Here is a 144,179-nt window from a genome sequence, read left to right on the forward strand (position 1 = left end):
ACGTGAGGGGTGTTGCACTTTTGCTTACCTTCATAAAAAACTCCAACAAACCCAGTCTGATGTTAGTTTGTATGGTTTTACATGTAGACGTATAAAGGAAAAACTTTAAAAATCTTCTTGTATGAAAACACAAGTCCAGGAGCTTAGGTACTTGGCATGTAGATTTTTGTAGTAATCCAAATTTGTTAAAATCACGCCTCTGAAGTCACAATTAGCCCCGTACGGGGCTACTTTTTATATATGGCAATCTTTAATCTCTTCTTGTCTAAAACCTTAAGCCACGGAGCTAAGGTATTTGGTATGTAGCATTCTGTTGTGGCTGTCCAAATCATGTTACTTAGATTAAAATTAGCCCTACTCGGGTTCACTTTTTTTGTGAGATTTGTGTGATAAATACAGTTTAATTGATAATATACAGTGTTGCTTTTTACACTCTTTCCCTCTCATTACAAACTGTGGCATATTTCTTCCAGATTTCCACATTAATAATGCTGGTATGATCGTATGCTGCATAAAGTTACAGCATGGAATCGCAAAATCATGAACGATCGCCAGACGGACCATAAACAATATGTATCAATTAAGTCAGGCGGCCACCATGGCCCCATTTTTTGTTTCCTTGTTACACACAGGTTTTCTTCAAAAAGTCTTTGAAATGAATTTTCTAAGTTGAATATGAAAATCATTTCAGCAGCTTTCACTGGTATCAAATAAAGAGTTAAGTCGGTACTCTACCAGCATATGTTTGAACATTCAAGGATTATCTATGATTTAGTTGTGTTTTCTGTTGTTTTCAGAGAGAAATCAAATTACATTACATGTACTTTGATATTTTGTTTTACAGAACTAGTTTTCAATTGCATCGTATGAATTGACATTTTGACTAATAAGTTATGTTCCTTTGTGCGGTCGAAATGTAATTGCGGGATTTTTGAATGTAAAGGACTGGAATCCTCAACAAACTTTCAAATTAGAAGTGACAGCTATGAAAAGATACTTTGTTAATGTTTAAAAGAAAAACTAACTAGTAAATGTTTGTTTGCATGTGTTTGGTATCTGCCACTTAAAACATTCTTATAGACAAATTGAAGCATCTTCCTTTTTGATGTGTTTGTTTTTACAATACCGAAATATGAAACAGACATATTCCATAAAGATCAAAGTCAGAATGAAAATGTTAAATACAAGATACGAACTTGTAAAGTCAGGATTAAGGACACTGATTGCAAATGAAATATTTGATATCTTACAAAGTCCAAGCCAGTTTTCATTGAAATGTCAATATTATACACATCATTTGATCTGAAACTCTGAACTGAGTTTTTTTTCTTTTGAAAATGAATCGCATTTCATTAAACTGTAATGCCTTAATGAATCAGACGAAAGGCTGTCTTTCTATAGAAACTTTACAACAAATGAATACTTTGATTTTCAAACTATTACTAAAAGCCAGGAATCTGAATACGTGTACAATGTGAGAATCGAAACAAATTGTAAAACACTGTCACACTTTAAAAGGCACGAGCAATAGGTACATTAAAGTTAGTCACATTGCTTGGGTTTGTCTTTGTATGAAACATCCATAAATCACTCGATTTTCGCTACTCGTGGAAAGGTTCTATCTTCGCACCATCCAATGAAAAGAAAGGCAAACACCTGAATATCCTCTGTAAAAAAGATTAAATTATACTGATATTTTTGTACTTTGCAAATAAATGTTTACAATTGTGAACAAAGGTTTTCATTCATAAAACACGAAAAGAAAACGAACTTGCTTAAAAATGTTGGCTGTGAGAGTTAAAAATATTTGTCCATAAACGCAGTACCAATCGTTACAGCATTTGAATAACATTACATCAAGTGAAGATAGCTACAGTGGCTTGCTAGATGTATAGAAATTTGCTTTTCATTTTAGATTTAGCAAGATTCGTAGCATTTGGCGACTTCTGAAATTTTGATAGCAAAGGAAGACCTAACATTCTCCCGGATACTTTCTTGCACTGGAAAGTAGGACCATCGAACGTTTGCGAGCCAACTGTATAGCTCACTTACATTTATTATTACATCTGCGACATCAACCAGACATTAACTAAATTTAGAGTGAAGTTGGTAGTAATCGTACATAAAACACTTAACATAAAATCACGATAGTAGTAATGTATAAATAACATTCAAGCACTCTTTACAGTTTCAAAAACTATTCAACACTGTGACGGTACTGTAGTGTGGTGTAAAAAGCTTAATTAGCGTTATTATTATTATTATTGATATGATTATTATTATTATTATTATTATTACTATTATAACAATACATTTATATAGTACACCTTTCATGCATATACGCCTCAAAGGTTCGTTTGAGACACTATTCCAAAAAGAGCCCAAACAATTACAATTTGAAAAAAAAACCCGGCAAAAATAAAATGACTTTTAATCAGATTAACTGTTTTCTTGTTAGTGAAAGAAATTTACTCTCTTAATTAACTGCATATCAAAATACAAATTCGCCGACAGTAGACAAATTTGTTAAAAAATGCTTTGGAAGCATAGAGCACAAACAAGCAACATAATAGTAGAGTCGGTTGAATGAGTTCATGAAAGGTAATGAAATGTCCAACACCCCTCACGGCTTAAGGTAGTTCTGCACGTTTGGATCGAATTTTTTTCTACAATGTAGAATTTGATTAAACTCTGATTTTTCAAAACTTCAGAATATACCTAGAAAATTCAGCAAATAAAAAGGATAGGGTCGTGTGCTTGATTTTTTGCTAGAGTGATTTGAACAATTTGGACCTCACGCATTTTTTTATACTGGAAGTCTATGGGAAAATAGCAACATTCATAACATTTTCGCGAAAATAAAATTTTCCACAATGTAGATTTTAATGATACTTCTCACAATCGTAAATAAACATATGGCCTATAATATAGTGAAATAAAATGTATAGGTCCGCGTGCTTATTTCTGAGATATTTGGCCATGATTAAAGTGAACCGCCTATTTGAAGCTAATTTTAAGACATTATTTTGAATTATTTTACGTGTCAGATGTTTTAATATCATATTTTTGCTTTAGAAAGATAGTAACTGTTACAATTTAATAAATTTATTCAAAGGTTGCCATTAATTCATAAACTGATTTTCATTTCCGTACGCCGAATTCAGGCTTTATTCTACGTTTTCCGGATAAATGACGTTACGCTATCACTTCCGGTTTATCAAACGTGCAGAACTACCTTAAGCGGAATTCTATCATAGTATAAATGATTGTAATCCATGATCCCAAAGGACCAGAAAATATAACAACACTGGGTCCAAGTCCGGGGAGATATTTTACAGCCGCCACACGGCATTTAAAAACTGCTGTTGTGATAGTTAATAAAATCTGTTAACAAATATATTCAAAAGTAAAATATGACAAAATAAAATAATAAAGCAACAATATAATTTTATTAAACCAACTTATGGCCAATATAATTTGTATTTGCTTCAAAGTATAATTGATACCAGAACAACACACTAACAATGACTGTAACTGTATTTCCGTCACATCATTTGCCTCTACAATTATCTACATAAATGTTTACCATGTGAATGGCATGAACTATCTAGTCATCATTACAACGTAAATATTTTTTTCACCTAAATGTACTGCTGGGTGTTTATAGATTTTACCCCTTTTAAATTTCTATATATATGGTCATAAAGGATACTTCCAGCAGTTTCAAAGAGTAAATGTCACTAACATAAAAACAGTTAATTTAGTTAAAAGTCATTGTATTTCTATATTTCTACCAATTGTCTGAGCAAATTATTACAATAATGAAATGACTATTACAACTGTTATCTATTAATAAAGCGATGTGTTTCAATTATGCAATATGGCATTTTCGAATAATAAATTGAATTAACCGGGATGTTAATTCTCGGATTAAATGACATGAATTGATATAAATTAGAATTTTATATAATTGATGATGTACAATATGCTTACAAGATATTATGAAAATATGCGACCTTGTCAAAAGTTTTATTTTCAAAGTATAATTTGACAAACAAAACAATAAAACATACAACATCAATCATTATATATACATTTCATTTAACTAAACATCTGTCCAATTACCAATTTGTATTCCTTTCAATGTATAGTTTTGACAATAACAATATAAAATGTTATTTTCTACCTAATAAGTTTACTGTACACTTATCAACATTTACTTTGGGATATTTTCAAAATATCAAATGACCACCACAACAACAAATTTGATATTTTCCCCTTAGATGAACATCTGAACGTTTATGATTTTTTCCCCATTAATGTTTCATTATGTCATAGACAGCCATAGAACAAATTTGCCAATCATTAAAACAGTAAATTTGTTGGCAATTTATTTTGATACTGCAATGGCAAAACCAGAACTTGTAAGAATTGCCAAATTAATGTATTGTAATATGGCACTATCGTACTGTTACTTGAAATTTGTTCGTCTTCGGATTAAATTTACTGTTGTACTGTTACTTGAACTTAATATTGAAAGTTTGTTCTTCTCCGGATTAAATTGGTTTTATGTGTGTGCGTTTGTGTGCTTGTGTGTCTTGGGCGGTGCCCTATAGTGTTGTTATATCTTACTGTCTATGTTGGAGCGTCCGCTTCGAGTGTGGGAGGTCGTGGGTTCGATCCCCGGCCGCGTCATACCAAAGACGTAAAAAAATGGTACTAGTAGCTTCCTCGCTTGGCGCTCAGCATTAAGAAGATAGTGCTAAGACTGATCAACCCGGTGTCAGTATAATGTGACTGGGTAGGGTATCATGCCACGTGTCTACGGCGTGATATTCCAGTGAGGCAGCACTATAAAGTTGGACATTGTGCTCACTGCTACAAGTAGACACCGTCGTTTATATGACTGAAAAATTGTTGAAAAAGACGTTAAACCCGAACACACACATACACACACTTGTCTGAAAGCTCAAGCCCAGAAGCTTAGGTATTTGGCATGTAGATTTTTGTAGTAATCCTTTACCAAATAGTTAAAATCACTGCCTCTGAAGTCACAATTAGCCCCGTATAGGGCTACTTTTTATATAAGGCAAATTTAAAAACTCTTCTTGTCTAAAACCTCAAGCCACGGAGCTAAGGTATTTGGTATGTAGCATTATGTTGTGGCTGTCCAAATCATGTTTCTTAGATTACAGTTGGCCCTGCCCTGGGGTCACTTTTTTGTAAGATTTGTATGATAACTTTCTCAAATAAAGTTTAATTGGTAATATACAGTTTTGGTTTTTACTCTCTTTCCCTCTCATTACCAACTGTGGTATATTTCTTCCGGATTTCCACATTAATAATGCAGGTATGATCGTATGTTGCATACAGTCACACCTTGAAATCGCAAAATCATAAACGTTCGTGTATCACCAGACCGACCATAAGCACTATGTATCAATTGAGTCAGGCGGCGAGCGAGGGCCACCATGGCCCCATATTTGTTTCCTTGTTACACACCGGTTTTCTTTAAAACATCTTTGAAATGACTTTTCTTAGTTGAATATGAAAATCATTTTAGCAGCCTTTACTGTTCACAAATACTCTCCCGGCATATCTTTGAAAATTCAAGGCTGATCTATGATTTAGTTGTGTTTTCTTTTGTTTTCAGAGAGAAGAAATCAATTACATTTAGCTCTACTTTGATATTTTGTTTTACTGAACCAGTTAGAGATTGCATCTTATGTATTGACACTTTGACTAATAAGTTCTGTTCTTTTTTGCAGTCGAAATATAATTGCGGGAGTTTGGAATGTGAACGGCTGGAATCCTGACAACAGTTCAACAAGCTTTCAAATTAGAAGTGACAGTTATGAAAAGATACTTTGGTTATATTTTAAAAGATAAGCTAACTAGTAAATGTTTGTTTGCACTTGTTTGGTATCTGCCACCTAAAAATTCTTCCAGACAAATTGAAGCATCTTCCGGCTGTTAAGTGGTAATTATCAATATTAAAATGAGAAGACAATGTCTATCTGTACGAATTTCAACCGTCGTTGTGGAAATGATTCTGATTTTATAGAAAGGGTTGATGAGACGAGAAATGTTATAGTTTTTATATGTAATGAATTTTGTGATGTTTTCATCAAATTTCTAATTTGTTCAAATGTTAAATGGCAGAAATTGTATTTATAATGATTATCACTTGTATTAGACATCAATATTGTTCTGTAATGAATTATTGCCTCGTATATTATCATGATGACTTGCACCTTCTTGAAGATTTTACTGTTATTTGTTCATCAGATCTACTAAGATCTGCAAACATTTTATAGCCAAATACTATTCCCGATCATTCTTTTCTTAAATGGAATATTTCATTTGCTTCTATACTACTAATGAAGAGAAAAGAAACAACGAAGCAGAGGCACTGTTTAAAGTTTGTAACATTACAGTGTGAATTATCAAAGATGATAATACTGTCTATGAAAGTTTTGATACAATCAACTAGTTTGGAACAAGGATGCCGAACTCAAGATGATATTGATAGTATTTATGAATCCCTCTGTTCTATAGTTACAACATATTTGTTTGATAAGTAACCGCAAAAGCGTATAGTTATGGACAGTACCTATGTAAATAAAGAGAACAGGATCGGGAAACGTTGGCGGAATGCTATTTTAATTGACTTACAGAGTAAAGTATGAACCTCAGAAAGAAATAGACTTAAAATGTATGTAATTTACCTAGTTTTAAATAACATTTAAACAGTGTGTACAAAAACACGTAAAATGTTTGACAAGCAAGTGCAAAAAAGTATCAGCCAATAAGTTGTTAAGTCAGGCTAAAAAAATCAGAAAATTAGCGTTTGGAAAACAATTGGGAAACCGGTATAAATGGGACTAAGAAACAAAAGAGTCCAATGGAAATCATTGATTGTGATGGTATTTGAAAACTAAACCCACAGAAGTTGAAGTTCTAGAGTGTTTAGAAAACCGTTTTGATAAATTATCAAATGGTTGCAGTACTGAGAACTTAAATGATAAAACAGAACAAGCCTGTGATGAAAATTTTATACATGAGATTGATGGTAATATATGTATTTATTAGGTTGAAAAAGCTCTCTTGACGGGCTGATTGTTTTGATAATCTTCGATATGAGGTATTTAAAATTGATACTGCTGTGAAATTTGTAAAGATCTTTTTAAATGTATGTTTTGATACTGGTAAAATACCGTAACAATGCTACAAAGATATCATTGCCGCTGTTCCGGAAACTTTGAACTTATGATAGACCATAGTGAGCCAATGAATTACCGGGGAATAACTCTCTCCCCGACAATGTACAAGTTACGTTGTTCTATTTAAACGACAGTGTGTCGGTTTGGCTTGAAAGAAACAATACACTGATGGCTTCAGGAAGAAGCGTTGCTATTCTTTTAATCATATGATATATCAGATATATCTTACCTTTTTCTTCTTTTGCATTTCTAATCCACTAATTTTAGGGCAAGTCGGAGATTTTTACGTATAATCATTTTATATCGGTAAACATGAGTTGCAGACGACAACATTCAAGTTGTTGCTGTTATTCATTATCCAATATTAATCTAAAGTCTGAAGACCTCCATTCGGTGTTTTTTTTTCAAATACGAGATGTTTTTTTCGTGTAGGATTTCCCCCATTATCTCCGCATGCTCACATAGGTACACTGGGTCAATATATCTTTTATGATGGTATTAATCTTTTGTAGCTTTTATGCTTTCTGCGAGCGATGGTACTCAAGGGCAACATGTTTAGTTGAATCACGTTTTAAGGAAATAAGAGAGAAACAAGTTTTGTATAGATACTACAGTAAAATTGTTATCGTATTGAATAAGGGGAGGAAACATGGCGGAACTGAAAGCTTTGCAGAACTCACAGTCTCACAAGATATTCTCTGATCCTTAATTTACAAGATTAAACTTTTGTGTGCCTCAGTCTAAATCGTCATGATCGTATTTAAAGAATCGTTATTACAAAGACAACTGGAATGATTTGCCGAATGCCGAATTCAACGTAGTCTACTTTAAGTTGGAATCAGCATGACAAGATATTGAACGAATGAAAGACTGAACAATTATTCGAAATACATGTGACATATTTTGGGTATATTTCATGAACGATGAAAATGTCCTAACCAATTAGTGTAACGTAAAACGTATCGCGCATGTTAAAGCTCAACTATTTAAGAGTTAAACAAATACAATCTTAGAGTATGACATTTATTTACTAGCATCCAAACACTCATGATGCGCGTGTATAGTGTTTAAGCCGTCCGCCCGTCTGACCTTGTGTGCGTCCGTCCGTCATACTTCTTTGTGTACTCAACTCCTCATACAGTTTCAATTCAATTCAAATAAAACTTGGTATCCATCATCATGAAATTGACATGCTCATACTTTCAGCACTTTTTGGACTTAGAACCTTCTCAGACATACGCATTTTGTCGGGACTTTTATGTCTGTTTTTTTATTTGTTTTTTTTTTTCTCTCTCCTTTTTGGACTAAACCATGTTACAGATACTTTGTGTACTCAACTTCTGCAGTTTCCATCCAATTTAAATAGAACCTAGGCAATTTAAAATTTAGTATCTTGAACTTAAAGTATTTGTGATCTTTCTGAATGTCGAAAACTTATTCTGTAGATATATATTAATTTTTTTACTCTGGTTTCAGTTCAATGTTAACCTGTATTAATTTGAAGCCTCACTCGAGGCGTTAATTTCTTCATGTGAAGAAGCCATTTTGTTGCCTTATCGGAAGGTCGGTGGTTTTACCCAGGTGTCCGGCCGTGATGAAATAATGCACGGTCTTCCTCCAACATCAAAGCTTGAAAGTCGCCATACGACCTAAATTGTATTGGATTGGTGCGACATTAAACCCAACAAAAAAAAAAATGTATTAATTTGAACCAATACCCTGCAAATTTAAGTTGGATCTTGTGCTTCTTGATAATTACTACTAGGTCAGGGTATAAGGTATTTGATGTACTGCAATATTTTAAATGTTGGCCTTGAAAAGAGATATTTGCTGAAGTAAATATATAATTGTAAAGCTTTACTTAACAGGAGTTCGAGTCAACATCCTTTAAAGTTGTTAGTTTTGTTTTCCAATAACACCTTTCCAACAATAATATTTGAAGACTTGAAGACTTGCACGCAGCGCTCAATATTTACAACCTAATAATGTGAAAAACATTGTTTTGTGATTTGTTTTCCCAGACGGATTTCTAGTTATCTCAGCATGCCTATGCTAAACATATCTAACATAAATGTGTCATTCTGAATAAACATTCATTTTTTTTCTAAATCGTCTATCATATTCTAGAGTTTCCTCTTACCGAGATAGAGTGCTGTTACAAACGACACGTTTAGTTCCAATCACGTTTTAAAATATACAAGAAATGAAATAGGCAGGGAACGTATTCATCAACATTACTAGTCTGAAACTTATACTTTGAAATGGTAAATTTATCTTATACCTATAATTATTTTTAAATCTTGTACGAGTTTTGATGACACTTGGTATGAATACAATCACAATTTGGGAGTGACATGAACAGTAAAGCAAATACCTGCTTTATAGTTCAATCTATGTATGTACAGTTCAGTCTGTGTTTATATAGTGCACATCCATTATATCAAATCCATTATCGCACTTCCAAGCTTAATTAAATGTACAGCAACATTTTTATAAAGCTCAAATATCTGAATTAAGAAAGAATCATCATGCAAAAGAGCAGAAAAAACCCTGATTTGTAAGGAACCGTTCAATGCCACGTAACATAAATACGGTCTTACAAAGCAAACTACCCAACTCATAGCCAAAAACAAGGAACAGAAATACTGCGGATAAATGACTTCGTAAATATCTCGTACAGAGTTGTCGTTCTTCCATTTCCACTTCAGAAGCAGTCGGCATTAATTCTCCAGCATTGAGTGTACTCACGCATTGAATGTATGTTAATTCTAACCCTAACCTTTTGTCAGTAGTACATTGTATATTGTACACTCAATATGTGCGTACATCCAATAGGGTGATTTACTGTCATTTCACCTCAAACGAAGAGTACGGATCTACAGTAGAAGAACATGGACTTTTTTATATTCTAAAATCGTGCGTTTTGATTTCCTCGCCGGCTTTTTTTCTCTCCGAACAATAGTCAGGCAAGCTGTAAGAAGTTAATTTAAATTCCTTTTTCATTCTTTTCTTACTTGAAAGTGATAAAGACTGTATGATATGATGTCAGTTCTATCACAAAATATAGCTGGACCGTGGCAACCCTGTATCTGCATAAATTCAAGCAAACCTGTTTCTCATCATCTAATTAACTCAACAAGCATGTTTTTTTTTTTTAAATTGGATTTAACTTTATACCGACAGAATTATATGTATTAAGCGACTTTCAAGCTTTTTATGGTAGAGGAAGAGCCAAGGAGCACCGCCGAGAATTATTTCAGGCACGAGCGAGCACCTGGGAACCAGCGACGCGCAATCAAAATCGACGGCTTTCTCACATGAAAGAATTCTACTCTCAAAGACTGGTTTCGAACCTACACAGGGTTAAGTTGTTCGAAGTCAGTGACCTTAAACACTTGGTCACGGAGGCCTTATATAATCAAGAATATCATCCAAGTCGATATTGTTATGATATCTATCAGCTGCTGTTAATAGAGGTTTTCGAAGATGGTTTGGAAATAGGATAAGTATGAAGTTGGCATGCCAAAAACTTATTAAACCGCCAGCTTCCTTTACATAGGTTACTTACCGTTTGAAGGCTGTGTCCCTATTTTCAACTTGCTTTTTGCCTGTTTTATTTTAATAATATTATATTGTTTTGTTGGTATTACTTCCTTTCAAACTCCCACCGTCATTTTATGTCCCCGCCTTTTCAAATACCCTTCCTCCACTTTCATCCATCCTCTCCCATTTTTGTACTCTTCATATGATTAAAATTTGTGTTGGCAAACTTTGAGATATGCGACTCTGGCTGTATTTGTTGTGCTCAATGCTTGGACCAGTGAGTTCACGAAGTTAAAACGCAACCAAATAAGATAATAACACAGACTGTTCATTAGTGGTAATGATATGTGTAACATCCCACCCATCCTTCCCTACACACCCCGTAGCACCGGATTAAGCAGATTTTTTAAATAAAAAGCACTGGATGGACTCCATTATCCCAAAGGACCAGTAAATATAACATCGAGTCATTGTGAAGACTTACTATTGTTGTTGCTGTTAGGTTCGTTATGCTGGTAAAAGTACATTTTCTATCGTTTCTGTTGGAGCACAGCATCCTGGAATGTCATTAAAGGTCATTAAGGACACATTTCTAGTTTAATTACGTTACTAAGAAAATGAGAGAGAGAGAGAGGGAGAGAGAGAGAGAGAGAGAGAGAGAGTTTCGGTTACGGCCTGTTTACATATTATCATTTTAAACTTTAGGAATAGTTTTATTAAACTCAGTTTTGTCTTGCTTTATTTTTACCTGTTTTAGAAGCATTATAATATTTAGGTGTTTGCTATCCAGCTTTTAAGTCTACTACCAAGATGGCTAGACTTAAAAGCTGGGTAGCAACACCTACATATTGTAATGCTTCTAAAACGATATTAATTATAAACCTCAGAGAAAGTCTCTTCAGCTGTACAATGTGCGTACCTGTTATTTAATTTCCTGTGAAACATGCATTTTTAAAAAAAAAATCATTCAATCTGGCTATCAGTTTTGCATAGGAGCAAATGATGTTAATGTTGAGGAAGGGCTAGTGTTAAAATTGATTTTTCTGATGACCTGTCGCTTCCATCATTAACAACCTTTTCTGTAAATAAAATGGCACTAATATACAGATTTCATCATATACTTTTTTTTCACCATATACGTTTTATTCCATCATATACGTCAATTATAAGGCTGTAATCAGTTGGCACTATGTTTTTAACAGACATTTTAGCCATTGCCCAATGAACGCGTCTATCTTTCAATTTTAAATTGTTTGCAACTAACTTACTTATAAAATATCAGCGTTTCCTATGCTCCTGTAGTATTTCTTCATAATTATAACCCGCAAACAAACTTGAAGGAGGATGGTATATAGGAGTGTCACCATTCGGTCTGTCTGTTCGGTCTGTTTGTATATGTGTCCTCATAAATTAGGTCGTGCAATTACTTGAATACTATCACACATACCTCTCTCAAAGTTTACACACAGCATTGGCAATATATAGTTAATGCCCGTCTTATTTTTTTTCCTTTCTCTTTAATGTGACACTTAAAGGTAAAACAGGGTCTGTTTTTCGTGTCCGTGCCGTAACTTCTTTATGCATTAAGGGATTCTGAAATAACTTGGCACAAATGTTCACCATCATGAGACGATATGTCGCGCACAAGACTATATTTTCTAGAATTTCAACCCATTGAAGCCGATATATCATCGCAAACTACAATTTATAAGCTGTGAAAATATGAACAGTAAATGGGGTGATTTATAGTGAAACGGCGCCAGATTGAATACACTAACTATTTGTGGATCGCTTTCTTGACAGCGTCGCACAGTAAACAGCTCTATTTTAGTTTTGTCTTTGTATTTGCCATAAACAAACGAAATTTAACATGACACTTGTCTTATTTAACTGAAAATACATTCTGCGAATGAAATAAGCCCCCATTTTACAAGCAGAAGAGCCATAAAAGGAAACAAATGAGGGTTTGTTAGCTCACCGGAGCACGAAGTGCTCAAGGTGAGCTTTTGTGATCACCCTGTGTCCGTCGTCCGTCGTCCTCGTCCGTCGTCAACAATTTGACTCAACGGTTAACACTCTAGAGGTCACAATTTTGGTCAAATCTTAATGAAACTTGATCGGAATGTTACCCTCAATAGAATCTTGGACGAGTTCGATATTGAGTCATCTGGGCTTAAAAACTATATCACCAGGTCAAATCAAAGGAAAACCTTGTTAACATTCTAGACGTCACCATTTCGGCCCAGTCTTAATGAAACTTGGATAGAATGTTAAATGTTAAATCTTGGACGAGTTCGATATTGGGTCAAGTGGAGTCAAAAACTAGGTCACCAGGTCAAATCAAAGGAAAAGCTTGACAGGTGAGCTAAAACTAGTATACGTGCGTTTACTACATATTGCCCTAAATGTTTGTGTGAAGTATCAAGGTAGGTGCGCCTGGATATACAGCCGTCGTGTTGACTACCCGCCGTGATTTGACCGTTATTTCTCATACATTTATACTTACCAAATAACACACAGCTTTCGATTGAAATGTCTGAATTTGCCGATGATATTAAAACAAAGACGAGGTAGAACTCACGCCATTTTTAAACCAACGGAAGTGGATTGAGCCAGGCTTAGCAATGAAAACGACTAAATCCGCAAGGACAGATTCCCGGCGTGTGCAAGCGTTATCACTATCAAATGTAAATTATTTCAAACATCTTGACAGGAAGTAAACACGACGGCTGTATGTCCATTTGCAGGGTACTTGTAGGTGCAATAGTTTTTAAAAAATCAGGATCATTTTGTTGGCAGACGGACAGACAGATGGGGGTCAACCTATAGTCCCATCCTGTCTCATCTCATCGACATTTTCAAGTCGTCAGCGTGACTTCCATAGGGAATCGACATACGGTTAATTTCTTGCATGACATAGTAGGGACCCTTTGTATACTTTCAGTTTCTTATTCTGTCTTTAATGATAGAATATGTCTGTAAAATCAACACGGAATACTTGCATATGAACGATTCTGAAGCATTCAATTCATTATATAATTAAGTAGGATAGCAAGTCACAAACCCTCCACCCCCGACGTTAATGGATTAGCACATGCATGACACGAGGGGTTCGACATTAAATGACATTATATACATGACGACTGATCAAAAGAGACAATTTGGTATGTATGTTTTATTTTATATACGCCTTTAAAGGACAAACATCGCTTACTGTAGTCGCAAAATGGAATACAATGTCAGTGGCAAATACGTGTTCAGATCAAATATCAAAATTGGCAAGTCAGCATACAGTGAATGTTTTTTTACCGACTAGATAAAAATAAATTTCTTTCAAAAACGCAACAGATATGCAACATCTTATTTACATATATTTATGGATTATGCATGCTTATTTCAGAAAACATTATGGATTATTGGATTACAAATCAATTTGACGTGTTATTCATCAGTTTCGTGACTTGGTCGAGTGAATTTTCATGCAATGAGTGTGATCAGTCAACATTTTGTAAACATTACCGGTCAGTTTCATCTATTATATCACCATATACACATATTTATGTCAGACTTATCGTTAAACTTAAATACACATACAATGTAAAGGAAATTAATTAATTTCAAGACGATTTCTTACCTTCCGCGTGTCTGTTCATTGTTTTGATCAGTCGCAAAGGGAAGAGGGGGAGTACAGTCGTTTATATGGTGTGATACTGGTCATAGCTTTCTCAGATCAAGTGGTTCCAATGTTGTTGTGGTGAACTGTACGCAGAACAAGTGTTGAAAAATGAAATAAATCATACAAATCCGGTAAATATGATTTCTAGCCGTTATATACTGAAGTAAATGAAAGTGACGGGGGTACCTGTACCAATATGTCCGTTTCATACTAAATATATTCATTTAGCTGAGAGTTGTGCCGTTTATTCAAACATTTCTGTACAGTCTGGTGGAGGAAGCAGATTTTTTTTTGAGAAGATCGCATCATATACAGTGCTAAATGGGATTGCTAATGATTGAAACACTTCACATTTAAAGGGCTACTTCTTAAGACAAACCGTGCGTATTTTCATTTATTCGCGTTTGCTTCCAAAATATAGGACAAAAACCTAACGCAACGCAGTTTCGAGTGGGTCACTACGTAACACAATTAAGTGGATACCGCCCTGCTTCTTACCTGCCGAGCCTTATTCCTCATGGCCTCACGCAAAATAACCTAAGAACATTCTATATCATTATACTGACTAATGTATTGTATTTGCATTTTTATTTTCACTCAACATTAGATTTTTTTGCGGAATCTATCAATGAAGAAAGAAAACAAGGATGTAAAATAGGGAACGTCGCGTACCGAAAACGCAGCCTCCCAAACTGCATCTCGCGGCACACGGACGTGCACACGACAAGCAAAAGAAGTACACAGTCAGACAAATAAATAAAACATGATCCATGGTAAATTTGTTTGGAGCGTCATGTAAAATCGCTGAATTTCAGTCTCGTCTGAAACATTCCATAATTATAATAATACGTTTTAAATAAGAAACATGTGATTATTGTAACAGTATGGTTATAATTTACGGTGCTGCTCGCTATCTTTGTTTTGGTTAAATTATCATGCCTAAATTGCTACTCTCAGCACGTCGACGTGCACGAGAGCATAATCAGACAAAGCAAACACAAAGACAAAACGAACAAACAAAGGAACTAGATTGGCTTTTCTCAGCCAGTCATGTAAGTATGGAGAAATAACATTTGCAATATCGTCAACTTAATTAATATTAGGCCACTTGCAGCTGTGTGCCGAGGTAGCCATACAACATGAGCTTGACTATGTACTGACTGTGTTTGTTTCAATAATGTGCATATATGTATACGTAATAGTGACTTATAGAATTGTTAGATATATCGTCGCCTTATTTCCACAATGCACCAAGTGCCATTTTTGCAATTTTGGGAAATGCAAATTAAAAGTTTAAGTATCAATAATTTTGCAACTGTTTGGTCAAAAAAAAAATGAAAATTTCAGAACTTGTTTAGTTTGTATTCTTCAGACTTATGTAAAAATTTCAAAAGAATTGATAAAATAGAATTTTAGGAAATTAAAATAATGATTTTAAAAAAATCACATGAAAATGAATATTAAAGTATTGAAAGTTAATTCCAGAATGCAACTTCCGAGTTACGCCATTGTGGAATAAAAAGAACTTTCAAAAATAGGTAAAGTTGCCTTGCAAACACTATAGTGTTGTATTTTCTGTTCATGCAATTATCAGAGTATTTAATTGTTCCGTGGGTTGGTGAGGGGTGTGTGAGTTGAGTGGCGTATTTCATTACATCTCATGAACAGACTCAATCATAATGAGTCCGTTATTACTTTTCCTTGGTTGCATTCTATGTCATCATCCGTGGCGGGAGTGTTTAAGGTCAATGACTTGAAATCACTTGCTCCTCACCGATGTGGGTTCGAGCCTCACTCGGAGCGTTGAATTCTTCATGTGAGGAAGCTATCCAGCAGGCTTATGGAAGGTCGGTGGTTCTACCCAGATACATGCCCGTGACGAAATAATGCACGGAGGGGCACCTGATGTCTTTCTCCACCATCAAAAGCTGGAAAGTCGTCATATGACCTATAAATGCCGATGCCCCTTCAGACTATGTACACCTGGATAAAACTACCGACCTTCCACATGACATATGGATATCTTCCACACACCCAAAACAGACTTCGAACCCGCATCGGTGAGTAGCAAGTAATACGAAGTAATCGATCCCGTCCTACATGTATTATATACGAAGTTACTGGTATATTTGTTTTAAGAAAACAAGAGACATGATTGAAATTCTTTTATTTTAATAGCTACAAAAACAGTGTTAAATACGCATAAAACACATTGCAATAAAAACGCAAAATACTCTTGTTTAATTGTCCATCGCAGTAAATCTGAAGAAAATTAATTTTCACTTATAGTATTTACACTTCGTGTTTTAATAAACGTAATCTTTTATCTGGAAATGTTGCACTGGAATGAAACTGGTGAATGTAACATTCTACTGTAAATCTCTTTTTTGAAACATATCTTTATGTTGCTGTGATAAAAATAGGATGAAATCTGTTTCTGTAAATAAATAAAACATGTGTATATTTTCAACATTTAATCAACATTAAAATGTATTTGATTTGATAGAAAACAAAATGTTTCAATATTGAATTAATTCGTGGTAAACCTCTGATAAATAAATGTGGGAACGTTCTCAGTAAAACACATGTGGAGAACCAGTCAGTTGTGGCTCAGAAAATCTAATCCCCATAAAGTGTAATAGACTAAAATGTTATGGAATGAATAGACCAGATTTCATCTGTGCTAGGCCATTGTTCCTACAGCTAAAGGTACTGAATATATCGCTCTGCAGTATGACAAGACAATGGTCTGAGAGCTTCAAAATCACTGTCAACAATATCAGAAGTTTAATTTAGATTAAGTTGATGTGTTAACATGTAAACAAATTGTAATGGAATTAATAAAACAGACTTCATTTATTTAAGGCCAAACACACCTCTACAGCGATTTAACATGCACCGAGGTATAACAAGACAATGGGAAATCTTTATCATTTTGACAGCCTTAAAGTTCCTGTGAACAGCATCAATAATTTAAGTTTGATTCAAGCCTAATCATATACGTTACTTCAAATTCTACTGAAACCATGGGAAAAAAACTGCTGCCTTCCCAGCAAATATTGATAGTTTCATCACTGCCAGGTTGGCCAAGCAACTCCAATTAACAACTAGAAAATGCTTTTGTAAAAAAAGCGCATGTCTCCCCCAATTCAAAGTCCTATAGGCAAGAAGTCAATAGGGGTCAGGATCGAAAGTCCAGTCATCCCGCTAAATTTCAACACTCTTGGCCTAGTGGTTCTCAAGTCACTGTTCAGGCTCCTGTGACCTTGACCTTTGATCAAGTGACCTCAAAATAAATAGGGGTCATCTACTCTGCATGTCCAATCATCCTATTAAGTTTCAACATTGTAGGTAAAGAGGTTCTCAAGTTATTTCCAAAAAATGATTTTACATGAACAGGCCACTGTGACCTTGACCTTTAATAGACTGACCCCAAAATCAATAGACATTCTGGGTCAAGTTGTTCTCAAGTTATTGATCGGAACTGGTTATCAATGTTCAGGCCCCTGTGACCTTGACCTTTAACGGAGTGACGCCAAAACAATAGGGGTCATTTACTCTGCATGAACAATCATCCTATGAAGTTTTAACATTCTGGGTCGAGAGGTTCTCAAGTTATTGATTGGAAATGGTTTTCCATGTTCAGGCCCCTGTGGCCTTGACCTTTAACAGAGTGACCCTCAAATCGTTAGGGGTCATCTACTCTGCATGACCAATCATCCTATGAAGTTTCATCATTCTGGGTCAAGTGGTTCTCAAGTTACTGACCGGAAATGGTTTTCAATGTTCGGGCCCCTGTGACCTTGACCTTTGACGGAGTGACCCCAAAATGGTAAGGGGTCATCTACTCTGCATGACCAATCATCCTATTAAGTTTCAACATTCTGGGTCAAGTGGTTCTCTAGTTATTGACCGGAAATGGTTTTCCATGTTCAGGCCCCTGTGACCTTGACCTTTGATAGAGTGACCCCAAAATCAATAGGGGTCAATTACTCTTTATGACCAATCATCCTATGAAGTTTCAACATTCTGGGCCAAGTGGTTCTCTAGTTATTGATTGGAAATGGTTTTCAATGTTCAGGCCCCTGTGACCTTGACCTTTGACGGAGTGACCCCAAATTCAATAGGGGTCATCTACTCTTCATGACCAATCATCCTATGAAGTTTCAACATTCTGGGTCAAGTGGTTCTCTAGTTATTGATTGGAAATGGTTTTCAATGTTCAGGCCCCTGTGACCTTGACCTTTGACGGAGTGACCCCAAAATCAATAGGGGTCATCTACTCTTCATGACCAATCATCCTATGAAGTTTCAACATTCTGGGTCAAGTGGTTCTCTAGTTATTGATCGGAAATGGTTTTCAATGTTCAGGCCCCTGTGACCTTGACCTTTGACGGAGTGACCCCAAAAACAATAGGGGTCGTCTACTCCAGCAGCCCTACAACCCTATGAAGTTTGAAGGTTCTAGGTCAAATGGTTCTCCAGTTATTGCTCGGAAATGAAGTGTGACGTACGTACGGACGGACAAATGGAAGGACGGACGGACGAACAGGGCAAAAACAATATGTAACACATGCAAACAATCAGAGATGGGTAGTAACTGTTATCCTGTCTCAACAACAAAAACAACTGCACATGGGCTATACACATGACTAATTTGCAACGTTCAGTTCACATGTAAGTAGCACTGTGTGTGAGCATTAGTAAATATGGATTCAAATGCACTTACTGACAAAGTAAAAGTCATATTTAGCATTGCTTGTAAAACATTTTGTGGTAGTTGTGGTGGTACGACAACTGGTCAAATGTTTCCATTCAATGTTGCTTCACAATGTTTCTTTGTCAAGTCAGGTTCAAAACCGGACTATGTCTTAGATACTTTACAGAGTAACAGGATGAATATAATTTGTTTGACGTTTACTCAAATTTAAAATACTTCTGCAACAAGCCAAACACAAATTAAAAACAAATCACTGGCTAACAGATGATGAATGGACTGTATACAGAATTGCAATATGTTTAGGATAATGTAAGGATTCCGATGCTCCTGGACAAAACAACATTACAAGCATTACCTCAGCCTTTGCTTTTAGACTTTTCTTAAATATAACAAGCAATATATAAAAGAACCATAATTACATCAACGACTATCAACAAAGATACTATTCCTATACAGAAGACTCTTTGGTAACGAAAACTAGAAATTGCTTTTAGAGAAAACAAATATCTCCCCCCATACTGCTTCATTCAAATGAAAACGTGAATTGATATGCAATATCTAGCTATGTCAAAAATACATAATGTTTGGAGACAGATGAAAAGAAACAAGAGGGCCATGATGGCCCTATATCACTCACTAGAGTTGAGCTGGCCTACTGAGCTAGTTTTTAACCCAACATGACCCAGTTTCAAATTTGAACTAGAGATCATCAAGACTAACATTCTGACCAAGTTTCATAAAGATTGGGTCACAACTGTGGCCTCTAGAGTGTTAACAAGTGTTCTCTTTGATTTGACCGGGTGACCTAGTTTTTGACCCCACATGACCCAGATTCGAACTTGACCTAGAAGTCATCAAGACAAACATTCTGACCAATTCTCATGAGTTTCAAAATTAAACTGTGGACTTTAGTCTAAAGTGTTAACAAGATTTCCTTTGATCTCGCTTTCTGTCCTAGTTTTGACCCCACATGACCCAGATTTAAACTTGACCTAGAAGTCATCAAAACAAACATTCTGACCAATTCTCATGAGTTTCAAACTTTAACTTTAACAAGATTTTCCTTTGATCTAGCCTACTGACCTAGTTTTTGACCCCACTTAACCCAGTTTCAAAATTGACCTAGAAATCATCTATACAAACATTCTGACCAAGTTTCATAAAGATTTGGTCACAACTGTTGACTTTAAAGTGTTAACAAGCTTTTCCTTTGATTTGACTGGGTGACCTAGTTTTTCACCCACATGACCCAGATTCAAACTTGACCTAGAGGTTATCAAGACAAATATTCAAACTTTAACTGTGGACTATAGAGTGTTAAAAGGGATATTCATTTGATCTGGCCTACTGACCTAGTTTTTGACCATACATGACCCAGTTTCGAAATTGACCTAGAGATCATCTGTACAAACATTCTGACCAAGTTTCATAAAGATTGGCTCACAATTGTGGCCTCTAGAGTGTTAACAAGGCAAATGTTGACAGACGACGGACAATCACCAGTCACAAAAACTCACCTTGAGCAATTTGTGCTCTGGTGAGCTAAAAATAAACCAAATACCATGTTTGTGATCAAATTTATTTATTACACAATAGAAAGGAAAATGACCAAAATTATATCGAAGAAATTATATGCAAGCATAACTAATCAGGAAAAGCTGTATAAGAGCTGAATGTATGATGACCTGTCAGGAGAAACTAGAAATGTAATTTTCAGTAAAAGCACTGACTTCCAGACTTTGGCTGATAATGACCTTTCTTTAAAATTGAAGTTTGGTCATATTATGAACATTAGAATGAGTTTTTGTTTTTAAACTATCCAAAAAATGCCAAATCAAGAACTATAAAGATGCCAGAGTCGGGAATCGAACCTGGCCCGCCATGGCAATAAAAACTTGCCCCGTTTTTACCAATACACCATGAAGGAATATGTATTTATTGATCGTTGAATATAGATATTTATAATTAAGGCAGTTTACCTCGAGTAAAGCGTTACGAACACTTTTCAATTTTCAAGGTAAAAAATAGTAAAAGAAACAAATTCTCATGTGCTTCCATAACATATAGTCTGTCAGTAATTAAGTTTCAAAGCTTTCTTAAGAAATAAAGCAATAACTTCCTGATTCATAGAAAAAATAGCAATAACTTCCTCATTCATAAAAAAAATTCTATTTTTTTTTTGTTGTCGTACAATCTGGAGGCCAGTGCCTTTACATATACTGTCACCTTGACCTTGACCTAATGGCCACAAAAACTACACAGATTATCTATTGACCACAGGCAATCACCGTGTTAAATTTAAATGTTGTAGGTCTCAGAATTTCCAGTTATTGAATTTAAACAATTTTCAGACTCGAAGTCACTGTGAATTTTTTTTATATACCTTATATATCACCTCAACAATTTGACATTGATCAGAAAAAAAGAAAATGTGAACTTGACCTTCCATTATTAATCTCTACTAATGATAAACAACAATCAAATAAAGTTTGGCAGCCTTAGGACCAGGAATTCTCAAGTCAGTAAGGGTCAAATAGTGGCCCAAGAAATCATCCCATAAATATTTACAACTGTAGTCCCAATGGTAATTCAGTTATGGAGCAAAAACAATCTGTAACATCTAGACCACTGTAACCTTGACCTTTGACCTCCAAAGCAATATCGTTCATCAATTGATTACTGACATTACTGATGACATGCAATAATTCTGTAAGTTTAAGGCAGTAGCTTTGATGTTCTTTAGTCATTTTTTTAATTTAATTTTTTTGGGGGAGGAGTGGTGGGGCTTTAACACAGACATAATTTAGATCATATGGTGACTATCCAGCTTTGATGGTGGAGGAAGACCCCAGGTGCCCCTCTGAGCATTATTTCATCATGGGCAGGCACCTAGGTAGAACCACCGATCTTCCATAAGCCAGCTGGATGGCTTCCGAAGGTTGTTAGTTCTACCCAGGTGCCCGCCCGTGATAAAATTAATCTAAAAAATATCCTCTCAAGATTACTGTGATCTTGACCTTTGATTTAAAGCAACAGAGGTCAATTACTGACCCAAGCAGTCATCTCATAAATTTTGACAGCTGTAGGCAAATTGGCTATTCAGTTTTGAAACAAAACAATTTTAAGTCTTGGGATCACTATGACCTTTGACCCCAAAATCAATATACTCGGGTCTTCTACAGAAAACTGGCAGTCATTCTAAGTTTAACACTTGAAGAGCCTTTAAAGGCTTCTTTAGACAGCTATGTTTTTATTATTATTATACCAGATTTATATAGTGCCCTTTTCATGATAAACACATAATCATCCTCTACTAGTACAGACACAGAGCGATCTGACCAGAGGGACAGACTGAGATAAAGCCCCCAGAACAGACAGAGAGAACTTTCCAGATACAGACGTGTCCGGCTAACTTAGCCTAGCTCTTTTCGAATAGACAGTCTGGTTCTTTAACGTGCCCGGTGTATAGCACCGATACACGCGAAGCCGTCTTTCCTGGGAAGAAGCAGTACAGGCCTCTAGTTAGGTGGGTTTAGAGTTACAATAACACAATTTATGTCATTTGGCAACTTTCCAAACATTAGATGGTGATGGAAATCCCTAAGTAACCTTCAAGGCAATATTTCTTCTCAAACGGGCACCTGGTATAACCGCCAGCCTTTAAGAAGCCAGCTGGATGGCTTTATCACACCCAAAGTGAGGTTTCAAACCCAATTCGAAGCAAGCAACCGTAACCACTCGGCCTTGGAGGCCACCTTGGACAGCTATGTTGCAAGCCATGTTGTGGTGCAGTGTCCCTTATACTAGTAATAAGTAGTATTAGCTGTAGTTTTCACATTTGCAACTACTAGCTTTGGTACTACACTTTCTTACAAAGTTTGGTTGAATCCTTCAAGTAGTACAAATTTCTCTGACTGACAGCTCAAAATCAATACATCTCCTCGCACATGGGGAGACATAATAAATGGTGGTTATGGGCAAAAATATATTGAACTCAATGACATGGTGAATTAAAGCTACATCATCAGTGAGTAATCTTGGTTATCTTAGTTATAAAAGAGTTCAAAAATCAGAAAAATGGCACTAAAGGAAATGTTATTTACTTTGTTTTCTTGGGTTTTAATGAAACACTAACACAAGACAAGACCATAAAGCAACTTTCCAGCTTTTAATGGTGGATGAAGATTCCACTCCAGTTGTGTCTCTGTGCATCGTTTCAGGTATGGGTAGGTACCACCACTGACCTTCCATAACTCAGCTGGATAGCTTCTTTATATGAAAGCATTCTGTACCCTAAATATGGTTTCAAACCAGTAACTGTGAAAGGTTAGGGATTCAAAGTCAGGGATCTTAACCATTAAGCCACAGAGGCAGCTGGTAATATATAAAGTTTAGCTTTTGTGTTGGAGATAGAAAGTAATTAATAACTGTCATTTAGAAGACTGTGTAATATAAACCGATGAATGTGATTAGAGATATTAGTATACCCAACATTAAAAAAGACAATTTCCCTATAGATCTACTTCTATACAAACTTACAAAAAAGAGTGTTGGCCATTCAAAATTTCCTTCAAAACTTATGTTCTGAAACTTAGAAAAAAATATTTCTGCTTTTGAACACATTTATATCTCTAACTTGATTATGGAAATGAAATACATGTATATATCTTCAACACTTCTTACATATATAGCACTCAACATGCATTTTACAACAAAATATCAGTAACACATAGAAAGACATGGACAAAAAAGCCTTACAAAATATATTGCTTTAACAACATAAAAAAGAAAAATGCAAACATCATGTAAACGCTGTTTCACTTTGATATGTGTTTGTGCTGCTATTAAGATTTAGGTCTGCAGTTCCATTTGGAAAAATATCTGTATGCTCTACTCCATTTAAAGTATCAGTTGCCTGATAACTATTTCTTTTGTTGGTATCTCCAAACAACTCTCCATTCTCTACACTACTTATAAAACTAGTTCTATTAACTTCGCTTCCATTTCCTGGGAAACCATTACTGTTGCTAAAGTAACTAGCTCTGTTACTATCGTATGCATGCGCCGTTTCATATTCAGCATTGTCTTTTGCTGTGTTGCTATGGTAACTGCTCCTATGGAATGCTTGTGAGAGTTCACGACCTTCATTTTCAGTCACTGTGGCATTGTACCCATTGCTATCAATGCCAAGGTCATCGTCTGGCTCAAAATCGTAAGTGTCTGCTTGTACATCTCGCATCAGAAGTTTTTCCTTCATGGATCGTCGAGTCCTCTTTGGTCCCCAAGTACTACTACCACTGGAATGAGAATTGAGTGACATCTGTTCTGGATGGTATCTATGGCTGTAAAGTCTATACCTGAAATCAACAATTGATACATTGAAATATATGGTTGTTGAGCTAAGTTAACCATAAATATAGCTCCAATTAAAACTTTAAGCCATCCTTTGGTATATATAGCTGTCAAGTCTACACCTGAAATCTACATGAATCATTTATACAACAGAATGACAGCTCAGTCACATACATACAGAGATGACACCTATGTCATATAAAGATGGCTGGTTTTTAAGTAGGATGCCCCTTATTTATTTCATGTATGTATGTAAATTTCTGTTATGCATCTAAGATCAAAGAAGGGATTTATTCTCCATCTAACTAATACCAATAATAAACTAAAGACTGTTTTTCATAAAAAACGTATGTCTTCCACCACTTACCATGCATGTCTTCCACCCCTTACCATGCAGAAATTATAAAAAATTATACAAATTAAGGGCCATAACTCCAGGGAAAATCACTGAACCATAACATTTCAACTATATATACAACTAGGTTTGGCAGAGGTAGCTCTTGTGAAGTTTGATGGAATTCCAACCAGTGGTATCGGGGAACTATCACAGATAAAATAATTTGACAAATAAGGGTAATAACTTTGCTGAAAATAATTTAATCAGGATCTGATCATTATGTGTGTGTGTGTGTGTGTGTGTGTGTGTGTGTGTGTGTGTGTGTGTGTGTGTGTGTGTGTGTGTGTGTGTGTGTGTGTGTGTGTGTGTGTGTGTGTGTGTGTGTGTGTGTGTGTGTGTGTGTGTGTGTGTGTGTGTGTGTGTGTGTGTGTGTGTGTGTGTGTGTGTGTGTGTGTGTGTGTGTGTGTGTTCGGGTTTAACGTCTTTTTCAACAATTTTTCAGTCATATAAACGACGGGATCATTATATGTACAACTAAACTTCACACTAGTCACTTATGAGGTCTGGTGAAATTCAACCTAATTGTATACAGCAAGTAGTGTAAACACTGTAAAATTTGACAAATCAAGGGCCTTAACTCTGCTGAAAGTCAATGAACCAGAACTTGCTGATAATATGTATAACCAGACTTGGCACTTATAACTCCTGTAAGGGTTGGTGTAAATCTTTCTAATGGTGTAAGAGAGATTGCCAAAATATCATTATTGACAAATAAAGGGTCATAACTCCCCTGAAAATCACTGAACTGGAACATGCTGATAATATGCAATAAAACTTGCCACTGAATACATACTCCTATGAGGTGTGGTGGAAATCTGTCCTTTTATATATAAAAGAAGCAGCTAAAACATCATAAAATTTGATAAATTAAGGGCCAAAAGCCCTGCTGAAAACACCAAACAGGACCATGCTCATAATATGCACAAACAGGCTTTGCAACAATCACTTTTGTCAAGTTTGGTGTAATTCCTCCTGTTGGTATCACAGCAGTTGCCCCGACAAAGTAAAATACAACAAATCAAGGGCAATAACTCCACTGAAAATTGAACTGGAACCAGCTGACAATAGACACAATGAGGCTTGGTACTGATCACTCCTGTGTGGTTTGATGGAAATCTGCTCATCTGCTCAATAATGCAAATATATGAGAAGTAGCTAAAACATCATAAAATTTGATGAATCAAGGGCCATAACTCTGCTGAAAATCAATGAACCAGAAAATGCTGATAAAATGCACAATGAGGCTTAACACTGATCACTCCTGTAAGGTTTGGTGGAAATCTGCCAAGTAATACAAGAGAAGTTGCCAAAACATGAAATGTGATGAATCAAGGGCCTTAACTCCACTGAAATATATGTATGAACTAGAAGATGCTTTTGTAGAAAAGCGCATATCTCCCCCTAAGGAAAGCAGTTACAGGAGCGAAAGTCAAAGAGACACTGATGGTTGGCTGCAATAGGGGTCACCTACTAAGCATGTCCAATCTTCCCACTAAGTTTCAACATTCTAGGTTTAGTGGTTCTCAAGATATTGATTGGAAAGACTTTTCCATGTTCAGGCCCCTGTGACCTTAACCTTTGCCCTAGTGACCCCAAAATCAATCGGGGTCATCTCCTCTGCATATCCAAGTCAAGTGGTTCTAAAGTAAATGTTCCGGAACAGTTTCCATATTCACGTCCCTGTGACCTTGACCTTTGATCAAGTAACCCTAAAACAATAGGGGTCATGTACTCTGTAAGCCCTATCATCCTATGAAGCTTGAAGGTTCTAGGTCAAATGGTTCTAACCTTATTGATCCGAAATTGTTTTCCATGTCCTGGCCTCTGTGACCATGACCATTAATAGACTGACCCCAAAATCAATAGGGGTCATTTACTCTGCATGTCCAATCATCCTATGAAGTTTCAAGATTCTTGGTCATGTGGTTCTCAAGTTATTGATAGGAAATGGTTTTCCATGTTCAGGCCCCTGTGAATTTGATCTCTGATGGAGTGACCCCCACAAGAATAGGGGTCGTCCATTTCATTAGCCCTACCACCCTATGATGTTTGAAGGTTCTTGGGCCAATGCTTCTCCAGATATTGATTAGAAATGGTTTTTCCATGTTCTTGCTCCTGTGACTTTGATCTTTAACACAGTGATCCCAAAATCAATAGAGGTCATCTACTCAGCATGTTCAATCATCTTATGAAATTTCGACATTCTGGGTCATGTAGTTCTCAAGTTAGAGATTGGAAATGGTTTTCCATGTTCAGGCCCCTTTGATAGAATGACCCCAAAATCTTTAGGGGTCATTTACACTGCATATCCAATCATCCTATGAAGTTTCAATATTCTTGGTAAAGTGATTCTCAAGTTATTGATTGGAAATGGTTTTCCATGTTCAGGCCCCTGTGTCTTGAACTTTGATGGAACAATAGGGGTTGTCTACTCCATAAGCCCTACCACTCTATGGAGTTGAAGGTTCTAGGTCAAATGGTTCCCAGTGGGGGAAAGGGAGTGAAGAGAGACATTATCAATGTCTGTAACAAGAAACGTGGTAGGGACATTATAACTTATTATGATTCTTTATAGTTACTCACCTTTGCACAGAGAATATGATGATTATAAGTATGACTGATGTACAGTCTGCCACTACCCACAACACCAGGTAACTTCGTGGTGACTGAAACAAAACTAATTTTATTGCATTTTGGCTTTAAAATCATGACGGATTTAACACGACAGATTCAACTCTGTCTTACAATATCAGATACATGACTTTTTTCATCCTATATAAATATGCATTCAAGACATTCTTATGGTTATATGGCAACTTTCCAGTTTTTAATGGTGAAGTCAGACGGCAGGTGTCCCTGCCAGATTTACTTCAGGTAAGGGTGGGCACGTAGTTAAAATTATTCATTATTCATTCCTTAAGTCAGCTGGATGGCTTCCTCACATGAAAGAATTCTACATTCCATGTGTGTGTGCTTGCATTTGTGTGTGCATCCAGAACAGATGTCGAAACCCAATATCACCACACAGAAAAACCAACACAATGGCAAGTACAGGACAGAATCTTTCGCTTGTGAATAAAAATTGCATCTAGTGTTTACACGCTGAGTCATATTATTGTTTATCATTCAGTTTTTTGCAGTAGCTTGAATAAATGAAAACTTCCCCACATATAACAGAGGTGGAGACTGGATAACTTTTGACATATTATTCCTTTGTCAAATCCTCACTGTTTGGCACTCCTGACTGGCAAAATAATTGAGTTTTATCCTAAGAAAAGCCTAAGTTAATGCCTGAACAACTGCTTCACTTACCATGTGCCATATTGGTTTGTCTACTTTTGAAATGACATCACAATAATTTGTTGTTATGAATCCTGTCCCAATGCACCAGTAGAAAGAGTATAGCCATGCTTTGTTCACCTGGTACACTGACGTTGTCAAGTTATTCTTCCTGTACAACCTGTAAGTAGAATTTATCATTCCGAAATGGTTTAATTTTCATCTCGATAAAACTGCCAAGCAGCTGTTTCATTAGGATATGCATTTGTTGATTACACACAGTAAAATATAAAACAGGAATTTATGTTCCGTAACAACTGTTTTCATGGATTCTGAAGACAATTAAGATATGTCTGCAGAGAATTACACTAATTCCAAAGTACATTTTGTATTAGAACTGTAGGACAGAAATTTACGTTATAATAATTAGATTAAAACATGTATTTCATACATTTGTTTCCATTACTTAGAGCGAGAATTATACCATGTGAGTGTCCTGCTAATTTCTAACCTGTGAATTTTGGTGGTCAGATAAGTGACTGGAGTAGAGGCTGGTATATGGAAAGTAACTGCAAGGTCCCTTTTCTTCAACCCTTATACTAAGAACTAATGGAAAGTAACTCCACAGTCCCTATTCTTCAACCCTTATACTTAGAACTAATGGAAAGTAACTCCACGGTCCCTATTCTTCAACCCTTATACTTTGAACTAATGGAAAGTAACTCCACCGTTCCTTTTCTTAACCCTTATACTTAGAACTAATGGAAAGTAACTCCACGTTCCCTATTCTTCAACCCTTATACTTTGAACTAATGGAAAGTAACTCCACCGTTCCTTTTCTTAACCCTTATACTTAGAACTAATGGAAAGTAACTCCACATTCCCTATTCTTCAACCCTTATACTTAGAACTAATGGGAAGTAATTCCGGGGTCCCTATTAGACAGAACAAGAGGGCCATAGTGGCAAGAGGGCCTAAGTTGCTCATGTGACTTTTACTATTTGACCCTGAATATATGCATGATACACTCAATCATGAGTTGCCCCATTTGAATAAAATTTTGTAGAGAACCTTATAATGATGTTTCAGTCTATGTTTGATGAAGATTCACAAATCGACCCATTAGAAGTTTTCTATTTTCAGCTCTAGTGGCCCCTAAAAGGGGCTAAGTGCCCAATTTTGAAACTAGGCAATCGGTAACACCAATGGGTGCTCCCCGAAAGTACTTTAGCATAAGGGGCTTTTCAGTCATGGAGGTTTTGTTAAGGAGGAATGTGGTCAGGAAGATTTGTGGTTCTTTAACACTGCACTCCTTCTCACTGACCTCAAGTCAATACATACTATGATAGTATTCAAGTTATGCTCCGGACAATGTTTTTATTTTATTTTTGTTGGATAGGTCATATGGGGACTTTCTAGCTTTGATGCAGGTGTTCCTCCGTGCATTATTTCATCAGAAGAGGGGTATTGGGTAGAACCACCGACTTTCTGTAAGCTAGCTTGATGATTTCCTCGCATGAAGAATACTACGCCTCGATTGAGGCTCGGGTTCACATCGGTGAGGTGCAAGTGATTTGAAGTCAGCGACCTTAACCACTCGGCCACAGAGGCCCCCGGACAATGTTTTTAAAACAGGGAGATAATTCAAAAACATGCCCACTTAGAGTTATCATTCCTTGTCAATGCACTCCCTCTCACTGACCTCTTTCAATATATCATGTATGAAGTCAATACCTTACATAGTATTTGAGTTACGCCCCAGACAAGGTTTTCATAAAAAAAGACAATAAATTAAAAATGGGACCGCCCAGATTTATGGTTCCTTGTTACTGCACTTCCTCTCAATGAGCTCTATCATTGTATAAAGTTACAACTCTCTATCTTCACTTCTTTTTTAGTTATCCTCTGGACAAGAAGTGTGACAGATGGACAGACAAGGTAACAAATATATGCTATATTAAGAGAAGTCCTTATAGTGATGTCACAGAGATCAAGTTTGATGAAGCTCCATTCAAACAGTTCAGAAGAAGAGGAATTTCAAGGGTTTTCTATATTAAACTCTAGCAGCCCCTAAAAGCGGCCAAGTTCGTCATCTGAAAAAAGAGGACCATGATGGTCCTGAATCGCTCACCTGTCTCCACATGACCCAATTTTCATGAAGATCCATTGAAAAATACGGCTTCTAGAGAGGTCACAAGGTTTTTCTATTATTTGACCTAATAACCTAGTTTTTGAAGGCACATGACCCAGTTTTGAACTTGAGCTAGATATTATCGAGGTGAACATTCTCACCAATTTTCATGAAGATCTCATGAAGAGTATGGCCTCTAGAGAGATCACAAGGTTTTTAGCTCACCTGTCACATAGTGACAAGGTGAGCTTTTGGGATCACCCTTCATCTGTCGTCAGTCTGTGCGTGCGTCCGTCCGTCAACAATTTCTTGTCTGCACGACAGTGGTTTTATTTACGATTTTATTTTAACCAAACTTGCACACAACTTGTATCACCATAAGATCTTGGTTCCTTTCTTGAACTGGCAAAATTCCATTATAGGTTCCAGAGTTATGGCCCCTAAAAGGTCCAAAATTAGCTATTTTGACATTGTCTGCACAATAGCAGCTTTATTTATGATTTGATTTTTACCAAACTGGCACACAACTTGTATCACCATAAGATATTGGTTCCTTTCTTGAACTGGCCAGATTCCATTATGGGTTTCAGAGTTATGGCCCCTGAAAGGGCCAAAATTAGCTATTCTGACATTGTCTGCAAAATAGCAGCTTTATTTATGGTTTTATTTTAACCAAACTTGCACACAACTTGTATCACCGTAAGATCTTGGTTCCTTTCTTGAACTGGCCAGATTTCATTAGGGGTTCCAGAGTGATGTCCCCTGAAAGGGCCAGAATTAGCTATTCTGACCTTGTCTGCACAATAGCAGCTTCATCTTTGATTTGAATTTAATCAAACTTGCAAAAAACTTGTGTCACCACAAGATCTCAGTTCTTTTCTTCAACCGGCCAGATCCCATAATGGGTTCCAGAGTTATGGCCCCTGAAAGGGCCAAAATAAGCTATTTTGACATTTTCTGCACAATAGCAGCTTCATTTATGATTTGATTTTAACCAAACTTGCATACAACTTGTATCACCACAAGATCTTGGTTCCTTTCTTGAACCGGCCAGATTCCATCATGGGTTCCAGAGTTATGGCCCCTTAAAGGTCCAAAATTGGCTATTTTAGCTTTTGCAGCCATATAAAGACTTCATTTATGGTTTTATTTGACACAAACTTCCAAAATATCTTCAACAACAATAAATCTTGGATTCCATGACAAATCAGATCCAATCGTAGATTCCAGAGTTATTTTATATCTGATTACCTCCCCTGCTTGTAATCAAAATGGATTTATATCAGTAAGTACTTAGGACTTATTTAAAATTTCATTATTGTTATTAGTTGGACTGAGACAATCAGGGTAAATAACTATGGACTAATTTTATTTCAAATTACCTCCCTTTATTTGAAATTAAAACGGGTATATCTCCATAACTAATGAAGATACTGATCTGAAATTTCATTTATGTCAACAGATTTATTTGGCAGATCCTTCTTTTGTTCACTTACAATATTTCTTTTTAAATTATTTCCCTTTTACGTTACTATAAATAGCTTATTTATTATTGGCCGTAGGGAAAAACCGAGACCACTTTTCTGTTGTACAACATGGATGGTACCTTCAATTTTTAGGTGTATTTTGATGTATCTATACCTTGTTAGATTTTTTTTTCTTTTTGGTTAAATTTCTCTTTGTTGTTCCTGTCCTTTGGACTTAAGATATTTTTTCTGAGGACCTTCTTGTCCTCAAGTGCAATGATAACAGGTGAGCGATATAGGGCCATCATGGCCCTCTTGTTCTATTTTTATACCTACTGACCTAGTTTTGACCACACGTGACCCAGTTTCAAACTTTATCTAGATATTATCAAGGTGAACATTCAGACACATTTTCATCCATTGAAGATCCATTGAAAAATACGGCCTCCAGAGTGGTCAAAAGGTTTTTCTATTTTTAGACCTACTGACCTAGTTTTTGACCGCAGTTGACCAAGTTTCGAACTTGACCTACATATCATCAAGATGAATATTCAGACCAACTTTCAGACAGATCCTATGAAAAATATGGCCTCTAGAGAGGTCACAAGGTTTTTTTATTATTTGACCTACTGACCTAGTTTTTGAAGGCACGTGATCCAGTTTCGAACTTGACCTAGATAACATCAAGGTGAATATTCTGACTAATTTTCATGAAAATCCATTGAAAAGTATGGCCTCTAGAGAGGTCACAAGGTTTTTCTATTTTCAGACCTACTGACCTAGATTTTGATCGCAGCTGACCCACTTTCGAACTTGACCTAGATATCATCAAGATGAACATTCAGACCAACTTTCATACAGATCCCATGAAAAATATGGCCTCTAGAGAGGTCACAAGGTTTTTCTATTATTTGACCTACTGACCTAGTTTTTGAAGGCACGTGACCCATTTTCGAACTTGTCCTAGATATCATCAAGGTGAACATTCTGACCAATTTTCATGAAGATCCATTGAAAAGTATGGCCTCTAGAGAGGTCACAAGGTTTTTCTATTTTCAGACCTACTGACCTAGATTTTGACCGCAGTTGACCCAGTTTTGAACCTGACCTAGATATCATCAAGATGACGTTTAAACCAACTTTCATACAGATCCCATGAAAAATATGGCCTCTAGAGAGGTCACAAGGTTTTCTATTATTTGACCTACTGACCTAGTTTCCATTGAAAAGTATGGCCTCTAGAGAGGTCACAAGGTTTTTCTATTTTTAGACCTACTGACCTAGTTTTCAACTGCACGTGACCCAGTTTCGAACTTGACCTAGATATCATCAAGATGAATATTCTGACCAACTTTCATAAAGATCCCACGAAAAATGTGACCTCTAGAGTGGTGACAAGCAAAGGTTTACGGACGCACGAATGACTGGCCACGCGATCACAAAAGCTCACCTTGTCACTTTGTGACAGGTGAGCTAAAAATGGGAGAGGGCCTTGCAATGAAGTTACAGACAAAGTTTGATGAAGATCCATCATGTCCTTCATATGAAAAGGTTATGAAAAGGTATTTCTTTTTCAGCCTTGTTTTGAAGAAACTAGGAAAAGACCATACAAAGATGCTACAGACCAAGTCCGATGAAGACCCATCAAGCAATTCTTGAGAAGTAGTTAAAAAAAATATTTCTGTTTAAAGAAATTTAAGTTTTTATTTGAGAGAGAATACTATAATAATGTCACAGACCAAGTTTAAGGAACATCCACCGAGCAATTCATGTGCAGAAGTTGTTAAGGACACCCTAAGGGGTTCATTGACATTTTTTGTTTTATTTCATTTAAATTCACCATACTTTCCTCTATAATCAGATGCCAAACAAGAGCTGTCCGTAAGACAGCCAAGCTCGACTATTCGAAATATTGTCCCAGAAGCAGGAAAATATTACCCAAAAAGGTTAAATATCAAGAGTTTAAAGTTCAAAAGGGGGAATAATTTGACCAAAATGCATATCAGTTATGGGACTTGCTGCTATCAACTAGTTTTATAAACCCGAAGGCACATGTGAAGTTTCAATTCAATATCTGCATTAGTTTTGGAGATAGAAACTTGCATGTAAAACTTTAACCAGAATTTTCAAAGTCTAAAAGGGGGCATAATTTGCCCAAAATACATGCCAGAGTTGTGGGACTTGATCCAGTGAGGTTAGTAATTGATCTAGAAAAAGAAAAAATAAGTTTCAAATCTATATGCCTTTAAGTAATAGCTGTATGTACTTGCACGCAAAACTTTAACCAGAATTTTCTAAGTCCAAAAGGGGACATAATTTGGCCAAAATGAATGTCAGAGTTATGGGACTTGCTGCTATCAACTAGTTTTATAACCCCGAAGACACATGTGAAGTTTCAAATCAATATCTGCATTAGTTTTGGAGATAATAACTTGCATGTAAAACTTTAACCAAAATTTTCTAAGTCTAAAAGGGGGCATAATTTGCTCAAAATACATGTCAGAGTTATGGGTCTTGACCCAGTGAGGTTGGTAATTGATCTAGAAAAAGAAAAAATAAGTTTCAAATCTATATGCCTTTTAGAAATAGCTGTATGTACTTGCACGCAAAACTTTAACCAGAATTTTCTAAGTCCAAAAGGGGGCATAATTTGGCCAAAATGAAAGTCAGAGTTATGGGACTTGCTGCTATCAACTAGTTTTATAACCCCGAAGACACATGTGAAGTTTCAAATCAATATCTGCATTAGTTTTGGAGATAGTAAATTTTGGTTAAAGTTACTAAGTCCAAAAGGGGGCATAATTTGCTCAAAATACACGTCAGAGTTATGGGACTTGACCCAGAGAGGTTGGTAATTGACCTAGAAAAAGAAAAAATAAGTTTCAAAGCTATATGCCTTTAATTGATGGCTGTATGTACTTGCATGCAAAAACTTAACCAAGGTGTGACGCCGACGCTGACGCCGACGCCAGGGTGAGTAGAATAGCTAGACTATTCTTCAAATAGTCGAGCTAACAAGAGCACCGCCTTGCGGGTGCTGACGCTCATCTGATTTTTTTTGTGTAATAGAAATATTGTCCTACCCATGATTTTCTAAGTCTAAAAAGGGCCATCATTCTTGCAAAAAGCAGGATAGAGTTATGTTTCTTGATGTACAGTGTCCACTTACGATGGTGAAAAACTGTTGCAAGTTTTAAAGCAATAGCTTTAATAGTTTATGAGAAAAGTTGACTTAAACATAATACTCAACCAAGAAAATGATTTTCTAAGTCCAAAAGGGGCAATAATTATTGCAAAAAGCAGGATGGAGTTATGTTGCTTGCTGTACAGGGTCAGCTTATGATGGTGAACAAGTGTTGCAAGTTTCAAAGCAATAGCTTTGATAGTTTAAGAGAAAAAGTTGACCTAAACATAAAACTTAACCAAGAAATCTGATATTTTCTAAGTCAAAAAGGGGCCATAAATCTTGCAAAAAGCAGGACGGAGTTATGTTTCTTGCTATACAGGGTCAACTTATGATGGTAAACAAGTGTTGCAAGTTTTAAAGCAATAGCTTTGATAGTTTAGGATAAAAGCTGACCTAAACATAAAACTTAACCAAGAAAACTGATTTTCTAAGTCCAAAGGGGCAATAAATCTTGCAAAAAGCAAGATGGAGTTATGATTCTTGACGTACAGGGTCTGCTTATGATGGTGAACAAGTATTCCAAGTTTCAAAGCAATAGCTTTGATAGTTTAGGAGAAAAGTTGACCTAAACATAAAACTTAACCAAGAAATCTGATATTTTCTAAGTACAAAAGGGGCCATAAATCTTGCAAAAAGCAAGATGGAGTTATGTTTCTTGCTATACAGGGTCAGCTTATGATGGTGAACAAGTATTCCAAGTTTCAAAGCAATAGCTTTGATAGTTTAGGATAAAAGCTGACCTAAACATAAAACTTAACCAGGCAACGCCGACGCAGACGCCGACAACTGCTCAAGTGATGACAATAACTCATCATTTTTTTTCAAAAAATCAGATGAGCTAAAAATGAATTTAAAAGTTAAAGTACAAAACCTTTATTTGATGAATTTCCAGGATTAACAGTAAATATTTGACATGTGTTTACAACACCCTTCTGAAAAGAACAGCTAGGCTATAAATTTGGTCAAGGTATTTCTGGACCATCAGCTTAATATCTGATTTCCTGAATCTTAGTAATTATTATGTGTTCCTCTAAGGCGGCTCATTTAATAATCATCAGTAGCTTAAGAGGGAAGGATGTTTATGTATTTTGTAGATCTATGATGGATGACTTACTTTGGACCCCCATCCAGCCACCTACATAAATAGTTCTTCCTGATCCTTTGATTCAAGTGAGCTAAATATGATGAATTTCCTTTTTGCTCTGTCATTGTTTAATTAGCACAGATTGTGATGGAACTTTCAATGAATGTGAACTTTACAGCTGAAGTATTTCTACAAATTTTCATCAAATCAAATATACTGTACATAAAGTTATGTTAAATTAAATGTTTACAATTCTGAAATATAAGGATAAATATAGAACCAGGTTGTTGAGACATGTGACAAAACCATTGGTACTACCAAATGTCACAGTTTAATGCTAAAATTTTTTAACAGCTCTGTGTGAGGCAACAACAACTTAGGAAACATCTGCACCTATCTAATTAACTTGCCCCATTCCCAGTAAATGGGAGTGCCATAATTAGAATATGTCTTTATCAAACTTGTTTGTGATTATGCAGCCATTTATGTACTGTTTGAGAGTTATTAATTAAGAATGATCAATGTAAAATATGGCAAGTTTGATTAATTAAGGACCACAACTTTGGTGATACTGGCCATAACTCTGGTGATACTGGCCATAACTATGGTGATACTGGCCATAACTTTGGTGATACTGGCCATAACTATGGTGATACTGGCCACAACTTTGGTGATACTGGCCAGAACTTTGGTGATACTGGCCACAACTATGGTGAAACTGGCCACAACTTTGGCAATACTAGCCATAAGTATGGTGATACTTGCCATAACTTTGGCGGTACTGGCCATAACTTTGGTGATACTGGTCACAACTTTGGTGATACTGGCCATAACTATGGTGATACTGGCCACAACTTTGGGGATACTGGCCATAACTATGGTGATACTGGCCATAACTATGGTGAAACTGGCCATAACTTTGGTGATACTGGCCACAACATTGGAGATACTGGCCACAACTTTGGTGATACTGGCCATAACTATGGTGATACTCGCCACAACTTTGGTGATACTGGCCACAACTTTGGTGATTCTGGCCACAACTTTGGCGATACTGGCCACAACTATGGTGAAACTGGCCACAACTTTGGTGATACTGGCCATAACTATGGTGATACTCGCCATAACTATGGTGATACTGGCCATAACTATGGCGATACTGGCCATAACTATGGTGATACTGGCCACAACTTTGGTGATACTGGCCATAACTATGGTGATACTGGCCACAACTTTGGGGATACTGGCCATAACTATGGTGATACTCGCCACAACTTTGGTGATACTGGCCACAACTTTGGTGATACTGGCCACAACTTTGGTGATACTGGCCACAACATTGGTGATACTGGCCACAACTTTGGCCACAACTTTGGTGATACTGGCCACAACTTTGGTGATACTGGCCATAACTTTGGTGATACTGGCCACAACTTTGGTGATACTGGCCACAACTTTGGTGATACTGGCCACAACATTGGTGATACTGGCCATAACTTTGGTGATACTGGCCACAACTATGGTGAAACTGGCCACAACTTTGGCAATACTGGCCATAAGTATGGTGATACTTGCCATAACTTTGGCGGTACTGGCCATAACTTTGGTGATACTGGTCACAACTTTGGTGATACTGGCCATAACTATGGTGATACTGGCCACAACTTTGGGGATACTGGCCACAACATTGGTGATACTGGCCACAACTTTGGTGATACTGGCCACAACATTGGTGATACTGGCCACAACTATGGTGATACTCGCCACAACTTTGGTGATACTGGCCACAACTTTGGTGATACTGGCCATAACTTTGGTGATACTGGCCACAACTTTGGTGATACTGGCCACAACTATGGCGATACTGGCCACAACTATGGCGATACTGGCCACAACTATGGCGATACTGGCCACAACTTTGGTGATACTGGCCACAACATTGGTGATACTGGCCACAACTTTGGTGATACTGGCCACAACATTGGTGATACTGGCCACAACTTTGGTGAAACTCGCCACAACTTTGGTGATACTGGCCATAACTATGGTGATACTGGCCACAACTTTGGTGATACTGGCCACAACTTTGGTGATACTGGCCACAACTTTGGTGATACTGGCCACAACATTGGTGATACTGGCCACAACATTGGTGATACTGGCCATAACTATGGCGATACTGGCCACAACTATGGCGATACTGGCCATAACTATGGCGATACTGGCCACAACTATGGCGATACTGGCCACAACTTTGGCGATACTGGCCGCAACTATGGCGATACTGGCCACAACTTTGGCGATACTGGCCACAACTTTGGCGATACTGGCCACAACTTTGGCGATACTGGCCACAACTATGGTGAAACTGGCCATAACTTTGGTGATACTGGCCACAACATTGGTGATACTGGCCACAAGTTTGGTGATACTGGAACAGTCTTGTCTTTTATCGTCTGTGATCTTGTGGCTGTATATAGTTCATGTATGTTTCTTAACAATGCTCAAGAAATGAATTTATTACCAGTAGAATTACCTATAGGAACAATAGATGTCACTGATGGATTGTGTTCAATTACAATAATTCACCCTTCGGCATAAACTGTCATACTTTCAGACTAAAGAGTGCTAAAAATAGATAGATCAAAGGAACAAGTCAGCATCATTTACCTCCAAGCCTCAGCATCTACATTCATGTGTTCCACATGTACCCCTGAATAGTTGTTTTGCTGTAGGTAATCTACACTAGCACCTCTTCTGGCATAAAGTCTCCTCCAACCATCAGGTGGTTTGAAGTCTTCAAAACTCGATGTAGGAAAAAATACCTAAAACAAGAGCCAATCATATATCTAAAACAAGAGGGCCATGATGGCCCTATATTGCTCACCTGAGTTTAGTTGCTTGCTTGAACAGTTAAATAGTTTCTACTAAATATATACAGGCAGGTACTGTGTATGTGCATTTTTTAAAGATTTATATTTTTTTTATAAGTTTCCACCACATAAAGAAGGGGTAAAGTGACCACACCTCCTAGTGGCAATGCTTTTTGATGAAACAGAATAATTTGTATAAGCTTTGTAAAGGGTCACGAGAAACACTTGTGCAAAATTATTTTAAAATTGGACCTGCTGTTTCTGACAATAATATTTTATAAGTTTCCAATACATAAATATAGGGGAAAAATGGCCACACCCACTGGCCGCCATGTTTTTTTTGACAAATAAAATAATTTGAACAGTCTTGGTAGAGGATCACACAAGGACCATTTGTGTGAATTTATTTCAAAATCAGGCTAGCAGTTTCATACAAGAAGATTTTGAAATATTCCACTATGTACATATAGGGAAAAGTGACAATGCCTACTGACGGCCAGCTTTTTTGACGAATCGGAATAATTAGAACAAGGCAGTCTGAAAGACAGCTAAATCCCTCGCCACTGCAATGGATAGTGAAAGGGTAAACCATTGACCTTTAGCTGTGACCTTAACCTTGAACTGACATGGCTGACTCATGAATTCTGCACAACGTCTTGATGAGGTGATCATTTGACCAAGGTTTCATGAAAATCCTTCAAGGGGTTAAGGAGATACAGAGCTCAAACCTTTGACCTTGAGTTGTGACCTTGACCTTGAGTTGACATGGGTGACTCATGCGTTCTTGATGAGGTGATCATTTGACCCAAGTTTGATGAAAATCCTTCAAGGGGCTTCAAGGGGTTTAGGAGATACAGAGTGAACACAAAATGGAAGGCTCAAACCTTTGACCCTAAGTTGTTTGTTACCTTGACCTTGAGCCGGCATGGCTAACTCATAAGTTCTACACATTGTTTTGATGAGGTGATCATTTGAACCAAGTTTTATAAAATTCTTTCAAGGGGTTCAGGAGATATAGAGCGGACACCAAATGGAAAGCTAAAACCTTTGACCTTGAGTTGTGACCTTGACCTTGAGCCAGCATGGCTGACTCATGAGTTCTGCATATTGCCTTGATGAAGTGATCATTTGTCCAAAGTTTCATATGAATCCTTCAAGGGAATTAGGAGATAAAGAGAAGGCACAAAATGGAAGGCTCAAACCTTTGACCTTCAGTTGTGGCCTTGACCTTGAGCCGGCATGACTGACTTCATAAGTTCTGCACATCGCCTTGATGAGTTGATCATTTGACCAAAGTTTGATGAAAATCCTTCAAGGGGTTTAGGAGATATAGAGCGGACACAAAAGGGAAGGCTCAAACCTTTCACCCTAAGTTTTGACCTTGACCTTGAGCCGGTATGGCTGACTAATGGGTTCTGCACATCGTCTTGATGAGTTGATTATTTGACCCAAGTTTTATAAAATTCCTTCAAGGGGTTTAGGAGATATAGAGCGGACACAAAATGGAAGGCTCAAACCTTTGACCTTGAGCTGTGACCTTGACCTTGAGCCGACAAGGCTGACTCCTAAGTTCTGCACATCGTCTTGATGAGGTGATCATTTGACCCAAGTTTCATGAAAATCCTTCAAGGGGTTTAGGAGATATGGAGCGGACACGAGTGTTACGGACGGAAGGATGGACGGAGACCATTCCTATAACCCCCCACCACTTGTGGCGGGGGATTAACAAACTTGGAGGACCAAGGACCAATTGTGTGAATTTTTTTAAAAATCGGACCGGTGGTTTAAGAGATGTTGTTTAAAGATTTTTCTATTATTAGCCCTGGTGGCCCCTATGTGCAACCAAGCAGAACCATCTGAACAAATTTGGAAGAGGACCACTTACGGAACATCCAGGACAAGTTTCATCAACTTTCACCAATTGGTTTCAGAGGAGATCTTGTTTAAAGGAAAGTGTGGCCGGACGCCGGGCAGGTGGACGCCGAACGGTGAGCGATCACTTTATGCTCAGGTGAGCTAAAAATGGATATTCACCCCTAGACAGGAACTCGTAAATGAAACAAGACTGATGTCAACAATGTATGACAATTGCCAAATAAAAATGCATGATAAAATTGTATACAGTTCTTACCCCAGATAACCTAGTATCTCATTTGGCCTAGACTTCACAGACAAACATTCTGACCATGTTTTTTATATATATAATGTAGATCATTAAATCTTTAATTTTTCAAGGAACTGACCTAGTGACATGGCTTTTTAACTCAGGCACCCCACTTTTGAATTTGACCAAGATTTCATAAAGACAAACATTCTGATAAAAGATTTATGATGATCAAGTTGAAAAAGTGGCCTCTAAAATGTAAAGTTTTTCTATGATTTGACCTAATTACCTAGTTTTTTTCTAAAGTGACCTGGCTACAAATTTATGCTAGATTTTAAACAGGCAGACATTCAGACCAAGTCTGCATACATATATAATAGTGTTGTCATTACCAGTCTGCAACCTTAACACTCCAAATGCTAAATTCTCTGTTATGGCTGAACTGGCATAGATTGTAACAAAACTTGGTATGTGCTTCAAACAGCTTAAGATAGCTCTATAAACTTGTAGAAGTATAAACACATCATAAACAAGAGCACCGCAATGCGGAGCAAAGTACGCCCAAAGTTAAGACATTTGACCCCTAAGTGTGACCTTGACCTTGAAGTGAGCCATCCGAAACATGCACTCTGCAAGTTGTCTTGATGTGGTGAACATTTGTGCCAAGTTTCTTTAAAATGCTTCAAGCAGTTCAAGTCACAAAGCAGACACGAAACAAAGTCATATGACCTTTGACCCCTGGAACCTTGACCTTAAAGCGAGCCATCCAAAATATGCGCCTGGCACTTCGTCTGTGGTGAACGAAAATCCTTCATGGGATTCAAGAGTTACAGAGTGGACATGACATTGTTAACAGACGGACAGATGGACACCGGCATCATAACATAACACGTCCCTTTGGGCGTATAACAATATACAAATGTTATGAGTATGACATACGGCAGTATTTTGCATCTACGTATAACTTCCACATAAACAAGAGCTGTCCGTAAGACAGCCAAGCTTGACTATTCGAAATATTGTCCCAGAGGCAGGAAAATATTACCTAAAAAGGTTAAATATCAAAAGAGTTTTAAGTTCAAAAGGGGGAATAATTTGACCAAAATGCATATCAGTTATGGGACTTGCTGCTATCAACTAGTTTTATAACCCCTAAGGCACATGTGAAGTTTCAATTCAATATCTGCATTAGTTTTGGAGATAGAAACTCGCATGTAAAACTTTAACCAGAATTTTCCAAGTCCAAAAGGGGGCATAATTTGGCCAAAATACATGCCAGAGTTATGGAACTTGATCCAGTGAGGTTAGTAATTGATCTAGAAAAAGAAATAAGTTTCAAATCTATATGCCTTTTAGTAATAGCTGTATGTACTTGCACGCAAAACTTTAACCAGACTTTGCTAAGTCCAAAAGGGGGCATAATTTGGCCAAAATGAAGGTCAGAGTTATGGGACTTGCTGCTATCAACTAGTTTTATAACCCCAAAGACACATGTGAAGTTTCAAATCAATATCTGCATTAGTTTTGGAGATAATAACTTGCATGTAAAACATTAACCAAAATTTTCTAAATCTAAAAGGGGGGCATAATTTGCTCAAAAAACATGTCAGAGCTATGGAACTTGACCCAGTGAGGTTGGTAATTGATCTAGAAAAAGAAAAAATAAGTTTCAAATCTATATGCCTTTTAGAAATAGCTGTATGTACTTGCACGCAAAACTTTAACCAGAATTTTCTAAGTCCAAAAGGGGGCATAATTTGGCCAAAATGAAGGTCAGAGTTATGGGACTTGCTGCTATCAACTAGTTTTATAATCCCGAAGACACATGTGAAGTTTCAAATCAATATCTGCACTAGTTTTTGAGATAGTAACTTGCATGTAAAACTTCAACCAAAATTTTCTAAGTCCAAAAGGGGGCATAATTTGCTCAAAATACATGTCAGAGTTATGGGACTTGACCCAGAGAGGTTGGTAATTGACCTAGAAAAAGAAAAGATAAGTTTCAAAGCTATATGCCTTTAATTGACGGCTGTATGTACTTGCATGCAAAAACTTAACCAAGGTGTGACGCCGACGCCGATGCCAGGGTGAGTAGAATATCTAGACTATTCTTCGAATAGTCGAGCTAAAAATAGAAAATTAGCATCTCCATAGCAACAATCACTTACCAACAGCAAAAAATTAACAATGAGTAAAAAATTTCAAATAGGCAGAAATTGAACATACCGTTGATTTATTAATCCCTGACATACTAACAATATCTGTTACAGTAGGGTAAGTATCATTGTAATATGGGTGTGAACTTGGTGGCATATATATATCAAACATCATAGCCAAATTATGTTTTATACACAACTCTAATATCTTCAGGAATGTTGGAATTTTTTGATTTCTGTAAACAGATTTCTGTTCATCTGAAAGACTTTTAACATTGCCAGTTTGGTCAGCCTGAAAATAAGAAGAGAATGAAATGCTGTAATTAATTTATTAATAAAAGCAATAATAATATATCTTTCTATCTTTTTCACTACACATACTTCTCTCTCACTACGCACTTCTTCATACAAGTTTTATTGAGTTTAAAGTCAAACCGTCTTAACTCAAGTCTTTCAGCTTTTAATGGAAGAGGAAGATCACACATTTTGTAAAGCACAGCAGGCCCTATGATAGAACTACTGAACTTCTGTTAAGTCAAATGGATGACTTCCTCACTGAAAAGATTATGTCCTAAATGAAGTTTCCAACAATACTTGACAATATCTTAGTTATCATGCACAAAATAAAGGATCTAGTTTACAACAAACTAAGTTCCTTGACTAGAAAATCTTGACCGCTGTTTTCTCAAGAAAAAAAAAATTTCTTTTACATCACAATTAAGTATCGAAATACCTACCTTAAGAAACCAGTCGCCAGCATTAAGTTCCTCTAGTTGTGACATATTGAAGTTTGGGGAATGTTGATAAACAAGATCTGGATATACCTCCTCCACATTAGTGGTTCGATGTAATGTACTGTCATGCATAATAAACAACATTCCATCCAAACTGTAACAAAAATCAGTTTTAGTATTTACTTTACCCACTTGATCACAAAAAAATCCTTATTAACTTATCTACTTAATTCTTCAAGATTCTTAGTGACTATCTAATCAAAACATACCACGAATCAACTTTTGCTTTCCAGGCCTCGTGTTCACAAAACATTTTCAGTCTCAGCTGAGTTTGATAATGAAACTTTATTTGTCTTTTATATCTACCGGTAATAGCATGATTAAAACTAAATTTTAAGTCAATAACTATTTTCATGTGACTATTCAGTATAAATGGTCAGTCTCTTTTGGAATTTAACCTTGAAGTTTTAGCAAAATCGATATTAAAATTTCAAACTCAAACTCAGCTGAGACCGAAAAATGTTTTGTGAACAAGGGGCCTGATTCTTCCTGGTTTTTTTAGTGAATACTGACTTTATTTCTCCAGAATAGGAAAAACAAAAGTATTATTTTTCAAACACTAAATCAATCTGCAGGTATGTTATAAAATGAAATGTGTTGAATTTCTGATAATTAGTTTGTGTCCTTGTTCAGTTAATTAATGAGTAATCATAGAAACTGCCCATGTGATCACCAGAAACATATAAATTGTCTAAGAACTGAAACCTGGAAAAATGTTCGAAAGTTGGTCACCAAACAGGCTCAAAATTATATACTGAAAATTCACAACGTCTTCAGCAATATTTTCAGTTAAGAAAGCCAAGACATTCCAAAAAAAAAAAGATGCTCTTGTAATAAAAACTCATAAGAATTTCACTTTATTCAATTTAATTTTAAGTTAATTACTTTCAAATAGAGTAAAACATTTTTGATGCTAGGTGCTTAGACTAAAAGCCATTTAGCCTCTGTAACACACTAGATAGGATAGCTTGAAACATCCATGAGAAAGCAATATAAGAACAAGTTTGCTATGATGGCCCTGTGTTTCAAAGGTGTATTAGCAATACAAAATTAAGACTGAACCCTGTCACACTGATTTCTGAGTAAGGGCTCTTTGTCTTGTAAAGGACATACTGCCTTGTTATATTGAATGTTTATGCTGAGCTATTTGAACATTCATCAGTGTATAAAGAAGTTACAGACTGTATTACAAAAACAAGAGGACCATGATGGTCCTGAATCGCTCACCTCTTCCCACATGACCCAGTTTTGAGTATGACGTCGTTTTTTCTATTATTTGACATAGCGACCTAGTTTTAGAGCTCATGTGACCCAGTTTTGAACTTGACCTAGATATTATCAAGATAAAAATTCTGACCAATTTTCATGAAGATCCATTGAAAAATATGGTCTCTAGAGAGGTCACAAGGTTTTTCTATTATTTGACCTATTGACCTAGTTTTTGAAGGTGAATGACCCTGTTTTGAATTTTATCTAGATATCATCAAGGTGAACATTCTCACTAACCTTCATGAAGATCTCATGAAAAATATGGCCTCTAGAGAGGTCACAAGGTTTTTCTATTTTTATACCTACTGGCCTAGTTTTCGACCGCACATGACCCAGTTTCGAAACTTGACCTAGATATCATCAAGGTGAACATTCAGATCAATTTTCATGAAGATCCATTGAAAAACATGGCCTCTAGAGAGGTCAAAAGATTTTTCTAATTTTAGACCTACTGACCTAGTTTTTGACCGCAGTTGACCCAGTTTCAAAAATTGACCTAGATATCATCAAGATGAACATTCAGACCAACTTTCATACAGATCCCATGAAAAGCATGGCCTCTAGAGAGGTCACAAGGTTTTTTTATTATTTGACCTACTGACCTAGTTTTTTAAGGCACGTGACCCAGTTTCAAACTTGACCTAGATATCATCAAGGTGAACATTCTGACCAATTTTCATGAAGATCCATTCAAGGGTACGGCCTCTAGAGAGGTCACAAGGTTTTTCTATTTTTAGACCTACTGACCTAGTTTTGACCGAAGTTGACCCAGTTTCAAACTTGACCTAGATATCATCAAGATGAACATTCAGACCAACTTTCATACAGATCCCATGAAAAGTATGGCCTCTAGAGAGGTCACAAGTTTTTTTTATTATTTGACCTACTGACCTAATTTTTTAAGGCACATGACCCTGTTTCGAAACTGACCTAGATATCATCAAGATAAACATTCAGACCAACTTTCATACAGATCCCATGAAAAATATGGCCTTTAGCGAGGTCACATGGTTTTTCTATTATTTGACCTACTGACCTAGTTTTTGAGGGCACGTGACCCACTTTCGAACTTGACCTAGATATCATCAAGGTGAACATTCAGACCAATTTTCATACAGATCCCATGAAAAATAGGGCCTCTAGAGAGGTCGCAAGGTTTTTCTATTACTTGACCTACTGACCTAGTTTTTGAAGGCACATGACCCAATTTCGAACTTGACCTAGATATCATCAAGGTGAACATTCTGACCAATTTTCATGAAGATCTCATGAAACATATGGCCTCTAGAGAGGTCACAAGGTTTTTCTATTTTTAGACCTACTGACCTAGTTTTTGACTGCACGTGACCCAGTTTCGAACTTGATCTAGATATCATCAAGATGAACATTCAGACCAACTTTCATACAGATCCCATGAAAAATATGGCCTTTAGAGAGGTCACAAGGTTTTTCTATTATTTTACCTAATGACCTAGTTTTTGATGGCACGTGACCCAGTTTCGAACTTAACCTAGATATCATCAAGGTGAACATTCTGACCAATTTTCATGAAGATCTTGTGAAATATATGGCCTCTAGAGAGGTCACAAGGTTTTTCTGATTTTAGACCTACTGACCTAGTTTTTGATGGCATGTGACCCAGTTTCGAACTTGACCTAGATATCATCAAGGTGAACATTCTGACCAATTTTCATGAAGATCTTGTGAAATATATGGCCTCTAGAGAGGTCACAAGGTTTTCTGATTTTAGACCTACTGACCTAGTTTTTGAGGCATGTGACCCAGTTTCGAACTTGACCTAGATATCATCAAGGTGAACATTCTGACCAACTTTTCATAAGATCCTTGAAAAACATGCCTCTAGAGGGTCACAAGGTGTCATTTACGGACCTAGACGCACGTTTTACGGCATTTACCCAGTTTCGAACTTGACCTAGATATCATCAAGTGAACGTTCTGACCAATTTTCATAAAGATACTTATGAAAAATGTGACTCTAGAGAGGTCACAAGGCAACTTTACGACTGACCTGTTTGATCGCAGTTCCAGTTTCGAACTTACCTAGATATCATCAAGGTGAATTTCTGACCAATTTTCAGAAGATCCATTGAAAAATATCGCCTCTAGAGAGGTCACAAGGTTTTTCTATTTTTAGACCTACTGACCTAGTTTTTTGCCGAACGTGACCCAGTTTTGAAATTAACCTAGATATCATCAAGGTGAACATTCTGACCAATTTTAATGAAGATCCATTGAAAATTATGGCCTCTAGTGGTCACAAGGTTTTTCTATTTTTAGACCTACTGACCTAGTTATTGGCCGCACGTGACCCAGATTCGAACTTAACCTAGATATCATCAAGGTGAACATTCTGACCACTTTCATGAAGATCAATTGAAAATTATGGCCTCTAGAGTGGTCACAAGGTTTTTCTATTTTTAGACCTACTGACCTAGTTATTGGCCACACATGACCCAGTTACGAACTTGACCTAGAAATCATCAAGGTGAACATTCTGACCAATTTTCATGAAGATCCATTGAAAATTATGGCCTCTAGAGTGGTCACAAGGTTTTTCTATTTTTAGACCTACTGACCTACTTTTTGGCCGCACGTGACCCAGTTTCGAACATGACCTAGAATTTACCAAGATGAACATTCTGACCCATTTTCATAAAGATCCCATGAAAACTGTGACCTCTAGAGATGTCACAAGGAAAAGTTTACCCACGGACGACGGACGCTGCGCGATCAAAAAAGCTCACCCTGTCACTTCGTGACAGGTGAGCTAACAAAAGCTGTCGCTAGACAGCAATTTTTGACTATTCAAAAGCCTTGTCACAAAAAAATGTTAAAATCATAAAAAGTAACATAAACAAGTATGAATGAGGCAATAATTTTGAGTGGTAGAACTTTCCCCTCTTATAATGCTTAAGGAGATAATAGATAACGCTAAATTTGCTAAGTTAAAGAATGGGTATAACTTTGTGAAAAAGCAAAACAGATTTTTTGTGCACTTCGTGTCATATCATCCCAGTGAGAAAGAGCTTTAAGTTTCAATCCAATCCTATAACTGGTTACCAAGATACAAGCTTACATACGAAAACAGAACCAAATATTGCTAATTCGAACAAGGAGCAAAACTTTATGATAATGGTAAGCGTGGTTAATAAACCTGTGCACTGCATGTCAGATCTCAAGTCAAGCTAATCATCTGAAACATAAGACCTCTCAGTGCGACCATCACTTCTGAGCTTGGGGGTCTAAATTTAATATGTGACAAATGTCTTTTTACAGAAACGGTTTTGCTAAGTTATCTGAATATCTATCCATCTGAACATGACCTTGACCTGTGAGATAGGGGTCTGCTTTTTGTATGTGACACATTGTAAAAATTATGGTGAATGTTCATGCCAAATTATCTGAGTATCCATCCATGCATAAAACATGTACTAACAGGACAAAGAAATGACCTTCAATCTTTAACGATGACCACAAAGTTGGTGGTTTGAGTCTTGCAAGCAACACATCACCTTGTTATGCTTGTCATATGTCCCAAGACATTTTGAAAAAGTACTAGGCAGAACACTGTTTTCAAATACACACATAAACATAAACATGGGCTTATACGTACAGAGGCAACACTATCTTTTGAATAGAAGGGACATAAGACAACAAAATTAATCAAGAACAAGGAACGAGACTGCTTTAAGAAAGCAACCCTATTAAATTAGTAATTTAAAGAGTCTAACAAAAAACAGACACAGTTGGTTTCATACACAGTTAACCCTTAAAGGGTATATAGCATTACTGTTGTTAAACTCTTTAAAACTTGATTAAATCCAATAATATTTAATCACCACCTAAATAAATATCATTCAGGACAGAATTGAAGCTCTTGAGGTTATGTTCTTTCTGCTCCGGTTTGAGAAATCTTAACTTCTATTGCTTTGTGCTCTGTTGAGCATAAAGCCTTGAATTCCACTTACCTAATTTGTACATCAGTTTCAATACCATATGCCCCATATTGAGCCGCAAGATCAAACGCTATCACAGTATTTTCTGGAGCCAACTAAAACAAAAATAAACTAGAGCTGCTTTTGAGAAAAGCAAATGTCTCCCATAACTGCCTAATCATCTGAATAGTAGTATATGAGTCAACCATGCACCAAGACCTCAACTGCCTTATCAGACTTTCAGTGCTTTGATTATCAAAAAACAAGTTTCAATGGCCATAATTCCGAAGTGCCTGGGCCGATTTGGCTAGTTATCGAACTTGGCTGAGGACTTACTGGCAAACACATTTTTCAAGTTTGGTGAAGATCGGATGAGAAATGCTCGGCTTAGAGTGCGGACAAGATTTGTGACAGACAGACAGACATACACACACACACTGACAGGAGTTAATCAATATGTCTCCCACACCACTGTGTGGTGGGAGACATAATTAGAAATTAAAGTCATGACAGTCAAAAAGAGCACCTGAAAAAATACTACAAACACTGTTGTCTTTTTCATAAACATCTGCATTCATTTATGTGAAAAACTAATACCATCCATGTGTAACTAGGATGATTTCTTAAGTAAACTGAAGGAATGATCATGAAAACATACAAAAAGATTTATAATACTAACAAACTTTCTAACAATGTATATTTTATTCTCACAGGCACTTGATTAATATAGTATCTATCATTAGGGCAAAATGAAATAAATAGACCAATGATGTTAATTTTATCCTATCTTTACCTTAAATAAATGTCAAAATCAAGTTGTATAATAAAGTTTGCCTTATTTGGCCAGTGACAAAATACCGTCATTGTACGAGTATAGGCAACACCTTTTTTTAACAAGATTCTGGTCAGGAAGGACCGCTGCCACCTATGGGTATAGCACAAGACCACATTTTTTCCCTAACTCAAAAAATTAAGAAAATCAACCTTTGTTTACACCGTGTACCTTTACATTGAAGAGAATTCAAGGGGAGTAACTACTTATGACTTGGGCATAGGTAAAAGCCAGCATTGGGACCTGGCATCTTAAATGTAATTTGTATAAAATGTCAAACTAAGAGCTCCTACAAAAGCTTTTAAGAAATGCTGTTTTCCATTTAAATATATTTTACAACGCATTTCTATAACTCATCTAAGTTTTTAGCAAAACCTGTGTAAATCTTTCCCAAGTTGTTGTTTTCACACATTTTGCAAGTACATCAAACCAACCGTAATTACAAGTTGCAGCAACACACAAGTTGATAATTAGGAGATGTTCGAGAAAGTGATGAGATCGAAAAGGTGTTGAGAAGTTTGAGATAGTTTGGACAAACATTAAATAACTGTCAATTTTAGTAATCAATCTCAGCTCGTGATTTTAATAAGTCCTTTTCACAACTTTGTTAAAATTACGAGTGCTGCAACAATGGCCCAAATCACATTTCCTTACAAACATTTCCTTACAAATTTACATGTTTTTGAGATTCCTTTTCTTCTGCGGCCAAAGCATGGGTACAAGCATTTTTCCAGAAATCTGTATTTTTTCACTGCATCTTATACATGATACTCGTACGATGATGGTAAGACTTTGTCTTACTTCTTTTTTTACTTTTTGTTTCAAAACAGCACCATCTTGTTTTTGAAAAACAATTCCAAAACAAACAAGAGCTGTCACTATTAGTGACAAATGCCCCCGAAGCCTGCCCTACAGTTGTCTGCACGAAATATGCCAGAATAGTTTAGGCATGGATCATTTTGTGACCAGACCAAACAAAAGTTCTCAAAAGGTAACCTTGACCTTGGAGCTAGGGGTCTGGGCTTGCGTTTGACACATCAACTCAATATAGGGAACATTTGTGCCAAGTAATTTTAAAATTCCTTGATGAATGGCAGAGTTACTGACCGGACAAGAAACAGACCATGTTAACTTTTGACTTCTAAGTGTGACCTTGACCTTGGAGGTAGGGAAGACCATTCAACCATGGAAACCCTCTCATCTCTTTGACTCTTCAACAAACAAAAATACCCCAAATGTATTCTTTGAAAACATTAACTACAAATACTAATAATTGCAAAATTATAATACAGTAATATAAATTAAATATAAACTCACCGATTGTGCACCTCTATGTGCAAACATTTTTGGTTTATGAGGAAGATTCTCTTCGAGTATCACACAAGGGGAGTTTATAAATAAAGGAGATATATACAGGGCCAGCATGAATACACAGTATCCAACCATAGTTCCTAATTTCAATTCTGAAAAAGAATAATGAGATTTACAAACACACTGATTTTTCATAAAAAATCCATCTTTTTTAGTTGACAACTTGTCATTATTACAATTACATGATTATAGTAAATTGTTATTTAGCTGAAAAAGTTTACATATTTTAAGTAAAACTACCTCATTTCTAATAGAAATTATTGTGCAACAAGCAAATTCGATGAATTGGTATCCCCTGCCAAAAGGGCTTGAGGTGAGGAATGGCAAAAAAATATATCTGGCAAAAGTTAAGGATGTTACTCAGAAGCAAATAATTTCATTAGTCAAAATCATTTTAACAGAAAATGAATGCTTTTTTTTGGCAGGGGTAGGTGGGGAGGGCATTGGGGGTGACCGGGCGAGGGTACAAAATTTCACATGTTGATAATAGATATTGTTGGAAAATTAAAAATGAAAAAAAACAAAAAAAACCGGTTGGGAATGGGGATGCATGATCGGGGTGGTGGGCAAGACTGAGTGGAGAGTGAGGTGGGGGAATGGCACAACTTTGCATGCTAATAAATTTTCATGAAGGTTTGAAAAAAAAAAATAAATAGAAAGGAAAGGAATGTTTTTTGTTGTTGTTTTTTTTTGTCGGGGGAGGGTGACCAAGGCAAGGTGACCAGGTGTGGGTACAAAACTTCACATGTTTATAATAAATGTTTATGGAAAAGAATGAAAGAAGTTTAATGAAATTCTACCAATTGGTTGGTTTGTTCTGTACAAATCTGTAGATTTTTAAACAATTAAAGGGCATTAACTCTAAGGAAAATTGACCAATTGACAAAAAAAAATTACAGGCATCATCGAAGTATGTTGGTTCATATTTATTTCAAGTTTCATGAAATTCTACCAACTTGTTACTGAGAAATGGCCCTAAGGGAAATTGACCCATCCAAAAAAAAACAAACTTGACGGGCATCATCACAGTATGTTGGTGCATGTTTATTTCAAGTTTTATGAAATTCTACCTGATAGTTATTGAGAAATGGCTGCGGACGGACATTTCTGGGCATTTTTCATTTAATCAAGGGTAATAACTCTAAGGGAAATTGACGAATCAAAAAAAAAAAAATTTGACGGGCATCATCGCAGTATGTTAGTTCATGTTTATTTCAAATTTCATGAAATTCTACCTGCTAGTTACTGAGAAATGGCTGCGGACGGACGGACAACGCCATTTCAATACCCCCTCCCTATTTCATCGGCGGGGGATAAAAAGCATTACATGTATATATTTTTAAGTACAATGATCTTGATCCTAGCAACACAAAATGCAACTGAACTGTGTCTTTGTGCAAGCTACCTTATCTTTAAAATTCAAAACATACCAAGTAAGATGTACCATGACATGAAAAAGTTCAAACACTGGCAATATGAATTTGTTACAGCCTCAATGCTTGTTCTTTTAGAATATTTTTTTTTTTTGTTGGGTTTAACGTCGCACCGACACAATTAAGGTCATATGGCGACATTCCAGCTTTGATCGTGGAGGAAGACCCCAGGTGCCCCTCTGTGCATCATTTCATCACGAGCGGGCACCTGGGTAGAACCACCGACCTTCCGTAAGCCAGCTGGATGGCTTCCTCACATGAAGAATTTTTTAGAATAAATTTATATTCCTAATTCCTATTATTTATATATTACAATTACTATTTCTGTACAAGCTATTTTGTGGGCTATTTCTGGGTTAGGGTTTGCTTGGTAGTCATGGCTCTTAGTTTGTTTGTGGCATGTTCGCATGTTGTCTGCAGCAACTTGTTCGTGGTAAGTCCACAGCTACTTGTTTATAGGAAGTTTGCAGCAGCTTGTTCGTGGTAAGTCCACAGCTACTTGTTTACAGGAAGTTTGCAGCAGCTTGTTTGCAGTAAATCTAATTTGCATGTAAAAACTGAACCTCAAACTAACATCCCACCACAAATGCATCTATTTCATCAAAATTGTTTGCGGCATGTTCACCTGATATTTGCAGTATTATTGCAACAAGTGTTCACGGCAAACTATGATATAGTAAGGGCTGTATTTCGAGTCCCTCAAATACGAAAAAATCAGACACGCAACAGTATTAGGGCCTTATATTAGATCATGCCGCTATTAGGAATGATTTGCTCAAGCCATTAATTGGAACAATTTGCGCCTATCATCGACACAATCAAAAGAAACTGACTAGTTTGTCTGAGCTCAATATTTCATTCAAATTTCATTCAATATTTCAGCAAATTTGGGAAACTCTTTACCTTTTTGCGAAATTCAGTGCTTCAAATTGGTAAATTTCACCTGATTTTCAAATTGGGAAGAAGCCAAATATTGGCCTCTGTTATATAATGTAAACAAGAGGGCATGATGGCCCTAGTTGCTTGCTTAGACAGTTAAAAGTTTATACTAAATAAATACATGCAGGTAATGTGTGTGGTTTTTGTTTTTCTTTTTGGGGGGAGGGGTGGGGAGGGGCACTGATGTAGGGCGAGACATTGGGGAAATGAAGTGATATGACAATATCAAACATGAAGATTTTTAAAGTTTCCACTACATAAATAAGGGGTAAAGTGACCACATCCCCTGGTGGCAATGTTTTTTGTGAAACAGAATCATTTCTACAATCTTTGTAAAGGGTCATCCAAGAAACAATTGTGTAGTATCATTTTAAAACTGGGCCTGCTCTTTCTGACAAGAATATTTTTAAAGTTTTCAATACATACATACATACAGGGAAAAAGTGGCCACACCCCCTGGAGGCCATGTTTTTGATGAAACAAAACAATCTGAACAATTCTGGTAGAGTCACACAAGGCCCTTTAAAAATCAGCCAAGCAGTTTCATAAAAAAACTTCTAAAAGTTTCCACTATATACATAATTATAGGGAAAAGTGACCACGCCCTCTGGCAGCCATGTTTTTTGCAGAATCTGAATAATTTAACCAATCTTGGTAAGGGATCATACGAGGACAATTTGTGTGAAATCATTTTAAAATCAGGCCAGCAGTTTCATTCAAGAAGATTTTTAAAGTTTCTACTAAATACATAATTGTATAGGGAAAAGTGGCCACGTCTGCTGGTGGCTATGTTTTTCCAGGAATCAAAATAATTTGAACAACTTTGACAGAAGGTTACATAAGGACAATCTGATGAATTTTTTTTAAAATTGGACCAGCATTTTAGATGTTGTTAGAAGATTTTTCTATTTTAAGCTCTGGTAGCCCCTTTGTGCAACCAAGCAGCATCGTTTGAACAACTTTGAAAGAGGACCATCCAGGCCAAATTTCATCAACTTCCATTCAATGATTTCAGAAGAGATTTTGTTTGAAGAAAAGAGTGGACAGACAGACATTGGATGGACACTAGAGTTGGGTATCGCCCCTAAAAATGTTAAAAATGTATCGCGATATTATCATGATACTTTTGGTTGTATCGCGATAAGTATCACGATACTTACACATATTAAATGAATGCAGTTTTGAACTGAGTTTACAAACTTAAAGCATCAGAGCTCTCTTGCTTTTTTGGACTGGGGCTGAGAGTCCATACAAGGGGGGAATTTTGCATGATTAAATACAAACATTCTTTTCAACTTTACTGACACAAACCTGAATTCTGTTAATTATTTACTCTGCTTCATGAGTTCTGCCAATCATAAACAGAATTATTTAGGCATCACACTGGGTATTTATTCTCTGAGCCAATTCATTTTCAGAAACAATAAAATTATAAGGCCAACAAGTCAACAGCAAGCGCATAGCATTGATGTTCTTGTTGGACTACCAAAGTATTCATATAGATCTAGCACTCGAGAAATTATTTATTTATAAATCTTTCAATCCTTTCAAAATCTATTTAAAGATATCAAGTTTTGTTAACTTATCACTTTTATAATTGTTTGCCATTTATAAACAAGGTTCTGAAGAAATTTCTTAAGCAGATCACTTTTTAAAATTGCCTAAAAGTGGGTGGGGTTTGACACTTAAGTTTTATTCTCGAAAAAATGCTCCAAACTAAGAGCTGCTTTTGCAACAGTTGACATATTTTTCTTGAATGCAGCCTTTTTTTATTGACTTATCATTAAGAGTGTACTTGAAACTCTTGTTGGAAATGATAGAAATCTCCGAAAATCACAGTCGTGAAAACTGGTAACATAATTATATGAAAAACGAATGTTAGAATTTTAATTCTTGATAAAGTAACTGTGTTAAGTTTCTTTTCTATCATCACAGTTGTTTAATACTTACAATTTCTGCATTTTTTTTTACTAGGCCTCGACAGTAATTAAAAAAAAATGCTATAAATTGTAAACGGCACACCACACATATAATGTTTAAAGCAAACAAAATAATGATTATAATATCCAATTTGTTATTCAGTAATCTAGTTATCACCCATTGACTACCTAATCAAATAAGATTGTTGCAAACTGACTTCCTCCTTTCAATAATGGATGTTGTTTTTGATCGGCAATTAGCATGTCAATTTGTGTCAGTTTTGTTATTCACAGTTTGATCTCGGTTAAAGATAATACTTGATCTTTATTTATTCATCAAAATATTTGTGATTTTTTTTATATTTCATTAATTTTTTATGAAACTAGTTTTAGACAGTATAAACCACTCGACCTTTTACGGAACGTAATGGCAATCTTAGATTTTAGTGTAGACAAAAAGCGTGGAGAGTAGTTTCCCTTTACCAAAATGGCAACAATGACAGTTGTATGTTGCATAACACATGTGATCGAATATCGTCCTGTATCGATACCCAGGCATTGTATCACGATACTGTATCGTTAAAGCAAAATTCATGATTCACCGATGCATCGACGAAATCGCCCCAACTCTAATGGACACCGGATGGTGAGCAATCAGAACAGCTCAATCTGAGCACTTTGTGCTCAGATGAGCTAAAAGCCCTGTGATGGAACTACTTTATCATATGAAACAATTAAGTCATTCTCTGAACTGAAGCTACCAAATCAATCAAGACATTTGAGGTAAATGACCAAAATTTTTTTGCAAGAAAACCCTTTTCTGTTCTATACAACTTACCTAATTTTATAAGTTTAAACCATTTACTTGCAATCACCCATGACAGTAGTGTCATAAAACCAACAGCACCAAGTTGTAAAAATGGACCAAACACCTGAAATTGTGAATAATTCAGTAGAGTTACATTTATTATATTACTTCATGAGCTAAACAGAAATGAAGGTGAGTCACTACATCCGGTTTCCTAGTTGTGATCTGAATTAAAAAGAAAGTGCAATTACTCTAACCTCATTAACTAACCTCATTATTATCTGTGGGGACTATTTTTTTGTAATTTTTTAATCCAAAAAAAATCATATATGTTTAAGAAAAGCCAAACACAATGAAATTTAATGTCAACAATTTAAAAGATTTCTCAGTAGTCTGTGCTAATATATATACCAGCCAGATTGCAATGTTTTTTTTTGGGGATTTACACCTCACTGAAACAGTTCAGCTCATAATTATGGTGACTTTCCAGCTTGAAAGCTGGTGGAAGATACTGGTGCTCCTAATAGAATTATTTTAGGTACAGGCAGGCAACTAGGTAGACTCACTAACCTGAATAACTTCCCTACATGACAACCCAAGCATAACTTGAACCCACTGAGGTGTGGGGCAAGGGATTCAGAGACAATGCATAGTCGTACAGGCAAGAAGTCAATAGGGGACAGGAGCGAAAGTCAAAGAGACATTGATGGTTGGCTGCAAAAGGGATCATCTACTTGGCATGTCCAGTCATCCCACTAAGTTTCAACATTCTAGGCCTAGTGGTTCTCAAGTTATTGTTCAGGCTCCTGTTACCTTGACCTTTGACCAAGTGACCCCAAAATCAATAGAAGTCATCTACGGTACTCTGCATGTCCAATCATCCTATTAAGTTTCAACATTCTGGGTCAAGTGGTTCTCAAATTATTGATTGGAAACAGTTTTCTATGTTCAGCCCCCTGTGACCTTGACCTTTGATGGAGTGAACCCAAAATCAGTAGGGGCCATGCATCTACTCTGTAAGTCCCATCACCCTATGATGTTTGAAGGTTCTAGGTCAAATGGTTCTCAAGTTATTGACCATTTTCTGTCCGCTGTAACCTTGACCTTTAATAGACTGATCCCACAATCAACAGAGGTCATCTACTCTGTATGTCCAATCATCCTATGAAGTTTCAACATTCTGGGTCAGGTGGTTCTCAAGTTACTGTCCGGAAATGATTTTACATGACCAGGCCCCTGTGACCTTGACCTTTAACAGAGTGACTCAACAATCAATGGGGGTCATCTACTCTGCATGTTCAATCATCCTATGAAGTTTCAACATTCTGGGTAAAGTGGTTCTCAAGTTATTGGTTGGAAATGGTTTTCCATATTCAGGCCCCTGTGACCTTGACCTTTAACAGAGTGACCCCAAATTCGATAGTGGTCATCTACTCTGCATGACCAATCATCCTATGAAGTTTCAACATTCTGGGTCAAGTGGCTCTAAAGTTACTGACCAGAAACGGTTTTAAATATTCAGGCCCCTGTGACCTTGACCTTTAACAGAGTGACCCAAAAATTGATAGTGGTCATCTACTCTGCATGATCAAACATCCTATGAAGTTTCAACATTCTGGGTCAAGTGGTTCTCAAGTTACTGACCGGAAATGGTTTTCCACGTTCAAGCCCCTGTGACCTTGACCTTTAATAGAGTGACCCAAAAATCAATAGGGGCCATCTACTTTGCATGACCAATCATCCTATGAAGTTTCAACATTCTGGGTCAAGTGGTTCTCAAGTTACTGATCAGAGCTGTCACAGGAGACAGCGTGATCGACTATTTCGATGCTGGATAGTGAAACTGGGCACATCTGAGGAAGCTGGAGCTGTCACTGGAGTTTTTAATGACTCCAATGGTGGATGAAGATATTGCACAATAGCTTGAGTCTGTGTCAAAAATATTAAGTTATAAGAGAGATAAAGATAAAGTGTATCAAAACACTAAATAAGTATATTTCTAAGCAAAAAGGGGGTGTAATTCATAAAATATTGGTGCAAGAGTTATACACCTTGTATCATATGATGTGGGTGATAATGTGGAACAACTACTTCAAGTTTTAATCAAATCCATTTAGCAGTAATTACTAAGATATAGTGAAAATTCATCAAAATTAACCATAAATTCTAAGTAAAAGTGTGCATAATTCATGAAAAATTGGTGCCAGAGTTATGCACCTTGTGTCATATGACGTGGGTGATATGTTGGAACAACTATTTTAAGTTTGAATCAAATCTATTTAGTAATAAAAAAAACTGAGATAGAGTGTAAGTGCACCAAAACTCTAAGTAAAAAGGGGAGATAATTCATCAAATATTGGTGCAAGAGTTATGGCTCTTGTGTCATATGATGTGAGTGATGATGTTAAACAACTATTTTAAGTTTGAATCAAATCAGTTTAGTAATAACTGAGATAGAGTGAAAGTGCATCAAAACTTTAACCTGAAATTCTAAGTAAAAGTGGGGGATTATTCATTAAATATTGGTACCAGAGTTATGGACCTTGTGTCATATGATGTGGGAGATGATGTGGAACAACTACTTTCAGTTTGAATCAAATCCATTCAGTAATAACTGAGATAGAGTGAAAGTGCATCAAAACTTTAACCTGAAATTCTAAGTAAAAAGGGGGGATAATTCATGAAATATTGGTGTGAGAGTTATGGACCTTGTGCCATATGATGTGGGTGATAGTGAGGAATAACTATTTTAAGTTTGAAACTAATCCATCAAGTAATTACAGAGATAAGGAGAAAAAAGAGAAAGTGTAAAAAAAACTTTAACCAAGGTGGGGACGCGGAAGGAAGCTGACGCCAGGTTGAGTAGGATAGCTCTCCATATACTTCGTATAGTCGAGCTAATGATAATCATATATGTATTTAGAGAGAAGAATGGGGACACACCACTAGTGAATCAAAGACTAAGCAATATTAAAACTGACTGTGTGGTATTAGGGAAAGGACGTGTTAATATGACTATGACAAAACAAGGTTCATCATCAACAAGACACATTGTAAGAAATGTGATTAGACTTCACAAGCCAAACAACACACATTGTTAGAAATGTGATTAGACTTCACAAGCCAAACAACACACATGATTAGACTTCGCAAGCCAATCCTGAATATTTATACTCCAGTCTGACACACACACTGTCTTCTATAATCTACATATTTTCATGTTGATTTCATTTCAGAATTTATATATATACCTATATCCATTTCTCCCTTTTAATATTTGATTCTGATGGATCTACACGATATGTGAATGTATAATATATTTACCATAAGTTAAAAAAATTGTACAATATCCTATGTTAATGATAAAAGTCAATGGCCAATAAAAATTTCTGCATGAATTTCAATTTAAGCTTGAGCTACTGTTCTTCTACTACCCTCTGAAATATTTAAAACCATTTATAATTTGAGGTTTAAGACAAGCCTCAGAATTTAGCCCTACATGTAAAAGCCCTCTGGTCATGGTGTAATGGTTAATATGTCAGACTTCAAACAGAAGGAAACAAGTTTAAATCCCATCTGGCCTGTCCTGATATGACCTCTGCTGTTAAAAGCACAATAAAAGAAGTTCATCGTGTTCGCAACATGCAAGCAGTATGTCTAAAGTTAAGTCTACTTGCAGGATTAACGTTGGGTGTAGTGTATGTTAACCATTATCATGCTAGAAACGATTGATCCTGCCGTTACGACCAGTGTAGATCATGATCAGCCTGCACATCTGTGCAGTCTGATCAAGATCTACACTGTTTGCCATTTAGTCAGTATCTTTTTGGTAAGCACCCCTTTTAACAGTTAATTGTACTGTCCAAATTGGAAGATGTGCAAGTTCATTATAGACATTTAGCAGGGTGTTATTATCCTACCTGGAGAGATAGAGCTATCACAGACCATTCCTCCTCCCATAATTCCTGCAGGGCAATAGTTGCTGCTATACATGCCAATAATATAATCAGCATTACAATAAGGTGTACAGGGTGTGTGTAAAGTTGATGACCTTGTATAATATGGCACAGGCTGAGCAACTGAAAAATAAAATGTTATTTGACTAAACATCAATAAGGACAGGACATAGGCTAACTAGTTAATTAGTGATCTCTATCGAGGATGACAAACCTACACAGATTTATCAGGAGAAGTGATTTAGATTTTATCAAAACGGTGCGTAAAAAGCAACACTGAAAATGTAAGCAGAAACTGCAATTTTGTCTCTGAATCCCCTTATTCAAGACTATAATAAAAGATGCAGAAATTGCATATTCTTTGAATGTTTGCTTTTTAAAAAATAATCCTACACTAACTGGGGTTTGTCATTTTTCTGATTGGGTCATAGATTTGTCATTTTCTGAATTCCCGCATATTATGACTAAAATGTAGATTCAGCATCTTGAATGTTGACCATCCTTTTGTTATGAACAGTCATTTTCAACCACTAACTACCAAATGCTGTAAAATAGTACTTAAGGATTGGCAGAATGTCATGAATCATGTTCCTGCAGTTGTTAACTACATTCATTAAACACTATTAAAACCTTTATGTGACAGAATTATACTTTATTTACAATATAAGTCCTTAATTCCTAACAAAACAAAACAAGAAATATCTGTAAAACTGATGGGTGCTCCCCCAAATTTGCATATTAATAGAACAAAGTGGAATTTACTGACTGGGTACATATAGTTTACTGCTGCTGAATGATAAAAGGGCAATATCTCATTGATAACTCCCTCCACGAATAATGAAGAAAATTTGAGCACCTCCTCTTGAGAGTGAAGACTTCTATGAACTTTTGTTGAATTCCAGGCAGTGGTTGCAGAGAAATACTCTGAACAAGAATGGACACATCCAAAACTTTCAATCATAAATGTTTACATAAAACAGACTGTCCAATCGGGACTGTCAAATATGATTGACCTAGTTTACACAACAGACCATGATTTTTGTTTATGATACCACTTGTGAGAATTAGACCTTGGTATGAATAGAATAACAATAGAGGGAGGGACAAAAACTGGAACTGTCCATTGTACTATAGTGTACTACTGTTGAATAATCAATGGGCAATAACTCTGTGAAAAATCATCGCACCGGAACATGAAGACAATATTTATGCGCATCTCCTTTTGATAGCGACATTTCCTATGAAGTATGACTAAATTCCAACCAGTGGTTGCTGAGAAATACTCCGGACAAGAAATGCGGGACTGACAGACGGACAGATAAAGAGGCCACTATATGCTTCCCCTTCAGGGAGCATAATAAATCAAACATTAACATTGAAATACTTACCAACAGTAAAACAACATAGGAAAACAAAACAGTAAATATCACAAGTGCTAGCAGAAACCAGTTGAATCTACTTTGTGTCTTAGCATACATATTCCTGTAAATAAAAGGAAAAACATTATAAATTCAGCATCTATAATTAGAGCTATCACTGAAAGTTTTAAATACTCCTGGCAATACTACTTTGTTAGAAGAAATAAAGAGTTCTTAAATGTGCAATGCTTTGACTGACCCTGAAAAAATAAGCCAAGAACATCAACACTTTATGGTGACCATGTGTATGAAGTTGAGGTGTCAGTCGAATCACTTAACAGTGTGGAAGAAATATGCACCACAATATTTCAGCAATGGACAGACTGACAGAATGACCATCTATTAGACGACTCCTATATACCCCCTTCAAACTTTGTTCATGGGGATATAAACAGACAGCTGTTGTATTTCTAATCCCCATACCTTCTAATCCCTACACCTTCACAGATTTATATCCTTGTTTTTCTAAATATTTCAGGAAAACTTTCATGTAATTTCTAACTAAAATGTTAGTGCCCTATAAAATTTAATCCTACTGACAATTATGGTGTACAAGTAAGCATTCACACTTTGTGTACACAAGATTGTATGTAGTGCTGTGAATAAATGGACTGTAACTGGCAGCTTATTTCAGTACATATCACAATATATGCAACAATCAGCATATTTCAGCTTGGAACATTTTTTCAAAAAAAATACTGAATTCATGAATCTGTAAACCTAGTAATTAACAAAGAACATTTATAAGAGAAAAAAGGTTTTCAAGAAGCAATAACTGAACATAGATACAGAGTAGTTGTTTTGACTAGATTCACTATTTAAAATCTAGGGAACTGACCCATTCATCTACAGACCTGTGTACTATTCCAGCCACTTCAATTTTCTTAACTTTTGTCATTTATCCCTGCGATCATGGAAATAATATCAGTCAAAAAAAAAAAAAAAATCCTGAAAATCTATATTCTCAAGCCTGAAATCTCCATTTTCAATAGAGTTATTTAGGGAAATTCTGGCAGTCAATAGTCTGAAATCAGGACCAGTCCTGAAAAATCCCAGGCCTGTAATACACGCTAGAATCTATACATAGGGCACCATAACTGTTGCCTAGATAATGCACAGGTTATGCCAACTCAGCATACCATAAATAAGTAATTTAATTTGTTTCCTACCTCATGCATACTAGACAGAATGATCTGTTGCAGCTCGCAAGCTCTGGGAATGTCACGGAAGATGGACTCATCCAGCTTAAGAATCAGTCATCATGGGCTAACAACTAATTTATACCCCTGACTGAGAAAATCTGGTACAAGGCTTCCTTAGCACAGTACAATATTTTTTATCTGAATTGCAATATACTGGTTCATTGTCAATTTGTGACAGTCACTGTGAGAATGCTTCAAGGAGATTTGTACCCTAGATTAGTAGTAGTGGGTCAGCTAGCTACAAGCATTGTATATATACTTACTCGTTGATGATTAGTTTGTCATTGGCAGCTATCAGCCAGTAATAGAACCAGAATATCACATACAGGGACACAAGCAAACAAAACACAAAGTAGGCAACATCTCTCTGAAAATAACACAAAAGTAGATCCTGCTGAAGGTCTTAACAGACAAATAATAGTCTATTAACCATGCCAGTATTTGAAGTGTTGTTGTCTCCTCCCTTGTTTTTGCATTTGTTGTAAAAGTATATTTAGTCTGATATAAATGAATGTCTGATTGTGGGAAAAAAAACCAATTCTTTAATTTGAAACAATAACAGTATCACTGAACAATTCAAAACAGACTGCTTTATAGCCTTAGAGCTAATGATCTGCAATACTGTACTATATACCTACAAAACAATGCTACGAGAATTGCCTGAGACCTTGCATGATATTTTTTTTCAATTATTCTAAGAAACAAAACTTCCTCTTTAATAATTACATCAAAGAAATTTTAATATTATGACAGTCATCAAAAAAGTGCCCAACACCTGACATTGAGGTGACCTCTGATTAAGTTGAAGTTGCAAGTTGCAACAATGTATGTAATGATTCACCTTCCTAGATCCCTTTGTGGATTGTTTGTATCTGTGCCATCGGCAACCAAGAAGTCCTGTCATGCACACTTTAGCATAATCATGCCTGTAGTACTGAAGTTGTGTGCTACCCGTTTGTGCCATTTGTAAGCACAATGTTTGTTGACTGGAACCAAAACCCCTTTTTGTGTAATAAGTCAGCACACAGATGGTATTTGTAAATGATGCTTCTCATGGAATACAACTAAAAATACAAAAACACTATGTAAATACAAACATGATTCTAACACATATCTGTTATATGAGCCGCACCATGTGAAAACCAACATAGTGCATTTGCGACTGATCCAGACCAGACTAAGCAGCCTATCGGATAAGTGTTGGAGTAAGTTGTCTATCTGATAAGTGTTGGAGTAAGCGGCCTATCGGATGAGTGTTTGAGTAAGTGGCCTATTGGATATTAAAGTCTTGGAGTAAGCGGCCTATTGGATAAGTGTTGGAGTTAGTGGCCTATTGAATAAGTGTTGGTGTAAGTGGCCTATTGGATAAGTGTTGGAGTAAGCGGCCTATTGGATAAGTGTTGGAGTTAGTGGCCTATTGAATTAGTGTTGGTGTAAGTGGCCTATTGGATAAGTGTTGGAGTTAGTGGCCTATTGAATTAGTGTTGGTGTAAGTGGCCTATTGGATAAGTGTTGGAGTAAGCAGCCTATTGGATAAGTGTTGGAGTTAGTGGCCTATTGGATAAGTGTTGGAGTAAGTGGCCTATTGGATAAGTGTTGGAGTAAGCGGCCTATTGGATATGTTGGAGTAAGCAGCCTATTGGATAAGTGTTGGAGTAAGTGGCCTATTGGATAAGTGTTGGAGTAAGTGGCCTATTGGATAAGTGTTGGAGTAAGCAGCCTATTGGATAAGTGTTGGAGTTAGTGGCCTATTGGATAAGTGTTGGAGTAAGTGGCCTATTGGATAAGTGTTGGAGTAAGTGGCCTATTGGATAAGTGTTGGAGTAAGCGGCCTATTGGATATGTTGGAGTAAGCAGCCTATTGGATAAGTGTTGGAGTAAGTTGTCTATCGGATAAGTGTTGGAGTAGCGACCTATTGGATAAGTGTTGGAGTAAGCAGCCTATTGGATAAGTGTTGAAGTAAGTGGCCTATTGGATAAGTGTTGGAGTAAGCGGCCTATTGGATAAGTGTTGGAGTAAGTGGCCTATTGAATTAGTGTTGGTGTAAGTGGCCTATTGGATAAGTGTTGGAGTAAGCAGCCTATTGGATAAGTGTTGGAGTTAGTGGCCTATTGAATTAGTGTTGGTGTAAGTGGCCTATTGGATAAGTGTTGGAGTAAGCAGCCTATTGGATAAGTGTTGGAGTAAGTGGCCTATTGGATAAGTGTTGGAGTAAGTGGCCTATTGGATAAGTGTTGGAGTAAGCGGCCTATTGGATATGTTGGAGTAAGCAGCCTATTGGATAAGTGTTGGAGTAAGTTGTCTATCGGATAAGTGTTGGAGTAGCGACCTATTGGATAAGTGTTGGAGTAAGCAGCCTATTGGATAAGTGTTGAAGTAAGTGGCCTATTGGATAAGTGTTGGAGTAAGCGGCCTATTGGATGTGTTGGAGTAAGCAGCCTATTGGATGTGTTGGAGTAAGCAGTCTATTGGATGTGTTGGAGTAAGCAGCCTATTGGATGTGTTGGAGCAAGCGGACTATTGGATAAGTGTTGAAGTAAGCAGCCTATTGGATAAGTGTTGGAGTAAGCAGCCTAGTGGATAAGTGTTAGAGTAAGCGGACTATTGGATAAGTGTCAGAGTAAGCAGACTATTGGATAAGTGTTGGAGTAAGCAGCCTATAGGGTAAGTGTTGGAGTAAGCGGCCTATTGGATAAGTGTTAGAGTAAGCAGACTATTGGATAAGTGTTAGAGTAAGCAGACTATTGGATAAGTGTTGGAGTAAACAGCCTATTGGATAAGTGTTGGAGTAAGCAGCCTATTGGATAAGTGTTAGAGTAAGCGGATTATTGGATAAGTGTTAGAGTAAGCAGACTATTGGATAAGTGTTGGAGTAAGCGGCCTATTGGATAAGTGTTGGAGTAAGTTGTCTATCGGATAAGTGTTGGAATAAGCGGCCTATCAGATGGGTGTTGGAGTAAGTGGCCTATTGGATATTAAAGTGTTGGAGTAAGTTGTCTATTGGATAAGTGTTGGAGTAAGCGGCCTATTGGATAAGTGTTGGAGTAAGCGGCCTTTTGCATAAGTGTTGGAGTAAGTGGTGTTGGAGTAAGCGGCCTATCGGATAAGTGTTGGAGTAAGCGGCCTATCGGTAATTCAAGGGCCATAATTCCGAAGTACCTTGGCCGCTTTGGCTAGTTATTAAATTGGCCGTGGACTTCCTGGCAAACACGTTTTGTTCAAGTTGGTGCAGATCGGATGAGAAATGTTCGACTTGGAGTGCAGGCAAGATTTATGACAGATGGACACACAGACGGAGTAAATCAATATGTCTCCCACCACACGGTGTTGTGGGAAACATAATTACCCCCCTCCAGAGACATTTTATCCTCCTCTCCCCGTTCTTCACCCCAGTTACCTCAAAATACCCCATCCCCTTCCTAAAACATACCCCCTCCCCATCTTTGCATGACCACTCCCTATGGGATCCCTCCAAATAACCCCGCCTTCCCTCCAAATCAACTGTAAAATACCCCCCAGAACTGCTTCCACACTACACAAACAAAAATAATCATCCCTCCTTCCACTCGACACCTACTGTTCCCTTAATGTGTTAATTTCCCCCTAATCCTGTCCCCCCCCCCACAAAAAAAAATGCCTCCACAGTGGGAGTAGATATTTTCTGCCCAATCAAAGAAGTATAATATGTACACAGAATGGCAACAAGAGATAATCTCGCGTAAGCTCGTTATCTTATTAAAGCGTTTGCTGACTTGATCACTCGTAATTAATCAAATCAGCAGACACTTATTAAAATATTACTATTACACTGGCGATACAACCGGCACGTAATAAACCTAACCGGATCCAATTTTCAAACAACAACTGTTGATTTCTCAGACTTCCCATCATAAATTATTTCCTTCCCCGTGTAGAAAATACTTATAACATTAAAAAAAACACCATTATCATTATAAACAAACGATCTGATAGAAAGTTTTTCACGACAAAATTTTTTTTTCCTTCTGCTGTCTGTTTTATACACTGGTAAAACAAGATCTCATTCAGTTGCCACGTGATGTTGGTGAGATTTGCCTAGTACTTTGGCTAGAGAACCGGCTCCGGACGAATGATTTCACTGTCCGATTCCAGTTCTCTAGCCACTGCCTAATTTTTATCCATTTGCATTCAAATTACTGGAAAGTTTCTGTGTGTCACATACTTGTCTAGAAACTAATAAACATTTTATTATATGACAACTTTAAGATAAAAAACAGTTTTGAAATCAACTCTGAGATGGGTCAAAGGCTTCTTAGATAATAGGATCCAATCAGTAGTCCTAAATTGCACTACCTCTGATGCCATCCCTGTATCATCAGGTGTCCCGCAGGGGTCTGTACTTGGTCCCCTGCTCTTCCTAGCTTACATAAATGACCTCCCACAAAGCATCAGTTCCAAAGTCTGTCTGTTTGCAGATGACACGGCAATATATCTAACATTGTCATCTGCAGACCAATCTGTCACTCTCCAAAATGACTTAAAACTTCTAGAAAAGTGGGAGCTGGAGTGGGATATGGAGTTCAACCCCTCCAAGTGTCAAGTGATCCACGCCACTAGAAGGAAACATCCTATCCCTACCCAGTATTACCTACATGGAGTCCAACCTGAATCGGTCAGCTCAGCTAAATACCTAGGCGTGGATATCTCAAATGACCTATCATGGGACAATCACATAAATAGGTCAACCAAAAAAGCTAACCAAACCCTAGGGTTCTTACGAAGAAACATTAAGGTCAAATCCCAACCCATTAAGACCATTGCTTACTCTAGTCCGACCCCAGCTTGAATATGCCTCTGAGGTATGGTCGCCCCACTCCCAAACCCAGATAGACCAAATTGAAAGTATCCAAAGGAGAGCCGCTCGTTGGATCAAGACTGACTACGGCCGTACTTCCAGTGTAACAGATATGCTACACTCCCTATACCTTTGTCGACTGGATTTAAGGCGTATAGATTCTAGGTTATCACTCTTCTATAAGATTCATCATGATCTGGTTGCTATCCCAATCATAGATTACCTTACCCCAATGACCCATTGTGTCCGCTATGGCCATTCCCTAAGCTATAGGTTAATTACTGCAACCACAGACTATTACAAGTTCTCTTATTTTTCCAGAACTTTGTACCATTGTAACCAACTTCCCCCCAGTGTCGCCCACCTCCCTACCCTAGAGCAGTTCAGTGCCGCAGTTTGCAGCCTTAAACATGTCTCGCCCTAGTTATATCCTGCAAACTCAAGTTTTAACCTTTTATTTAAATTTTAACCAAAGTTATTTTTTAGTTTCTTCCACTCAAGTTTTTATCACTATTTCTTAATGATTTTGACGCGCAAAACGTCTACGTCCCAGCAAGGTATCAAGTCAAAACGTCCCCTAGTCAAAACACCCCCCATTTTGGTCAAAACGTCCCCCATTCCAGCGTTCGACACTAACGGTGTCCCGGGATCCCGAGGACACCAAAAATCCGCAAGGGATCCTAAAGTTCACAATTTCGGTGTTCCGTCGGGACTCTTGATTTTCAGATAAAATATGATTCTAAACAATGAAATTCCCCAGTCTTGTTCGCTCAACATCGGTCTTTTGCTAAGGCTTCCAGGGCGTTCAGTTGACCCGAGCTCCCGGGTTTTGACCCGCGAAAAACTCGTATTTTATCCGCATAAATTACGGAACGTGCGTCGGCTTGACTCGCGGAAATTTACTTAGATGCGTTCCAAGTTCGATAGTTCTGCCCCCTGTCAATCAAAATCCCAGTGAATTTCAATATTGTTCGCCGGCACAAGCGGAAATATGGCAGTAGGCGGAGCGTCGTATGTTAATTAGCTACCGACAGATGTCAGTCACGCCACGCGCCAAATGACACCTGCTTATCTCGCGGTTTGTATTTAGTACAATTTGCCTTGTCATTATCAAAGGTGTTTATTGATCAATGTTTACAAGTTAATTGATAAACAATGCAGCCTTAGATTATCGTGTTTGTACCATTTTTTTGTGTGCTCGATACGATTACATGAGCCGGTCGGCCGTTACGGTCTATAACAAATTTATTATCATAATTGCCGAGGCTTTGTTTGGGCAAAACAAATTAAATAAGCAGAAATTATACGTGGTATGATGAGAAAATAAAGTTAAAACAGTTATCTTTTCAAGAACTTTAACTGTTACTTTTGTTTTTCGTATTTGTCACTCGTTTTCTAGACCGACATTTTCGAACATTTTTATTATTTCTTACAAGATTTTTCAAGTACAAACTAAAATAAAAAGCCAATAAAACGTCTGCATTTACGAAAAATATGATCACTGTTGCCAAAGCAGCTCTTATTTAGAAGAATTTGCTGATAATAAAAGCATGCAAACACTAAACCCCACCCACTTTTAGGCAATGTGCAAAATAAAACAACTAAAATATGAAATGTTTAAGAAAATCTGTTATGACCAATGTACTAGTTTTAGATAAAGTCTGTGGGAGTTGCATTAATAAGGCCTAAAAAATCTTTGTATCTGGTAACATGCTGAAAAAATTAGGGTAGGTAGGTCGGAACATTTTTTTTTTAAATTTTTTTTATTTAAGGGAGACTTTTCGGATTTTTTTTTTATATTAAAAACATGATTACAAATAAGGGGGTTATAAGGGGGAATGAACTAGGCGGCATACATTTAGACGAACTACAACAAATGGCAGAGGAGTGCGATGGTAGTGAAGATGAGGGGGAAGAGGACTTGGACAGAAATGACATTATTCTTTTACAGCAAAAGTCATACAAGCTATTGTTGTCATTGATGTAAAATGGAAATAAAGGGGACATAAAATACATGTAGTACTGTAAACAGTTGTGTTTGTTAGATTTTAGTTTTTTCATGTTCTTACCACATTTTGTTATCAGGGACTCCTAATTTTCAGCAGGGATTCCTAAATTTCCCAGCAGGTATTCCTTCGGGATACCTGGCAAAAAAGTTAGTGTCGAACGCTGCATTCAGTTTAGGATTTGGTCAAAACACCCCCCACCCACTAATATTTTTTGTATTATTCTTAATTCTTTTTTAATTAATTCATATATACTATATATTTTATTATCTTTTAAATTTGAAACTTAGGGATTATGTATGAATAATACACAAAATTGATTTATTAGCACCTAAAATAATGCAATCAACACCTATCAACTATCTTCGAAGGGGGGCATAATAACAATCAAACACACTATTCACAGAGACACACGGTCTCACTAAAAAGCGACACAAAGCGTCAAAAGGTTTATTTTATTTTCTATGTATTATTTTCACTTATAATCAAAATATTATGATTCGAGACTGATTTTTTAAACATATTACCGTTGAAAAATTAAAAATGATCAGACAGTATACATACACTAGGATACTAAGAAAATTAGTGGTTTAATATAATTCTTGGTAGACTTTATAGCTTGAAAAAAATGTTTGAAACCTAATTAATCAATTAAAGCAGTAAAGATTAAAGGATGATTTTACACTTATTCCAAATGCTTGCAAATTTCTGTTTATTTAAATTTTCAATTACTTTATTTGATGCAAAATTTTAGATTAAAGCAGGAAGGTCTAAAACGTATCAGTTGTTCCAGATTAAAGACAAGTTTTTCAATCAAAGTCAAAGTTTTTAAAGCATCAGTCACTGCAAACTATTGTTTGCAGATTAGGATTAATAGACTGTTTGGACACCTTCATTAATTTTAATAGTTATAACTTTTTTTCACCTTATTTAATTGTTGTGCAATTATACTTTTAGATACCTGTTTACATACATCTTTTTTGATCCATTATCCCTTTGTCCTCCATCTGTTGTAACAATTTCATTTATAACATAACATTATAATTTCATTTAATTTTATTAATAAATAACAGAAACATCACTTTTACACAATATAAACATCACATAATTTCACAACATATAACATTCTAAAACTAATGGTTTACAATAATCTAATAAAAATATACGCATGTAAAACAATATAATGAACATAATAATGTTTACCAAATTAACTTAAATAATATGTATTAACATATATAATTTTTAAGGGGCATTCTAAAACTAATGGTTTACAATAATCTAATAAAAATCTACGCATGTAAAACAATATAATGAACATAATAATGTTTACCAAATTAACTTAAATAATATGTATTAACATATATACTGGTTTCCCAGTAGTTTCCGGACCGAAATCGCTAGTTTTTGCCTGTAACTTTCAAACTAAACATAGCAGAAACATAAAATTTTCACAGAAAAACAGCTAGGTTCTTCGTTACCACCATGCAGAATTTGTATTACACTTGCGTTCATAACCCAAATGTAGATGAGGCCTAAAAAGGGGCAATTAATTCCATTAATATCTCAGTTTGTCCGAGTAGTTTTCCGGACCTTTCAGTGTAAAAGTTGTACCCTTTCTGTAAAAGTAAAAATTTCCGATTTCGTTATATATATTCAAAATTAAAACATAATTCTAAGGCCTGATGATGATTTGAAAAGTATATTTCAAGAATTTAACGAATACTAGGTTTATAATACGCTCATTACAGCTACGTCTAATTACGTTTTACTGACGTTTGCAACGTCACGCCCAAAATGACGGGATGTATTTAGCGGACTGGTAATATTACAAAAAAGAAATTAAGAAGTTTTGATATAATTAACAACTTAATAAAATAACAAGACCGGTCTCAAAATTGGTAGTCTAACGCCCTGACCACTCGGACATGGACACTGCAGCTAAACATTTGATTGATACGACGGTATCGTAGGTAAATCCCTGTCTATTTTGGTTCCTATATTTAATCGATAATTTAATGCCGTAGAATAGTGAATAGTTCGATTTTTTCAGACTTTCGTTTTATTTTATTACTATCGGAATGTTTTTACTGTATCGTCTGTAAATGGGAGCATCAATTAACTGATATTTACCTTCAAGGCACCTCAATTTCTGCGCATGCGCACTGGAACTGGAATCCCCCTGCAGTTGACAATCTCTTGTGTAAACATTACATCGAAGTAAGTTAAAACAACCGGGATATTCAAATAATAAATTATTTCAGTAATGCTGGGTTTTCGGTGCTATGTAAAGGCAACAAAGGTCTAGATGATATGATATTGTTATCCAGATGCTTTACGACGGCGTAAAGTCTATACGGCACGAAATGTAAAAGGTCCGGAAAACTACTTGGGTCCGGAAACTACTGGGAAACCAGTAATTTTTAAGGGGGGTGTTTTGACCTGGTAATTTTTGGAAGGGGGGTGTTTTGACCAGAAAAGGGGGACGTTTTGACCAAAATGGGGGGTGTTTTGACTAGGGGACGTTTTGACTAACATCCCCCAGCAAGGGGTTCGACGGTCACGGAAGATAGACAGAGAATAATAAAATAGTGACATGTTAGAAAACAAAACAAGATCTATCCGAAAACTATTCCTCCCCTATTGATCCTTGACAGATATAGAACTGTTGTAAAAAGTTAGAGAAATTGAACACATCCGACAAGAAAACATTTCTCTCTGAAGTTCTACACAAATGGCACAAATGTGAAATACTTACAAATACCTTTTTCTGTCAAATTTCCACTTGTCAACAACCCTAAATTTGTCATGTCTACTTCGCACCACAAATACTTCGTACTTGTATATATTTCGTACCAGTATAGCTGCATTATTTAGAGTTTCCAAATACAGCGAGTGCATCATTTCTTTCGAAGGTATCTTCTAATACTGTTATTATGCCAGTTTTTGTTTTTCTGTAACATTTTGTCAATCTAACATTTAAACCTAAAAATCCCCATGAAGAAAATTTCTAAGAATTATTTCAAAGAAAAATCCAAGCTATTCTATCTACATCTACACCTACATCTTTCACCCAACCGTCGATTTCCGACTATCACTGGGCGGCGCTGTCAGAGAAACAGTTTTTAAAGAAATGATGTTACAAGTGTTAAGAGAATAAAACGCTAAAAAGACAGTATGCTACAGTTAAAATAGGACAGAAGCAATGAAATTACATATTGACCACCACCAGCCTCTCTCTAAAGATAAGCTGAAACTGGGACTAGATTTGACATAAGTTGGTAGGGAGTTCCAGAGTCGGATGGTCCTTAGGAAGTAGGAGTTAGAAAAGTACTGAGTGTGAGACATGGGGATTAAGTAATTTAGGTTTCTAGTTGGGATAAGATGAGATTGGCCGACTGCAACTGTCTGGGCCCTTATTTTGTAAAACATTAACTACTAATGAGTTGTATGACCTTCTGTATCGGAGTGTATTCCATTCTAAGGTTTTCAACATTTGTGTAACGCTACTGGTGTAACTGTAGTCGTACATGACGTACCTAGCAGCTGACCTTTGAACATTTTCGACTTTGCTAGTAAGAGATTTTTTGCCATGGATGCCAGACGCTTGAACAGTACTCCAATTGTGGGCGAACATAGGTAGGCAGCAATTTTGACCATTTCATTGTGAGTTTTGACATTTCGTTGTATGAATTAGCGAAGAGTGAAAGTTGCTTTGGAAGTAATGATATCAATGTGTTTAGACCAGTTTAAATCTTTGGAGATGGTTATGCCTAGGTATTTTATAGCTGCCTCACATGTTTTTAGCTCTGGTATGAAGTTTGTAGGGGTAGACCACAGGATGTTTCTTTCGAAAGATTCTAAGGATTTCACATTTGTCAGGGTTGAACTCCATGGCCCAGGTTTCTAAGCCAATGAGGTCTTGTTGCAGAGATATACTATCTGAAATGGAGTTGATGGTAAGGTATATTATGGCATCATCTGCAAATAATCTTGCAACATTTGACCGAATCTGGTAAGTCATTGATAAATACCAAGAACAGACCCCTGGGGAACTCCAGATAGTACAATATCTATCTTCCATTAATGTCAAACCCCTCGCGGGGACGTAGACATTTGGCGCGTCAAACCACAAAATATATCAAAAGACTGAACTGTAAAAAATACCCTGGTTACATTTAGTAAAAGTTTAAAAGCAGCTATCAGTCAGTTTAATGTGAGACGTGATCAATACAGCAAATGGCTTCATTGAGCTGCTCTGGGGTTGGGAGATGGACAACATTAGGAGGGAGATAATTCCAGTGATACACTGTTCTTGGGAAGAAAGAATACTTTAAGTAATCTGTAGTTGACATGAACATCTTGTAATTGTGGGGTTGGGCGAGTGAAGGGAACTAAGAAGCCTTCTTTTGGGATGGCAACTAATTCATGGTGGGCTTTGTACATAAGAGAAAGTCTACTATCAATACGTCTGAGATCTAGGCGACGAAGTTTGAGGGATTGTAACATGTCTGTCACACTGGAGGTTTGACGGTAGTCAGCCTTAATCCAGCCGGCTGCCCGTCTCTGGACAGCCTCTATCTGGTCTATGAGGGTTTGGGTATAGGGTGACCACACTTCAGAACCATATTCCAGCTGGGGTCTAACGAGTGTCTGGTAAAATAGAGAAAAGTGGAAACTTCACAGGTCGCTCAACACGACAGAAACGAAAATGTTGCAGGCTCGGTTTGATTGAGCCTGTTCATGGACGGTAGTGGATATGCATGCTACCGTCCACGCCCTCTAGCCCCGGGTTGAGCAGAACTCAACATTCACACATGCTAAAAGTACAAAAAGCAATTTAGAGACATTCGCAGATATATTCAAACGGCGGAGAACATGGAACCTTCAATGATACACGTGTTGAGGCGTGTAATTCCATGAATAGCTGCGTTTGGTCCCCAGATAAAGTAAAGGGTTTGCCCCAAACGAGAAAACAATGGGCAGAACTAAACAAACTGGAATTTAGGAAGGGGATCTGAGGTTAAGCCATGGACGTAATGGGTTCAGATTTGACCTTTATGTTTTTGCGCAGAAACCCCAACATTTGATTTGCTTTCTTTGTTGACCTGTTGATGTGGGCGTCCCATGAAAGATTATTTGATATATCCACGCCGAGGCATTTGACCGAGGTGACTGATTCGAATAGGACTCCGTGGAGGTAGCACTGGGTGGGAATAGGAAGTTTTCTTCTTGTGACTTGGATAGTTTGACATTTGGTGGGGTTAAATTCAAAATCCCACTCCCAAGTTCTCCAACTCCCACTTTTCTAACATTTTGCGGTCATTTTGGAGGGTGACTAATTCATTTGCAAGCAGATGACATCGTGAGTTATTCATTTATTTGGGTTTTACGGCGCATCAACACAGTATAGGTTATATGGCGCCAAACAGGACTACAAATTTTGGTTCCACATCACATTTACAGCGTGAGATAGACTGCTGTATCATCTGCAAGGAGACGGATTTTGGTGTTAATATTTTGTGGGAGGTCATTTATATAAGCTAAAAAGAGGTGGGGAACACCGGATAAAACTGGGATGGCATCGGATTTGGTGCCATTCAGCACAACTGACTGGATACGGTTATCAAGAAAACGTTTAACTCAGAGAGAGTTTGACCTCTGACTCCACAATTGTGCATTTTCAGTAAAACTTTCTCATGACTCACCTTATCGACCTAATATAGTATGAGATCAACTTTTACATCAACATCTAAATCTACGGTTGATTATAACTGATAGGTGCAAAGTTAAAAAGAACGACGACAATCACTAAGATTAAAAACAATGCTATAGTCTTTAGATTAGAAGGTTATATGCAGTTACCAGCCTCTCAGTGAACAGAATCAAACTAGGACTGGACTTTGTGTGTAGGGGAAGGCCATTCCGGGAACGGATTGTTCTTGAAATAAAGGAGTTAGAATGGTATTGCATATGAGATTGTGGGATCAAGTAATTCAGGTTCCTTGTAGGTGTGAGGTGGTTATGGTCAACTGCAATGCTTAAGCATACATACTTTACTTTAAAAATATAATAAGTGAATTTTTGATGCGGCGTTGTTCAAGGGATTGCCAGTTGAGATCTTTAAGCATTTGGGTGACACTACTTGTTTGACCGTAGTTGTTACATGCGTGCCGATCTGCAGATCGTTGCACTCGTTCATTTTTGTATGCTGGGGATTTTTGCCAAGGGTGCCATACAGGGGAACAGTACTTAAGCTGTGGGCGGAACAAGGTGTTGTAAGCTGTTTCTTTTACTTTTCTGTTGTTATGCCCCCGAAGGGAGGCATATTAGTTTTCAACTGTCTGTCCGTTCGTTAGTTCGTTAGTTTCTTCGTTCGTTCGTTCGTTCGTCACAACGTTAACTTTTTGCATGAAGACACTTTACTCGTGAACAACTGCACCCAGGACCTTCAAACTTCACTTGCTGATAGTACTTATTTAGTACACGACCTCTACTGAATTTGGGGTCACCAGGTCAAAGGTCAAGGTCACAGGGGCCAATGTTAACTTTTTGCACGAAGGCACTTAACTCGCGAACCACTTCACCGAGGACCTTCAAACTTCACGTGCTGATAGTACTCTTTGAGTACACGACCCCTACTGACTTTGGGGTTACCAGGTCAAAGGTCAAGGTCACAGGGACCAATGTTAACTTTTTGCATGAAGGCTCTTTACTCGCGAACCACTGCACCTAGGACGTTTAAACTTCAATTGCTGATAGTACTTATTGAGTGCAAACCTCTACTGACTTTGGGGTCACCAGGTCAAAGGTCAAGGTCACAGGGGCCAATGTTAACGTTTTGCATGAAGGCACTTTACTCGCGAACCACTGCATCCAGGACCTCCAAACTTCACGTGCTGATAGTACTTATTGAGTCCACCACCCCTACTGACTTTGGGGTCAACGTTAACTTTTTGCATGAAGGCACTTTACTCGTGAACAACTGCACCCAGGACCTTCAAACTTCACTTGCTGATAGTACTTATTTAGTACACGACCTCTACTGAATTTGGGGTCACCAGGTCAAAGATCAAGGTCACAGGGGCCAATGTTAACTTTTTGCATGAAGGCACTTTACTCGCGAACCACTTCACCGAGGACCTTCAAACTTCACGTGCTGATAGTACTCTTTGAGTACACGACCCCTACTGACTTTGGGGTTACCAAGTCAAAGGTCAAGGTCACAGGGACCAATGTTAACTTTTTGCATGAAGGCTCTTTACTCGCGAACCACTGCACCTAGGACGTTTAAACTTCAATTGCTGATAGTACTTATTGAGTGCAAACCTCTACTGACTTTGGGGTCACCAGGTCAAAGGTCAAGGTCACAGGGGCCAATGTTAACTTTTTGCATGAAGGCACTTTACTCGCGAACCACTGCACCCAAAACCTCCAAACTTCACGTGCTGTTAGTACTTATTGAGTCCACCACTACTGACTTTGGGGTCACCAGGTCAAAGGTCAAGGTCACAGGGGCCAATGTTAACTTTTTGCATGAAGGCACTTTACTCGCGAACCACTGCACCCAGGACCTTCAAACTTCACCTGCTGATAGTACTTATTGAGTACACTACCCCATACTGACTTTGGGGGTCACCAGGTCAAAGGTCAAGGTCACAGGGGCCAATGTTAACTTTTTGCATGAAGGCACTTTACTCGCGAACCACACCACCCAGGACCTTCAAACTTCACATGCTGATAGTACTTTATTGAGTACACGACCCCTACTGACTTTGGGGTCACCAGGTCAAAGGTCAAGGTCACATGGTCAAAGGTCAAGGCGCTGTGGGGGCATTTGTCACCATTAGTGACAGCTCTTGTTTCTTTATCTGTGTAATTACTTGATGGGGTTGTTTCAAAATTAAGATATTTATTCCTCCATACAGCACATGGGGCATAACTGTTGCCCAAATATCGAATGAATTATCCCCTCTTTTTACTTAGAATTCCAGTTTAAAGTTTTGGTGCACTTTCACTCTTATCTCAGTTATTACGAAATGGATATGAACTGAACATCATCACCCACATCATTTGACACAAGGTCTATAACTCTGACATCAGTTTGTCATGAATTATGCCCCGGACGTTTCTCTTAGAATTTTAAGTTAATTTTAATGCCTTTTCATTATATCTCTGTAATTACAGAAAGGTTTTGATTCAAACTTAAAATAGTTGTTCCATATCATCATGCACATCATATGACACAAGGGCCATAACTTACACCTGTCCAATATTTCACGAATTATCCCCCTTTTACTACGAATTTTCAGGTTAACCTCTGCCTGAAGCATTTGCTAGGTGATGTCAATTTCCTTATCTTTCAGAATGCAGTTACTTCAAATCCATTAGAAAGAAGTTTAATCCCAATAATTTTACTACTCATTCTAATATTTATCAACTTGATAACCTTATGAGTAGTAAAGATAAGCTTTTACTTGTTAAATTAGCACTGTTTTGTAAAATTTTAATGTAAAATTTTAAATAGCCCATTCTCCAGATGATTCGGAAAACTACTTTATTTGTAAACATGTACAAAAAGTATTAACATGCTTCGGTTTTGGGTATAAAGTTAAATATTATGACTATGTAGATGTTTATTATAAGGCATCATTGTTTTTGGTTTCTGGTGTAACTTGTGTAAATGTTTTTGGACCCTCCATTATGGCGCTGGTTCATATGTGGTATAAGGGAGAACACTATGTTTTTATGCCCCCGAAGGGAGGCATATTAGTTTTCAACTGTCCGTCCGTCCGTCCGTTCGTTCGTTCGTTAGTCACAACGTTAACTTTTTGCATGAAGGCACTTTACTCGCAAACCACTGCACCCAGGACCTTCAAACTTCACAAGCTGATAGTACTCATTGAGTACACGACCCCATACTGACTTTGGGGTCATCGGGTCAAAGATCAAGGTCACAGGGGCCAATGTTAACTTCTTGCATGAAGGCACTTTACTCGCAAACCACTGCACCCAGGACCTTTAAACTTCACAAGCCGATAGTACTCATTGAGTACACGACCCTACTGACTTTGGGGTCACCAGACCAAAGGTCAAGGTCACAGGGGCCAATGTTAACTTTTTGCATGAAGGCACTTTACTCGCAAACCACTGCACCCAGGACCTTCAAACTTCACTTGCTGACAGTACTTATTGAGTACACGACCTCTACTGATTTTGGGGTCACCAGGTCAAAGGTCAAGGTCACAGGGGCCAATGTTAACTTTTTGCATGAAGGCACTTTACTCGCGAACCACACCACCCAGGACCTTCAAACTTCACATGCTGATAGTACTTTATTGAGTACACGACCCCTACTGACTTTGGGGTCACCAGGTCAAAGGTCAAGGTCACAGGGGCCAATCTTAACTTTTTGCATGAAGACACTTTACTCGCAAACCAATGCACCCAGGACCTTCAAACTTTACATGCTGATAGTACTTATTGAGTACACGACCCCTACTAACTTTTGGGTCACCAGGTCAAAGGTCAAGGTCACAGGGGCCAATGTTAACTTTTTGCATGAAGGCACTTAACTCACGAATCACTGCACCCAGGACATTCAGACTTCACATGCTAATAGTACTTATTGGGTACACGACCCCTATTGACTTTGGGGTCACCACGTCAAAGGTCAAGGTCACCAGGTCAAAGGTCAAGGCGCTGCGGGGGCATTTGTCACCATTGGTGACCCTTGTTTGTTTTGACATTTCTTTTGATGAATCGAAGTGATTTTCTGCTTTCGATGTGATGTTATTAATAGGTATTGACCAACTGAGATCTTTACTTAGTGTGACGCCAAGGTATTTAGAAGCTTTTGTAGTTTTTAGTGTTATATTATGGAGTGTATAATTGTAGACGATAGGTTGTTTTTTATCAAGTAATCCTCAATACTTCACACGTATCCGGATTGAACTGCATTGGCCAGTCCTTTTCCCAGGCCTCTAGGGAATTGAAATCATTTTACAGGGATATTGGGAGTCAAGGCCTAGGGAGGATATAACCGTCAGATGGACAATAGTGTCATCTTAAAAACGTCGCGACTTATTTTTGATGGACTCTGGGAGGTTATTTATGTAGACTAGGAAGAGACAAGGGCCAATGAATGATCCTTGTGGAACCCCAGAAAGAACAGGGAGTTCACCTGAGGTGAAGCCATCCACAACTACTCTTTGGGATCGGCCCTTGAGAAATGTCTTGATCCACTAGAATGCTTATGATTGGACTCCCAGGATATCGAGCTTATGAATCAATTTATGGTTGTCAACCTTTTCAAAGGCTTTACTGAAGTCCATAACGATGACGTCAGTCTTTTGGCCATTCTCAAAATTGTCAAATACCTCTTGTTTGAAACTTATACATGTGTTTCATCGCTATGCTTTGACCTGAAGCCATGTTGATACTGGCTAGGGAGATCATTTCTATCAAAGAAGGACATGATATCTGAGTCAAGAATAAGTTCAATTAATTTAGAGGCAATGCATGTTAGGGATATGGGCCTATCGTTACTAGCCTTGGAATTTGGACCTTTCTTGTAAACTGATGCAAAAGTTGCTCTCTTCCAGTCTTTTTGGACTTGACGTGTTTCAAGAGAGCTTTCAAAAACTAAGACTCTTTTTGAAGAAGTTGTTTTTTAAAAATATAACTGTGTTTGCAAACAAAACAATTTTACAATAAGTGGGTACAATTACCTATAAGAAGATGATATCACCCCAGTGATTTGAAAATAAGCAAGTTGTGTTGAGGAGAGTTTTGCTTTTAATGTGAATGGTACTATTTTCGTTTTACTCCTTTTCAACTGTCAAATGGTTTGCCGCAACATGCATAAAAATCAAGTAATGGGAAATAGCTGCAAGTGCAAATTTTCCTAGGCTCTGATCAATGGAAAGGCTCGGGATTATGAGAAAGAGGAAAAAACGGCATTGGCGAGCCTAAAACAAGGAAGAATATCCAACAGGGAAAGCCACGTTCCAAAAACGCAGCCTCCCCGAAGGAACACACGAACAACACTCGCACACCACACACACACACACACGCACGCACACACACACACACACACACACACACACACACACACACACACACACACACACACACACAATAAACACACATGGACAAAACAAACAAATACAGGAACAGGCGAGCCTAAAGTGAGTTTTTGCACGATCAAAGATAGATCTATATTTGCGCGATGACGTAGTCCGAGCGACATATACAGCATCGGCGACAACTGGTAAGATGACGTCGAAAATGGCGTCACTCATCCTCAAGTTTGGTGGTCCAATAACCGGTTATTTTTGCCGCTTTCGGTTGTGTGGCCTTGGTTACAGGATTCATTCCTGTTACCTGTTAGTAAGGTATAAAATAAAAGATATATTTAAAATAAAAGGTCAAAATTAATGGAAAATTTGCATGTTTTGATCCAAAGCACCTTTCATGCTGAACTTTGTCAATGATCCCACATTCTTTCTTTATTTGTTTATCTTTTCTCGTACGTTCGATTTTTTTACTTTGTCTCTGATTTGTTTGTGTTTATATACTAAAATATGCTGGTCAACGTAATTGGACAAAATGTTTTACCGAGATTTTAGCAGGCATATCCTGAGCGGCTGACATTATTTGCCCCTATTACCCAACGCAATCCCTTTTATATAATTATAAATGTATGTTTGACTGTGTGGTGAGGTTATAGACAGTGTACATGTATAAGTGGTCGGTGCCTGGCCAGTTAATTAGATCCAGGTGTAGATAACAGTTCCTTTATCCCTGTGTACCATCATTAACAATAGTACGCTATTTAGTTGCACACACTTTGCACAACCAATAAAATAGCTCGATAAGTTCTGATTAAGATTGCGTATCAGGAAGCGCTGGTGGAAACAAAGAATTGTGAAATACCTTGTCGCAGATTTCGAATTTAATAACTAATGACAAAATTTATTTAATTAATGATCTTCGAAGTTAATGATAATGGTAGCCCAACTGAAGAACTTTTCTAGTAATCGCGATATTTCGGAGCTTAAGGTCTTTAACACTATACCAGACAACTCAAATCTTCAAGTTGAAAATGTTGCTGAACGGAGCATATAAGCCCGCCCGTTTAGCTCAACAGGGAGTTCCCTGGCGAGGCGTATGTTCTCCTTGATGATTTGGTATAAAACATAATAGGTAAGGGTAGATTTCTCGGAAGCACAGAGCACCAAAAACACAGCCCCAGAGCCACGCATTTGCATAGTAGGCCCACAACAAAAAGAAGCTGTAATGGAAAAATATTTCAGACGGGTTGCTTCAAACATCCAACAAGTACATATTAAGTTATTAAGTTATGCATAATATAGATGGAGGGCAAGGAAATGGTAAGGGGCAAAATGAGGAAGGGGGGGGGGGGGGGGGGGGGGGAGGAACCCGAAGGGGAAAATTGAAAAAGGACGAATGTACAAGGGAATGCCATATGTTCTTTATTAACAGTCATACTACAACGTAAACCACAATAACGCAGACACTCATGTACCAAATATAAACACACAACTACGATCAACTGAATAACATAGAAAAACGAAAAAGCAACACATAAGAAAACAATAGGGCACCGTTATAGACTCACAAGCATACAAACGCACCCACACAAGTAGGAAAAAACAATCAAGTACCGTCTTAGGATTCCGGCTGCCAAAACAAGTGGGTGGGGGAGGGCACGAAAACTTACTCAAAGTAAAGGGGGAGGGGATGCAAAAAGTAGCGTAAAAGCAAGGGAAAGGAGGGGGCAATAGGGGGAATGAGGAGGAGGAAAAACTCTTACAACAAACAAGAAAACATACGCAACAGACAATACAAGACAGACAAAACAACCAGTTGAAAAAAGGGGCACTGCCTTGGAACGGTCAGTAACCTATATAAAGGAAACTGGGGGTTTAAACGTGTTTAGGGCATGCCAACCTCGCACTTGCCCTATTTTCAACAAGTTAAACAACAAAATGTAAATAAAATTCCCGCTGAGAAAAGCTCTAACATTAGTGCAAGAATAACAGATAAATAAAGCAAAACATAAAATTAAGGTAAGTCTAAGGTATAATTACACCAATGTACTCAACAACTTGTCTGAAGTCAGAGCACCAAGAGCCTACCTTTTAAGGGCACGACTAAGAAAACTGTAAGACAAAAATCAACTCCCTCCGTCCGTTGTATGTAGGATTTAGGAGAAAAGCATCATGGAGTCCTACACTTTATTAGTCATCGCTCCATCAAATAGGAAAGCGTAGCAATTAACTGTACAGGGGTCAATTACTAAACATGCACTGTGCTTCACGATTTTCGCATCGTATCCTCTTTTGATAAACTTTTTAACCAATTTTACAAATATTTGATTAAAATAAGGGCTATGTTTAATTTTTCGAATTTTATAAACTACATCTCCATAGTATTCCGGGAGTGTAAATCCAAGTTTTAAAAGTGTTTTAAGGTTCGTATTGTATTTTTCTAACAGTTCCGACGATCTGTAGTAAAATTTACTAAAAGCTTTCCGTAGCTTTTGATAACGGTAACCCTGTTGTAACAATTTCTTAGTGATATGAAGATTTCTGTCATTAAAATCATCTATCTTTGAGCAAGCTCTTGCAAAACGAATGAGCTGTGAAATATAGACACCGTATGATGTTGCTCGAGGGACATCTCCATCAAGATGGGGAAAGTTGACAATTTCAAAATTAAAATCGTCCCTTTTATCATATATTTTCGTTTCTAGATTATTATTCACAATTGTTAAATTTAAATCCAAAAATGACGCTTCTAAATCTGAAGTATTAGCCTTGTTAAGCTGTAACTCCTTTGGGTAAATATATTTCACCATTTCTGAAAAATATTGGTTGTCCATATTTAAAATGTCATCAAGATACCTTGAGGTTTCATTAAAAGCTTCGGTAATTTCAAATTGTGTCTCAGTGGATAAACTAAGCATGAAATCTCGTTCATAACAGTATAAGAATAAATCAGCAATGGGGGGGGGGGGGGGGGGGGGGGGCGGCCAGTTGGTTTCCATCGGATACCAATTACTTGTCTGTAAGTGTTATTGTCAGATTTGATAAATATATTATCTAGTAGATACTTAAGAGCTTCACAAACCTGATCACAACTCATTGTGTCTGAAATAATTTGTCCTGTACCTATGATTCACGTGGGAATATTGTTAGTTACTTGCGGAATACAGGTTTGTACCGGCACAGAATCCAGGAACACTGGTTAGGTAAGCTGCCTGCCGTTACGTATGTGAAATACTGTTGAAAAACGGCGTTAAAACCATAACAAACAGACAAACAAACAGAGCATCTAGGTACATCTGAAATCGCTACAGGACTTCCAGCAGTGTGACATTCTCGGACAAACTGCACCCGAAGTCATTACAGTTCAGGCGCATCAAACTACTATTGAATCCAGTATTATCTTTTACAGACCATATCAGATACAAGTGCCCAACACTTCTTCAAACTTAATCAAAATTTCATCCAGGACTGAAGTTTATTTCCAGCACCATAGAGTGATTGAGTTCTGTACAAGCAACAACTGCTGAGGCTCCCGAGTTCATTTTTGTCTTTCAATTTGATAACTTGATCAAGCTATGCTATCGGTGCTCAGACTCCGGCCGAGTTATTGTGTACATTAATGTACTATTACCTTGGATTGGCTTTACTTTGGTGAATTAATGCTAAAATTAACACCCCACCCCAAGTTTCATTTACATTAGCCACTGGCCGTTAACATGCAGTTCACTATTTTTAAATTGCTATTCGCCCGTCCCGTTATGTATGTTATGTATAGTAGAAACTTGACTGGGGATTCCGGCAGGTAGAACAGGTGGAGTGCCAATTGGTGATTTGGAATTCAATTCTGTCACAGTTGCGACTATTCCGTTGAAATAGATGTATTAAATGAGCATGTGTATCGTCGCCGTAACCAATCATTCTTTTGATAAATAGGACCAGTAACTATGACCTAGGATAAAAAGAGAGTGGATTTAACTTGTTGGGAAGAATATTTCACTTCATTCTTCCATTTTTAAAATTGAATCGTTTACAATTAACGTACACGTGAGCTGATACAATAGTTATTGTTGATGATTTAGTAAAACATTCATGAAAATGGTTTTACTTTACGTGTATATTTATGAGCAGGAATTCGTTTACAAGTTCTGCCTAAATCCCATATCCCAGGTGTATATAGTATATGCCTCAGAAACCACTCCGGACATTAAATAGTGCAGGCATCAATCTCTATTTCTATATTCTTATAGTTCAACTGTTCGTGGGTCATTCTGCTGTATCCGGCTTACTTTGCGATATTGGCTGCGGTTTGGGTTGCTGTGCTCAATGATTTTAGGAAATTCTCTCTTACCTTTTATCATTTGGTACACGTCAAACAGGAGCTTGTCAAGATGAGTTTTTTTAATGCAGTTTTCATTTCAAGACTGTCTTAGGAACCAATGATGGTCAGAGCTGTATGATCAGGGCGAATGCTCACTAGGGGCCACGTTTGCCGCAAAGAACCGAAGTAGTCTATCAACTACTGCTTATCTTCTGTATTTTGACAGGAGGTTTTTCTTGTTGAGGAAATCAAGAATACTTTGTCCATATTACACATTGTCTTGCATCAAACAATCTTCATATGTCTTAAAACGAAATATTAAAACAGATTGGCTTGATTTACAGTTTGTATGGCTTCCTCAAAAAACACGTGTTTGTCTAAGTACAATGAAGAAGTTTTATCAATGTTTTATTGGTGTTATAACTACTGTTTACGAATTAGCTGTTTATGCAATGTTGTTTTAAAGTGAAGGCTAATGTCTTCATATGTTACATTCATAACATAAAGTGATTGCTTTTATTATTATTAATTACTACTACTACTATTATTATTATTATAGTTAATCTGTAAGAACTTCTACAATTGACCATTATTAATATACAGTAATGCTAAAAGGAACGATATGCTGGTACTAAATAAGATATCAAATGTCACACATGACTGTAATTTTGAAGCATATTTGAGGTTATACAATTAAAACAAGTATATGACAAGCAAAATTGGGACATGCTGATTTCATTCGAAAGGCTAAACCAAAATACCCAATGCTACGAAATCGTTCAATATTAACGAAATCAAAGATTTTGATGGTGACATGAATATTATAATATTTAATCATTACAATATTTAGCACTGGAAAACTGTCAATTCTGTTATTGGCTGATCAACATGGTTATATCAATTGATATCGGTTAAATTGGTCTGCAGTTCACGATTCAAATTTCAAAGTGCAGTCTAATCAGCACTGCCCTGCGAACTGCAGACTTGAATGCATTTCACACTCGAATTTTCGTAGCTTGTGAATCGAATTGCAAACTGCAGACCAACTTAACAAATATTCACAGTTGTCAAATCAATGATATTTTACTACCAACAGGCCATCTATTCATCTTTGAAAATGGTTAAATGTTGCATTATCAGGTAGGAAGGATTATGAAATTGGATTAGCATTCCTCTTTGCCATTGAAACATACTAGACTTTATAATTATGAGAAATTTACTTGATATTTGAAAACAGAATAATTATAGGTTGAGTGGCGTTCGTTTACAAGTTTGTGCAGTTCGTTCGTACGAACTATATATAGTTCGTTTGCAATGGCTTTAATAATATGATTCTACCCCATTCTTCTGTTACGAAGGACTGGAAGTTTTACTCTCTTTAGCAGCAAATTATAGAACAGAAGTGATCATTATATACAAATCTTAAGGCTCTTTCTTTTGTTTTCCCTTTTTTCTTTGTGTTACCATGTGAACAAAAATGCTATGTCATACTTCAGAAGCTGAAATTTGATAATGTAAAAGGATGAAAAAAATAAGTAACTTCTGTACCGCCGACCCGTTTCTCGACGAGTGTAACAAGAAGGCGGAAATATTAGAATGTAAAGATATATAACTGCACATGTATCATTAAGATGGCGAACTTTACTGTAAAATGTCATGCACTGTTACGATTCCTCAATATATTTTCAACAAGTTGTACCTTGTGTTTTTTGAATAATTTGTTGCAAATTTAATATTTTCAACTCATGTTTGTTTCCCATGAAGAAACAAATATACAGAAAAAATTCCTTACTATCCAACTTACGTTTCTTTTTAGGAGTTTTTTTTTTTGAAATATACGTAAATCGCAACAAGATTTTGAACGTTCTGTACATTACTGAAGTTCTGTTTGTCAGCTACTGTAAATCTCTAAGGATCACGAAAATGTTAGCAAGTTTTCTTTAACATGTGTCATTTTGATCTTTATTGATTAAAGGATAGAATAAAATTGTTTTTCTATCATTCTGTCAACTGGACTGCAAATATATATTACTGGAATCGGTTTGTATGCTCGACTGTCCATCCTTGTATATTTCTTCTGTTCTCAAACTGAAAAATGCATGGATTGATGGATTGTTACTGGAACGACGTTATCTAAAATCCAACAGTTTCAATTAAAAACATCTTTGCTGTCGATTAATGATGAATTATTTGACGGGAATGTTAATCGGTTCGACTACTGGCTAAAGAAGTGTTCTGGTGTTGTGTTAACGTATCATTACTGGCACAAATGGCTGCATTTTCACCGAACGATGAGTTACTTTTTACAAACTTTAACAATACACTTCTATAGTTTTATTTGAAAAGATTTTATAAGTTTCACATTTTCAGATTATTGTTAGATAGGAAGAGGTATTCTTCCATCTCGGACGTAGTCGTCACTTCTTGGTTAAATATTTGCGATTCAGGTTAGGACTACAATATACAATGAACCGAAACTTTTCACAAAGCTTTCAAGTTACCAAACATAAATAAGTAAGTCAGATACCTCTTGCCTAAATTTAAAGTCTTACTCGGAAAAATGTAAGAATGTTCCGTGCAACTAATTATCAAGCTAAATCTAGGTATAGTTGCTCTGCATATGTTCATTATATTGGGTATGCTATTCACACAGGGTTTCATGGCCATCAAACAAAATTAAGGAAGTCTTTAGTTTGATTTAGTGGGAATTATTGGTGTCTTTCAATTTAGAAAATACAGTTAGTGCTGCGTGCCTAACTTAACCGGTTTAAATCTCCTAGTGGTGTTTCTGCCACTAAACGTGTTCCTTTATTTGTTCGTTTCGTTCTGAATGTTTATATGTGCGTCTGTGTATATGCTAATCACACATCTGTAAGTAGTTTGCTCTGGGTTTGCGGTTTAATGAGGCTGCATTCACGGACGTTTTTATGTACATTTTTTTAAATTTCGGTAACAACTCCACATATTGGACTTAAACTAAGCTATGTTAAATACAAGTAATTAATGTAGTATGCTAAAATTGGTGTAACTTATTTCAAATTACAATCGTCAGCCCTTTTTTGACTTCGAAGTATTGTTGAATCGATAACAATAATTAAACAGTAATAAAATATAGTACGTATAGTAAATACAGGTTAGAAAAATACGGCTTTCTGTGCAAAGGTGCAAACCCTCTCCAAAGCTTAAAAAACAAACATCTAGAACATACTAAATAACATGAGTAGTTTTAAACGTATAATTTTTAATCTGAAAAACTTGTGAAATAACATCATTTGCATGAACACGAGTAACTGTTCTTTTCAGTGCTTGCCTAGATATTTCATGTGACACAAGAACACGTGATTAACACGAACTTTATCAGTTATAGATGATTTTATATCATGTGCTTCTCTATAAATGTGCACGGTTGAATATATTACATTTGTATATGTTCATAGTTTCCAGAAACACTTGTCGTACTGTCGAGTGCACCTAAGATATCATTGTTTCAGATCCTTTAAAGCATGAACAACTGGTTTCCGTGAGGATAAGTCAGTTATAAACTCTTTTTGTTCCAGTTCTTCCGGTTTCTCTTCTAGTATGGTTACAGTGGATACGTTCATTGGTAATCTCTGGTGAGACCGACGGTGGCTCAGCGAGGAATTGAAGAACTGAGTCAAATTGAGTTTGTTCCTTTTTGCTATTGATTCAAATGTTTCGTATTCGGTTTTCATAGATGCCATTTCAGGTCTTGGTGTTAACTCGTGTCCTCCGACTGTTTCTAAATTTTTGTTATATTTGTCGGTTTTAACCCGCGTGACAATCGGAGCCAATTTTCGAGGTGATGTATGTGGTGCTATTTTTAGTTTGGGAATTCCGTGTTTCTCATCGTGAAATAGAGACGGCCTATTCGGAAAAGGGGCGGGGCCTTGGTTCACAGGTGTTTCTTCCATACGTGATAATGAGTACAGCGGATATTTTCTGCGGTACTTTGACTTATGTTCGCCACGCATTTTATCAATTGTAGATATGACACGTTTGTCGTTATGTTCAAGTCCTCGTCGGAGATCGTGTATGCGTTTCAGGTAGTCGTGTTGTTTTTGGCTGACCTCTGTGTACTGGTCCAACCACTCGGACAACTTTTCCGACATCCTCCTTTGTCTGTAAAAGGTAATTAGATATAAATAATTTGAGTTCTTTTATATTATGCAAATATTTATTCTGTCCTATGAATTTATCAGGCCGATAAAAACATCAGGCACGATACAACTGACGGACTATTACAGTGGTCAGTGTAAAATGGGTCAAGAGTCCGAAGAACGGGACTATCATTCAAGCATTTTACAACTGAATGGGAACAACCGCTGTGAAAATTTGAAAATTTAAAACTACATTACTTCACTCTATTCTATATCAATAAAGAGTGACGGCTTTTAAAATGTGAGTGATGGGTATTTGTACATTTCTGGGCTGAATCTATTTTAAGCAGGCGTTTACTGTAATTCTTGAATCTTAACCATTCATGGTAGAAGGTCGTGAATTTCAATAAAATAGGAAATAGAGTATATTTTATGCAGAGACTGCAGGCATTTAGATTCACGTCAAGCTTTGTTTGCGGCTGAATTTTATCTGAATCAAAACCACTTTTCTTGTTTTGTTTACTAGTGAATGCCAGGCTAACACCTAAGATTTATTTTGCACATGAGGCCAACTATGAGGTAAGGAATAATGTCTTTACTGCAAGGAGTCGGAACAGACGATTTAGGATTATGCACATAATTATTTTCTAGAATTGGAATTGTCTGTTAGCGCATACTGCCTTCTTCAAGGATACTCTACCTAACATTAGTTTTTACGTTACTCATACTATTTGTGCAATGTCCACAAAACTGTTGAGAGTAAATATTTTGAAATTATAAAGAACGTTGTAGATATGATTATTATCAAACAAAATAGACCAATGCAGTTTTACAAAAATGATTCATTTTGAGGAGTTCATTTGTCAATCCATAAAATACTGATAAGTGGTATGCGTCTATGTCGTTTATAGCTATTCAGAGGCGAATGTGTTGATTTTCTACACAAAACCAAGGTCAAATATCCATTACTTTAAAGCATGGCTTTAAAGCATGGTATGGCACTGTAACTGTGATGGTTTCCGTTCGAAAATGAAATTCACCCGTTTGAAATTAAATTGATGTGTATGTTTTATGACACTTACAATGCAATCCAGTTGTGTACTGAATATTTGTTTCATTATACATGTATTTCGAAATGTTAATTGCAGTTTCTTATTTTGAGTGAATGTTGAATTTTAATTTGATACGTTCAACAATTTTAAAGGTATTAGCAAAATGCCAGGTGGTTAAAACATTTGTAAAGTGTTTTATTTGTTCAGTATCCAGTTTGTTCGAGGAGTGATCGATGTAAGTGTGTTGTGTATTTTGTCAAAGCAAATTTAGGCCTTATCTGTTGACAACAGCACTGCTCCGTTTATATGATGAAATATGTGAATCTATGATACTTTCATTGCGTTATAAAATTTGTCTTTCCATTTTGCCTCTTTATTCCTTCTGACAAAGAATATCATAGAATTGAACACACATACTTGACTCAAAATACCAAGCGAACAAAGGAGATATGTAAAAAACAACAACCAACATCCATGCAAAATGCTGCTTTTGACATTGTTTTACTTATATCCAACTGATGAATATCCATTCCCAAGCATATAACCAAGGAAATGGCCTATTTCATAGGAAATCATATGATATGGTAAGCAGTCAGCTGACTGTCTCGGCAAACCAAACAAAAGATGACTATTTGACTATAAGTTTACATGTAAGTAAATTTTAGCACCTAGGTTGGAGTTATGGTAGAATATTTTTTATGTCTGACCCAAGTATTCTACTGCATTAACCAAATATTCTTCTTTAATATAGGATTATCAACTATACACTTGTTTTTAGTATTTTCATCTGAATGTTATATACATTATGCGTGTGTTACTTTTCAGAAATTTCTTTGTAAGTGACCGAATTCTGCTTGTACACAGCTCTTGGAAATCATGGTCATCTGCTACGACGCATATACAAGTGTGTGTCATTCCCGAGTTGTGTACAACAAATGCACACAATTTGGAAAATTTTCAAACCGGTTATAATTAGAAAAAATTATATATTATTTGCAACCAGACTTCTTATTCAGTTGTTTAGAAACATATTTATAATTTTGTTCATTGCTAAACTAGATTATTTTTGAGACAATGAGCATTTTTTACCATATTTAGGCCACATGGGAATGTTTTAGTAGTGACCACAAAAATATTTTGACCCTAGGTCCAGCTTCTTTCACAGAGTTTATGGTCATTTTTTATTGTGGTCGACAACTGTGCTCATATTGAAACTTTGAGATTATTTAAAAGTTTGATTAAAAACTGAAGGTTTCCCATACCCAAAATGTTAAAAGTATTTTCATTTACGTCAGATATTTTCTTTGATAATGAATAAATTGTAAAATATTTCATGCAATTTGATTAATCAATACTTCTTGATGTAAGAAAATTTGTCCGTTTTTTTCAGTTTTAGGCCCTTTTTGGGCAAAAGTGAACCTTCTCTTATTTAAATATGCATTTATGCAATGATGGCTGTCCGTTTTTCTGCAAATACCGGAAAATATGCTTTCATTCATTAAAGTATTCCAGATTAATTCTGTTTCTGCGGAAAAAAAAACAGATTGAAAAAAAAATTACTTCTAATCAATTTGGAAACGCCTAGAAAAGGTTATGCTTTTTCAGAGGTTTTGGCGATATTTAGCACACTTTCAATACAAAATTCTACTCCTTTAATATACCTCTGGAATTTATTTCATTGGCATATGTACTTCTTTTGGTTTACATGGTCAATGAGTGTCAAGGTCAGGGGTATCCAAAATACTCTTAAACACAGTCAATTGTGTTCATGTTTTAATTAAAGTAAGTAAACTGTAATGCATGCGGTTGTAATTCTGAAAACAATTTTATAGTTTGTTTGCGCCTTTTAGAGCAGGAGACGCTGGTACAAACGGTACTGTCACTTTTTGTGATCCAGAGTATGACATATAGCTTGATCAGTGGTAATTTAAATGGGGATATGGGTAACAGTATACAGTTACTGGATGGCAAGCCATTCAATATTTTTTATTGTTTGACATGAATTTTTTGAAGTTTGTTCTGTAACCAAGTAAACCTGCTTGAAATATAGACCAATAGTACACTTGGGATCAGTTAATTGTAATAATTATCGTTTTTGAACAAACGCAGAGTAAACATTGATAATGGAAGTCAGAAGCAAAGCTTTGCTCAAAATTTAAGGTAGTCTCGCAAACCGTAAGTTACTTTTTTGAATCCCACTCGCATTCCCATCCATCAGAGGTCCGCCAAAATCCCGAGATGAACTTAAACTAGGGAACCATGGTAGACCTCCGGTATGCGAGAATGCTCATTCGAGACAAGTTTGCGCAAGTTTGAGACAATGTTTTGTTTTTTATTGTTCTTTTTTCCTTCAGGAAAAGAGTGATTATACTTGTACAATGCTGCAAACGTCATCCGCAGATGTTGTCCGGTTTAATCCAAAGGATATTGCAATTTTTACTGAGAATTATTTGAAAATGGTCGCACAGTTCACTATTCCTTGTCTCAACTGAAACGTTTTTTTTTATCAGCCTAACCACCATCATACATTCATTATAATCATACGAATCCTTTTGTTTTGAAAAAATAGTAAATTTATTCATCGGTTTTAGTATAAGCGATAAACGTTTAGTATACTCACAGACTGTGTAGTGCTGGGATTCAAATATATCCGTTAAACATCGAATATTTTATATAAACAGTGTCATACAATAAATGGTGTTTGTCTTTGAATAAAAGTAATCAATATAAGGTACCAAGCCTTCATACAACACATTTCACGTTAAAGTAGGTTAAGTAATTTAATTACATATCCGTTTTAAAAATGTATAATCACGACAATTAAAATATCTTATTTAAAAAGGGGGTTCGATTTTGTAAGGCTGTCTTTATCCACTGTTATTACTAGATTATCAAATGTAGAAAATTAGAACAGCGGTCATATGGATTTGTAACAGTAATAACAAAAGGGAAATTGATTTAAGTAATTACTGGTTTGTTGGATCTTGTGTCTCTAATTGACTGGCACACGATAGTTAAGTGAGGTTGTCGATAATCTAAAACGTTGTATGATGATAACACGATATGGAATAAAATTGGAAGTTAACGAACTATTTTTGACATTTTAGAGACGCTGGCTTTTTATTATGTTTTATTGAAAACAAAACAGACTCACTGAAAGAGCAATCTTGGTATATCGAATAAAAATATCATAAAACAACATGTACATATTGTTTTTACGTGCACATCATACAATTCCAAAAATCACATTATTTATAATACTAGTAGTGTAATAAGATTATACACTTACATTTAAAAGTGTTTTGTATATTTTAAGCAATTACGTTAAGGGGGAACACACGATGAAATACAATGACGTTTCCCCGCAAATCAAACGCTCGATTGGATGAACATGTTACGTACGTCACGCCGCCGTACTGAATGTATATATAAGAAGAAGAAGAAGAAGAAAAAGAAGAAGAAGAAGAATAGTTTATTTCACAAAATAAGGACTTGAGCCATTATGGTTCCTCGTCCACACATTTGTTCTATGTAATACAAGGTCAAAACATATACACATAATATCATATAACGTTCTGAAGGTATAGTATGATTAAGTATAGTATTAAGGATGAACAAAATAATATTGAAATATATTGTTGGCTATATCATTGTTTAGCATAATACATCTTCATAAAACATTTTTGTAGAAGTTTTGATTTTGTTTGTGTTGGTTTCAACGCCGTTTTTCAACAGTATTTCAGTCATGTAACGGCGGGCAGTTAACCTAACCGGTGTTCTTGGATTCTGTACCAGTACAAACCTGTTCTCCGCAAGTAACGGCCAACTTCCCCATATGAATCAGAGGTGGAGGACGAATGATTTCAGACACAATGTCGTTTATCAAATCGTCACGGAGAACATATGCCCCGCCCGAGGATCGAACTCACGACTCAACGCTCTACCTACTGAGCTAAGCAGGCGGGTAGAAGTTTTGAAGTATATACATACTATAGGCAATTTGAAAAGTCAGGTATTGAGACATTGTCAAAACATTTTGTTGCAGTCAAAACATAACAGCATGCCGACTACTAATCCGCACTCATTTTGTAGTGTTTTCAAAAATTATTGTAATACGATTAAAATAAAAAATAAAAAACGTAGAGATATATAATAATAAACTTACTTTGCTCTTCTGAAAATCATGGTTAATGATTTAAGGTATCTTGCTATAATAATCTAAGCACCGAATGAAATGATATTCTCACAGTAAATGCAAATTTTATTATTTAGATATTTTAAAAGATAGATCTACTAAATTGCGAAGAGATATTAAACATTAACATTAAGAAACGGACCACAGGAGACCCTACTACCGTATACGCTCTAATGAAATCGCATATCTATAAAGGTTAATTATGAAGATTTAAGATGTTAAAGAACATGTTAAATTTTTAATGTAGAAATGGATTTAGTTTATTTACAGCTTTTCCTGGGTGGTATTGGTAACCTGATGGCTTAGGTTTACGCCGCATTTATGTTTCATTTAACCGAACAACACAGTTTTCCCTAACAGTATTGGAGATTAGTTATGCGGGTCTGTATCGCTAATCGTGTTAAATCATCTAGGTAAATGTGAGATTTGCTGGCCTCAGAACCCTAAGTTCCAACATATTCAGGTAACAAAACAATATATAGAAGTGCGCGATTCCTTTCAGCTTGCTATTTGGTCTTGGTATTATTTGTTCCCTTTATTTATATCGCCTTTCGATAACATATTATATGTTATATGGAAATATCTTTAACTTTCGAATAAATTCCTGATACTCTACTTCTAATATTTAAAAGACAATTGAAATGATGTCGCACAGTAAATAATATTGAAAAGAAATAGGTATCTGCTAAACATGTGCTTTTTGTCTGTATTTTTCTTTACCTTGTGTATTTATAACATACTCATTATTTATGAAAATTAAAAACTAACAGTTTAAAGTACTATATTTATCATTGATTATACTCTACAGACATATACTCAAACTGTTGTACGAATACCATTCTTGGTGGGAGGTCCAAAAGAGCCATGCACAAGTGATCCTTTTTGATAAGTTCAAATACACTAGACTATCATTTATAAATTGATTCTGACAGTAACAGTCTCTCGGGCAAGGTGATCTTTAACGCAGGTTTGACTGTAAAGCACATTAATTTATCTGTACAGGAAGATATTTTGTCAAACTTTAAAAGTCTTTATGATTTTATCCATTTAGTCAACGAGACATAAATACCAATATCGTATCATATAAGATTACAGTAAACAGGTGAAAAGCATGGTTTGATAAATTAAATCATTCATAAGAGAGATTTTAATATAGATATGCACTTGATTTAAAAGTAACCACTTTATTGAAGTTTCCTGTTAAAGTTGTCAATATTTTTGTATAATGAAATCGCTTAGCTGATAACGTATATACTCCAAATAACTACATATTAAAGACATAAGAAACGAAAAGCGATCTTGAAGAAGAAATAATGAGGTTGCGTTTAAAATACTAAATAATACGTTTTATTTGCTCCAATGTGTTATAATAAGGCAGGGTTTAAACATGTATGAACACCAGAAAAGTTCCATAAGGCTTTAAATTTTATGTTAAAAATGGATAAAACAGCTATCAAAAAAGATATATGCAAAATTATATGGTTAGAAAAGCGTTACTTTTAATACTGCACATGAGACTATAGAATTAGAGCTTAAAAGGGAGGTAATCAAAGACAACATTCTACTATATTCATTAATATTCAAACCTTTGTCAAAAATTATATAGAAAACAATTATCATATATAGGGCTTACCAAGAAATTAACATATTTTATGTTATATAACGAAACAGGTGGCAGCCACATTTTAAAGAAAGGCACTATTAGACTTTATAATGAACAATTTACTTGTTAGGGAGGTCAATATGAAACATTTTCGACTTTGGAAAACTGAAACTGACTGCGGGCATAGTCAAAGGTCGATATCACTTTTCCCATGTTGAGAAATCCCCATACTGACTGAGCTTTAAAGGCAACAATGGTTTCATAATCAAGTTAACTCAAGGGCTATACCTGTGCAGCAGTTTGTATTACTCTTATTCATTAATTCATGTTACTGTCTTGAATTGTGTATGATGTCAAATTTTATGATGTCACAACTGATGACGTCATTATTGTAGGTCAGAATGAGTTTTGGCTCCGCCCTCAAGTCAATATCATGTGACGGTTAAACTTCATATCGACACAGGCCCTAATTTATAACGTTTTAAAGTCGTATCGTCGCGTTTAAAAGTTCATTAAAGAAGAATTATTTATAAGAGTATAAGTGTAGATGCGTAAGTTATAAAAGCATTAGATTTGATATGAGAAATATTCACTATTTTTTCGCGGAATAAAATTGCGCTTCTAAAGTAGCGCAATATTTTCTCTGCAGAACACGTGCATTTCTTGATTGCCTGCAAATGCGTGTTTATTTTTTTTACGGAAAATGCAACATATTATATATATATATAATTACAAATCAAGAAAAGTAGATTTTCGGGATATAAAGCATCTTTTCAACTGGAAAATATTACAAGACATTGTAACAGAAACCCTTCATTCAAAACCTCGAAGAAACACAACTCTAAGGCAGTACTGTTGTAACTAATGCAAAACTTACGTAAGAATCTTTACACCTACCTGATTTGAATCATATTTGTTTTCTCTGTAAATGTAGAAATATCCTAATACATGTAGACAAATCCTGGTTTTACTTCAAAAGAACACTAAAACAATATTTAAATTTTATTATTTTCTTTGTCTGTAGTACACTTGAGTAATGTTTTTATTTAATAATGTCATGCTTTTATCAATTTTGATTATCGTTTCATCAAATTTCTGTACGCTTATTTTAAAATGTGATCTGTCTGATTTGATATCCTTACGATTATATATATATATATATTCGAAAATACTTAAAATCCAGAAAACTATTTTTCTTTTTCCTTACTCCGCGAAAATAACCAGTGCGTTGTTCAAAACAATATACATAATTAAGCGTATTTTTTCACCAATCTATATATTGACTAAAGTTATTTCAGGTAACTTTATCAGTTATTTAAGTTAATTAATTCTAAGTCTGAAGCGCTTTGCGAACTGTAAATATTTTACATTTCGATTTTTTGACATTATAACCCTCTCTATTAGCCTCTAAATCAAGGTGTTTTCTAAAGAATTTAAATTCACTTTCGATAGACACGTATCGATTAACTGCATTCAGAAGATAATGTATTCATTTCTCGTTGATATATTTGTTTATTATTAATATGTACTTAAAGCTGACATATTTAGAAGTTTTGATATTTTTAAGACTAGAACGGCCGCTTTATATGCAACATATCAATAACTAGAAACTATATATAAACGCATTTTTAAAGAGCTCAATAATATTTGAAATGGTGTGTGTGTTCCGGTTTAACGTCTTTTTTCAACAATTTTTCAGTCATATAAACGACGGTGTCTACTTGTAGCAGTGGGCACAATGCCCAACTTTATAGTGCTGCCTCACTGGAATATCATGCCGTAGACACGTGGCATGATACCCCACCCAGTCACATTATACTGACACCGGGCTGACCAGTCCTAGCACTATCCCCTTAATGCTGAGCGCCAAGCGAGGAAGCTGCTAGTACCATTTTTTACGTCTTTGGTATAACGCGGCCGAGGATCGAACCCACGACCTCCCGCACTCGAAGCGGACGCTCTACCACTAGGCTACCGAGGCGGTATATTTGAAATGGATATGCACGAAGCGTACGGAAACGAATGCATGAAATTAAAATATTCTCAATGTCTTGAGAAAAGTCAAAAGTCAAGCACAACCAAGACTGAATTCTCATTGGCATAAAACATCACAGTGCATTATTTTAAGTGTTAAACTAAGTTTAAGTTAGTGTAAACATTTATTCTGTGGTGCGTGCAAGATTTTACATTTGGACTTTTATGTTTCATAAAACATTTAGCATTAGTTATTTTGCTTTTTGCTTAATTTGTACGCCATGTAATCGAGAATGCAAATGCTTTAGATATAGCAACATCTAATTTCGACATAATTTAAAATTTCAGTTCCAGCTTTAAATCTTTAACAAATGTTTACATAACGATACGACCCGCAAACAAACCTTGAAATCCTAATCTGCTAATTCTTTTCAAATCTAGTGAAAGTCAAGTCTTTTTAAATTATCAAACACCTCACAAATGCAGTTTGTCCATTGTAAACAAAAGCACGGGACCTTAATCCGGTGTGCGCTTAATATGTTTGTTTATTGAACTTTTTGTGATTTCAGTACAGAACAGAATACAGAACAGAATAGAACATAAACAAATGCAGCTTCTCTGAAAAATATGGCAAACTGGTAAGCTTGCAATATAGCAGACAGATATGCTTTCAGATAACGTTACTCTTATTATGCTGGAAATTACTGATTCTGACTTTGCGACCAGTGTAGATCATGATCAGCCTGCACGTCCGTGCAGTCTGATCATGATTTGCACTGTTCACTATTCAGTCAGTATCATTTTGGTAAGCACCCCTTTAAACAGTTAATGGTACTGTCCAAATTGAAAAATGGACAAGTTCATTATAGAAATTTAGCAGGGTAAGGGTTAATATCATATAAATTTCAAATATAACTAGACAGTACTGATATACATTCAGCTATTTCCATTTTATGCAACAGGATAATGTTCCTAGGTGCAAGGGCAAAATCCAAGACACATTCCTCTGCAGCGCTCGACTTTCATTATTTCCTCACGTAAAAAATAAGAAAACAATATGCGTGCAATGTTGCCCTTTTTGAAAGACAGTATAGGTATGTATGTTCTTGAAATTCGTTTAACGCTATTTGTTCGTAATGATAATTCAGTATTGAAAGTTGCATACCCATGTCTGACACGACGCCACTGCATCGATGTTGGTAGTCTTGTCATAACTGAGCTTAAATAGGTTATGGTAATTACAGTCTAGATCAATTTGTTCTTGGGGCATTTATTGAATAGGTATTGATCGAACAAATGCCCATTTTCAGGTCAATCCATATCAATGTCACACTATCTGCGGGCGATATGTCTACTACATACAGTTTTAAATTGTCTCCACTGCATTTAGATTACAAGGTAACACTGAAAACTTAAGACTGTCCCGCTATGAACTAAAATGCGCAAATGTATTGTTCATGCCAAATATAAACGCAAAGTATAAAGAAACTGTATCCAGCCGCAGCTGCGTTAAGAAAACATTACTTATTCGAGCATATACCATATTCAGCACACGTCAGCACTATCAAATTTGGGGGAAAAGACGCTAAATGACACCAATAACTAAAACTCGCATTACCAGAGCATATATCTGTATTATAAGTGTGAAGTCCGTTTTATCTGTCTATCTCCTTCTTTCCCAACTATTTTGCATCAGACCTACCTTGTGAGGTAACCACATATTTAGCTTAACCCCGTCTTACAAGGAACGCATAATTAATGCGTCTTGGCTGGCCTATTAGCGTTATTTCTAGAGCTCAAAAAGGGCAGGGTCCTGTCAAAAAGGGGCAGGGGCTGTCAAAAAGGAGCAGGGTGCTGTTTTTAACAGGGAAGTTACCGTAGTTGCATTTCCAGATATTTATAGTTATGTTTTCATAACATTTATGATTATTGCACACATATCAAAGAATAAAGTAGTAAATAATATCTACGCAAAACCAGTGATAGAGTATACAAATGGGTTTTTACATTACTTTGTACTTCAGGTCATAACGTTTCAAGCCTTTTTCTTAAAAATGTCAACAAGGTTGTCAACTTATTCATGTGAATATGAAATAATGGAGGCCTTTATGTATATAAGCTTGAAACCATGCAACATATTACAACATAATGAAAAGGTCTGTTTCAGGTCACATTGTAAACTAATATTTTACCAAAATTCATTTTATATTCATTAGGTCTTTTGTCAATATTTCATTGACAGAAAAGTGCTATAAAACTGTAAAGATATATCCAAAATGAACTATCCGGATACTGGTTAACTTTCGAAATGTCTGAAAGTGTTTTGACTTGGTTTACTTGATGCATTAGGGTAAGCCAGAGATATTTACTTAAAGTTAGATGTTACTTATCATAAAAACTACGCTGATTGTCAGCTTTTTGAAGAAATTATGGAAACATTGCATACGACATCTGGTGTAATTAGAATCGTGAACGGATATTCTAAACTTATTTTTGCTTTTGAAATTCATCAAATTTCTGCATTTTCCAGTTGAAATTACGATAGGATCAGATTGCATATACACTTACTATTATATTAAACAACGGTCTAATTTAAAGACTGCATGAAAAAAAACGTACAGGGCGCTTTTCACGTGCTCGGTAATCAGCTGGCCACTTACCGGCCACGGGCAACTCATTAATTGGCGTCATTTTGACAGTACAAGGGATCAGTACTCTTTACCGATTAATTTTACACTTCATTCTCTATACTAAAAGAAATTGACAAGTCCAGGAAAGCACGTACTAAGAACTTTAATCCATGCCAGCCCTTACGATGCATTGAACAGGCTTATTTCCCTTCCCCTTCAGTCAAAACCGCTGTTCTTTAAAATGCATTGTGTTTAAAAAGGTATGTGGAACCCTTAATAAATGAACACGACTATTAAACTACAATGTTTGAACATTTGCTCTTCGCCGGTGTATTGACGTTGTATCGAAGTTCGTCTATTATCAGTGATCAGCCTTTACTTTACAATGTAAGAGCATATAATACTTTATAAACGTACACAACATTAAAAACTGATCTATACATTACTTATTTTTGGGGTATTTTTAACATCTTAAACTTACCCTTTCTCCTCAAGTTGAATCCTGTGTATGAGATAATTATGTGGGGAGACGGTTTCCCTCTTCAACTTGATAATACCGACTGGCTCCACTGACTTAAGACGTCCCAATTTCTCCAGCAGGTTTCTTGGTGGAGGTTGTCGAGGCATAAACACCTTGTCTCGCTTATCTACGTTAACTGACCATGTAAACCCGAGATGTGGACCTCCATGTACTGTTTCGGTAGGTTTTACCTTCTTAGGAGGATTTAGACGGGGGGATTTAGCATAGAACACCGTAGGCGATGACCCATCACTTGTTGGAGAACTTCCTTTGCTGTCTTGGATTTCAGGTAAGGGAGTTTTTCGTTTGTCAAAAGAGGTTCCTTCTATATGTTTTTTACGGGCTTTGAATTTCGAACCAGGTTCTACTACTGCGGGGCCTGTATCCCTAGCTGTGTCGCCATTTTCAACAGGTGATTCGGATACCTTGGTCTTTTCTTCAACTGATACCTGGTTCACAGAATACTGTGGAATAGTAGCACTGATCAGTCCATAGGGATTGTTCAGGTATAGATGGACAGCTATCTGTAATCAAGATGATGATATTATTTTTTATTATACCTACGAAATTCTTTTGTAGATGAAAAAACCGATATATTTGGTAATAATAGTTAGTTTAATTACAACTGAAGTAACATGACAATGTTAACTTTGTGTAAAAGCCAGTCAATGCTAATGTTCAACATTAAGCGAGACTGAAAGATCTGTGAAATACATATACTGGTTTATCATCGAGAAGTTACACAAAATGGTTCGAAAGTGCCTGTTTGGGTTTTAAATTTGCAATAGCTTGCTCTCAGCTGTGTATTTACAATTGGCCACACAGACAACAAGGTAAAAAAGTCTCCATGGGATTCGTTGTACTAAAGTAAAATCTTTCCGCCGAGACGACCAGATTTAAGTAATACACCGACAACACAAACTTTGTATGTCCAAAGGTCGAGCGAAAATATAACTTAATTTGCAACAACGTTTTCTGCTTAACAAATTCTGCTTAATAAGCCGTTCTTTTAGGGCGTGAATTGTTACTTTTTTATGAACGCTCAATAAAACTGAATTTTGTTTAGTTTCGTTCTTTGCTACCTAATGATCTTCATCCTTATCGGTTTATGTATACAGCGTATATATGGCGTATATAGGGCATATTGCACGTTTCACTGCTGACACCTCTCTGTTCCTTTCATTTATTTATTTAATTGCCAATTTGGCCTTTTTGAAAAAAAAGTCAAAGGTAACGTAGCCGAATATATAATACTGTGCAATGTAGCACTGAGTGAAACACGCTGATACCATCTTATAATCACGTGAAAAAGAACTTATAATATGAATTAAAACATGTTAAAATCATAACAGATTAGATGAACTAACGTGTTATTGAATAATAATAATTGGATTCTTCGTTGTGATTATTTCTGGCCCTTTGTGATCATGAAGTCTAATCATTTTTTTAGATACAGTGTTCAGCGTGTTTTTTATTCGTGACCTTGACCAAAACGTATATACTAATATTTTGCTAGGTTGCGTTCAGTACTTTTGAAAGACTCCTTATTGATTTGATGTATGTCGGCTAGCCTCAGACATACGGAATTGCAATAGGATTTTACAAATGTACTAGATCTATGAATCCAAACATAGGAAGTGCAGCGCTTCTACATTCTCTAGGCGCAACGCAATGAAACAAAAAAGACGAGTGGACTATGAAAATTGAAAATTCAATGCCACGAAAAGGAACACAATGGTGATAATTTCTGTTTTTTTTTTGTCTTATACAAAGGACCAAGCGACCGCATTCTAGTTTTTTTTTAAAAGCTAACATTTTTCATGTTTTAAAAAGAACACTGTGCCCTATAAACACTACATAGGTAATTGTACGTGAGCCAATAATATAATTATGAATGAAATATATCTGATAATTTTACAGAGAAATATATCAAATATTGTAAGAAAAATATAACATATAAAATTTGGATAAAATCATTTAGAAACATGAAATAAAAAGAAAATCTATTCATTTTTCATGTATGATCAAATATATTCTGTCACTCGTTGACAATAGATCGGAAATTTTCAGTCCTGGCGGCGCTACTCATGAACAAAATACATCTGATAAACTCTGAAACAAGAAGTATCTTCTGTAAGATTAAAATACCTCGAAAGCCTAGGTCTACAAACACTGCATATAAATTTCTTACCTTTGGAGCAGCTACTGCCATTTTCTCCAACACTTTATTATTGATCAAAACTTTACATGTAAATATCCAGTTTGGCCAATTATATGCACAGTTTTCCAATACAATCTAAACTTTTAAACAAATTTATTTTTCAAAGCCCTTGAAAATCGAAATATCGAATGTCTGTTCATAATTAATCAAATATTGTTTATTTTATTTGCTTAGAGTGAAAGAAGAGTCCTTTTAAGTTATAAAAATGAATATATTGATCGTTAGTGCAAACTGATACTTTGATTACATAGGAGATTTAGTCGATGTTTCCGTTAACAGTAATTTCAATTTTAATGCATATTACATATGATTTACAGTTACGAAGTTGCACAAAGGTCATAGTTTCAGTAGGTATTGTTCATTTTAGATAAACGGATTAACGAGATTTAAACAGGACATTAAAATAGCTGTTCGCTTTTTTTGTACGAGTATTGAACTTTTGCACTTTCCAATGTATGAATGTTAATTTGAAATTTAATTACATTGTCGTATATCGGTCATTCAACAAGTATACAAAAAAATCAATAGTAGTTTCAGAAAAAAAGTGCTATAAACTGGTTAATAATTGTAATAACGAACAGAATAGAACAGAACAGAACAGAACAGAACATACATTTAATTAGAATTAAGCATAAACAGCTCATCTTCTTTTGTGTAAAATATATTTGCATGCATACGAAAATGATAAGCATTGAGTGAGAGTGAATAAAACCATTGGACTACGATTAAGGAGGATATTAATGATATTTTCTAAACCTTTATGAATACCGAAACAGGGTTGTTTCTTCACTACAACACAATGGTAATAAATAGATACACTAATATGTTGAATGGTCCTGCTGAATGAATGAAGAAGCAGGATTGCACGATTTTAGCAGGTTCGGCATCTTGTAAAAAAAAACATCGAAGCACATATGACAAAGTGGCAATTATGTACTGACTTCTGTCATCCTCACTAGTACTATACTAGTACTGCTCACGGCCGAGTGAACATTAAAATAAAGTAGCCGCCAATTGTAAATGGCTGGCCAAAACGCCTAGTTCTTCAAAAAAGGTCAGTGCATCAATAAGTCAAGTATTTGTAATGTCCAATATTAATCGCTATTATTTTTTTAATATACTGTCCTTTGAATATGAGCTTTCCTATTATGTTAATGGTCATTTTTTTCCAGAATTACAAGAGACAAGAGACATGCACTCATATACAAGAAAAAATCATATCAACACTAAAATGTTCAGTAATTTTACATGTTTACATGCAAAACTATCTCCATACAGAAAGTAGCTGTGCAATTACAAACATGAAAGGTGTTTGTGTTAAAAACGGAATAAAAGTACAAGTTCACTAAAACACAAAGGTAAAAACGTAACTCTTATTTAAAATAATACTGAGACGCTTACAGTAACATATATCAAATATGAGGAGAATTTGATTACAACAAATGTTCGGACGATTTTTTTATTATAAAATTTAGTTAAAGTCTATACGATATCCGTAACCCTGTTGTAATGTTTTTGTTTGGTGATATGAAAATTTCTATCATTGAAGTCAAGCTCTTGCAAAAGGAATAAGTTGCGAAATATAGACACCGTATGGTGTTGCTTGAGGGACATCTCCGCAAAGGTAGGGGAAAGTAACAATTTCAAAGTTGAAACCGTCTCATTTGTCATATATTTTTGTTTCTAGATTTCTGTTCCTAAATTGTTAGATTTAAGCCCAAAATTGACGCTTTTAAATCTGAGACATTGGCACTGTTAAGCTGTAACTCTTTATGATAGATATGTTTCACCATTTCTGAAATATATAGGTTGTCCATATTAAAAATATCATTGTTCCATTTAAAGCTTCAATAATTCAAATTGTGTCTCAGTGGATAAACTGAGCATGAAATCTCGTTCAAAACAGTATCAGAACTAGAAGTTTTTTCTCTCTCTCTCTCACACACACTAAAAAACACACACACAAAAAAAGAAAAGAAAAGAAAAAACATATATCTACCCGCTATGTATTCTAAGGATAGGGGCATGTTTTCTACCTTTAGGAATAAGGTCAGTGATTCGGTCTAAAATGTGCTTCCTAGGTGTAGGCTTCTGTGGTGTAGTCGAAATAAGTCCATAGTAAATAGATCTAAATTTTGTAGAACGAGTGCTTTAATCACACTTTTTCTCTACTAGAATACATTCTGCATGGAATGAGACGGTTTTCGTGTTCATACATTCCACATGGCAAGTTTTGCAGATCGAAACCGGAAGCAGATGTTTATTGTGCGGAAAAGAGCAAATATGCGCCATTTTTAGGGCAGCAGACCACAACTGACTGGCATTTCACTAGAAACTATTCAATCCCCTATTTTCTTTTCATTCTTTCGTTATAGATTTATGATAGAACTTTCATGAAAAAAGGTGTAGGAAAAAGTGATGTTCTATAAAGATGCGTAAAGACGACTTGAAGTTGTCTTTTTTATTTGAAACAAAGAATAATTTGAATTACTGACCTTCAACCTTTTGATCTAGTGGCCATATTGTGCAGCAAAGCGGAACGAGTCGGCGATATGCATAACTTGACTTGGTACTGATACTCATGTGAGGTTTCGTCGAAATCTGTTCAGCAGTTGTACCTGTGAAAGCTGGACAAGATTTTTCTATCTTTAGCTCTGGTGGCCATTTTGTGTACCGAGGCGGAACATGCAAGCGATATGCAAAGCTAGGGTTAGTACTGATCACTCCTTTGAAGTTTCGTCGAAATCCAGCCAGTAGTTTGACCTGTGAAAGACTGACACATTTTTTTTTTTTAATTTTTAGCTCTTTCTGCCATTTTGTGCAGCGAAGCGGAATGTGTCTGCACTGATTACTACTGTGAAGTTTCTCCGAAACCTGTCCTGCAGTTTGACCTATGAAAGCCGGGCAAGATTTTTTCTTCTATTTTTCAGCTCTGATGGCCACTAGTTTTGTGCAGCGAAGGCGTTTGAACGGGGGATAATTTTACCGATAGGATGGCAAACTTAACCTAATTGTTGATCATGTTTTGTGCAGCGAAGCGGAACGTGCCAACGATATCAAAGGACAGGAACAGAACAGAACATTTTATTTAGGTTTTTTTTTCGGCGACGCCGTCTAAATTCGTTTTCGTTACCTATGCCACGTGACTTCAGTTTGCAAATCAAACTACTTGATAACGCATTATAGATAATTTATCAAAATGGAAGATTTATGCAACACCCTGCCTGATTGGACGAGAGTGTCAATTTCTTTCACTCTGTTGATTGTGCTACGCTGAGTGAAATGTAGACAAAGCGTTTATCCTAAACGACGCTGTTCACAGTTTTAAAGCTAACTTTGGCTCAGTATATTTAGCAAGAATATTGATATATCTCAAAATGATAAGTAAGTTTAATAAATATGATAAAAACCTGTTCAAATACCAACATATATCAAATTAAAGAAAGAGCTGAATACGGTCTGCGTATCACATGAATAAGGGTGTGATAAGAGTCTTTTATGTAGAGAAGTGCTTTTTAAAAGATTTTCCTTGTTGCAATTGTCGTCTGTATATGAAAAGGTTTCTTGCTTTTGTGACATATTCAGATTGCATATTAAAATGAGTACTTGTTTGCTTTGATATATTTGTCATAAATTATTTAAATGATTTATTATATATGAATATTTTTCTTTAGTATGGTATACAAATATTGAACTCAGTTGAAATCTGTTTTATTATATATATGCTATATAATGACTGAATCTCATTACTCTGAAATGAAGGTACGCTGCATACAGTTTATCTATGTGATATCACTACGGTCAAACTTTGCTTATGAAATAGAAATATTGAAATAATTACAATTGTATGTTTTGCTTGACCTTCAATTTTTTATAGGTGTGACGTCATTGTCCAAAGATTCACGAATAGCGAATATGCATTTGTTAAAGCGGGATCAGTTGGCCTATTCTAGAAATAAATGAAAATAATAAATAAAAAAGTCCTTAAATTGATTTTTTCTCATGTATTCTAATCAAACTTGATTTGTAGCATCTTTATTAGGACCGCAGCCAACTTTGTTCAGCTGGGACATTTAATCCCTTTTAGGGGCTGCTAGAGCTAGAACTAGAAATGCCTTTATACAGCCTCTCATGAACAGCTTGGTGGATCTTTGTCATACTTGGTCCGGAGCATCATTATAAGGTCCTCTTCCAAATTTATTTATATAGGAACTTGGGCCCTATTAGGGACCACTATAGCTAAAAGTAGATATGCCTTTCTTCGCATTAACCACTAAAATGTAATGGATTTTTATCAAACTCGATGTGTAACAATATCGTAAGGTCTCCTGCTATTTTGTTACAAATGGGGATAGGGACCAATTTAGCTAAAAATATAAACACGTTTAATGACCTCTTCTCATGAACCGATTCATGCATCTTCATCAAACTACTGCTGTAATTATTCGTCTAAGGATAAACGAAACAAAATTGCAACCCTACGAAACCTTTGCGAAAAATTAAAAGAAAACCATTTAAATTGCTAAAGTGCGGTGTTTAGTTTTGCAATTTGAAAAATGTTAGATGAAAGATGAATGTTAGATGAAAAATTCATAAACTTCTTTCCTTATTACAATTCGTCGACCATCATTTTTAAAGACATTTCTTGTTTGGATTTAACGTCGCACCGACACATGAAAGGTCATACTTTAATGGTGGAGGAAGACCCCAGGTCTTTATTATTTCATTACGAGCGGGCACCTGGGTAGAACCATCGACCTTCCGTAAGCCAGCTGGATGGCTTCCTCACATGAAGAATTCAACGCCCCGAGTGAGGCTTGAACCCACATCGATGAGGGGCAAGTGATTTGAAGTCAGCGACCTTAACCACTCGGCCACGGAGGCCCCTATTTATTTAGGTTTAAACTTTATTTAGGTTTAAACTTTACAGTTTCTCATCCATAAACATAATCACTAATACAAATACAAGGTCAAAATATATAGTTATTTATAATAGTAGGTGATAAATAAACAAACTGCATCCATATTTATATACAAATATTCTCAGTAACTACATTTGTATGTTTCTTAAACAATTTTCACGCACTACTAACTGTCAGAATAATTTGTATATCCGATATATTGATAACGTAAAACATAAGCACTGATAGTGCTTGACTCCTTTTCATGTTGTCATTGCTATAATTATTGTTGAATTGCTGTAAATACTAGAATTTGGGTCATTTGTGGCTGATTTGGGTTCATTATGGATCCCAGCAACACATATTATATCATATCAAATACTCGTTGTAAAATACTATGTATGAATTTGGACCAATCAGAAACAAGTTCTATAAATAGCACGTCTGCTGAGGTATAAGTAGGTAGATGGATGACAGAGAGGGCATTCGGTATCCAGCGGTAGAAGAATTCAACTAATAATTTATCCCAGTACGTTGATAAGGATACTATTGCAGTTACCCTGTCAGGGCGGATAAATTATTAAAAAGAAGACTTTGGAAGTTCATAGACTAAAGAAGAGTTGCAGAATTTCAACAAGGGTCCGAGCTATAGGGTCAGAGCATAGGAGATTTACCTTTATGGTAGTTGAATGCTATAGACGATAGCAACTATAGGCTGAGCATCGGAAAGCTGAGACAGAGACCCAGACTTTGGTAATCTACTGAGATAGTAGGAGAGTTCCAGCTTATAAACGGTTCAGCATTTTTGGCGAAGTACAGCCAAGGCATCGGGGATATACCTGGTACTTGAATGCTACATATGATAGCATATAGGCGCTGAGCATTCCAGGAGTCAGGGCATTCATATAGAGTTGTAATTTCAATTAAGAGGACAGAGGCCGAGCATCTATGCGATAGGACTCGTGTGTTGTTGATTCAAAGACATTGTCTGACGGGAACTTCAACAAAAAGACCAGTCAAATATAGTCTCCAGCCTATAGGAGTTTGAGCAAATTATTGTTAATTGAAGATTGTTAGTTTGAAACATTTAGTGATTAGCCAGATCCCTGAAATTATCGAGCTCATAATTGAAATCATTTAAGAATCATTGGTACAGTGTGTCCCGAATCATTTAAGCAAGGTAGCCAGAGGAAAATTCTATATCTGAGATACTTGGTCTCACTAGCTTTACGTTTTAACAAAGGACATTCTACATCGTTTGTCAGCTAGTGTAAGACATAGTCACCTTAGCGATTGGACCCAGTGTACAATGGATACTTTCCAAGCTCCCCATACACAGCTACATTGCTTGTTGATAATTTAACGTTTAAAATCCTCTTACAAAATTTCAAGTGGATTCTTTCTATTTCTTTGATTTCGTATATCCCCATATTTCACATGAATAGTTTAAAATAGATGTAATAAAAGAATCAAACAATTGACAATATGTTTTTAATGAAAAGCCAAACATTCTCAAGTTATGCAAAAGTATATTCATAACCATAAAAGCTTTTCCAGACAGCATTTGCTGGTTGCTACTGAAACCTCTAAAACAACTAAATGCAACACCCAAGTAATTGAAATAATTCACTACCTCTAATTGGACAGGACGTGAACTGGTTGCACACTTACTTCAAGCGAGCGAAATAGTTGCAAACTTCCAAAATTGCGGATATTTGATAAAATTATCCCACGTTCGAGGTAAGTGGGTTTCTACTGTATTTTGAACTCCACGGATATGTGAATGCATTAGTTCTATGTCTACGTCTCACAGATTTCAATACTCATATTTAATACTTTTAACCCTGACATACTGACCTACTTTCTTGTTTTTGAAGCTACAGCAAGAGGTTTTGACAACATATATACATGCAATTTCTTAACAGATTTCAGTAGTTATCTGAATAATCTTTACCATGACCTACTCACCTAGTTTGTCTGTTTTTTTTTAAGTTATAGCAATGAATTATGCTAAAGCAAGCAACTAAACTCAGGTGAGCGATATAAGACCACCATGGCCTTCGTTTTATTATTTATTAAATAGAACGAAATGAGTTTTTAATTCTATACGAAAAAAGTGTTTTCCTGATAGCATAAAGCCAAAACTCAACGCACATTCACATGGAAATTCAGATTCAACATTGACTACATTAAATTTCTCTAAATGTACGGAATTGGTGATTTTTATAAGCATAGGCAAAATTTTGTTATATCTGAAAACACAGGAACAAACTGTACATGGAAACAGTGTTGTATGTGGAGACTTTAATATCACAGCCAACAGTCACCAGATTTCCAGGTAAGAGCAGTGTATCATAAAGTAATGATTTTTGATCCATAACAACTTGAAGCACTACATGTATTTAATTGATTGATTTTAAGCATACATATCAAATTCTGTTAAATTATTTAGTCGATAAATTAAATTTTCATAAAATAGTTGTTTCTTTACCTTCTTGAATTTTTGATTACTGTTAGATTGCATTAAAATCAAAATTGTACGGAGAATAATTCAGCCTGATTTCTTCTTCACTTTTGCTCCTTGTTGTTTTGAAGAATGAATTGAAGGAGATACTGATCTAAGTGATCAAGTTGATAATCAACAGTAACCTCTCGGTGACCACACTTACTACTATTTAGATAAAGACTCTGAGCATTCAAGAGTTACAAGTTATTTCCCAACGACAGTGAAACAAGATTGGATTTCATATACAAATTGAGTGATGAAATGGGGAAGATACCAGCATCTTTGACAAACAGGGAAAAGGGTTTTTGAGTCCTTCTGAGAAAGGTCCTGAGGACATTGAAAATCTGCATATTGTAGATGCCATCCAAGTTTGTAGATTTATTTCCTGAACTGTTGCAAATTCTTTTGAAGATAATGCCTCCACCAAAGAAGACAATGGAATGTTTTGCAGACATCATACCAAGGCTGTCTCTTATTTATTCGGTGATAATGCAGAACAGAGTGAGAGAGCTCTGCCGATTACAAAGGAGCGTTGCAGTGATGCTTGCGGACAATGGAAAGGAAAACATGTTAAAGTTCATGTTACATTATTTGATTTAAGAAAAAAGGAACTTACACATACCTCAAAATTAATAATCAGTAATAATTTAAAGTAAGCTTGGACTTATTATAATTAGTTTGTTTTTTTAAAATTAGCGATTTATTCTTAGCCAAAACAATAGTGAAAATAAAAATTTGCGAATAAAACCATCTGTGTATTATAAAAGATCCACAGCCCAAGGCGAAAATTACTTGCATGCTAATGATGCATATTCCTTTAATGAATGAATGAATGAATGAGTTGGGTTTTACGGCGAATCGACACAAAAAGGTCATATATCGCCGAGAAAATGTTAAATGGATTACGTTAATTGCAAAGCATAAATAAAACCATTGAAGTAAAAACGTAAATACAAAAATAGTGAAAAAAAAATCAAATCCCAAACATTAAAAAGTATAAAAGCGGTGATAAAAATCAAAAAAGGGTTCAGATTTTATGATATATACCTATTTTCTTTCAAAAACTGCAAAATTTTTGTCGGCTGAAATTTGCTCGTACAGCTCTTTTAGAGATTAAACATTATAGTATGATTTGGGCGCTGTGGATCGAAGTCTATACAGTCGATTAAAATATGTTTAATAGTAAGTGGTGTTTGACATGGTATACTTTTCGGTTGATCTTCATTGTTCAGCAAATACGAAGAGTCAACCGAGTATGACCTATTCGACAACGAGAAAAAAAACAACTTCCCCCTGCGAACAGATCTTTTTCCTTGGTGCCATTCACCTAAAGTGGGTTTTATTTCACGAAGTTTATTGAACGAAGCATTGTTCCATGAGGAGCCATTTAGTTAAAATGTATTTGTTGATATTTTACCAAAAAATCAGTATATGGCAATTTCAATTTAGATTGATTTAATGAAAGTGATTTCTTTGCTGCGTATCAGCATCTTCATTTCCATAAATACCAGCATGACTAGGAATCCAACAGAATATGATGGACTTTTTAAAAGATAGTTCATGAACCCTGAGAAAATGTTTTGAATGAGAGGAAATTTTCTGTATTACGGTTGTGTATTGATTGTAATACAGAAAGTAGTCGGAAAAGATGATAAACTTTTCTTCATTATATTCTGAAAAAAATTTAAGGGCCAAATCAATTGCTTTTGCTTCTCCCTGAAAAAATTGTAGCGTTATTTGGTAAACGTAATTTTGATTGATGCAGATGGCTAACGGCGGCACATCCAACCTTTGAATCATCCTTTTGAAACCTTTCTGTATAAATAGGAATGATCTTTGTAAGCGACTTAATTCGTTTGTTGCACTTGAATATTTCAGGGTTTGTTTCAGCCTTTTTCAATGGCGGTTTCATATCAAAAAGAACTGTTGGAGAATTAAGAATCCATGGTGGTGTATTCAGAACTAAATTATCTTTTACATAATCAAATTCAAAATCTGTTTCCTTCATAGAATTATCAATGCGAAATCCAAAAGGTTTAATTTGTTTTGGTTTTCTGTCATACGAATCGTGGATTTGGGGTTTAAATATAAATTTTATGAGCAGGTTGGATTTGTTGGCAGCTACCCTCAGAGAAATATTGCAATGACAGTTTTTCACGTCTCGTATAAAGGGAGGGTTCGTTTGCTTCAACATACAAGTTTTCAACAGGCGATGTTCTAAATGCGCCAAGAGCAATACGAAGCCCTTGATTATGAATAGTATCCAGATCTGTAAATACGATTTTTGGCTGAACCATAAACAACACAACCGTAATCTAGCTTGGATCGAATCAAAGCTCTATACAGTCTTAACAAAACCTTGCGATCGGGCCCCCCAATCAGTATTTAAAAATTACCTTTAAAAGTATTCAACGATTTCAAACATTTGGCTTTCAGGTATTTTATGTGTGGTATAAAAGAAAGCTTTTATCAAAAAAACACCAAGAAATTTTGCTTTCGTCAACAACGGGTATTTTTGTACCATTTAGAAACAGCTCAGGGTCACAATGTTGTTTCCGTAATTGACAAAAGTGGACACACTGAGTTTTTGATTGGGAAAATTTAAAACCATTTTCCATGGCCCAAGTTTGAACTTTGTTCAACACTGCTGAAATTTTGGCGTTCAATCGTACGCATATTTTTTGAACGATAACATATTAGAAAGTCATCAACATATAAGGGAACAATCTATCCCTGGTGACAAACATTTCACAATATTTTTTTAATTTTGATGCTAAAAAGTGTGACGAAAAAATAGAACCTTGTGGAACTCCCTGTTCTTGCTCAAAAGAGTCAGAAAGGGTAGAACCAACACGTACTTTAAAATTGCGATCTGAAAAAAATTTGGGCGATATAAATGTTGGAAGACGACCTTTTAAACCCTAAATCGTTAAGATCATTAATACCAAATTCCATGTAGTGTCATGGGTTTTTTTTTCAAAATCGAAAAATACAGACACTAAATGCTCTTTTTTAACAAATGCATCACGAATAAAATTTTCCAGTCGAACAAGATGATCAGTTGTGCTGCGCTGCTTGCGAAAACCGCTTTGAAAGTTTGAAAATAGGCAATGAGATTCAAGATACCAAACTAGTCTAGAATTGATCATACGTTTCTAGCGTTTTACATAAACAACGGGTAAGTGCAATGGGTCTATAATTACGGGGGTTAGTGCTATCTTTCCGGGTTTTGGTATTGGAATAACTATAGTTTTCTCTCCAGGAATCTGGAAAAATGCCAGTTTTCCATGAAAATATTTTAAATTCTAGTAGGAGGTTAATGATTCTTGTGGGTAAATGTTTTAAAAGTTGAAAATGAATTTGGTCCGGACCAGCTGCGGTATCGTGACTTTTTATCTAAAGCGTCAAGCAATTCTGTAAGTGAAAAAGATTTATTACAATCTTCATCATTATTTGAATCAAAATTTAAGGTTTGCTTTCTTTAGTCGATTTTATGTTTTGAAACCTTTTATCATAATTGTTTGATGAAGAGTTTTTTGAAAAAGTTTTACCAAGGTTTGGCAATGTCCTCCTTGCTAGATGCAATAGACTGGTCTGACTTTGTAAGATGGGAAACTTTTGAAGATTTTCCTTTTCCACTTATTTTGCGAATCATTTCCCAGATTTTTTTAAAACCGATGACCTAGAATTAAGTTTTGAAACGTATGAATGCCATGATTTTTTCTTTGCTTGTTTTATAGTTCTGCGAGCTTTTGCTATCAGAATCCTAACTGATTGTAAGTTTGACTGACTGATTTCTTTCGTCGGCCGTATATTGAACTTTTTAATGGCCGCTCTACGTTTTGGAACAGCAGTCTTACAATCATCATTATACCAAGGCTTATTTTTATGTTTACCATTTCTTGAAGTTTTAGGAATGGACTTGTCAGCAATATCGGACAGAAGAACTGAAAAACGATCAATAGGATCATAAAAATTAGTAAAATTCTCCAAAGTCAAATCATTTTTACATAGCGTTTAAAATTGCTTCCAATCAGCTTTATTAAATTTGAATATGAGGGTGGTCTGATGACAGATTAGAAGTATTTGAAAAAATAATTGGAAAATGGTCACTACCATGCAAATCATCCAGTATTTTCCCATTCAAAACAAGAAAATTTCGGTTGACAAATTGTCAAATCAAGCGAGAAAGTTCCCTGTTGCAGATGAAGATAAGTTTTGGATTTATCACTTAATAAACAGAGGGCATTTTTTTCAATAAAAGTTTCATAATTTGACTTCTAGTGTTGCTGTCAGAACGGGCCCCAGAATTCATGATGACCATTAAATCTCCCATAAGCAAAAATGGTTGTGGTAATTGTTTTATAAGATCATAAAGTTCTTCAAGATTTAGATTATATTTGGGAGGTATGTAAATCGAACAGATAGTAACGGTCGATGTAATGTTACGTTTATTGCAACTGATTGGTACTTTTATTTAGAACAATTTGTCTGTGCGGACATGCATTATTAATAATAATAGATGTACCACCAGAAGCTCTATCAGTGTTAGTGTTTATGAAGTTATACACTGAATAATTTTTGAAAGCTATTTTGTCCGTTTCCCTTTAAAAATGTTTCACTAAGGCACATAAGTGAAGGATTATATTTTGATAAGAGAAGGAGAATTTCATTATAATTTGCTTTAAGTCCACGGCAATTCCACTGGATAATTTTTATTTTCCATTTACAATGGCAAACAAAAATTAAACGACTGGAAAATTAAATTATTAGTGTTGCATTGACTCAGGAGTGAACCTTTTGATTTTCCCCTCCTTTGTGCTGGTTAAACTGGGCGGGGCAGATAATGGCGGATCGTCATCATCTTTCCCTGTTACCGGTTCATATCATGAGGGAACCAAACCGGTTATGGGTTTTGTATGGGATCATTTGATCCCTTTCCAAACCATCGTTCTCAATCAAAATTTTTTGTTTTGGTGTTTGACTCACCCCACGTTGATTTTGTGTTTGATGAAACGTTTTGTCGTGACGACGGCGTACCTGAATACTTAGGAACATGTTGTATAGCTGGTGACAGTGTTGGTTTAGCAACTGCCCTTTGAAGTTGAGATGCCTCTGAAGGTTTTGCTGGTACTTTAGGCTTTTCATTTGGTACAGAAGTTTGAATTGGATTTTGTTGAGCAGTCACTGAATCTGTTTGAGAACAGGCATCAAAGCACTGTGTTGATTTGGGTAGGACAGATTTTGTTATGATGAATAAGTTTGTGCGAGTGTTGGAGACGTAAATTTGGCAATTGGCAATTTGTCTTGCTTCTGGAAATCCAATGCCCTGTGTGAATTTGACATGAAGAACCCCCTTTTCGATTTTCCATGTCTTGCAATCACGAGACTTGGCTGAATGTGGCTCGTTCAGTTTTACACAAAGCAATGGACGACTACAGTGTCGTGGTCATGAGAATGTCCATCCTGTCCGCATTTTTTGGGGAAGTGTAATCGCCTTTGCAATTTCTCATTGTGCCCAAACTTAAAGCAATAATAACATTGAAGAGGATTTGGGAAAATATGTTGTAACTTTTTTGATGAGGTATCCAACTTTTACGACTGAAGGAAGAAACGGAGTGCCAATGTAAAAATAAATAGTATTTGTGTGAATTTCTTTTCCTAATCGCTTGATTTTTATACGTAGCAGCAGTGACATGTTGATCTGAAAGGCCTTGCACAATCTCCGTCTCCGAAACCCCTGCAAGGTCAGGACAACGAATGACCCCCCTTGAGGTGTTCAAAGTACGGTGTGCAATGCACTTACATGGCCGATTGTAAAATGAAGTTAAGGAAGGCAAATTTCGTGAATGTGAGGCTTTCTCAACTTCAACAAGCAGATCACCAGTTCGCAGTTTTTTGACTGATTTCGGTACACCAGCAATACCTTCGATGGTTTTTTCAATTATAATGGCGAAAGGCTTTGACATTTTGAATGTTTCGTCTGTTGACTGGATCAAAAGAAATCGCGGAAATGCCATGTTGGATGTGTATGGTCGGTGAGGATTCTCACCTTCCTGCCGTCAGAATCTGGTTTTTGGTATGCGGTCGTTTTTTTTTTTGGTTTTCCATATTAAATGTTTAAAATTCGTCACTCGCAGCCCCCCCCCCGCCGCGGAGTTCCAACAAGGGAACATGAAACAGAGCGGATATCCAGCTCATTCATGTTAGGGATACTGTATGATATACTCGGCCAGGTATATTTCAATCTTGTTCATATCACCAGTTGAATGCAGAAAAGCAAACATGGGATTCAAGGGGTTGTTACTTACCCAACCGATTGGCCCTAAGCCACCGTCTTCTAGGAAACAAGATTGAAGTACATATGAAAATATATTGTTAAATACATTTGTGTGAACGTAATATGAAGTTTATTGAGCGCAGTAAAATGTGACAATACAGCAGAGTAAGACAGGTTTTGTGTAACGTATTTGTTCCAAAGTTGTGTTTTTGAAAATATAAAATTATCACATAAAGAAGCAGTTTGAAATAAGCAATAGAAATTGTAAACGTAAAGGTGAATTTCCTAGGGCTTGGCATGACTAGCCGATTGATCGTATCGGGCCAATACGACGCCAGACGTCTACACCGAATTTGAGGCCAAATGTGTATTGGCACCCACATCCCGGGAAGAAGATGCGCACAGCAAACAAGTACGCATCAACTTCCCGGGATGCCATGGGGCACCTCAACATCCAGGACCCTCCTCTCCCGGCTTACGGCCGCCACCCACGGCAAACAGGTGGGTTCATTTTCGGGGAGTCGTACCCCTCTGCATGGAGATACAGCCAGCATTTTCTATCCCCCGCCGGCAAGGGGCCGCATATTCCTTTAAATAGGCTCTGTTATTGGAGGGGAGATAACAGCGTTGGTATGATCTCCGATGGTTGTCTTCCTTTCATAGTAATAGTAAATCATACAGCGTGTAATTATCACACATTCACCGCATTGCCTCTTCAGCAAACAACGGGTAAATGATAGACATTTGATTTTTTCATCCAATATGAGGTTTACCGATGAAGTTAAGCAAACAATATTAGAGTCTTTATGTACATTTACATAAACGTCAAAACTGTCTTATGACAAATGTATTTTGCTGGATGGTTAAACGAACATTGAAAATCCGCCGGATTACTGGTTCTATCTTTGCTGCAGGAATCTGAAGGTCATGGATGAAAATTGTTTATAAGAAAAAAATATCTAATGAAATCTACAGCTTCATCGAATAAATCTAGATAGACTAGTATTTTTCTTTTAGATCCATGCTTTCTATTTTTTAGCTGCTAATAGTTGATCATGGTCTCTTACGTCACAATCGATGAATCCAGTTGCAGCCTCCAGTTGTACAGCATCCACCGATTGATAATGTGCTACCTCAGCCAGCTCCAGTACTTGGTGATCCTGCTGTTCCACCAGCAGTTGCTCCACTGGTTGATCAAGTGCAGCCAGCTGTGCCTGTAATTGTTGACCCGGCACCAGTTGGCCATAACATAGCAGGGCAGGTATAAATATTCATATAAACTTAGAATTTCTACCAAACCAGGTGCCAAGTTTTCACTCGGCCTTAGGTAGCCATTTGTCTCAAGGAACTAAAGACGGCTCCATTGTTAGTCTGAGCTGCTGCAATGGGCGGGTTTCGCAGTGGCTGCCAGCATGTCAATTCTCATGTATTTAAAGAAGTTGGTGTTGGGTCCGGTTGAGTATTTTGAGGCATGAGGACTGCCTTGTTGGCTGCTATATGGCAAACAGCGTCAGACTATATAAATAATGTCACACGGGGTAATTTGTCAAATAGATATTTGGGTTGCTAGTAGTTGCCACACCCGTTGCTAGCAACCATACTCAAATATGTACTTCTTTATACGTGCTAAGTGACAGCCAGGGTCAAGCCATCTAGCTGGCGACCCATGCTGAATAATGGAGCCGTGTCAGTTTGAAAATCCAAACCTTTTAATAAATAATCGAATATAATTAGTAATAGTTATAATAAATGTTCTGTAACGACGAATATATGTTGGGTTATTAGTTTGAAAAATATAGGTACGTGTAGTACTTATGTCGTCATGGTTACTGGGTCAAGGTCAGTGTCCGTAAGTGTTGCATATCAAATGTAAATATAGCAACACTTCCTGGTCGGTCGTACTGTGTCTGTTTTCCTGTCTGTCTGCCTCTCCAATAACACAACTGCCATCTTTTTTCTCTATAGACAAAGATGAAATACATTTGTGATCATATTACTACGCTTCTTAAGTTCCAGGGCACTCACTCGTTTGGACGTTTTTGGGGCCGAATATCGCCCCATTCCCCTCAAGAAATAGTATGTTTTTTCCCTTTCTCAGAAGAAAATTCCCCTCGAAAATAAAACAAAAATCGAAAGGAAAATCCAGAAAATGTACGAAATTACTCGTTAGCCGGACATAAGAACGAATATATTCGAGTACGAAATCCAATAAAACATTCACGAGTCTTCTCCCCTTAACTGACTGTCAAATGAATGTTCTCGTAACGAGTCGGGTACGGATACATTCGGATATGGCCGTGTGCCGAAGAGAATGTCACACAATCAAAAACATTACCGGCGAAAAATAACGTCAAAAACAGTAGATAATTGTAGAAAACAGACATTTTTTTTTCAAACAGAAATATTTGCAAGCAGAACAAAATTTGGAAAACCCATCCCATCCCATTACAAGCTCGCCAGAATCTCAGAAATCCTCCGAGTTTGAAGTTGTGCCCAGCTCTGAAAAACGAAAAGCCTGCCAGTCTGAAGCTGTGTCTGGTTCTTCTTCTGATTCTGAATCAGACATTGTCAGAAATAAGAAACGTCATGTATTAGTGCCTGATAAAAGATTGTTCGACACAACCAGATATGAACTCTCGCTTAAGTAGTTATACTATATTGCCTCTAAGGAAGGTTACTGCCGCAAATAGTGTGAATTTCTGTACAGTAGTACAATAACCAATGAGAACACCGCATATATTTGGCGTGGAAAAAAGGAATTCATCTAACAAGACGTCTCATAACCCATGCGCAGTCTGAGAAACACTTAAAAGCTGCAGAAAGCTAGCTTTCTAAGCCACTCACAGCTGAAACGCAGAAGATTTTCCAATGTTTGCAAAATAAGTTGACAATAAGGAAGCATTAAACAAAAACTATTTGGAGACCTTGTTCCGAACTCATTTCACTGACAACCTTGAGGATTTTATTAAGAACTTTTTGGCTACTGATATTCAAAATGAAATGGTGAAGCAGCATGTGCAAGTTGACTTACACTTCTCCATCATCAATCCAGGACATCATAAAACCAATCGCTTTTGAAGATTATACCCTTAAGGCAATCCGTGATGCCAAATGCTACGCTTTAATGGCAGACAAATCAACCGTGAAGAATTCGCAGTCATTATCCATTTTTTAGGCGAAGAAAGTGACAGATGTTTTCAAGGGAGTTATCCGAGTGGTATCAACTCAGTGAGTGGGCGAATCGACATAAAATGGTCATATATCGCCGAGAAGAAGCCATATTGCGAACACCAACTGTAAAGCATAAACATTTATGTAAAAATGTAAAACGTACCTAAAAACAATATTATTAGGTTATTTAACATTGTTTTGTATAATAAGGAGATATATTTGGACGAGTACCCAGCTGAGAAAACCATATTGGACAAGCCGCGAGTCCAAATGTATCTCGTATAATCAAACGACATATAATTCTGATTTCAAGAAGCATAATCAAGCGCCTACTTCATCAGATTTACATTCGGAACGTTTACACACGTTTCGGGCTTTATCATATGTTTAACATGGGACTCTTGAACCGTCCAAAAACGGGAAAAAACTGTACAGGGTTTCTTTTTTGTACGCATGTCGAATACGGTAATATATTGTACGGTCACGTGTTGCAAATAAACGTTCACGATTGAATACTAGTAAAGAAAAATAGATATAGAATAAACTTTATTATACACATATTAAGATGCTTAAACGTTTATTTCCCCGCATATGTCTAAAATTGTTTAATACAGTCAGATAACCTTGTACAAATTGTAGAAATATTGCCCAGAATGTGATCTTGTGCACCGGAGTATTCTTTTTTTATTTCACTTTGCAAGAAACTTAGTAAAAAAAATAAATTTTCGTGTCCCATGTACATTAAAATGTACTTGACCTAGAGTTATAAAACATTTGTTGGATTTAACGTCGCACCGACACAATTATAGGTCATATGGTGGAGGAAGACCCCAGGTGCCTCTCCGTGCATTATTTCATCACGAGCGGGCACCTGGGTAGAACCACCGACCTTCCGTAAGCCAGCTGGATGGCTTCCTCACATGAAGAACATTTGTATGGCATGTGAAGTTGTACACCCGGTGATCTCTTTGGGATTTCACTCAACTAGGCCAGAGTTATGGTCCTTCACTTGGTGAAAATATATATAAAGTGCTTAAAAGTTTGTGTAGCATGTCTTGAAAGTATTTCAACTTGAGTAATGCAACTATGTTCAGTGATGGAAGTAGGGTGCGCCCGTGTCCTACGAACACATATCTAGTTAAAAATCTGCAGTTTGTGCAAAAATTGACAGTATCTGAAATATTAATAGAGGAAATATTTCTTTTGTGCCAGCTATATTAATAAAGAATCAAAATGAAGTTCAATAACCAGCCAGTTGAGATAAATATCTGAAAGGCTTTGGCTCTTGAATCAGATGAAAATGAAGCCAACATTTTATGTCAAACAAATGTGCGGAACTGTGTCTTAAGCAGTTTTCAGATATTATAAATATAATAAATGTATAACCATGTCATATTATACAAACAGTTGATGGTTGAATTTGTTATTAATTTATCAATACTAGAAATGAATTGAACAAATAACTTAAAATCACATTAAATATGTGTATTACCATTCCCTTGTGTTTTTTAATAAAGATATAGAGGATATTTGTTTGTTTTGAGTGAATATGGAATATATCTCACTGAGAAGTGAGAAAATTCCAAATATTTTCACGAGCGCGTAGCGCGAGTGAAAATGTGAAAATTTTCTCATTTCGAGGTGAGATATATTCCATATTTACTCAAAACAAACAATTTTTCTTTTTATTTTATGCTCAATTACGTTGAGATGTGCATTTTGCAACTATTTTAATCTCAGCGCGGGAAACAGACGCGCGTAAACCGACATGACGTCAGACGTGCTGTGACGTTATAAAGACACATGCAACATAAAGTTCCATTTTGTTTTATTTTTTGCTGCATAACGTTATGAAATTCTCTTTAAGTTAAATAATTTGAATCGAGAAATATACTATAAAGAACAAAGTGCAACTACAATTTTCATCCTGTTTTAAGCAAATAATTTAAAATTCATACATCACTGTATGAGGGGGCAGAGCTATATCTCTCACAGTGTGAAAATATAGATTTCATATTTTCACAGTGTGAGTGATGAGATATGAAAATATCTAACTGATAGAATACAGTATTTCATTAGTTAGCATAAAATAAATGTTTGTTTTAGTGCAATATAATTGTCTTTTTCCATGTACAACCATTGACTAACAATGAGATGACCAAGAAAATGTTCCCATAAAGTATTAAATGAAAAGTATTAAAACAACATACGAGTTACATAATTATGGAAAAAAATAAATGAGCAGCATGTAAAAGCAGTAGTAAATGATTAGCATATGAAAAGGGATCTCATATGAAAGGCATATGAGCAAATATCAAATTTGGGCAGGGTTTTTTTTGTCTTTTCATTCTTACTCAAAGATATTATTTCTGTTTTATTATTATTAAATAGGTCTGGAGAATTGTACAAAAACAAGTGTAACGTGTTTGTATGATGTATGTCAATAAAAGAGAAAAAATAAATTACAAATAAAAAACCAACAAAAAAAAAAACAACAACAAAGAAACAAAAACCCCACCTAAAATGCAAATTTAGAACAATTTCTTCGAGAACTTAAACAATTATTTGCATTTGTTTTTGCCTTAGTTTGTAAAAACTACCTTTAATCTTCATTCTGAAAATTTAAAATGCGCATTAAATCATTATGTTGATAAAGAGACAGGGTTATAAATTGTGTCCCTTAGGCGACAATAAAACAATTACTAGATTTTCATCCCCGCCCGCCCCCTCTTCTAACCCCCCCCCCCGCCCCCTAAAATTTATTGAACCAAAAAAACGAAAATTTCATTTGAGTTCCGTACCTGTAAGAGTACCGGTGCAGTACGGAGTTTATACTTACCAATAATATCCGGCGGTGTTATAGTAAACAAAATCAGCTGGAGCAAAAATATCAATGGTTTTCATAATTGTTCAGGCCCTAAAAGGCCAGAAAGTTTTAAAAGATTGGTATGCTTGTCAGTTTAGTGACGAAAATACGTTGTTTGATCTATTCTATGATTTTTAATCGGGAAAATTATATAGAAAGACGTCTGTTGCAGACGAGGATTTCAACAGTCGTATCCGAGCTTTTTCCGGCGGAAGTAAACATGACCAAACGGAGTGTAACCCATCGACTAGACTTTCAGATGTGGTTTCTTTTCTTGGACCGTATATAAAATTTGTGGTAAATGACAATGAGTCCAGTGCAGACGCTGAAAAAAGTGCTATTACGGACGCTTTTACCATTCTTATGTCGGCATCTAAGAAGGCCTCGAATCTACCAACTAAGTATCCAGATGTGACAAACAATAAACTGAAATTATACAATGACATTATTGATTGGTTGAAAGCTCAGAATGTTGGATTTTTGAGTACAAACTGTGAATCTTTGGGCAAGAACTTTGTTAATACTCTTGGTGATGCGCTGTGGTACATTGACGGGAATCATGAAACATTGGAATCTCGAGCTTACGAGCTTGTAAAATTCCAAAGACCCTGACACATTTTAAAGATTATAGGATTCCTCATACCAGCAAAAAGCGAAAAATTGACTCGTCATGTCTACAGAAAAGTAACCTAAGAAGTCATGCAACGGCCTTGATGCTTTTAGTCGATAATTCATTTCTTAGTAGAGAACTGGGCATGTATCCAGACTGCAGTGAAAGATTTAGGGACCACATTGTTAAAATATGCTGACTTCCTAGCAAATCAAAAGACCAGGACATCTGAGAACGCATCAAGGACATCACCTTTACTTTCGGAGAAACAACGAAAGGAGGTACTGTCGCAGAAACACCATATAACGTCTGGTCCATTCACAAGGTAAATGTATAAGATAAAAAGCAGTACTATTTAGATATTTATTGCAGTGTTGCATTTATCATCTCTGCTCATGAACAGACTCAATAAAACTGGGTCTGCTTTTTCCTGTAATTCATTTTCCTTTGCTTTCCAAACATTTAAATTTATTTTTTATCTTTCTACCCCCACAAGATACAAGTCATGTTGTTTGTTTTGGAGCTATGGCAAGTATGGCAACTACAAAACATCACTATGCCCAATCGCGTAATGGCACTACGTCATTTTAAGTTTGAAAGTGAAAGTAGATAGGTAAACAGAAATTATAAATTAGGGCGTAAGTTTTTTATTCAATATATTGCGTTAATATCATGCACACGATTCGAAACCTTTTTGGAAGTGCTATCCCCCGGTACTACGATTTCCGCACCAAAGTCTCGTTTTAACGCTATTCCTGTTCAACCACTTTCAACATTGTGCGCTGTAAGATGTTCTCACTGCAAGTCAGTTGAACAGGAATAGCGTTAAAACGAGAAGGTTTTGGTGTGGAAATCGTAGTACCGGTGTTAGCACTTTCAAATAGGTTTCGAATCATGTGCAAGATATTAACACAATTTATTGAATAAAAAACTTATGCTCTGATTTATAATTTTGTTTACCCTTTCTACTTTCACTTCTGAGCTCAAAATGACGAAGCGCGATCACGTGATTGGGCACACTGAACATTCTCTGTTCAGTTTTTATGAATGTTACTTAAAAGCTAGTCTTTGTTTTTACATTTCAGATATCAGTCATTGCATACAGCCATAATTCACAGCAAGGATTACACGCCAATTTTTGCCAACAATCATGCACCAGGGGACCCCAACAGAAGATTTGACTATATGAAAGGTTTGGTAGTGCCTGTTAAGTGCGTTAAATACACATACACTGGTTCTAAAGAACATCTTACTTTTGTGTGGAAAGTACCCTCTGATGCTTCGGAAAGTGAAATTATGTGTAAAAATACTGAAATTGCTGCAGAGCTTCTTAAGGGACTACCGCGACATCATAAAAGGGCAATGCGAAGAGAATTTGTTGCTACATTTGGTAAAACATTACATTCAAAAGCAGCTTTCCTTCGTGAAGCGTACAGACGTTTAACTGGTGACAGTTCGGCTAGTTTAAATGCTAGTGGAAGTGAAGTAGATAAACGAGTTTCAGACATAATTATCTCATAACCAGTTCTCAAAACAACAAATAGAATAAATAATCAAATGAATTTTATTAGATCTAAATGCATGACACGATACCAAAGATCAAACTATTTTATATGAATCAGTAATATTCAATCAGTTATTACTAACTAATAAATACCATATGAAATTCAATGTAAATCATATGTTAACAATAAACAAGAATAAGCCAAAGAGCTTATACTGAGCAAATCCCGCTATCAAACTAATATGAATCATGGGAACACTACTGCTTAACTTCAGATAAATCCTTATTTATAAGGAACACAAGCAAGACAAATAGCAATACAAGCAACACAAATAGGAATACAAGCAAGACAAATACAATATACAAAGACAAAAACTATAAACAACAAGATTAAACAAAATTTGGGTGGGCGGGTGTGGCAAAGATTTTCTAAAACGATGTGTATAGTATCGTGTCAAACAAAAACTGTAAAGTAGTCCCAGCAAAACAGCTGATTTAAACTATCGGCGGATGAATACAAAGTTATTCATGTGTAAATTTTAAGATTTATTTGACTTTCATTATGAAGAGTATTAAAGGGGAAGAAATCTTGCTTACCAAATTATTTATCCATTCTGACTATCAGAATAGAATAGAATAGAACCAAATAAAACCATAAATTTATATGATCGCTGTTATATTTGTTAATTAAAAGATTTTATGACATAAAATGCTTGAAATTATCTCATAACCAGTTCTCAAAACAACAAATAGAATAAATAATCAAATGAATTTTATTAGATCTAAATGCATGACACGATACCAAAGATCAAAAACTATTTTATATGAATCAGTAATATTCAATCAGTTATTACTAACTAATAAATACCATATGAAATTCAATGTAAATCATATGTTAACAATAAACAAGAATAAAGCCAAAGAGCTTATACTGAGCAAATCCCGCCAAAACCCGCCAAACCAAAAAAAAAAGGCAAATTAAAGAAATTATAGCAAATGAAATGAAGCAAATAAGACAAAATAAATAAAACATGGTAATTAAATTGAAGGAAGTCAATGAAGCAAAAATTATTAAATACTTATGTAACTTGAAATCACTTACATGACTGCATACTGTTACAACTGTAAAGTAATAAATCATGACAAGATGTTACTAATGACACTATATACATCATGTTTATAAATTACAATATTAAAATAAAAAACCATACAAGATAATAAGCCCTGGTCGATTGTGAATGTTATGATCTCAACATCAAAGGAGTCCTAGTGAGACATGAGTAACGTGAAAGCTACCATTACCACATGTCTTAAACCTTCAAAGAAGTAAAGGTACCTTCTTCAGAAGGAGAAATTCACTAGAATGATATAAAGGTACTATCATTACAAGTGTAAAGGTCTAAAGGAATAAAGTACTTCCTTCACAACCCTGTAAGTCCAACTATCAAGTCCAAAAAATTTTGAAATCACAACACATACAAACGATCAAAACTTCCAGTACAATCTAATGAGTAATGAAAAACGTATTCTAAGAATCAAATAATATATTGTAAACACATTTTATGTCCTTATCCAATGAACCAAAATTTTTGTTTGATATTAATGATAAGGATATATCTGTTTTGTGCTATGTGTTGGTGATACCCTTAATATGTTTTAAGGATTACATTGCAAGTTTACCTTTAAGTAAGTGAGATACTGTGTTAATGAAAAACTTGCGTAACTGACGAGTACCTTCCAGGTTAAGATGGAGGCCTTTATCTCTAACAGCAAAAAGAGCACGTACTGGTTTGCCGTATTTGAAAAATGGTCTAAATGAGTGAATAAATTGGCAGTATCTTTCTTTGCACTTAACTTCTAATAACTGATTAACCTGCTTGATCTTATCCTTAGTCTGTTCATAATCACATGGACGTGGCAAAATGGATGAAAAAACAATATGAGTATGTGGGTTAACATTTCTGATCAATGTAATCATATTATTATAAAAACTAATAATATCGTCCACAGAATATTCTTCGTTGGGATTTCTAGGGTTTATGTCATTTGTACCCACATGTATAATTGTGACGGGTTTAGAAACTAAGTAAGGTGAACTTTGAATCCTTACTGATAGACGAGTAATACCAATTCCAGGAAAGGCTATCACTTTAGTATGCCAAATACCACCCACATCCTTGGCAATTGAATCCGAAATAATATGAACCATCACACCTGTAATAACAAAAAGGGACTTGAGACCAACCTTGACTACTTTTCAATATTGAACATTTTAGAGAGAATTGTAACTTTATCACACCAATTGAGTTCTAAGTATGCTTTATAAGCATCAGATTTCCAATCTCCAAGAATTTGTATATGTGAATGTGGAATGTCTAGACGATGAGCTAAAGTAGTAAAACCTCGTCTAAACGAATGACTTGAAAACTGGTCAGCATCTAATCCTATATCTTTTATACAGTCCCTTAACTTCTTTTGAAATAAATAATAGGTAATTACTGATCCATTGGTTAAAGTAAATAACACCTTTCTATGATAAGGAATTTTTAATGCAAGCGTACGCTCATATGCAGCTACAGGACATAACCTTTATCCTTTAATCTTAATAATGGATTAATTACTTCCCTTTCACCAAATTGAATGGTTTTTGACCAATAAAATGTACTAAAATGTAATTGTCAAAAAGTTGAACACAATCAGTGCTTAAAAATCTACCTTTCTCAATATCATCTAAAGATGTGGGAACCAAATTAGACTTTCTTGCACACAGAAAAAAGGCAAATAGAAATAAACACCAATAAACAATATTGTCTACATGAGAAAAATCCAAAATTGAAAATATCTTTATCAAATTTCCAATGTTATAGGCTCAGCACGTTTAACAGACCACGGATTCAATCTAGCTATTCTTTAAAAGATAAGTTTAATAAGTAAGTATTAATATGATCAATATTGTAACCTAGCATAAATGTAACGTTTTGACCCCGCTAATATAATTTTTCACGCTTTGAACTGATTTAAAGGATCTGCTCAAAAATTGAGCATATAACTGTAATGTAGCAGTTGATGCAGGTAAAAAACAAAGTTTAAAATATAAGCAAAATAAAATAAAGCTTTCCCACTGAATACGCAAATTTTCATGCGTTCCTTCAGCAAAGGCTGATTTAAGGGATTTTTGTAGGTCCTGCCTCAAGATTCCAATCTGTGACTCTGAAACACAACAAAATCACCAATCACTGTTCAATCTAAAAAGATCTTCCGATACTGGGACATCTATTAGAGGAGACACATGAGGAATCTGGTCATAAAATTGCTTCCTGTATATAGGATCTAAATCCCATCTGGATAAACAGTCTGATAAACGATTTTCACTAGAACTGAGATGTATTGCCCGGAGTTGAAACTCGTTTACTGAAGCAATGAAACAGATTTCACGTAAACACTTCTGTAAAAAGATACTTTTGGCTTTACCTGAATTGATAACTATACATACTGCTTGATTATCACAAAAGATAACCACCCTTTTCCCACGTAATTCATCACACCACAACTTCACAGAAACAACAACTGTCAACATTTCTAAGCAAGTGATGCTCAGATTTTGTTGAGAACAAATTCAGGGAAAGTACTATGAAAAATTTTGTTTCCACAAATACTCCCACAACCTGTCATGCAACTATCAGAACTGAAAACCGAATCTACCTGTAACCATTCTCCATAATCAATGAGTGCTTTCCCTGAAATAAAGGCAAAAACTTGTGCCACCATATCAAATCTTTTTTAACTTCAACTGGAATTACAAACACACTTTTTGCATCAGTATAACATTCACGTAACCAGTTCAAAATTCTATTCACGAAAATCCTACTTGATCTAACACATGCACCTACAAAATTTAATTTTCCTAGTAATTTTTGAATATCTTTTAAAGAAGCAGTTCTTTGTTTAACCAAGTTGAAACTAGTTGTTTGATTTCTTCAAGTCTCTCCTCCGTGACCTCCATTGTCATAGTACGGCTATTAAAAAGAACACCAAGAAAAACCATTATTTCTGAAGGAGGACAAGCTTTATCTAAGGCTTCCTCAATACCACTCCTAACGAACAGTTTCTCTGAGCAAAGAAAAGGCAAATATAGCTTCCTTTTTCTTTCAACTCCACAGAAATCATCCAAATAGTTGCAGACACAAAACCCAAATTTATACATCATAAAGGCAAAGGCATTAGTTACTCTCTGACAAATATGAGCAGATGACCTTAAACCCATGGCCAGAACAGTGTCAAAAAATATATGGTGTTTCCAAGTAAATCCTACAAAGTTATAACTGGACGGGCAAATACTAATTTGTCTGTAAGCCCGTTGAAGATCAAGTTTAAACATCAGGCAACCTGACCTTTAGTCTTAATTAAAGACACAAAGTCATCTATCTTTGGAAAAACCAAATCTACTTTTTCACCCAGATATAACTCTTTTGACACAAATTCATTCACTCCAGTACCATCCTTTGGATAACTTAAATCTAGAATAACTCTACGTTTATTAGGATCTGCCTTAGGTACTGTGTTGAGGGGCGAAATAACCATACCTTCTTGAAAAGGACATGTAGTAAATGGACCAATAATAGCACCATGTGAGGCTTCCGTTTTTAAGTAATTTAACATGTGACCTGGGTAAGCTAGAGCACCCGTATGATTTTTTACACTTTTTGACTTGCAAATTAAAACCTTTTTATCTTCTTGATCTACTTCAATAGGGAATCCGTATTTCAATAAATCACATACTAATGTGTCTGTATAACCACACAACATTTTACGAAGAAATTCAGTATCAATCTTTCATTTACCGGAATTTTACAGCCTTCAAAATTGTATTTACCAGATGCCTTTACTGTTTCACTAATCTCAATTTTTCTTTGAGACGTAGTACATAATTCTTTTTTAACAGATGAACAAACTTTGCAATCTTTCCTGTGATTACAGAAGCAATCAGTTGACCAAGATTTATTATTAGTTGAATCTGGAGCATTCATAGATTTTTTACAAAATTTTGGTAAGAAAATATCAACTAATTCATTTGAACTTTTTCCATGTTTTGAATCTGAAGACATTGACTGAATACCATTAAAGAGTCACGGATTGGCATGAGGACAGGCACTTGAACATTCCGGTGTACTAATTCTTTTTTGTCTGTTTGCCAACACGTAGCACAAACATGTTTTGCAAAACGAGTTTTACCTCCTTTTAGTGCAATAATATGTGAAGATTTCTGAGGACATTTATTCCTTTGATATTTACTGCAGAACCATATTCTAGGTTCTTCATTTGAACCAGTACTTGTGCTTTCCTGGGGTAATTCAAAAAACGGTTTAGGTCTTAATGAAACGGGCTCTGGGTTTCTACTATAACGTACTTTGTACCTGGGTAAAACCGTCGATTCAACATACTGAAAGTCATCTCCCCATTGACTATGGCCTAATTCGATTTCCCTCAGAACAGCGGCATATAATGACTTAACTACTGAAAATTCATAAGAACTGTTAAGGTACATTAATTTCTTTAACAGTTTTAATCGTGCTTCTTTTTCTTTTGTTCCTGTTTTTGTGGAGGTAATGATTTCCAACTCTCCTGCTATAAATAAGTTGAATTCTATTTTTTCAAAAGAGATGTTCCTGTTTACAAAAATCATATCTTAGATTCGAATGAGGGTATTTTTGTTTGTTCTTCACTGAATCTGATGACTTGGACGTAATGCCAGATTTTGTTTTGTGTTTTTTATGTTTTTTACGTTTTAACACTTGTTTCTACCACTGTGTCATCAATTTCGTCCTCTGAGCTATCTGAATCTGAACTAGAGTCAGTGCTACTGCTAGAAGAGTCTGCAATCTCAAGCCCTAGTTTTTTCAGTTCTTTTCTGACTTGTTCTCTGAGGTTGGGCATCTGCCTCAACGTATCAATATTTAATAAACTCGTACCTGATTGTCCTGATTCTGTTGAGGTAGATGGTGTTTGTCCTTCCTGAAAACTAGCTGCTAATCTTGATTTGTGTTTTTTCGGCTTGGCACCGCCTGATTCCTCTGAAGATGATTCTTTGGATTTACCTTTACGTACCGGTTCGGTGAGGGATTTCTCTAATTCACGCACCGCCTCCTCTCGTTCCTCGACCTGTTTCCGTAACGTTTCTAGTTCTTTCTTCTCTTGGAGTTGCTTCTGTTTCTTATCCAACTCTGCTAACTTGTTTAGAAGTGAACTTTTTTCATCACCTGGATTCACCGGAAGTGTGAGTTTTACCGGTGTAGATGTGTCTTTCGGCTCAGAAAGTTTATCTGCTATTGAGGCTCCAGCGGGAGCTGTCACTTCGGCGATTTTACTCTTCTCCTTCCCTTTCACTTCGGTAACCGGGCTTAACCCCGACGCCATCTTCTTATAATCTATCTTCTTTCTGGAAGATCTTTCACTTTTCTTCATGAACAAAGTCACTGGATTTCGCCGTTTTTAAAAAACGTGATACAATGTAATTCCCCACTGGTAAACTCTCACTCAAGAATTTAAAATTTAGTCCATCATCAAAAGTTATTTCTGCTTTAATTTTTCTAAACTGATCCAAATTTCAATATGGCCACAGTGAAGACCGCCAAATTCAACAAAGATTTTCTAAAACGATGTGTATAGTATCGTGTCAAACAAAAACTGTAAAGTAGTCCCAGCAAAACAGCTGATTTAAACTATCGGCGGATGAATACAAAGTTATTCATGTGTAAATTTTAAGATTTATTTGACTTTCATTATGAAGAGTATTAAAGGGGAAGAAATCTTGCTTACCAAATTATTTATCCATTCTGACTATCAGAATAGAATAGAATAGAACCAAATAAAACCATAAATTATATGATCGCTGTTATATTTGTTAATTAAAAGATTTTATGACATAAAATGCTTGATTTAGATAACGAAGATTCTGATTTAATCTGGGATTTACGTTGTAATAATACTGGTCAGCCTGAAAAGTACTCTGCATTTCTCAATGAGTGTCAGGCAAACATTTCTGACAAGGTTGAATTGGCAGTTGACGAAAGGCGACATGATAAAGTAGACACTGAGGGTGATGTAATTACACATTTAGCAAAGGCATTTTCTGTCAGGGATTTGTATGATCAAGTGAAAGCAAAATGTTCTAAAGATATACCAATACCTTCCAAAGAATGGCTCAGGTATCAGTTCTGGCCAAGAAACTGCCATTTCAAAACTTCTCAGAATTACACTGGTAAACTTAAGATAAAATTCATGGTGCAGAGTAGACAGTTTCGGTCAAAGCGTATAGATATGCACTATTGTTCTGCTTTATTTAGGTACCAGAAAGAGTTTGCTATAAAGTACAGAGACTACACAAGTTTTGTCTGCATGGATGATAAACATAAAGTTAAAGTTGGGGAACCCGGCTATCCAGTAGCAATGGTTGAAAGGGGTAAATCTGTGCTTGTGGCAATAGATCAGCGTTTTGAGGTAGGGGACCATGATTTTACCAAGTTTTCGGTAACTCCGAGTGTGAATCTGTTAGCTGAGATACCAGTATCTATTGAGGAAATGTTTTATGGTGGTCAAGTCTATGTAGGGTTTAAAGAGAATTGCTTTGAGACCTAAAGTCCAGCTCGCCATGCAGCAGAACTTGTGTCAGTTCTCTGTACAGAAAATGTTTTTATTCTGATGGTGGTCCGGATCATCGATTGACATATGGTTCTGTTCAAATGTCCTTAATCTCAATATTCCTTGAAAGGAACTTAGATATGTTAATTGCAGTGAGAACACCCCCAGGTAATTCATGGAAGAATCCTGCAGAAAGGATCATGTCTGTTTTGAATTTAGGATTCCAAGGTGTTGGCCTTATGCGCCAGGCCACTAGCAACTTTGAAGATAAGCTTCATAGTCTGTCTAGTATCAGTAGCATTAGAAACTTTGCAGAGAAAAATCCTGCAATTGAAGAGGAAATCTCTGACTGTATGGAACCTGTTAAGATACTTTTGACTTCAGTTTGCCACCGCTTGATTTGGAAGGGCAAAAACTTTAAAACTTTTCATGCAGCCTCAGGCGAAGATATTGTTTAGTTGCAATCTAAAAATTCTTGCTGTTGATGAAAGCTTGGCAGATGGTAGTACCTGTCAAAATGCGTTGAAGAAGAAAAAACTCTTTCAGGATTTTCTGACTGCACACTGTAAAATTAGACATTACATGTATATGTTTTGTATAAAAAAGTGTGGTAAGATTTCTTGTGTACACTGTAGACCACCATGAATTGCTGTTGAAATGTTTGAAACACTTTCATTTCTCCCGGATCCTTAACCACAAGATGGTGAAAAGTATAAAAGTTTTGATGATGTGTATAGTAAAGAAACTTCAGAGAGATTTAGGCCTTCCTTGTCTAAAAACGCTGGACCGTCACATAGCATGCCATTTTCACCTACAGCCCAGACAGCAAAAAATGTTGGCATTGTTGTCCAGTGTTCGGAATGTGACAGACCAAGAGTACTTTATTCCAAAAAAGTTATTAAAAGAGATGAACTCCGTAATGTCTTGGCTGACCTTTCATATTCTTGTGGTTCAGTTTCCAAGATGTAGATATTGAAGAAAATCATATTCTACACAAAGTTTTGTCAGGAAAAATCTCACCTGTCAAATGTCAGTGGAGCTTTCCTATTTTTCAGCTGGATTTCCCTCAGTTTGTTATTATTGTGGAAATGAGGAAGATCTTGTTGAAACAGAGGAAAACTACCCAACATGTGAAATGTGTATTTCTGGCAAAAAACCTATGATGCCTAAAAGGGGTAAAATAAAAACAAAGAAGTAAAACTTGTGTTATGTATGTTTTAATAATATGCATACACATACATGTAAAAGTATAAGTTTTATATTAATAAAGACATAAATGTACACTTTGCACATGATTTATGCTATTTTTAATCAAAATAATACATCTGTTCAGTCCCTATAGCAAGATATAAAGAGTATAGATACATATTCAAACATAAAACAGTCGGCTGAGAAAAATAAAAAATAAAATGTCACATCCCGCCCCCATTTTTGAAAAAATTTGGATGAAAATCTAGCAATTAATTTATAATGGCCTTATATGGATGTCCTCGTAGTAACTCTGTATAATTTTAGTAGTGTGCAACCCAATTCCTATACCTTAACGGGAGACAATAACCTCCAAGAAGAAGAGTCATTTGATACAAAATGGAAGCCACCATGTTGAAGCGATCTTTGTTTTAGTGATGAAAAATCTCAAATATTTCTGGTAAGTAGGTACAACGGTACTTGTTAGTAAGTTTGTCCTTAATATACCATATATGAATAGAAAACTGAAGATCTAAGTTACGAAAACCAGCTGTCTGTAGAAAGTAAATGTGGGTATGTTTATCATGTGGCCAACAACCACGCCACTGAGAAGAGCATTTTTAAAAAAATGTCCAAGTACTTCCTTGCAATAACAGTCCTCAATATAACGCTCATCTGTGTTACAGCAAGGACATAAATCGTTATTGCAAAGACACTGTGTTGTAATTTAGTATTTTGTTTAAAAAAATATTGAACTTTAACTCCTGCTAGAAGTCTTCCATTATTGCAGTAAAACAAGAAACCGATGACTTTTCTTTTGCACTATTCTAAATGCGTATCATGCTGAAAAGTGTCGTTTACATAAAAGCTGTTATTGTAAGGACAATATCTGTTACTTTAAGGACTTTAATTGATGCTTGCAATGAAAGGTAAAACAAGCATGACAAGTTGTGCAGACATTTTAACCAAACATTAACAATCACTTTCCTTTTAGTATGGCATGAAAACAAAAGTCAAAGAGGTCAATATCTGTTTAAATTCTTTTAAATTTCAGGATGTTACTGCAAAGATCAAATTGTTACGGAAAGGACAATTAAACTCTAGTAGTTAATTGTAGTTATGTTGTAATGTTTCTTTGACATTACCTTGAACATTGACAAGCTGTCGCCATTTTCACAATAAAGTGCATAGTTTTAGTTTTTGCATGTTATATGCAATTATATTAATGTTATTATATGAAATATATCAAGAAATTATGTTTTTTGACAATACTATGATGTGTTGTTGCAAATCAAACGGTATATGACATGCCTATATCGGCAATAATTTTACACGACCAAATAATGGTTACAAAAATAGTGGTTTCTTTTCATTGTTGTTGCACTTGAAAATCTATATGTTTTCAACATTGTATTTTGAATAAGTAAGCAGCTACTGAAAGCTTTGCATAGTATACTTTAAATAACAATTCATTTGAAATAATTTTGCCGCTTGTTTAATGTAAATCGGAAGACAATTGATTGAACAGCAACATGTCTAGTGAAGTCTATTGTTCGTTATGCGTTTTCCACTTTTGCCATATACGTAAGTTTTATATCTAAGAGAAAATATCTGCACAGGATTATCCATCCTTATTTATGGTTTTTAAATTTATTGATACATATTCTAAATGAAAAAAAAACTTAAAAAGTCCAGGTCTTTTTTGATTTTCTAAATTTTTTACTTCGTTATACACGACCACCGAAACCTGTAGTGTCCATGACACAACTTTGGCATACCCATAACTTAAGAATTCCGAGTTTCAGAATAAGCTAGTTTTGAAACTCAGTAGAGTAATGTGTCCCAGATATACTGTCAGAATGGTATCACTTTAATCTTAACCACTTGTTTGGAAAGCTGGATCAAATGCAAAATGTAGTGTCCGTGACGCAGTAATATTATTTTGCAATATTTTCCCAGTCATTGGTCTGGATTTATAATATACTTTTCTAAATGTTGCTTTACCTTATTCATCATAGTTTTAATCATTTTTCACTTCATATTATACAGCTCTATTAATGCTTTGACCATATAACAGACATCTTACTGAAAAAAAAAAACACAGTAAAGATCAATCTGAAATTGAAAATATGGTGAAAAGCAATACTGTTCAAATGCTAAGCTCCAAATATAATGGATTTCACCTGAAACTTCTTTAAGAAATAGGAACTGCTTTCATTTTATCTCAGGAAGAAATATTGCTAGTGTCATGGACACAACTAATTGGTTAGTTTGAAGTATGAAGATGGTGCATAACATTAAGTCAGTAACTGAACCTATGGTTCCCTATATAATGTTGAGATTGCTGGTATTGCAGTATGGAAGTATGCCATAAATACTGTAGAAGTTGTTTAGGTGACCTGGTAGCTCAGTTGATGGTTTTCTTGGGCCTTAGATTCAAGTTTTGTTTTTGCTAATTGTCTTGCTCAACATTTGCCATTTCACAACGAAAACTGGGTGATGTTTCTTTGTTGTGCTTTGTGATTTTAATTTCGGTCTCTTTCAAATTGGTAGGACAATCTCAAATATAACAGATGAGTATTTTACAGTTTGTGTAAGCAGACAGTCCGATAGGTTTATTAGTCTGTGGCCTATATCGTAATAATGTCATATTATGACTTTGACTCAAGCTCCAGTCTGACTGCACATTTTTACCTTTTGGCAATTCAGATTTGTTTTAGGAAAACCTATCTTAGTTACATGTAAGTATGTAATACAGCTGACATGTACATAGATTAAGCATTGGCTATACTTCTGCCTTTTTGCAAACTTTGAATTCTGTAAAGATTTGCACGTATGACGTTTGATGATAAAGAGCTTTACCACTAAATATTTTATCCCACTAAATCCTAAATCCTCAAACTTCTACGGGTATGAAAAATATCAGGAGACTTCTCTTTGAGCAATTATAATTGTTACAACCCAACATCGGCACCAGATGTCAAGAAAATACCCAGCTAGTCTGAGACTCAAGTCCGGAGTCTCTGAATACTGTTCTAATGCTTGACAAACTGATTCACCGAAACAATTACATAATATACATACATAAGTTGGGAAACAGCATTTTAAGTCTTAACAAACCATTTCTGGTCTTTGAATTCCAATACAGCAAGAGAAAAAAAAAGCATTGCAAGACATTACTTTGAGTATATTTATACAGCACTGCTTCTTTGTGAGAAAAAGGTGAAATCAGACCTGAATTCAAACCCAGGTTCTATCAGCTATGACAAAAATCATATACCAGTTGTAAATTTCTTTAAATTACGAAAGATAAATGTAAATATATATAGGATCATTTTAAAATTATATTGACAATTGTTTCTGACTCAAATATTTGAAATACATAATTGTATTTGTTTCATTAAATACCACGTAACTGCTTTTGAATATATAACTACTTTACACTCTGTAATTTGAATTTGTTAGCTTGTCTGAATGGCATTTTTGTGCAAATTTCCACTTTCTATATTTCCTGAGCAGTCATGTTCGTACATTTGACTGATATGATACACATCAGTTCTACACTCAGTGATACTGAGAAAAATAAATGTACTTTACCACGGATTCAACAAAATTCCATGTAGGAAAACTTACCTATAATCATTGCATACAAACATCAACAAAATATATTGTTCATGAAACAATGTAGCTCAATATCGTAAAATGGAATAATTTTGTGATATCTGTCACAAGATTTACCCAGTGTAGTAGCTCTTGTAGAATGTATATCAATTTGGAAATTAAAAAATGTCCTACACTTATTTTCAAACTGTTACACTTTCAACAAATTTCCCTTACAAGGGTAGATTAAGTCTACATCTTACAAAAAAGCAGCAAAAAAAAAAAAAAAAAAAAAAAAAAAAAGAGAAAGAAACCAGTTCCTTCCAGTTTGAGTTGTTGACAGAGATGTTGTTATATCATTTTTCAAATCCTATCCTATAACAGAAAAGTTATGTCAATGAATTTTCATAAATATTTTTCTGTGATGGAACTAACGTAATTTTATTATAAATTAAGTATTTTAGAAAGAAATGCCCCAAAATACATTAGAAGACATGTGTACAAAAAAACTTGTAGTGTCCGTGACATCAGTAACAAAGGCACTGTAACAATTGTCAGGGTTACATGTAATTTCAAAACATTAAAGGTCAAAATTTATTACATTTTAAGCATTACTCTATATTCTAATTAAATAATGGACACATTTTCAGGCATTTTAGTGCCATTCTGATACAAACATTTACATTTAGTGTATGTTTTACTGAAAAGTATTTTATTTTGTTTATAAACAAATATGTCTTTTTTGCGTGAAAGCAACATCACTATGGTACACAATTAACGGTCGGTTTTGGTTTCAATCATACACATAATTTCATAGAAATAGTGAGTAAAATGCAATCATGTCTATTTAAAAAATATGTAGTGTCCGTGACATATGATGTTATTTCTTTGTGAACGTATACGAGACACAATTTTTCTCTTAAAATGCAAAAGTATGAGTTTTTGTTGTGTAAGTCATTCAGGTACAGGAAAATAATAGTTTAGTACTTAAAGCCTCTCCACTTTAATGGGAAAATGTTTCCAAATTTTAGTGTGTAATGTAACAGATCTTTCTAATTTTTGAAGTTTTTGTTAAAATTTCAGTAAAACTGTGTAAATAACTATAACTGGTGTTATTTCTTTTTCATGTCAACCAGTCCTATGAAATTTTGACAAGAAGCTGCTTAAATATCAATAGGAATTCAATATTTTTACATTTAATATATAGCAAAATAGTGCTACTTTTTTCAACAGACCCTTATGTTATAAACAGTGTCATATTTTTAAAAAGTTGAAGAAGTATAACAAAGTCATTTTTAATTCCGTTACAGTGTCCATTATGCTAAACTTTAAAAATATAATCATGGTCATTTTCAAAAAGTTTATTTTTACTCCTTGAGTGCAGCATGCTTTTGCACTTTATTGTGAAAATGACGTGTAGTTATTGACCATGTAATTAATAATTGTATCTTTACACTGACCTAAAGAACTGTGACCTTGACTTTTACTTGACCAACACATTTCCTACTTGTTACCAACACATTTCCTACTTGTTATCCCATGATATTCCTTTGGGCAATATTATGAAACAAACTGAACTGTGACCGTGACCTTCATTTGACCTGCCTTTCACTAATAATGTAATTAAAAAGCAGACATTATCGCACTTTGTTACTTTAAACACGGCAATTTTACAAGAGTTTGTCATCGCTTTAGTGATAGATCTAGTTATCAGTGACATCTTTTTATGTTTTTTGCTAAACTTATCATGTTCCTTTACATATGGAGGAAACATTAGGAGTCAAACTATGAATAATACTTATAGGAAGCAAAATACAATGGAAATATTTTGATATTAGTAAAAAAAATGTCATGTCCTTTGTAAGGTATATGTTAAAGTAAAATATTATTTTCTTTGTCTTAGATTCATCATGGCCTTGTCAAATGCTAAAAGGCAAAACAAATTCCGCAAGAACAGAGACACTGATCCAGATAAGTGTAGAAAATATCTTGAAAAGTCAAAGCAAAGATATAAACAAGATAGGGAATGCGTCAAAAACAAAAGTGTAAAATATATGACAAGTAGAGAAACCCATTTTTTTACCTCTTCTACCATTTGAAACAAGAGAACAAACCAGAAATCAGACAATGCCTGACGACTTAGACGGTAAAACAGAATCTCAAGGCAGTATTGATGGCAGCAGTAATTTTATGAAAGATTCAAGAGCCAATAATTCTGAACTTGATGCAGGCCTGGAAGTAGAAAAACATGACAATGAAAACACTGAAGTTTTAGAACAAAATACAGTTACTATTGACGTAGAACATGACAGCAACAACAATGTAACCACTGTCAAGAAACATGATAACAATAACAATGTTGTGATGAGTGAACGAATATCAGAACAGTTTAACAGTACAAAAGAACTGAATGGCGATTGGAAACCCAAAACCGAAGGAACACCCGAGAAATCTGATCAAAATGCAGCTTAGGCCTATACTGAACCTAGACAATCAGAAAATGTAGAAAATATTAATGTGAAAGAAGATAAACAAACATTTGGGTGCGGTGTTCAAAGCATAAATCAGTTTAACGGAAAATATGTGTTAGTCTAATACGGAAAGAGACCTTATCTGGGGTATGTAGACAATGTTGAAAGGTCCGATGTGCAGATCAACTTCATGCATCAAATTGGAAAAAAAAACTGTTTTTACTGGCCAAAAAATGAAAGATCTAAGTTGGTTCAATTATAAAGATATATTGTGCATAATACCTGAACCAAAAATGATTGAAAAAAGCAAGCATTTCCTAGCAGATGAAAGTTCTTGGAAATCAGCCCTCAGTTATCTTGAGCATTAATTAAAAAGTTTGCATAAACGGGGTGTAAACAACTTGATACATTACATATAGCTATGACAATGATTACGCAGTGTGTTTTCAGTATACCTCAATACATTCAAATGGCATATAGTTACTACTATTTCTACTTTGCCTTTTGCGTATATCTCTTAATTGTATGTACATTGTATGTACTCGAGGACCATTTTGTTAACTTTCTTAGACAGTTCTTGTTTCAATTTATTCTAAAAACGATGTTCCTTACTCATGTTACTAGTTCAAAAGAACTGTTCGTGTATTTTTTAGAATTCTCTTAATATCTTGATATTTACTTTCTTTGTTACAGCAAGGTATTTTAACTCTTACCCTGCTAAGTTTCTACAATTGACTACTTCATCTTTCAATTAGTACCATTTATAGTTCATAGGGGTATTCATTGAAAATTTACTGACTGAATAGTGAACAGTGCAGATCATGATTTGACTGCAAGGACATGCAGGCTGACCTTGATCTGCACTGGTCACAAAGGCAGATATATATGCTGCTAGCATGCTCAAGATTTAATTTTAAAGCAATTTCTCTAGGGCATAATAGTTTTTTTTACATTTAGAGACATTGACAGTTTACATGAATTATGAAAGTATTATAGAAATGCTAAATATGTCCTTTTTGTAACAACTATGTCTTTGCTGTAACACTTTTAAAGAAACAATGCAGTTTCTTATATTCTAGTGTTAAAATATGTTTTCATCTATTGGCAGTTAACACAGTTATTCCATTGTTAATGTTGAAATAAAATTCATAAAATAATATGTATGTGTATTTGTCCTTTCAGTAACAAATTTAAATCCTTACAGTAACATATATGTCCTTGGAGAAACAAACACAAATTGAGGTTAATAATAGGAAAATGTTATTTGATATATGAAAATGACGTTTTAAACTAAATTAGAATATGGTTTGCTGTAGGCTTTGTTAAATATCCAGTACACTTTGGGAATAATTAGTAACAATATTGTAAATACTTGTCATTTTGTTATTTTTCCAACTTTTCTAAATATTTATCCTTACAAAAAATTTAATTGAAAAATAAATGAAATGTCTTTGTCACACCTTCGGAATATAAAACAATAATTCAGATAAGACCTTTGAGTTACAATTACCTTAAGAAATAAACTTAAGGGTAGAACTCTACCTTTTGCGTTTCAGTGTTCATACAGCAACATTAATAACAGCGAACATCTGGATTAACTGCACATTATTTTAATGAAAATAACACAGGGCAAAATTTGCCCAAATTTGACATTGACTCATATAATAAGAAATGAAAACGGGTAGCATATGAAAACAGCTTACATGAATTTCGTATCGGTATCATATCCATGTCATATGCTAGGCCATTCAGTTTTCTTATGAAAATTACAAACATATCATATCCAGATCTTTTTTACTGAGCATTCGAAAGGAGAATTATATGATAATCACATCAGCTTCATATGTGGCGACATTGTTTGTGTAGATGAATCTGTGCAACACGCGTAAAGTTTGCATATGAAGATCTTTGTGACAGAGACATGATACATTTAAAATATTTTGCTGTTTTCAAAACATCGTGCTAGTGGGCGTAAGGGGTGTTTCATATTTCATGACCTCTCATGAACAGACTTAATCAAACTGGGTCTGCTATTATGTTGGTGTGTTCCATGCTTCCTAAAGACCTTTTCACATATTTTATCAATTAGTTATTAGTGTGTTTTACTACCCCCTCACCTTTCCCCCGTTTATCAGCTTCTGTATGCAAATTTACAGTATTTTCCAGTTTTTTTACTTACATATTCATACAAGTCTTATTTATTTTATCTAACATTTACGAGTTTTGCATATTCACTTACTACAATATAATCCTACACAACCCATGTCCCGCTCTATGACTGTCACACGAGTTACCATTCTATGCTGAACCTGTCTTAAACAGTTATAAACGATTTTACGGTTCACTATAAAAATATATATGTTTAACATTAAAACGAATAAACGTGAGGGAGTAGTTTTGTTTGTAAGTTACTGTGGGAAAAGAGTTTAGAGCTTGAAAAAAATGTTTACGAAAACAGGCGTAAAACCAAAAACAAACAAAAAGAAAAACAACAAAACAATAATATTTCCTGGCTCATTATGGCTTTAAAGTTGGTTGAAATATGCACAGTCCAAACGACATGAAGTTAACGTTAGACGTTAAAAATCTACGGTCATGAAATAGATAAGTTATTGCACTTATGCATTTGATAACCATTATTTGCGTTTCTCATCAACCTTAAATTATGTCAGGGCGGTCTACTTACACTAACAGTCTTTATAGTTTCTAGCCAGCAAGCACTCTCCGTTAAACAAAGTTGCAAAGATGGCCCTAGGTCGCTCACCTGAGAAACACACCATAACAGTGTAAACAAGTTTGACCTAGTGATTTCATGGAAAAAATATTCTGACCAATTATCATTAAAATTGGAGCAAAAATCTTTATTATAAACAAGTATTTTCTTTGATTTGACCTAGTGACCTAGTTTTTATCCCCAGATGACCCATATTCGAACTTAGGTTTTATCGAGGCTATCATTCTGATCAAATTTCATGAAGATCAATTGAAAAATACAGCTTTTATCGCATACACAATGTTTTTCTTTGATTTAAATTAGTGACCTACTTTTTGACCCTAGATGACCCATATTCAAATTCTACCTAGAATTCATCAAGGAAATCATTCTGACTTAATTTCATGAAGATCAGTTGAAAAATACAGCCTCTATCGCATACACAAGGTTTTCCTTTGATTTGACCTAGTGACCTATTTTTGAACCCAAATGACCCATATTCAAACTTGACCTAGATGTCATCAAGGCAATCATTCTGACTAAATTTCATGAAGATCAATTTAAAAGTACAGCCTCTATCGCATACACAAGGTCTTTCTTTGATCTGACTAGTTACCTACTTTTTGACCAAAAATGACCAATATTCAAACTTGATTTCATTAAGGTAAACATTCTAACAAAACCCTTTCATGAAAATCAGTTGAAAAATACAGCCTCTATCGCATACACAAGGTTTTCCTTAGATTTGACCTTCAAAAAAGAAAGCAAGATCTTGTGGTGATACAAGTTGTGTGCAAGTTTGGTTAAAATCGAATCATAAATGAAGCTGCTATTGTACAGACAAGGTCAAAATAGCTAATTTTGGCCAATTCAGGGGCCATAACTCTGGACCCCATTATGGGATCTGGCTAGTTCAAGAAAGGAACCAAGATCTTATGGTGACACAAATTTTGTGCAAGCTTGGTTAAAATCAAATCATAAATGAAGCTGCTATTGTGCAGACAAGGTCAAAACAGCTATTTCTGGCCCTTTCAGGGGCCATAACTCTGGAACCCATAATGGGATCTGGCCAGTTCAAGAAAGGAACCGACATCTTATG

The 144,179-nt window shown here is 35.9% G+C and overlaps 3 protein-coding genes across 4 annotated transcripts; all 3 read right to left on the reverse strand.

Moving 5' to 3' along the window:
* Window positions 1–16,594: 16,594 nt before the first annotated feature.
* On the reverse strand, window positions 16,595–72,758 carry LOC123555754 (glycerophosphodiester phosphodiesterase domain-containing protein 5-like). 2 transcript variants are annotated; one of them, XM_053548585.1, is made up of 14 exons: window positions 72,691–72,758; window positions 63,930–64,152; window positions 63,352–63,455; window positions 61,857–61,950; window positions 60,433–60,591; window positions 56,543–56,636; window positions 51,360–51,505; window positions 49,244–49,326; window positions 43,929–44,079; window positions 43,262–43,483; window positions 38,729–38,883; window positions 28,224–28,371; window positions 27,495–27,577; window positions 16,595–24,519 (listed from the first exon to the last, which is right to left on the reverse strand). In XM_053548585.1, exons 2-14 carry the CDS (start codon window positions 64,050–64,052, stop codon window positions 23,964–23,966), a joined length of 2,118 nt encoding a protein of 705 aa, XP_053404560.1. In that variant the 5' UTR covers window positions 64,053–64,152; window positions 72,691–72,758; the 3' UTR covers window positions 16,595–23,963. The 2 variants fall into 2 exon arrangements, with proteins under 2 accessions (XP_053404560.1, XP_053404559.1); XM_053548584.1 differs by having other exon boundaries at window positions 72,685–72,758.
* Window positions 72,759–88,540: 15,782 nt separating this feature from the next.
* On the reverse strand, window positions 88,541–103,801 carry LOC123554000 (uncharacterized). Its single transcript, XM_045343808.2, has 3 exons — window positions 103,603–103,801; window positions 101,373–101,935; window positions 88,541–89,459 (listed from the first exon to the last, which is right to left on the reverse strand). Exons 1-3 carry the CDS (start codon window positions 103,621–103,623, stop codon window positions 88,799–88,801), a joined length of 1,245 nt encoding a protein of 414 aa, XP_045199743.2. The 5' UTR covers window positions 103,624–103,801; the 3' UTR covers window positions 88,541–88,798.
* A 23,301-nt stretch (window positions 103,802–127,102) lies between these two features.
* On the reverse strand, window positions 127,103–131,976 carry LOC123524817 (uncharacterized). Its single transcript, XM_045303308.2, has 2 exons — window positions 131,440–131,976; window positions 127,103–127,684 (listed from the first exon to the last, which is right to left on the reverse strand). Exons 1-2 carry the CDS (start codon window positions 131,930–131,932, stop codon window positions 127,134–127,136), a joined length of 1,044 nt encoding a protein of 347 aa, XP_045159243.1. The 5' UTR covers window positions 131,933–131,976; the 3' UTR covers window positions 127,103–127,133.
* Window positions 131,977–144,179: the final 12,203 nt, after the last annotated feature.

Source organism: Mercenaria mercenaria, chromosome 7 (assembly GCF_021730395.1).
Source record: "Mercenaria mercenaria strain notata chromosome 7, MADL_Memer_1, whole genome shotgun sequence".
NCBI classification, from domain to species: Eukaryota; Metazoa; Mollusca; class Bivalvia; order Venerida; family Veneridae; genus Mercenaria; species Mercenaria mercenaria.

Bases quoted from the DNA above. Each gene is read 5' to 3' on its own strand.
- LOC123555754 (XM_053548585.1), bottom strand. From the start codon at position 64,052: ATGGCACAAACGGGTAGCACACAACTTCAGTACTACAGGCATGATTAT. The intron at 49,327-51,359 runs GTGAGTTTATAT...TTTTTGTTTTAG, and splicing joins CACATAGAGGTGCACAATCG to TTGGCTCCAGAAAATACTGT. The intron at 38,884-43,261 runs GTATGTTCAATT...CTCTTGTTTTAG, and splicing joins CAGGGATTAATAAATCAACG to GTATTTTTTCCTACATCGAG.
- LOC123554000 (XM_045343808.2), bottom strand. From the start codon at position 103,623: ATGGCAGTAGCTGCTCCAAAG. The intron at 101,936-103,602 runs GTAAGAAATTTA...TCTTGATTACAG, and splicing joins TGGCAGTAGCTGCTCCAAAG to ATAGCTGTCCATCTATACCT. The intron at 89,460-101,372 runs GTAAGTTTAAGA...TACCTTTTACAG, and splicing joins ATTCAACTTGAGGAGAAAGG to ACAAAGGAGGATGTCGGAAA.
- LOC123524817 (XM_045303308.2), bottom strand. From the start codon at position 131,932: ATGAAGAAAAGTGAAAGATCTTCCAGAAAGAAGATAGATTATAAGAAG. The intron at 127,685-131,439 runs GTACGAGTTTAT...TTGTTATTACAG, and splicing joins AACAGAATCAGGACAATCAG to GTGTGATGGTTCATATTATT.